Source organism: Notamacropus eugenii, chromosome 3, assembly GCF_028372415.1.
Source record: "Notamacropus eugenii isolate mMacEug1 chromosome 3, mMacEug1.pri_v2, whole genome shotgun sequence".
Classification (NCBI taxonomy): Eukaryota; Metazoa; Chordata; class Mammalia; order Diprotodontia; family Macropodidae; genus Notamacropus; species Notamacropus eugenii.
Genome location: NC_092874.1, coordinates 184,600,560 through 184,722,455, shown reverse-complemented (window position 1 = coordinate 184,722,455; position 121,896 = coordinate 184,600,560). Strand labels below are relative to the sequence as shown.

General features: G+C 35.5%; 3 protein-coding genes and 1 pseudogene across 3 annotated transcripts; 3 read left to right on the top strand and 1 right to left on the bottom strand.

The window, feature by feature from the left end:
• The first annotated feature begins 1,770 nt into the window (after window positions 1-1,770).
• On the top strand, window positions 1,771-60,490 carry SLCO1A2 (solute carrier organic anion transporter family member 1A2). Its single transcript, XM_072653552.1, has 14 exons — window positions 1,771-1,921; window positions 5,036-5,177; window positions 9,035-9,167; window positions 9,977-10,083; window positions 14,028-14,174; window positions 33,211-33,309; window positions 34,512-34,718; window positions 39,944-40,108; window positions 46,603-46,798; window positions 49,772-49,937; window positions 51,136-51,308; window positions 54,160-54,224; window positions 57,133-57,250; window positions 59,662-60,490. Exons 1-14 carry the CDS (start codon window positions 1,862-1,864, stop codon window positions 59,870-59,872), a joined length of 1,989 nt encoding a protein of 662 aa, XP_072509653.1. The 5' UTR covers window positions 1,771-1,861; the 3' UTR covers window positions 59,873-60,490.
• On the bottom strand, window positions 11,826-12,375 carry LOC140533606 (protein C1orf43 homolog pseudogene; annotated as a pseudogene).
• On the top strand, window positions 44,171-45,430 carry LOC140533605 (glyceraldehyde-3-phosphate dehydrogenase-like). The gene has a single exon (XM_072653551.1). It carries the CDS (start codon window positions 44,217-44,219, stop codon window positions 45,216-45,218), a length of 1,002 nt encoding a protein of 333 aa, XP_072509652.1. The 5' UTR covers window positions 44,171-44,216; the 3' UTR covers window positions 45,219-45,430.
• Window positions 60,491-108,510: 48,020 nt separating the features above from the next.
• Window positions 108,511-114,527, top strand: IAPP (islet amyloid polypeptide). The gene is made up of 2 exons (XM_072650319.1): window positions 108,511-108,590; window positions 114,310-114,527. The coding sequence occupies exons 1-2, from the start codon at window positions 108,511-108,513 to the stop codon at window positions 114,482-114,484; spliced, it is 255 nt and encodes an 84-aa protein (XP_072506420.1). The 3' UTR covers window positions 114,485-114,527.
• The last annotated feature ends 7,369 nt before the right edge of the window (window positions 114,528-121,896 follow it).

The window sequence follows — 121,896 nt, the reverse complement described above, 5'->3', positions numbered from 1 at the left end:
ATATGCTTCATTAAGTACATTAGAGGAGAGGGAATAATTCATCTGGTCCACGTGCAGATCCCATTAGCTTTCTAAGATGGAATCTACTGATGCCTCCCCAGAATCCCCAGAGGACTATTAGGAACTGATTGAGACCATAGATATTGTGTTCAAAATGTATCCCTGTCTATTTGCCTGGAAAAGTAAATTTTTTAAACAGGGAAGACTTGGAAACAAGGTGAAGTAGCCTAGTAAAAGTTCAGACACCATCAGTTTGCTAAGATGGCATCATCCACATGGAGACTCCCTCTTAGATAGCTGATGGGGCCTGCACATGTTCTGGATGCCTATTACAACAACACAATTTAAATGATTATTTTTCCCCTATGACTCCACTTAAAGTTATAATTACTGTCTGTCCTTCCAAAATTATAAACTCTTTGAGGAAAAGGAGCATAGCTCACTTATCTTTAGATCTCCCCCAGCACCCAAAAATGCCTTATAAATGTTTATTGAGCAAGGGAAGGAAGGAATGAGTAAGTACTCAGCAAGTATTTAGTGAATTAACTAATCTTCATTCATGTAAGTACCGGAATTGGGCACTTATCAAATTCAAAGGGCAAAAGCATTTAAGGCTGATTATACTAAAGCCCTTCAGAATCACACTTTTAATAGGCTGTACTCAGCACATTTAGATAAATTAAAACTGTGCTCTGTTAAGTTAGTAGCTTGGCTACTTTGAATGGAGCTACTCAAAGAAATATTGTCAAAGTGAAAAACTTTGGCTTTGGCCCATTTCACTGCCCTAGATTCATAGGCAAAGACTTTGAAGGGAGATCTGTTGAATTGAGCATTGCTAGGATTTTCTCTGAAGGATACACACATTACACATATATTTTCATGAGCTGCTTTTTTTCAAGGGAGGAGAAATTTCTCCTGTGCAGGACAAATATAGATGTAGATCCAAAACATACTTCAAAGCAAACTTGATGTGGATGACGTAAGTCTCTTAAAGGTAGGTTCCATATTATGTTCTCTTTGGACATTTATTTTTTCAGAAAGATCAGGCTCCTTCCTCTTCCCTCCTGCTCTTATTCTCCACCTTTATAATTTGACCTTCCCATAATCCCTTTCTCCTGACTTGGAATTTGAAAAGTTTTCTTGGATCTAAACCTTGCTGTACGGTTTTACTCAGCCTAGTGTGATTTCTAACTTTGCACTGCTTCATTGTTTCCTTGCATCAGAACTTTCCCAGAATTCATTTCCCCTTCTCAGATTCCAAAAAAGTCCTGGAACTCAAAGAACTTGAATTTGGATACTAACCAAATGCAGATTGTTGAGGCTTAATAAGACGAATGAAGCAGCTTTCAGCAAAAAACCCAGTTTAATACCTTTAGTTCCTAAGGACAGGGTGTTAAGTTTTTGTTTGGTTGGTTGTTTTCAAATCTTTGTCCATAAAGTTCACATTCAGTTCCATTTGTTTTGCCTGAGGATATCAAGAGCTTCCTTTAGATCAGGTTCTACTATTTTCAAATCTTTGGGTTATTTTAATTTGTTTTTTTGTTTTACAGTTGGGCTCTGGCAAGTTAATCATTCTTCTTAATATCATTAAAAAGTAACCAACACCTTTAATTTGATCATTTTTCAATAGAAAACTTTATATGAACAAGTCATTATCTAGAATTCATTAAAACTACTGTAAGTATTTTTGCAGTGCATTCAAGTGATTTAGATCAAATGATCCAACCTCTGAGAATTCCCAGAACGAATAACGTTTGTGAATGTCTTTGTTAGTTTAAATTATTTTTTGTTTGTGATTGTTTTTAAAAGGTCAGTATTAAGAACTGTCAAGAAATAAACATTCAGGTGCACTTGGAAGAACATGAGAGAAACTGACAAACAGATTGCAACCAACCAATTAAAGTGTATTTCCAAGATAAAGGTATGGAATCTATTAAATGTATATCTGAGCATGTGTGAACCAATTTAGAGAGTACCTGTGAAATTGCTTTTATTTAGTTGATTACCTAATAGAAGTTATAAATTATATGGCAAGTGGAGAATAGGTTGTTTCAAAGGAATATGACATAACTGTGTATTTGGGTGCCTCTGTGGGCACTACTACAGCAGGAATTTTTTTAAATAGTTGGAGTGGGGAACCATCTGAAAGGTATGGAAATTGCTGTCTTTTTTTTTAAGTTTAGAAACAAATGAATAATTTTGTGGAGGGATCTTTATTCTGTAGAAAATGTTAGATCCTGTGATCTAATTTTTAAGATGTTGCACTTCCAACTATTAGGTACACATTTTGTTCCAGGGTAGGTTTTTGGTTTGTTGGGGCTTTTTTGTTTGTTTGTTTGTTTTGTTTTGTTTTGGAAGGATGGCAACATGGGACAGTAGCATATTGTTAATATGGTTACAGTCCTCCACAATAATTCAGGACAAGTGCTTTGTCCACATTCGCCAGTATGTTACCATCAAACTATCTATTTACAGGGTGTTTTCGTTTCCATAGTAGCACTCAGTATTTGACTTAGCAGGTATTTTCCCCTCACCCCCATTCCGAGCCATATTTAAATTAAATTGCTTTTTTTACTGGCATTATCCAGATATTTGTCTGAATTTTTGACAACCATTGAGTAGAAATGGTTTCTACCTTGACACTGTTATCAAAATATTCTTTCTGAAATGATTGCTTGCTGTCATTCAGGTATAGGTAAGAAAGATCTACATATACAAAGAGAAGTGGAGAATTAAGACGAATACTTAGGGAAGAAAATACTTTGGACTTAAATGCAAAAACAACTACAAAAAGAGTGGAGTGTCCTTAATCACTCCATTTTGCATATGAAGATTTATATATCTACATATTATATGCTCATAATATGTAGATATATGATATACCTATATGTATATAAAATGTTTTATGAAATTTTAAAACACTGATTTGTATTTTGGTAAATCTCTAGGAAAATCTAATTATTCTTTGAAAGTGATCTTAAATTCAACATTACACTATTAATTTCATGCCAAAATACCTACTTTGATCACTAATGTAAATAAAAGTATTAGAGCTGGAGCAAAGTAAAGAATTAAATCATTATCTGTTAAAATGTCAGATTATCACTGGTCAGCTGACTAAGAACATGAAGCCAAATTACTAATGATACCTTTAAAGTTTAATGATTTTCCAGGGATTTCTCATCGTATAAAACATGTCAACAGGTATATTGAAAAAATATAGATTACCCCCTCACTAGGCATATGTCAATAATACCATTTGGAAAAACCTGTTTGGGTTAGTGGTATATGCAACCATATCATTCAAATAGGTTAGGCAAGGAGGATATTTGATACATGAGCAAGAGTCACAAATCATGAATAGGTTGTGATTTGAGTCACTGGAGAAAGTACCGACATCCCTAGGTTTACAGATTTGATGAAATATAAATAAAAATTGTTAACCAGTTTAGCCAGTTTGCTTGCTTACATGGCCCAAGCTTCCAAATAAGTGCAGGATCATGTAATTTCTTTCAATGAATTTCCATTTGAATAGAAAATTGAACTAGAGATCCATTTAATCTACTTATGCTGTATAAAAAAAGACACACTGAAACAGAGAAATCAAAAATGCTTCCAGAAGAAGTTATTAAATATGAGAGGTAGAAGCTATATAAAACAATGAGCTTTCTCCTCCTTAAGCAGTAGTTGTTACAAGGAGAGAAAAAGCATGTTAGCAAGGTAGCTAGAATTTTACAATGGCTAGTGCTATACCTAGAGTTAGAAAAGCCTGAGTTCAAACCTGAGTCGTCAGACATGCTAGACAAGTCTCTCAGCTTCTGTGCTTTGGTTTATTAAGCTGTAAAATGGGGGTGATAATAATAACACCTACTTCTCAGGGTTGTTGTGAGGATCATATGAGATAATATTTGTAAAGCACTTGGCACGGTGCCTGCCACATAATAAGTGCTTTATAAATGCTAGTTACTATCACTACTGCTACTACTGCTACGACTATGACTACTACTACTGCTACTACTACTACTACTACTACTACTACTACTACTACTACTACTACTACTACTACTACTACTACTGCTACTACTACTACTTCTTGCAGGCAACCAGGTGGCCCAGTGGATAGAGTGCCAGGCCTGAAATGAGGAATATTCATCTTCCTGAGTTTAGATCTAGCTTCAGATATTTGCTACCTGTGTGACCCTCGGTAAATCATTTAATCCTGTTTGCCTTGGTTCTTCACCCATAAAATGGGTTGGAGAAGGAAATGGCAAATGACTCCAGTATCTTGACACAACTGAAATGACTGATTCATCATCTTCCTTACTTTCATATTGGAGAATAGTCTGTCTTTGCTGTTGCTAACCACAGGGGCTGAGAATTGTTCCTCCTACCTCATGTTGACATCAGCCAGTAAAGAGAAAAGCAAGACAAAATTGCAGAGCATTTCACCCAGAGGCTCTGATGGAAACTTTACCATCTCTGTACTCAGTGTTTCTCTATGTTTGATTTCTTTAGGTCCTTTTATCAGCACTTAGTGTCTCTCTCCTGCTTTATGTTCCACCTTCCTCTTGCCTTCATACTTAATGTCTGTCTTCTCAGGAGTAATCAATTAATAAACAGGCATTTATTTAGCACCTAACATATGTTCAGATACAGATAAAATGAACGACAAAATCTTTATTCAAAATGAGCTTAGAATCTAATGGGGAATGCATTTGCTTTTCCTAGCTTTTATTTTAAAGCACCAACTAGACATACATGGAAATTACTGCTTTGAAAGATAATTAATTTGTGGCTCACAACAGATACCTATATGCAAAGCAACTTCATTTTGCCAATAAAGCATGGATATCAGAAGAAAGCAGAGCATATCCCTGAAATTATAATATCACTTAATGGGGAAATAGGGTCCATTCATTCAAAGGAAATTGATTTTGTTTATACCTAAAATATAAAATCTATTACATTAAAAAAAAACTGTTTTTACTATTATAATGGAAATGATGCTTATTTTCCTCTTATTCTTTTCCCTCAGATGTTTCTACTGGCATTGATGTGTGCATATGTCTCCAAAACATTGTCTGGATCTTTTCTAAATTCCATCCTTACACAAGTAGAGAGACAGTTTAATCTCTCAACAACTCTGGTTGGACTTATAAATGGAAGTTTTGAAATTGGTAATTATTTGTGTTTATGACATTAATTATTGTTTGTTTAGAGTGAACAAAAAGTATCTTTAGCTTTTTGTCATATGCCTGTCTTTAGACTGCTTAGGAAGGTAAGTTTAAGGTGAATGTTCTCTCTAACTATATCAGAGATTTGTTTCTAAATAATGCATTCCTAAAAAAGTGCTAAGTATGCTAGTTGACTTACCTTGCTGCCCAGTAATATCAAAATTTGCAAAGAATGGGTTAATATCTCTACTTTCTGTTTTGCTAATTTGAGTATTTTAGATTTTGAGACATACTTATCCATTTCATTTAAATCTCCAGCTTTGCTGGCATGTAATTGAGTACGAATGGCAGCTTTGGCAAAGTGGCTAGAGAGTTGAAAACAGAAGCAAGAAGACATGCAAATCTTGCATTCAGTACATGTTAGTTAGCTATGTGATCCTAGGCAAGTCATAAACACTCAGTGCCCAGGTAACTTTCTATGGCTATAAACTGCAATGCAGGTGCAGGCAGAAGAAATGTTCTCACTGAAGGTTCCCTATCCTAGTGAAATCACAACCCCTACCCCACAATGTGTCAACTGTCTAGAATGAGTGATAGATTACATTTAAAGTAATACACTAATTTACTTTTTATTTTAGGGGGAGAGGGTCTGATCTATTATTTCACTGGGGTAGAAAACTAATACAGAAAGGTAACCATTCATCAGTGTTAAAAGCTGCAGAGAAGTTAAAGATGGTAAAGACTAGTCTTGTATTTGGTCATTAGGAGGTAATTTGTGACCTTAGAAAAGATAGTTTCAGTAGAATGTTGGAGACAGAAGTCATACTGGAGGAGCTGGGGAGACAAGGGGTAATAAAGTAGTAGTACTGAGCATTGACAACTGTTTTTGAGAAGTTTAGCAGAGACGAGGAGAGAGATGGGATGGTAGTTGTATGGGCTAGAACATTTTAAGGGGGGTTAGGAGACTTGAGTAACTTAAATGTAGATAGGAAAGAAATAGTGGAAAATAAGAGATTAAAGATAAGGTGAAAGAATAACATAATTGCCCAGGAGTTACCTTGAGTACTAAGAATTTAAGTGAATTGACCAGGTGATCACCGGATCCAGATGGCTCAAGAGGAGAAAGGAAGGCTGGTGACTCTGCACAGCCCTTCCTCACTCAAAACAAAGTCAAGTGCAAGTCATGTGATCATTTCTCTAATGGTATTGTCCTCTTTGAAAATGAAGGACAAACACAACCTGTGAGTAGATGGAGCTGTCTCAACGGGAACCCAGCTAGCTGGGTAACTGCTCATTTTTTCTCTCAACCTCTCCCTCTCCCCTTCCTTCTCCTCTCCAAAATAAGGTAAATTTTGATGGTCAGAAGCTGCCCAGTTAACTTGGGGTTTGCTGGATAGATTTCTTCCTTCCTTCCTTCCTCCCTTCCTCCCTTCCTTCCTTCCTTCCTTCCCTACAACTCTGAAGCCTAGACATTGAATAACAATGACTCCCTGCCCAAGATCCACTCAATGGCTGTTTTTGGACCCTCCTGCCTTACAGTGAATGTCAATGGTAACTGTTTCTCTTCTAAACAACAACCCTGAGGCTCTTACCCCTCCCACCATTATTTATTTATTTACTTATTTCTTTATTTTCTATTTAAAGAGGCCATCCCCTGACTACTTTTTAAAGAGGCCTATTCGCTGAATGGGCATTACCTCACTTTAAGTAAGTATCTGAAAAGGCCATAGCCTAAAAGGCCAACATGTCCCATTGCAACCTGGGCCATCTCCAGTCATCCTCATGAATATCTGGTCACTGGATCCAGATGGCTCTGGAGGAGAAGTGAGGCTGGTGACCTGCACAGCCCTCCCTCACTCAAAACAAAGTCAAGTGCAAGTCATGTCATCATTTCTCCGATGTCATGGTCCTCTTTGGCAATGAAGGACAAACACAGCAACAACAACCAATATATATTAGGGACAGGACTTGAACTCAACTCTTATATTGCTTCTCATCATATGATATGAATATCACCATACAATCTTTCATAATTTGATTAGGTTATAACTTAAAAGACATTTAGAAAAACTGACTCCAAAGTCAATTCCCTTGCTAGTATGCCATACTTGCTCCCATTTATTCTTCGTGGCATAAGTAGGAGTAATAAATGGAAAGAACTAGCTTTAGACTTAATATAAGAGAAAAAAATCCTAACAATTTAAGATATGCAAAAGAAGAATGGGCTGCCTCAGGATATCGTAGCTTCTTTTTAGGGAATCATCATGCAGAGGCTCAGTGATCATGTGTTGAGTATGTTTTCCTGATGACTTTTGTTCAAATGTAGATGAGACTTGAAATTAGGTTTGAGAGGCCCTTTGCATCTCAGAGACTCTCTGATGCTAGATCCTTAGCTAGCCATAGGTTTACCTCTACTGGTATATCTTACACTTAGGGAGAACTAACTCATTATTTTTTTGAAGTGGCCCCATTCCACTTTAATGCCTTTAATTGTTCATCCATCTCTTTGTTCATTTATTCAACAAACATTCATTAATTAATGTTATGATAATTTCTATGCTAGAACCTGTGGAGGAAACAAATATGGAAAAGGCATAGTACCTGCTTTCAATAAACTTATGCTTATGTGCTCATGACCATGTCTTTTTTAAATTCATTTTTCAAATTTGACTGTTTCTCAGCTTGCTACTCTACCTTTAATTGGGAGCAAGGTTAGCCAGCTACTGCTAAAGTAGGGAAGAGAGGAAGAGAATAATCTTTTATTAAGTGCCAAGCACCATGCTAAGTGCTTTATAAATAACTGCCTCATTTGATCCTCATAACCACACTGGAAAAGAAGTGATATTATTATGCCCATTTTACAGTTGAGGAAACTGAGGCACAGGTTAAGTGACTTGCCCAAGATCACACAGATGGTAACATCTTAGGTCAGATTTGAATTCAAGTCTTCCTTGGTCTAACACTCTATCCACTGTGCTACCCTACTACCTCTAATGATGAATATTATAGATGTGTTATTTGATGGAAAAAAAGTTGTAGGTAAACAAGCACTACAATCTGAAGGATCCAGAATAAGATAGCCTATGGTCTGAGGGATGCACTGACAGAGAGACTGACCTGGTATTAAAAATCTTTTCATGTCAAAAAAATAAATCTACAAAGTATTTAGAAATCAAATGGCATAGTATTCAGCCCTTACAATGATACAGTGAGGTAGTTGGGAAGTTTCTTTGTTTTTACTTTTGCTTTTACTTTCATAACATACAAGAGAAAGAGGTTTGCTTAAGTGAGATTAAACTACTTGTCTGAGATCATTCATCCAATGACAGAACCAAACTAAAAGCCAGGTTCACTAATCCTACCACCACATCCCCCTTGGCTTACTTCAAACCTCTGCTCAAATTTCATCTTTAGGACACCTTTCCCAGTTGCCCCAGTTACCAAGCCCTTTCTCTCAAATTACTTGTCATCTACTTGGTATATTATATCTTCCATGAACCTAGATATTTACATCAACCAACAAACATAATCAATAAGCATAATAAGCCAATCAATCAATAAACATATTATGTGCCAGGCACTGTTCTATGTCATCTTCCCAATTCAAATATAAGCTTGTTGAGGGCAAGGGCTGTTTTTATCTTTTATTCCCCAGCCCTTAACACAGTACCTAGAATATAGTAACAACTTAATCAGTTCTTGTTGACTGATTATTTGCCATTATTTCAGAGTATGTAGGGTTTCCAAACATATTATTTTGTTTCAGATTACTGCATTTCCAAAAAGTTTTTGCAAACTGAGTCTCTAATTTTAAGTCATACTTTGCCTTTAGAGATAGAAACAAGTGTTCTCTTTCCTAGGGAATCTTTTGCTGATGGTATTTGTGAGTTACTTTGGAACAAAAATGCATAGACCTATATTGATCGCTATGGGGTGCATGACTATGGGCATCGGATGCTTTTTGCAGTCATTACCTCATTTCTTAATGGATCCGTAAGTATTTCAATACCTGATGACTGGATATACTTTGTACCTGTGAGAAACGTTTGTGATTTCTTTTCAAAGAAGCAGTGTCTTACAGAAGAAAAAAGAGCACTGGACAGAAACTCGGAAAAAAGATGACTCCTCTTTCACCACCTTGTAATATGACTTTGGTCCTCTCCAGCTTTCATGGTCACACAATTTCCTTACTTACAGAATGATGATTAGACTTCATTTTCCCTTATGGAATTAAAGTTTCTTGTTTGTCTTTTATCTAGTACATAAATTCGTTTGCTTTTCCAGATTTAAATGAAATCAAGTAGTTCTTTGGCATTTCCAGGACTCCTAGAATAAAGTATTATGTGCTCTACACAGAAGGCATCATTTTTTCCTTCCTGGTAGAGTTAACTTCCTAGTTAGCTCTAATTAAGCCATTTCATTCTTTGTTCAGTGAAAAAAGCATTAGATAATAATAGGTAAAGTGATATAGAAATGTATTAGATGATACCATAAAGTAAGTAAGGTATTAAAAATATGCTATGGATAATACACAAAGCAGATAATCCAGAAGCTTGTGTAGTGAGAGTTAACTGGAAAGGATGAATGTAAAGGTACTTTAAGCAGATTTCTTTAATCAATTATAATTTGTGATCGTGATGATAAGCAATGTGGAAAACTTTACTTATCATACTTTATTGAATTTGGGTAAGATTTGCCCTAAGTATATCTAGTAATAACAAAGTTAGTAATCTGACCAGGGTTCATGATACCCTTACCAATATCTTTAAATTAAAAAATTATTTTTTTTTGTTTTCAAATAGATATGAATATGAGACAACAGTTTCAAAGACATCCAACTCTTCTTCAAATGATTTCCTGTGCATGAGAAAGGAAACTCAGAGTTTCACATCAATAGAAGATTCATCAGGTAGTCTATTTCTCTTGTGCCCCATTTTCTGTGTTCTTGGATGATAGCCTTTGCAATTTACTGGTAATCTAGGCCCTTTGAACAGGATGAAATATCTTGAACTAAAATGTGTTATTTGGTGAGTGAGGTAAATTTGTAGATGCAACACAATGCAGCAGAGAGGCAACCCTGGCATTAGGAAGACCTGGTTTCAAATCTCATCTCTGATACATACTGCATTTGTGATCCTGGAAAAATCATTTAACCCCTCAATGCCTTCAGTCAACAATCTAGGACTATAAATGTTGCAAAGTGATTGCTGATATGCATTATCTAAGAGACAAGGATTCAAAGATTCAAAGGTTACACTCCTTATCTGCCACAACATAGAAAAATCAGGAAAGTACAGGATAGTTCTGTCTCACTAAATGACCTTTCTCTGTTTTCTCTTCCTGCTGCTTCCCTTGATAATCACTCTGCAGTTCAGCCATTAGCCCTACTTCCATCAGTACATTGCCTCCTCCAGCTATCAAGAATTCTGTCCTTGCCTCTTCGTGGTTTGTGCCCTAATGGAAAATTTTCAAAGTTGGAGTAACTGAATCCATCATAATCTTCACTTCCATAGCATGGAGGCAAGAACTTCTAATGACCGAGGACTTGCAAATAGCTTGGTCACCAATGGTAGATAAAACCATAGGAAAAGAAGGCCGCCCCAACATAACTATAAAAAGATCAATGGCAGCCCCTTGAGCTGATTCCTAGTTTGGCATTGGGGGCACAGGTCTGTATTAGAAAGATCAACAAAGTTTTCTTCATTATGGTAGTTCTTCATGAAACATTTCTTTGACTGTTCTTCAGTTCTTGGTTCTTTTTTTTATTTTTACAGTTCTTTTTATTAAATAATTGGTTTATAAAGTCAGACCAGTGAAGTGACCTATTGGGAGAATATAGAATTAGTGCCTATATCACTGACAGTTCCCCTCAGCCACATCTTGATGTATAATATGGGAAGGGAAGGGCAAGACAGTGCACTAAACACAGCACAAATCCCAGCAGGGCTTCATTTAAATGCAACACCCTAGTTCCCTTCTGCCCTTTTCACTCCACAACTTTAAATGATGTGTCTGTGGACTAGAGTCCCCATCCAAGTAGGTAACACAGGGGCTCTGTGGTTTCCATTTCTAACATCATAAATGCCCCCAACCTCACTCCCACTAACCTATTTAGGATAAAAGTGATTTTGGGAGAGGGGAAAAAATAACCATGATCAAAAACAAGTTGAGGCATGGAGGAAGTAACATGGACAGAGTAAAAATATGTGGATTCAACTCCACAAAAAAGCTATTAGAGAGGAAAAGAGGGCCTCATAGAACTTTAGTTCTACAACAGACCAGAGGGATGAGCTAAGGAAGGAGCTCCAGACCACATTTCAAGAATTCTGGGTATAATGATACCAATGCTCTCCAGTGCTTCTGTGTCTCCTGCCCCAGAAAAATCCCTGGGTACTAAGACTAGACTCTCCTACTGGAGCCATATTGGCTATGACTATCCCCAAATTCAGTCAGAGTGTGCTCTCTAGTGTATTATAGTTTATCCTTAAAACTCTTCAGCTCTAGGAAGTGCTTTGCACTTTTACTGTTCTGGCTGGAGGGCAAATAGGTGACCTGGATAGTTGTTAGGGAGGAAACTTCAGCTGACTGTGTTAGATTCTTAGGTCCCAACTGGTGCTGCCACTAGGAGCTTCCACCACAGGCTTTGACAACTCACATGTCAGCCAGTTTACTCAGTGCTCCCTAATATTGTAGATAATCAGTCTGGTCAAAGACACTAGTTTCATATCGAGCTCTCTCATACCTATCTAGAAGGGTATCAATGAGAGCTTTGTGGACACCCTTGAATGGGGTACTTTTGTTTCAAAGATCTGGCAGATAGGAATGGAAGTTATTGTTTATCAGAAAACAAGGATGCCAGCCTTCTGAATGGAATGGGATCTCAGAGGCATGAATGGCATCCAAAGCTTTCATCCTGTACAGTTAGTTGTAGCAATGTTGATTTCCTGGTGTCTCCAGCTGCAAAAGTCTGGCATCACCCTCTTTAAGAAGTTGAGGTTCATAATTTACATCCTGGACCTTAGACAGTCAGGTATCAATTTCTTCCTTCAGATCCTTGGGAGCATTGTGTGCCACAGGGACTAAGGGCCTTTTTGAGATTTCATAGCAAAATGCATGATCTGCTTCTTCACAAAAATGAACAGCAACACAAATCCAGGGTCCTGTATGCCATCAGCAGCGTGATGTTACTGCTGGATGCCATGGCCTCCTTCCTGCTTCATTAGCACAGGCTCCATAGTAGCAACATGACATAGGGCTCCTTGGTGGGGCTTGGCCATTTCCTTATGGGGGAAGCCAAAGCCAGACCCTATTGGAAAACATGGTGAGCAGCTGGGTTCATTTTAAAGTGAAGAATTTACCTGTGTCCTGAACCAGAAATCAATATACACACCTTAGAGTAGATTTGAATCCTCATAACAAACCTGAAACTGATATCATTATGTTTAGGCTGAACTTAATTCAGAGCCATGTAGAAATCTAAAGGAATTCTTTGGGCTAGTTGCACTCTGGAATTATGTACCTTCTGGCTTCTGAGCATGAGAGAATGATGTGTCATTCACCCTATTGCTTTCCTATTGCACTCATTTCAACATTACTTCCTTCACCATCTTTGGCTGGACTCATTGGGAGAAGTGAAAACAAACCAGCATAAATTATAAATGAAGGTGCTATTTATCCATTATTATTTACCAAGAATCAGTAAAGTCTAATAACAAGCTTTAGTTTTAATTTAGGTATGTAAGGTATTTTAAGCATTATAGAGGACAATTGAGCTCACTTAACACATTTTCAACTTACACAAAATTGTGGTCTTCATAAAAAGACTGAAAATTACAGTAATAATGTTTTAAATTAATTTGAAAATTAAAATTCGTGATAATTTTTTAACCAGACCTATGGTCTTCAGTATGGGGAGCTCCCAGTGAAAGATTTCTCTTATTATGAACTTCTCTGCAAATTATAACCTTAAAGAGTTATCTAGCACACAAGTATTAAGTAATTTGGCTGGGGTCACAGAACCAGTGTACATAGAGGACTGTGGAGTGGAGGGAGAGATGGAAAAGTTGAGCCAAACTCCAAGACCCACTTTCTCTCTACTGGGCCATACAGCTTCTCATTTTAATTGTTACAACTGTATAAATATATCAAGAAAGGAGACTGTCTCCTTGGCCTCACTTCCCCCCCACAAACACATTGTTTCCTAGAGGTGTTTGATCACTCAAGAGTGTAGGCTAGAGCAGTTCTTTCGTTCCTTGGCCTCCTTCTGAGGTATCTTTTGTTTGAGTAAATATACATGAGTAGGTATTATTATGGAAAAAGCACTATATTTGGAGTGCGAGGATATGGGCTTGATACCTAGCTCTTTTATTTACCATGTATATATGCATTATGTATGTAAGTATGTATAGCTTATACATATAAATAAAATGTATGTATCATCCATCTACCTATATCCATTTACATCTATCCATTTATTCTAAGTCTAGATATATGGACATAGATGTAAATACAGACATTGACGTATATAGGCATAGCCAGAGAGATAAAGATAGACATGATCTCTTTTTTCTCACTTGTAAAATGATTTGATTGGATTAAATGGTCTCTAAGCTCTTTTCCAGCTCTAAATATATGATCTTATACAATGATTTATGAGATTATGTCAAGTTCTAGATCCTTTGGCCTAATGACGCATTTCTTTCACTGGTCATTAGTAATATCAGTCTTGTGGTCATATAGAAAGAATCTTGAAATCTTTTACTTAAATAATTTAGAATCAATTCACTTAAATTATTAGAATCATTTCAAAATCTTAATATAAAAATAAAACAAGTTTTTTTCTTTTGATTTGAGAGTGTACAAATGAAGTAAAATCATCAATGTGGCTGTATGTACTAGTAGGAAATATAATACGTGGAATTGGTGAAACTCCTATCAAACCTTTGGGTATTTCCTATATAGAAGACTTTGCCAAAACTGAAAGTTCTCCTTTATATATTGGTAAGTTTGCAAAATCAATTGTATGTTGTTTTACTTAATTTAAAAAAAAAAAAGCTTCTAATCCCTTTTCTTGTTTTATTAACATTTTACTATTTATTACTTAGTGTATGATCTTTCCCTTCAAACCTGCCTAAGCCTAAACTGGGTAGAAATAAAGGACTATCCAAACTGACAAGAGTCCCCTCATGCCCTCAGACATCTCTCCAAACAAGTCATTTCGAAATCCTATCATGTTTGTTAGTCAAGATTAAGATTCCAAAGTTTAGAGAACAATTTGCTTCATCAAATTCAACAACCTCTGGAGAATCAGTTTCAATCCCTCTTTGACCCCTCCCTTTAAAGATACTCCTTTGTAGCTGGTTAAGGCAAACTCAAGGAATATTTCCATTAACTGAAGAAATTAAAGACACCTCTTACTTTTGATTATTACCCTAATCTGGTGAAAATGGATCAGTCAAGCGTTCTTTTCCCCTTTCCAATCCACCAACCTAATTATTTCAGGGAGGAGTCCCTCCTGGACTGATCTGGAGAAAGGGGAGTAGGACATTGATTTAGACTTTTTAGGCTCCTCTTTCAGATAAGTCTAAAGGTTTTAGAATAGGATAATTTTGAAGATACTTTCTTACTATTTCTAAGAAGGGGAATATGAAGAAAATCCGCTTTCACACAGATGACTCCTAAATCTATATTTTATGTTGTCTCAAATGTGCCTATAACTGCTTACAGAATATCTATACTTCTAATGTCAATTGGTAACAAACTCAGTTCAAAACAATTCTTTCCTGTCTTTCCATTACTGTCAATGGCAGCACCACCTGATCAATTCATAACTAGCAATCTAGCCAAGATTTTCTTGAAGTTATCTCCTACTTCTCCTTTCTTTCATTGACCCTTACACAGCCAATAGTTATCATATTTGCCAGTTCCATAGTGTCTTTCCATACCATGTTGACTGCCACTACTCTTATCCTGTGTTCAAAACCTTCGTAGTCCCCTTTCTATGGATTTCCATAACTACTTATTTGGTGAACTCTCTGTTTCTAGTTTTTTTCTCCTACACAGTACATACTATATAAACTACTAGGATATTTTCAAATATCACTTTTTATCATTATCTCTCCACCAAAGTCATACTACAATGACTCAATGTGGCTGTGGAAGTGACCTTAGGTTTTCTGTTGCTATACTTGTAGAACAGAGACCAATGAGTTGGTTGTTACACAAATCCAGAGAAGAGGTAAGTTTATTAGATTGAGAAGTAGCATAGCAAGTGTCTGAGAGCAGACTTGAAACTTCTATATTAGAAGAATTATACAATAATACTGTAGAAATATTAGAGATCATCTTCAATCTATCTTCTTACAGATTTAAGAAAACAGAAACTAAGAGATAAGAAAGACACTACATTTTTGTGAAAAAGATGAAGAGCACACAGTTAGAGCTTTAATAAACTTTATTGTTACTCACAAGAGGAGGAAAAGAGGCACTAGAAAAGACAGCCTTGGCATGTGGATTCCATGCCCACAGCATGTAGGCAGCACACAAAGGATAGGAGGTAATGGTATCAATGCTGCAGTTGAAAACCTAGAGCCTCTCATGGCTGAAATTTATGTGTTCTTTGAGATGAGAGACTGCTCTGATACCTCTAGGACCATTAAAGTGAGGCTATTTTCTAAATTACCTAATAAAGAGGGAAGAATGAAGAAAAACAGGAAGAGCAGAGAAGCAGGGAATTATCCCTGAAAGTGCCAACAAGAGGCTGGAAGGGATTAATGCCCAGTCTCTGGATTTAATTAGCCTCGCCATATTTATAACTTGGGGGAGGTGGGGAGGGTTGTAGCAGTCAAATTGGTTTTCACTGACTAAAACTTTCATTAAAACAGCTTTACCTAGACAAATTTAAAATAAGCGGTTAAACCCTGGGAAATAGAGAAGTTATTTTCTGTGCAAGCCTAGTCCCAAAGTCCATTGGTATGGGATGCTTTCTTTATTAATGAAAATGGATGCCTTGCCCTGTGAGAGAGATGAGGTGGAGTTGGAGAGAGCAAAAGAGACCTTCAGTCTCTTTAGCCTTCTCTGACTTAAAGTTGCTTCAGGTCCTGTAGTCACTTCACGACTTCCAACTTTGAGAGAGAAGATGAATGAAATCAATCCCACTTTAAGTTACTGAAGGCAAAGAGTTTAGAAAGAAATGATGAGAGAGCAGGCTCAATTCATTCATTATCCATCCACGCTCCTTTCCTAGAAATCATACTGGTGGAGAAAGTTAATAAGATCTCCATTCAAATGCATGTTGAAAAATAGACAACAGATACTCATCTTCTTATTCCTGAGTAGAAGGACAAGCAAAATTCCTTTTTCAAAAAAAATTACCGAGTCCCTGGGAAGGGGCAAGGTGAGGGAAAGAATTTTGTGCTAAATGTTTTATAAATATTATCTCATTTAATCCATCGGGGGACTTGAGGAAATTGGCAAAATGTCATCTACCAGTGGAAACATATGGAGACCATCACCATCCTCACAGCGTCTCTCCTCAACCTGAATTTTTAATTGGCAAATAGAATCTTTAATCACAGCGGCAAATACCTTTGGCAAAAATATTTCTGTCTCCCTGCCTTATGCCTCATTGGATGTTAATTGCTAAAGGATCATTAAGCAGAATTATTTCTATTATTACATCTTCTGGGAGCCCTAAGTGATCTTGATGTGTGAGTGCTGTAAAGTGACCTGTGATGCAACATTTTGTTCTACCAAACTAAATTCAACTTGAATTGAAAAGGAGGAGAAAAAAATGTTAGATTACTGCCAAGAAACCACAAAATGGATCCCAACTTCCCATATAAGCAAAGACCCATCTTTTCAATAACAACTTTTACTGGTGGCACTATATGGCAGTGAGAGGTAGAACACCACTGCCTTCAAAAAAAGACTTTTAAAAAAGACCAACATGAAAATCATTATAGTTCATGTACATCTATTGTACAGAGGTAGAAAGGCAGAAAATCTATGAAGACTCTCCAAATATTAAAATGACATGTATTTCAATATTAAATAACTTCAGTACAAAGGTTGGCATAGGAAAGTAAAATAACAACAATAAAGAATATGGTTCATAATAAAGAAACAAGAGAGGGCAAAAATTTATTGACTATATAGATTACTAGAACACATATCATGTGTTTTTTCATAAAAAGAGCTGGGAGGTGCTGGACCTGGCAAGAACCCAAAAAAAGTATCAAAAAACGAATGTTTCTGTGACTTAAGAGAAAGAACAGGACTAGTTAGCAATGTGGGAGTAGTTTATGAATTAATTGTGTATAGAATTCATTAGAGCAAAGGTAAATATCAATATAAAATAAAAACCATTATAATATGAAAGGTCTCTTTAATAAGATCCACAATTCTTCAAAAGGAATTAGCTTAGCCATCCACAAAGAAAAAGCAAAGTAGATGAAAAATACATATTGTCGATGCAGTTGAATGGGAAGCTGACTAAAGCAGCCACTAGGACAAGTTGAAAAATAGGTACCACAAATTGGCAGTGAACTGGACCAAGAGTTTAACTAAGAAGTGATTTGTTCAAATCATATCTGGATAATTGTCCATTATTTTCAATTATTCCAAGTACATGGTATTATTTTTTTAAAGTCCACCTTTTAAATATCAGTATGTTCCAAATGATAGTATATAGCTGTAAACCTATTCACATGCAATAATGGGATAGCAAATACATATATATAAGGTAAAAGATAGCCTTTACTTATCTCTCTCCAAGAAAATGAAGCAGGCACAAAGGACTCACAGGAGCTCCAAACATATACTGAAAATATATAAAGAAGTTTCCCTGCCACTGCCAACTCATCGCCATTTTTGTTGCAGTCATTTCAATCATGTTTGACTCTTCATGACTCCATTGGGGGTTTTCTTGGCAAAGATACTGGCATAGTTTTCCATTTCCTTCTCTAACTCATTTTACAGATGAGGAAACTGAGGCAAGCAGTGTTAAGTGACTTGCCCATAGTCACACAGCTAGTAAGTGTCTAAACTCCAGAAGATGAGTCTTCCTGACTCCAGACCTGGTATGCTATCAGTTGTACCATCTAGCTGCCCTTCCTCATCACTGCATACCTGTTGATCTCCCAGCTCCAAGTCTCTCTGCACCCTAGTCTGTCCTGCACTCAGCTGTCATATCAGCTATTTAGTGTTTTATTTTTCCCCAGCTACATGTCAAAAAAAATTTTAACATTCATTTTTAAAACTTTGAGTTCCAAATTCTCTTTCTCCCTTTCCACCCACCCTGCACTGAGAAGACAAGCAAGTCAGGTTATCATGTGTAGTCATGCAAAACATTCCCATAATAGTCATGTTGTAAAAGAAAATATAGGCAAAAAAACTCAAGAAAAATAAAGTAAAAACAAAGTATACTGCAATCTGCATTCAGATGCCATCAGTTCTTTCTCTGGGGTTAGATAACATTTTTCATCATAAGTCCTTCAGAGTTGTCTTGGATCATTGTGCTGTGGAGAATAGCTAAGTCTTTCACAGCTGATCACCTTACAATATTGCTGTTAGTTTATACACAGTACATTTCACTTTGCAACAGCTCATTTAAGTTTTTCTAGGTTTCTCTGAGAGCATCCTGCTCATCATTTCCTATAGTACAACAGTGTTCTAGCATAATCACATACCAGAATTTGTTCAGCCATTCACCAATTGATAGGCATACCCTCAATTTCTAATTCTTTGCCACCAGAAAATAGCTGGTTTAAATATTTTTGTATATATAGGTCTTTTTCCTTTTTGTTTTTTCTCTTTGGGGATATAGACCTAATAGTGGCATTGCTAGCAGTTTTCCTTGATAATTTCTTGAAAGATGATATTTAGGTTCTTTTTTATCATCACTTTCAGGTATTTCGACAATTTTTAAATTATATCTTCTGAATCTACTTTTCAGGTTAGTTGTTTTTTTAATGAGATATTTCACATTGCCTTCTAGTTTTTCATTCTCTTGCTTTTTTTTAATTTCTTGATGTTTCATAAAATCATTAGCTTCTACTTGCTCCATACTAATTTTTAAGGAATTATTTTCTTCAGTGAGTTTTGGACCTTCTTTTCCATTTGGCCAAAACTGTTTTTTAAAGCATTCTTCTCCTCATTGACTTTTTTTACTTGACATTTACAGACATTTGGCCTAGTCTGTTTTTAAGGTGTTATCTTCTTCAGTATTTTTTTTTACTCCTTTACCAAGCTGTAGATGCGTTTTTCATGATTTTCTTGCATCATTCTCATTTCTCTTCCCACTTTTCTCTATTTCATTTACTTGGTTTTCAAAATCCTTTTTAAGCTCTTCCATGGCCAAAGACCAATTCAATTTTTTCTTGAAGGCTTTGGATGTAGGAGTTTTGACTTTGTTGTCTTCTTCTGAGTGTGTGTTTTGATCTTCCTTGTCACCATAGTAACTTTCTATAGTCAGAGTTTTATTCTCCTCTATGGTCTGCTCATTTCCCCAGCCTACTATTTGACTTTTAACTGTCTGTTAAAGTGGGGCTCTGCTTTCAGGGTGGAGACCACACTGTCCCAAGCTTCAGGGGTTCTATGCAGTTGTTTTCAGAGACACTTCTAGGCACCTGTAAGTTTTCAGTTCTTCCATGGTGGTATGATCTAAGGAGAGGTATGTACTCCTCTACTGACCTATGCTGTGGTCTGGGAGTGATAACAAGCACTTTTTTCTACCCTAGAACTGTGAGAAGGATCCCTGCTCCACTGAGAAGTCTGGAAACCTCCACTTCTGCCAGTGATTTAGTCACTCTGAGACCTGCTCCTAGTTTGCTGGGGCCCAGTCTGTGCTGGCACAGCCTGTGCTGGGTTGTGCTTCTCCCTCACTCTGATGTAACTGACCTTTCTTGCTTATCTTCCAAGTTTTCTTGGGCTAGAAATTTGTTTTCTTCCATCTTTTGGTGGGTTCTGCTTCTCTAGAATCTGTTTAGTGTCATTTTTAACGGTATTTGGAGTGGTTTGGAGGAGAGCTCAGGTCAGTCCCTGCCTTTATTTTGTGTTCTTGGCTCTACCCCAGGTCATGCTAATGCAAAGTGATCTTCTTAAAGCACATATCTGACCATGTTATCTTCCCCATTCAACTCTATTCCCTAATCAACCTCCATTAACTCCTTATCATGTCCAGGATCAAATATAAAATATTCATTTTGGCCTTTAAAGTCTTTCATAACCTGCCCCCTTTTTATCTTCACAGTCTTCTTATACCTGTCTCCTTTCCAAGTAATTTTCAATCTGGGGACACTAGATTTCTTGTTCTTCCTTGCATAAGACACATCTCCCTCAGGCCTGGAATTCTCTCCCTCGTCATCTCTACCTTATGGATTACCTGCTTCTTTAAAGTCTCAACTAAAGTTCCACTTTCTACAAGAAATCTTTCCCAGTCCTCCATCATCTTAGTGGCCTTCCTTCTAACACTGCCCCCAATTTATACTGAATATATCTTGCTTGCACATAGGTCTTTACATGTTCACTCTCCCACTAGACTCTAAGCTCCTTTATAGCAGGGACTGTATTTTGTGTTTCTTTATATTCCCAGTGCTTACCATAGTGACTGGCACATAGTAAGTATTTAAAAAGTAAATGGAAAATCACAGACAAGAATTACATAAGCTAAGAAAACTTGGATAGATTTGAACTGCAATGGTTTTTGAATACCCATATCATTTGGAACCATTGTTGATACCATTTTTATCATATCACCCAGCTTGATAATTATCAAAGATCTTAGTTTATCAATCAAGGCTATATTTACTAAAATACTCTTTTCTTTTCCCTCTCTGAATTTACATGTTCAACTTCATACTTTACATTCCTAACCATGGTCCTTCCATTCTGGTCTGTTGATGTTTAGTCATGTCCAATTCTTTGTGATCCCATAGACCATAGCATATCAGACCTTTTATCCTTCATTATCTCTCAAAGTCTGTCCAAGTTCATATTTTTATATCCATGACACCATATCTCATCCTCTGCCATCCCTTTTCCTTTGATCTTCAATCTTTCCCAAAATCAGAGTTCTTTCTTATGAGTCCCATCTTCCCATTAATGGGGTCAAAGTATTTAAGTTTCAACTTTAGTATTTGACCTTTCACTAATAGCCTGAATTAATTTCTTTAAGAATTGACTGATTTGATCTCCTTGATTTCCAAGGAACTCTTAAAAGTCTTCTCCAGCACCACAATTCAAAAACAACAGTTTTGTGGAGTTCAGCTTTCCTTATAGTCCAACTCTTATACCCATACATTGCTACTGGAAAAACCATAACCTTGACTATATGGAACTTTGTTTGCAAGGTCATGTCTCTGCTTTCCAGTATGCTGTCCAGATTTGCCATAGCTTTCCTTCCAAGAGCAAGTATCTTTTAATGTCATGGCTGTAGTCACCATCTGCAGTGATCTTTGAATCCAAGAATATAAAATCTGACATTCTTTCTGGTTTTTTTTCTCCCTCTCTTTGCCAGGAAGTGATGGGGCTAGTTATTAAGATCTTAGGGGTTTTTTTTTTCTTTTGAATTTCAAGCCAGTTTTGACACTCTCCTCTTTCACCCTCATCAAAAGCATTCTTAATTCCTCTTCATTTTCTGTCATCAGAGAGGTATTGCAAGCATCTCTGAGACCACTGGTATTTCTCCCAGCAACCTTAATTCCAGCTTTTGATGCATCTGGTCTGACATTTTGCATGATGTACTTTGCATTTAAATTAAATAAATAAGGTAACAATATATAGCCTTATCATACTCCTTTCCCAATATTAAACCAATAAGTTTTTCCATGTTCAGTTCTAACTGTTGCTTCTTGGACCACATACAGACTCCTCAGGAGACAAGTAGGAAGATCTGGTACTCCCATCTCTTTGAGGACTTGTCACATTTTGTTATGATCCACACCATCAAAGGCTTTACTACAGTCAATTCATCAGAAGTAGATTTTTTTTTCTGGACCTCTCTTTCTTTCTCCATGATCCAGCAAATGTTGGCAATTTGTCTCTAGTTTCTCTGCCTCTTCAAAAACAAGCCTGCTCTTTTGGTAATTCTTCCTTCATATTGCTCAAGGTTAGTTTGCAGAATCTTCAGCATAAGCTTTCTGGCATGTGAAATTGGCACAATTGTTTGGTAATTTGAATATTTCTTGGCATTGTCCATCTTTAGGATTGGGACATAAATCAATCTTTTCCAATCTAGTGTCTACTGCAGAATTTTCCAAATTTGCTGGCTTTGAGTATAGTACTTTAATGTCATCATCCTTTAAGATTACAAATAGAACTCCATCACCTCTAATAGCCTTATTGTTAACAATGCTTTCTAAGACCCACTTGACTTCATTCTCTAGGATGCCTGGCTCTAGATCAATAACCACACCATTGTAGTTATTAGTGATATTAAGATCTTTCTTGTATAGTTTTCTTAATAAGTTAATTAATTTATTTTGTTTTAAACATTCTCTTCCATAAGTTTTAAGTTTTCTCCCCCTCCTGTCGCTCCCCACTCCCTACGATGGCATGCAATCTGATATAGGCTCTACATGTACATTTCTATGAAACATATTTTCATATTAGTCATGTTGTATAATATTATAACCAATGGAGGAATCATGAGAAAGAAAAAGCAAAAAGAAAATAGTCTGCTTCACTCTGTATTCAGACTCCACAGTTCTTTCTCTGCATGGCATTTTCCATTATGAGTCTTTTGGAATTGTTTTAGGTCCTTGCATTGCTGAGAAGGGCTAAGTCCATCAGTCAGTCATCACACAATGTACCTGTTGCTGTGTACAATGTTCTCTCAGTTCTGCTCACTTCACTCAGCCTCAGTTCATATAAGTCTTTCCAGGTTTATCTGAAGTCTGCCTGCTCATCATTTATTATATAGTACAATAGTATCCCATTACATTCATATACTACAACTTGTTCACCCATTCCCCAATTGATGAGCATCCCCTCAATTTCCAGTTCTTGGCCATCAAAAAAAAAAAAGCTGCTTTAAATATTTTTGTACATGTGGGTCCTCTTCCCATTTGTATGATTTCTTTGGGATACAGTTCTAGAAGTGGTATTGCTGGATCAAAGGGTATGCACAGCTTTATAGCCCTTTGGACATAGTTCCTAATTGCTCTCCAGAATGGTTGGATCAGTTACAACACCAACAATAAATTAGTGTTCTAATTTTCCCATATCTTGTCCAATGCTTATCATTTTCCTATTTTGTCAGGTTAGCCAATCATATAGATGTGATGTGGTATCTCAGAGTTGTTTTGATTTGCATGTCTCAAATCAATAGTGATTTAGAGCATTTTTTCATATGACTATAGATAGCTTCAATTTCTTCCTCTGAAAACTGCCTGTCCATATCCTTTAATCATTTATCAACTGGAGAATGACTTGTATTTTTGTAAATTTGACTCAGTCCTCTATATATCTTAGAAATAAGACCTTTATCAAAGATACTAATTGTAAAAAATTCTCTCTCAGTTTTCTTGATTGCCTTGTATAGTTCTGTTGTGTATTCTAGCCACCTCTTCTTACTTTCTTCTGCTTCAGTTAAATCCCTAGTGGTTTTTTTTTTCTTTTTTCATGCCCATTTTTGTATGAAACATTCCCTTGATATCTCTAATTGGCTTGAAGTGATCTCTCATCTTTCCCATTCCATTGTCTTCTTCTGTTTCTTTGCATTGCTCAGTTGAGAAACCTTTCTTATTTCTCCTTTCTATTCTCTGGAATTCTGTATATCTTTCCTTTGCTCATTCCCCTTTCACTTACCTCAGCTATTTGAAAAGTCTCATCAGCCAGTCATTTTGCTTTCTTGCCCTTCATTTGTCTTTGGAATGCTTTTGTTGTTGTTGTTGCTGCCTCCAGTATAATATTGTGAACCTCCGCTGATAGTTCTTCAGGCACTCATCTACCATATCTAATCCCTTAAATCTATTCTTTGCTTGCACTTCATATTGATAAAAGATGTTATTTAGGACATATCTATATGGTCTGATGGTTTTCCCTACTTTCTTCAATTTAAGTCCATATTTGCAAGAAATGCCTATGATCTGAGCCACAATCAGCTCCAGGTTTTGTTTTAACTTACTGTATAGAGCTTCTCCACCTTTGGCTGCTAGGTATATAATTAACTTGATTTCCATATGGTTGTCCATGCATAGAGTCACTTTTGGGTTGTTGAAAGAGTGTTTGCTAAGACCAGAGATATATCTTGACAAAACTCTATTACTCTCTTCCCTGCTTCATTTTGTACTCCAAGATCAAACATTTGTGTTATTTCAATAATCTTTTGATTTCTTGCTTTAACATACCAATGTCCTATGATGAATGTGGCATCTTTTTTTTTTTTTTGGTGTTATTTTTTGAAGATGTAGGTCTTCATAGAACTGATCAACTTTAGTATCAGTGGTTGGAGCATGAACTTGTACTACTGCGATGTTTGAACAATTTGCCTTGCATTCAAACATATATCATTCTGTCATTTTTGAGATTATACCCAAGCACTGCTTTTCTCACCCTTTTATTAATTATGAAACCTACTCCATTTTCTTCTAAGGGATTCTCATCCACAATAATATAGGGAGTGATCACCTAATTAAATTCACCCCTTCCAGTCCATTTAAATTCACCCAATATGATAATGTTTAATCTTTTCATCTCCTGTTTGACCTCATCTGGCTTACATTCAGGTTCCTATGCAACACTGATCTTTACAGCATTGGATTTTCTTTGATCATCCGACACAGACATAGCTGACCTTCATTTCAGCTTTGACCAAGCACTTCATTAGTGCTGGAGCTACTTGTATGTGTCCTCTGCTCTTCCTCAATAGCAAATTGGACACCTTCCAATTTGATATCTTCCAATGTCATCTCTTCTATAATTTTAGACCATGAGGTTTCTTGGCAAAGACATTGGAGGAGTTTGTCATTTCCTTCTCCGGTGGATCATCTTTTGTCAGAACTATCCACCATTTCCTTTTCAAACTCATTTTACAGCTGAGAAAACTGAGTGTAACGGTCATTTAAATGGGAAAATCTTTCCCACTCATTAATAGGCCCTGTTTAAATCACATGGAACCCTAAGTCACATGTGGTGGGAGGAGTTTGTTGAATAGGTGGAACAGGAAGGGTGGAGCAGAGATGGGAGGAAGTTGGCCAGGCTAGTCACAGCTGGGAAGGACACAGGCTGGCAGGCAGAGCTTAGACTTTTGAGTGTTTGTTTGTGGGAAGGCCCCAGCAGGTGGGGGAGACTTGGGAATGGCTGTGCCTGCAGCAGTAATAATGTGCATTAACTGTGATGGATTTAGCTTTCTGATTTTGGAATTTGGCTTTCTGGTATCTGAATAAATGTTTTTCTTCTACCTTTTATAGGGAGAGACTTTTAAATTGAGAATTATGCTGGCATATTCATAATCACCACCAGTGCTGTGAATATTGCCTTGGCAACACATTTGGTTTGGCCCCAAGATATTTTGTTGTATTCATTACATAGGTTGGTGGGGCAAATGATTTGAACAGAATTGTAACAGGGATAACAGAAAATCAGCATATAAAACAGTATCTTGGATAACTGGTATCAATAGAACTTTACAACAATATAACAGGGATCACACAAAATAAGCACATAAAACAATATCTTAGGGTGGGACTTGAGTACAAGTACTACATCATTCCTCCCTCGAATGAATGGTGCCCAAAATCTTGGAGTAAGGGGCAAAGGTCTCTTCATACATAACTACTTCCTGCTAAGATTGGATGCAGAGCTGTCCCTGCCCCAAGAGGTCCCATTGCAGAGGTCAGTTCTTTACTTCTTTCTTTACGTTGGAGAGGTCAAGAGCTTGGTCAATGCCAGGTCCAGGGTTGACACATCACAGTTGTGGACAGAAAGTGACATCCAGCTTAAAAAATCAGGGATCTGCAGGTGGAGGACACTAAGCCTACAGGAAACAAATCTAGCAAACAAGTTTAACAGACAAAAAACAAAAAGAAACAAAGAGATAATAACCAGAAGCAGGGTAGATATAGGGTTGGCCACACTTAACCTCATTCACAGTAGAATATATGAGTTAAGAGTACAATTTGCTAATCATCTTCTCCTAAATAAACCATAGTTACAGTATTTTCTTTCCCATGTGCTATAATTTCCGCAGACTTTGGAATGTCATCTGGCTTCGTTTTACCCATCATTTAGCTCCTAATTTTATTCTATCAGTAGAACCCAATCCTTCAGTTCCTCTCTTTGTTATTTCAGAAGGAAGGTCAGTTTCCACAAGGGGTATTGTTTCACAAGGAATAATAATCACTTGAACTATTCTATCATTTTTAGAAAATTGTATGGGTTCTTCACCTTCTCCTCAATAACTACAATCTATCACTCCAGCCAATACATGTATTCCTTGAGCTGCTAATCTAGATTTGGGTAATATCTGTTCAAAATGATTTTGGGGGATTCTCATACATATTCTAATACATATTTTTCTTATTTCTTTCCTATCTAACTTAAAGTCCTCTAAATAATGTAAATCATATCCTGTTGAACGAGATGTACAGGGACATCTGGCCTCACAGTCTAATACTCAATATTTGGAATATTATGTGTTTGTTGTCTTCTAATTTGCAGATTTGGAGTCATCATTCTGCCTAGAAGCGTACTTCCTCCTAATGGTCTATCATTCAAATTACGCAAAGCAGTAAACAAAGTATTTTCAATGTTGATAAGAATTGCTAGAACTTAACTTCCTTAATAATCCATTCATTCTTTCAATTAACCCATATGTTTGTGGATAGTATGGAATATGATATATCCATTCTATATTGTTCAATACGCAATATCTCTTCATTTCATTACCTTTGAAATGTGACCCATTGTCACTTTGGATCTACACTGGGGTTCCATAATATAGACTTATGATATTTAGAGTTTTACAGGTATTTTTCTGGGTTGCATTCTTATAGGGACAAGTCTCTAGTACACCTGAATAGGTGTCAGCACGGTAAATATAAATTTACATCCTTTTTTGGGGGGTAGGGGTCCAATATAATCTATTTGCCAAATTGGGATTGGTACTTTTCTGCTTGATATCTCTCCAGTTACTACTCAAAGAACAGCTCATTCCATTTCCAACTGACATATATAACATTCCTCTACTATTTGTTTTAACAATTAATGAGAGATACTAATATCTCAGTCTTATGCCCACTGGTGTGTGGCCTGGACCCCTAAATGTCCAGTCATTTGATGGACCCATTTGGTTACTACTGAATCGTCATTTGGTATTAGAGTAGGGACAATATATTGAGTAGCAATCTTTGCTAGTCAATCAGCATGTGTATTGTACTCGCCTTCTGGTGTGAAAGCATGAAAAGCATGAGCATCTACATGAAAAACTGATAAATTAGTAGCCAAAGACATGTCCCATATATCTTCCCATAATTCTTTGCCCCAGACTTGTTTGCCATGAGTTTCCCAATTTTGATTTTTCCACATGAGCATCCATTAGGTACTGCCCATGAATCAGTGAATATATAACACTTGTTCTTTTTTGCGAGCTTGATATACTGCCACAAATTTAGCATATTGACTACTTCCACCTATCCCACCACTTTCCAAAGTCTGCCTAGTCCATAGGTTATAGGCTATGATTTTCCAATGTCTTTTGTGACCCAAATATTTTGCTGTCCCATCAGTAAACCATGCATATCTCTGTTGTTCTTCAGTTAATCCATCATATCCCTTATTGCATTTTACCAAGGACTGTAACAACTGTTGCTTTGGTTCAGAGGATGCATCATTTCCCTCAGTATCTATGTTTGCTATAGATTCATATAAAGCAGAAACTACACTCTTGTCTGCTTTAGATCTATTTTGAATATTTAATTATGCTAGCCTCTTGAGCATGCCCAATTCTGTGAGAAGCTGGGAGTACTCATTACCCAGGTCATATTTGGGATTTCAGGCCTTGATATTACCTTATATCCCAAAATCAGTTGTCTAATCTCTACCAAAGTCCAATATGCCGCTAACAACTGTTTTTCAAAAGGGATGTATTGAATTCCGGATAAAAGGAGTCTCCAAGACCAAAATCTTAAGGATACATTTCAGCTTTGTTGTTTTTGCCATAAACTCCAGTTTGCATATTCATCTTGTAAAGTCACTTGTAATTCCACTGGGCCACTTTATATAGGCCATAAATCTAGGGCAAATTGTATAGGGGTCTTTGCTTCTTCAAAAGCTTTACTCTGCTCAAGTCCCCAATCAAATTCATATATTATCCTAGTAATTTTATATAAGGGTTTCAAAATTTGTCCTAGATACCATAAAGGCAAGCACCATAACATACACAGGAGGGCTTGCTATATATGTTCTTTGATCTGCTTTTCTAAAAGTAAAGCAACTTTTGCGGGGTCAACAACCACTTTAATCAAGCACATGTATCTTTCACCTAATTCAGGGGAAAAAGTCAGCATCCTAAACTTCAGAGAAAATACAGAGAAAACAAAGATCAACAGACATGGCTTCCAACTGTCTGACATAAGCAATGCATACATCATAGATCAACAGACAGATCCAACTGTCTGACCATTCCATACACACATAGTTACCAGAGAGAGAAGCACCAATATCTGGGTTTTCAAAGCCAAGGGGGTGCTTAAAGACTTCTCATCTGGCACACAACCTTCTTCCAAAACTAAGCCCGAAAGTAAAATTCCACCTCAGAGTCTTAATATACTTTTTGGAGCCAGAGGAAATCACAACCCTTGAGAACCAGTGCTTCATTAACAAAAGGTATGGACCTTCCTACAAATCTTCCCAGGCCCATTAATGGGTGGGGAAGATCTTCTTTAATCACATTATTCAATCAGAAGAACTTGATTATACTAAAACAAAAACAACAAAAAGATCCTACTTTGCTTGCACAGATAAGTTATGTGATGTTGCCAATATCCAAATAATCCTATAAACTTTTGAGTGTCTTCTTATTAGTGGGATAGGAAAATCCTGAATCTTTTGTCAGACTTGCAGGAGAATCTCTCGCAGTCCCTTATCCCATTGTATACCCCAATATTTTGTGGTTTGAGCGGACCCTTGAATCTTTGCAGGGTTAATTTCCCACTTTTTGCTTTTCATACTCTCAGTTAAACTCTTCACTTCTTTTATACTTTTTCCCTATATCATAATATATCTATGAAATGGGTAAGCTGTACACCAGGTAGCTCTAATTCATCCAAATGTTCAGCCACAATCCTATGACAAATAGTCAGGCTATGCAGATATCCTTGTGACAAGTGTGTAAAAGTATATTGTCATCCCTGCCAAGTGAAAACAAATTGGTCCCATTGTTTAGAATCTTTTGGAATAGTAAAGAAAGCATTGTCTAAATCAATAACTGTATAGTAATCCCATAATACTCCCATCCGTGGATCTTTTCTATTAAAGTAATGGTAAAGGGAGGAGTCAACTTATTCAATTGTCCATAATCCACTGTCATCCTCCATGTCCCATTTGACTTTTGTACTGGCCAGACAGGACTATTCCTTTGAGTCACTACAGGGACTAACACTCCTGTCTGAACATATTCCTTTATAGTATCGGTAATTTCATCTTGCCCACCTGGCACATGATACTACTTTAAAGTAATTACTTTAGAAGGTTCAGGTAAAGTAATTAGGTCCATTTTTATTTTACCCCTAAAACTGTATTAATTCCTGTCTTCTTTACTGCAAATTGGTATCTCCCCTCAGGTAAATTCAGAGTCATATCTCTCAATATATCTATTTCAATGCTGGGATTCAGGAATGGGTACAATTACCACATTATATTTTTTCTTAGATAATTTTCCAATTTTTATTATTAGTTTGACTTTTCTGGCTGATATTTCAGCCCATCCCAGTCCTGCGATGGTGATAAAAGTTTCACATTTAAACTTATCAGGATTTCCATATATAAGGAAGGCTTCCAAACCAGTGTCTATTAATACCCTAGTTACAGTATTTGATCCACATTTCTAATATATGGTCCAGTTGATATTGGGTGTATAGTCCTGTCTGTGTACTTCTTTAATCTGAGCTGGGACTCAGCCAATTTCCTATTCTCCCTAAAAATGTGATGAACTTGAATACAAGGGTTCAGGAGAATCTGTAGGGGCCATTCTTATTTCTCTATTTTATCTAGTATCAAGCCCCTTTTCTCAGTATATTCTGTGTGGTTCATTAGTTGAAATATCATTTATACTTCCAAAATCAACCCCTGTTCTTAATAGAGCAGTAAGCAATTCTTTTCTTGTCAATCTATTCTGATTTTCAATCCACTGGCTATTTACTCTTCTCTCTCAAGGAAATTTATCTTTTCTCCAGTCCCCTAAGTCACTTAACTGTGAAATCTTGTCTAGCACCTCTGAAAAAAGGTTCCTTATTTCCCCAATTATTTGAGTTAAAATTAGGTGCTTGTAAGCAGGACAAACCATCTTCACTATTATATTCCTGTGGGAAACTGCAGAGGGTATCCACAGTATGCATGTACATTTCCCATCATTATGATAGTCTTCATTACCTCTTCCTTTGACTTTCTTATACAGTCCCTAAGTGAATACCAGGGTCCATTTTCACTAGGTCACACAGAGTCAGTAGGATACTACCTATTGCAGTCTTCTGCAGTCAAAGCTAACAGATTACTGTTACCTCCTTGCCTATTGTAATCTCTAAAGGCTTGCTGTACAAAAGTATTCTGACTGATACTTAGAAATTTCAAGCAATCCATATCATTTATCAATACCTCTCTGGCCCCTTCATCACTGACTCTCACCATCTAAGATATTAACGATTCTCCTATCCTTTGGGTGAACCAATTCAAAATATCTGTGACTTCCTACTGAATAAAATTCTCAGTTATCTCTTTAAACACTGCATTCATTGCTTGACTGTCTTGTTTCTTCCTTGCTATGGGGAGAGCTTTGGTCTTAGAAGTCTCCTCCTGCAATATTGTTTCATTTTCCATCTCTGACTTAATTACATTTCTGCCCACACACTTGCCTGGCAGTTGTTATCATGGCAACTAGGCTGGGTCTGTACAAAAGTCATATGCACACTTCTTTTGCCAGCCTTCCAATTCTTCTTAGCTAAATGAACAGCCTTTCCTTCTACATGACACCCCCGCCCCCCCAGTCTGCTCTTTTAAAGGAGAGTCCAAACACTGAGCATTCCCATGCAAACTTACTCTTTTTCCATTTGAATTTTTTCCTTCAGCAGCATGTCTCTGCTTTTACAAATAATACAATAACCTGTTAATAAAATCCAACTTCTCCTACTTACCCCTGCCAGCTCCTTCCCTGGTCTTATTGATATTCCTTGTGAATACCTTTCACAATTTCCAGGTTCCCCCTCCTGTAACCTTACCTCCCAGTTTTCAAAGGGTCCAGTGCTTTTAGACCATTCCTTTGCTAGGGAAGAATATGGTAAATCCTCCCATCCTGGGATATTAATTTCTTCTTCTAAATCCTTTCTGCCTTCAAATAGAGATTTTATACCCCATGATCCTGTTCATGATATCAAATATATTGCCAAAGCAATAGTCACAGCTCTGGTGGTGACTATGAATATGCCAGTGTAGTTCTCAATTGCAAAGTATAATAGACTCTTCATATAGAAAGAAGGAAGAAGAAAAACATTTAGACACCAGAAAACCAAATTCCAAAACCAAAAAGCTAAATCCATCATGGTGACCAAGAAGTCAATACATACTATCATTGCAGGGGGCAAAGGTATTCCCTTTGACCTTTCCACCTGCTATGACCTTTCCACAAACAAACGCTCAAGAGCCTAAGCTCTGCCTGCCAGCCTGTGTCTTTCTCAGCTCTGACTAGCCTGACCAGCTCTGCTCCACCCTTTCTGTTCCACTTGTTCAGCAAGCTCCTCCCACCACGTGTAACTTAGGCTTCCATATGATTTAAGCAGGTCCCATGGACCTATTAATGAATGGGAAGGATTTTTCCATTTAAATTACCATTACACTGAGGAAAACAGGTTAATTGGCTTGCTCAGGGTCACACAGTTAGGAAATACTTTTGTAAATTCATACATAATCTCTTCAAAAGTGTAATAGCTGAAGATGGTATAATAAATAACATGAATATCTTCCATTTATTTTTCCATCCTCTTATTCCAATAAATCAGAGAATCAAGATAAATGTTATCTTACTTTTTTTATTTAATGTTGTTTTTATGATTCTTTACACTAATTTTTTTCTGTACCCCATTAACATTGCTTTGGTCTTGCCTACTTTACCTTTTCTCTTTCTCATTTCAAATCTGTTGACATAATAATATTTAAAGAATTAATTTAGAGGAAACAGATTAGATCTATATTTTGTTATACTTTTCAAGGAATTTAGTATATTATGGGATTGGGCAATATCTCTAGTACTTAGCACATTGTCTAGCACATGAATAAATAATAATTGACTCATTGACTTGTGGACCTGATTAAAAGGGTTTGGTTATGTAAAGTATTAGAAAGAACTTCATTATACCAATGTTACATTTATACCTTTGTCCCACAAACAAGCAATATGCTCTAACAACTAAAGTTTCAGTGCACAAGGTATAACATAAGATCATGAGATAGTTTTTTGTGAGAATATTGTAAAGAAATTTTCCTTATTTTACAAGCATATATTATAAAAATAAGTTCCCTAGCTAGAAAAATACTCAGGAAAATTGAACTTTAAAACATTAATTACATACCTTCTGTGTGCTAGGCAATGGTGGAAGTAGAAAATTTGGACAAAAAAACTTCTAACCTCATGGGCGTTACCATTTAATAGTGAGACATGTCACACACAAAGATAGTACAAATCAGCAATTCCAAAAAAAAGTGAAGAAACATAGAATGTATTTATTTCTTTTAAATACTTGGCACATGACCTAAATTTATTACAATAGCTACATGTTTTGCATGTGTTTAAGTCCACAGAAAGCTCATGTTTTCCTTTTGTTTTTAGGGTGCTTAGAAACAGGAGCTATCATTGGTCCTTTGATCGGCTATTTGTTAGGATCATTCTGTGTGAAAATGTATGTAGACATTGGATCTGTGAATACAGGTAATGTGTGTGTGTATGCGCACATGTGCACAACTGAAGAACAAGGTGTCCCAAAAGTCTGTATTAATTCTTCCTTTCCCTTATTCCTGTAATTATGGCCTTGGACCACTGAACATCTTAGACATTTTATGATCTAAACATTTGACATGATTTTATTTATCATTCAATGGGTGGCCCACTTGAGGGAAAAGATCAGCATGTCCCCCCTAAACCCAAATCGATTCTATAGTTGCTAACAAAAACCTCATATATTGCTAGATGTCTCCCATAATACTCTTCATTCTCTATCTCATTTTCTCTGTTATGAGTTACCTATTCACTTTAATATCTCTCTGAGACAAGCTCAGGAAAATTTAGTTGTTATTCTGAGTGCTCATTTTTACTTTTAAACTGTTATATGTGATAAAACTGTAGGCCAATAAAAACCCAAATAGTCTATCCTATTTGTGTTAATACTTAAATGGATAGATAAAATGGGAAGCAGGGGGAGGGGAGGAAGGAAGAGCTCTTTTTTTTACCAAAATGAAAGATTTTATTATGCTGCAGCTGAATCTTGGAATCAGAGCTAAATGAAGGGTAACATGGAGGGACTGGCATTAGACTTTAATAAGTCCTGCAAATGTAAATTTTTTTTGCTTAGTTTGATGAATAGAATTAATGTCTCTAGTGACTGAATGCTTAATAGATATTGTCCTTTAAAAAAATAAAAATCTCTGAGTAGTATATATGCATAAAACTAAGTTATTTATTACTTAAATTTTATTTAGACTCTTATCTTTACATTTAACCAGAGAGGCATTTGTTGCTGATGAAATAAGATTTTTACTTCAATTAAACTTATAGTTATTCAGAAATAAATACTTCAAAATTCTTACTCAAATGGTCCTCTGATCTTGATGTGGCTGTTCCCTCCAATGATGCAGATTTCAAGCTGTCCATGGCTGCTCATCCTGTGTACTTCCTGTTTATTCCACATTCTGAAATGTCTTTAAATACAGTGCTTTATTTGATGTGGGATATAAAGAAATTAGCTCATTGCTAAATTTTATTGTTAAATATAAGGCTAAAAATTGCAAGGTAAAACTGAATGTCACAAGTACTTCCTGAACTATCCTTTTGTATTTAATTGGATCTCAGTATCTGCCAAACTATATAAACCATAAAATTTAGATTTAATTTAAACTATATTTATTGATTTCCAGATGAGCTGGTCATAACTCCTGCTGATACAAGGTGGGTTGGTGCATGGTGGCTCGGTTTATTAGTATGTGCTGGAGTTAATGTGCTTTCTGGAGTTCCATTTCTCTTCTTGCCCAAATCTCTTCCAAAGGTAGAAAAAGAGACTAATATGAGTATGATAGAAGAAGAGAGAAATGAAACCAAAGCAGAAAAGAGAGACATCACTATAGGTAAGTAAACAAAAAATAATTTAGAGGTTTAAAATGTATTCCTCACGTTATGTATATATTTCATACCTAATGACAACTTATACCTAATATGATTTGTCTATCAATATTGCTTTGAGAAGGCTAATTCTAATTAATTTTAATTAATCAATAATGATTCTTTTAGTGAACAAAGTTTTTTTTTTTAAAAAAAAAGAATCTTTGGTTTTAATGATAGTCACAAATCCAGATGATAAAATTTCTTTTACCAATACAGATCAACACCTGTTCTTCAATTTATAGTATCACCTAGGGCACTGACACTTTAGGTCTCAGTGCCCATGATGCCAGCCAATATGTGCTAGAAGTAAAATTTGAACCTCTCTATTCCTGACTTCAAGAACAGCCCTCTGGTGACTATACTCTGCTGCCTCTTATATAAACTACTAAAGTAGAATAAATTAGACTCTTTTAGAAGCTTTGGGATTTGGGGTTACTTGGATATAACTCTCCCTTTGGTTAATCATCATAATTGGAAAATGCAGTGTTCATGCTGGAGAAATACCCTGGTTAATATCCCATGCACAAATTACCAATTTTCAAGGAATTATAATTCTTGTCATTATTTAATCTTTGTTTGGTGCCACAGGAGCAAATTACATTCCTACGATATCTAAGTTCTTCACTCTGCTGTATGTGTGCAAAAATATTGAACAGAGATTCCCAGTACATAGGCTATTGAATTTTCATTTTTTTAATTGACATTATTTCATCACTGTGGGAAAATAATGGTATGAAAAAAATATCACCCCAGATAAAGATGCTTGTAATTTAATTTATAGCATTAAGAGAGTTATCTAGATCACAGAGACACTCTGACTTGCAGTCCATGTTAGATGCAAGATTTGAATACAAGTCTTCTTGACTCCAAAGCTGGCCTTTATTCCCTCTACCATGACACCTTTCAGATGATTATCTAAAACTAGAAAATTATGCTTTCATAATAAATCAGAGCATTAAAGGAAATGCTTATGGCTGGAATTAGTCATTCAGCTTTCAAAAGACCTCAGTTTACTCATACATGACCTCAAATGCACTATTCAGTGTGATGTATGAGCAACAGATTTTCCCCCACAATACACAGCAAAGTTCTAGGCCTACAGTAGGTGCACATTAAGTACTTATGGACTTGACTGAAGAAATCTGACCCTCATGTTAATAGTCCTAATATCCTCTACTTACTGGAGATGCATTTTAACAGCAAGCAAGGATAAATTTCTGATGGTAGAATATCAGGCATTCATGACAGTTAAGAGACAATGGAAGGGAGAAGGAGAAGAGGGAGGAGTCACAAAAGAATATGATAGCTTTCTTGCTTTTTCCATTTTTGCTGTTTGGCACCATTCATTCTAACAGAAGGTATTAATAATAAATCTATTAAGCACATTCTAGTGAAGGAACAGCAGTACATGTTTAGTCTGGAGAAAAGAAGATCGTAGAGATGGGTCCACATCATAGTTGGCTGTCTTCAAGCATTTAAGGGGTTCTCATATGGAAGAGGAATCATACATTTTTGCTTAGCCCCAAAAAGCAGAATTAAGAACACTTGACAGAGATTGCAGAATGGCATATTTGTTCTTAGTAAAACAAAAATCATCTAACACTTAAGGGGAATGAGGTGCTTTGGAAGGTAGAACATTAATTTCCTATAAACAAAAGCTATATGACTATTAATTAGGGAAAGACGAGATTTCTGTTCAGTTCTATCCTGGACTTAAATGGCCTAAGAAACCCCACCAATTCTGATATTCTTATGAGTTCAAGGCTTGTACTGTGTGTGTGTGTGTGTGTGTGTGTGTGTGTGTGTGTGTGTGTCTGTGTGTCTGTGTATCTGTGTGTCTGTGGGTGTCTGTGTGTGTGTGTTATGTCTGTGTCTGTGTCTGAGAGAAAGAAAAAGAGAGAAAGAGAGAGAACTCATAGGCAAATTACTTAAACTCTGCCTCAGTTTCCTGAACACCAAAATGGGAATAATAATAATAGCAGATACTTTCACAGGGTTGTTGTGAGGATAAAATGAGATAATATATGTGAAGCAATTATCATAGTGTATGTGTGGCACGTAGTATGCACTGGATGCCTATTACTTTCCCTATCATCCAAAGAGGATCTCCAAATATTTCATAATTCTACTTAAGTTTACCCTGTTTTCATTTTTAATTAAGGCAATTAAACTAAATAAAGTCTTATTTATTGTCCTTTGATCTATGCTGGGTCATTGACTTACAAAAGTCCTATATTTGTGTCTAGGCATGCAATAAGCATGCCGTTCAAAAAAGTTGTCTCAAAGTCATAAGATGCAGAAGTGGAACAGACTTCCAACAGTCATTTAGCCCAATTGTCTCATTTTACAAGTGAAGAAATGGAGACATGAGAGGTAAAGCGGCATAACCACAGGCGTATAGCTACTTATTTACAGATGACAAAACTGGGATCCAGAGAGGTTCAGTGATTTGTATAAGATGACGTAATTAGTAAGTGGTAGAGGCTATACTTGGTATTCAGTGTACTTCTGTTCCTTCTTCTTACAAAATCATACCATTAATACATTATAGCCAAACTCACTCTTAATACTATGAAGTCCTGCTCCAAGTTACTTTAGCCAATTGCCCAAACATAATTTAAACAAATTCTTTGGACCCGAAGATATGAATTCCTCTGGTCATCAGTCTAATTGTTGTGCGTACATCAACATTGCTCTCCTTAAATCCCTTGGTCCCACAGGAGAAAGAGTGCTAATGATTGCTGGTTATCTAGAATAATCAACAGCACTTGAGCAAAGAATTCTCCTGAGGAAAAAAAAGAACATGGTTTCTATCACCTTCCAAAAAGGAAAAAAATTAATCTGTGCTTGAGTAACAAAACTCAGAGAAGAGAGAGAGCCCATCTTGAAGTCAGAAAAACCTGGGTTCAAGTCTTTCCTCTGAGATATGGTGGCTGTGTGACTTCATGCAAGTCCCTTGACCCCTCAGTACTCCCAGGCAACTATCTTTTATATATCACTATGTTGTAATATTATAATGATATTTTAGTACAGATGTCAATCTGCATTGGTAGGGTAAATTTTCTATGCCAAAGAAATCTCAGGTGCCACACACACACACACACACACACACACACACACACACACACACACACACAAAGATGGAGAAAAGTAGAAAATGGAAGTCATGCAGTGGGAAAGTCAGCCTGGAGTATGTCAGGGTAAAAGCAATTTTCAAGGGAGTGGTACAGTAGCAAGAAGGTAATTTGTTCCCAACCAGTTCCCCTGCCCAAGACAGAAGATTTTTATGCTTTTATGAAGCAAGTATGTTAACCATGCTTCAGTCTCTCTGACAAATCAGAGTTTCCATGAAATGAACATTATCCCTTAATTCTGGGGCATTCACATATCATGTGGTTCCCATGTCGTCTCTTCAGACTACAATCCAACTATTTTACCAGGTCCGGAAGCAAAATCCCTGTCAAAAGAGTCTAGAATTTCCTAAATTATTGTGTATCTATAATTAAATTGCAGTTAATAAAATTTAGTGACTCTAGATTAGGGATAAAGTAAGTTCTTTGCAAATTAGAGAAGGATAATAGTCAATAGTACTTTGGATCAACCACCTGAGTGATGGAAAGAGGGTTTTTATTCAATCCACTTGTTTCAAGAAAGTTCTATCAATCTATAAGTAATGGGAAAATAGTCAAGTTGATCTTTGATACATGAAGACTCCTATGAATGCTGATAGCTAGTCTATCATTTAAGTGCTATTTTGACCATCCACAAGTTATAAATTAGCCTGGGTTAGGGGCCTGATCAGAACAAGGTACAACAGAATTATCTCTCTCCCCTAGTCCTGTTCAATACGTTTTCTTTTGTTTTGGTTTGTTTTTCTAAATTCAGGCTAAGATAGCAATAGCCTTCTTGACTGATACAGCATACAGAACCTGAATTTGTCTTTTTACAATTTTCACCCATTGTTTTCTCTGGGGCTGAAAAGAACTAGAGCATCATTCCTTTTCCACACAATGGCCCTTCAAATATTAAAGACAACTTTTTCCGCGATAAACATTTCATCAACTGGCTCTTCATAAAGCATAATGCCTCATAAGGAGGAGAGTATGGTGTAACGGAAAGAATACTTGCTTTGGAGACAGGGAACCTAAGTTCAAGTCTTGTAATGATACTCGCTATCTACCTCTGTGATGTGGGGCAAATCATGTCACTTCTCAGGGTCTCAGTTTCCCAAACTGTAAAATGAGAGAATAGAATGGGATTACCTTCAAAGGTCCCTTCCATCTCTTAATCTATGGTTCTCATTTCCAAGGTGCTTTTTATCTAGGCACTTTCTAGCTTTTCAACTTCCTTCCTCAAATTGGGGTTATTTCTGAGAGAGGTCATGAGGAATGAATCCCAGAGAAAAGAGTGTGGTGGAAGTGATATTCTAAGACAGAAAACCTAAATCTGGGCTGTTAAGTCAAAAATCCACTAGCATGCCAAAATCCAACAAACAACATGGTGAGAATGAGATGAAGTTTGCAGCAGTGGCTCAAAAGTTGTGTGAGTCAATATTAAATATGGCAGAATGAAAGCAATATATGGAGAAGTGATCGATATCTCTAAAACACCCATGTTTTCCCCTTTGTGCAGCCTTCCTGCAAAAGACCATATACCTTTTACATGCTAATCACAGTTCTCCCTTCTTTGGGAGGCTAAGAAATGAGAGTGGACTAAACTGTATAAGACTATAACCAATCTTTGTTTTACTTAACACTATGATAAGAGCAAATTAATAGCATTAAAAGGCATGCCCAGATATTAATATTAGTGTTTTAATCTCTCAAATTCCTCTGAGGATTGACTTCTTGAGGATTTGGCTTAAAAAGTAATAAAACTAATATTTCTAAAACATGGGAGGTTTTATAATAACATGTTATAATAATGCTAACACTTGAAAGCTTACCAATTTTTTACCTTTTTACTAATACCTGACAAAATACCTGTTCCATAAGTGATGCATTTCAAGAGAAGGATCAGAAGGCATATGAATCTTCTCTCTCTGTCTCTCTCTGTCTTTCTCTCTCTCTCACACAGACACACACACACGCTATCATAATCAAGTCTCCTGCTCTAATATTTACTATTTAATCATACAATGAAGGAAGCAGATAGTCCATAAGCTGTTGTGATTTTTTTTTCATTTCAGATTTCTTACCATTAATGAAAAGTCTTTTTTGCAATCGAATTTATGTATTATTCTTGGTCACAAGTATATTGCAGTTCAATGCTTTTGTCATTATGTTCTCTTTCCTGCCTAAATATATGGAACAGCAATATGGCATATCTGCCTCAGAGGCAATCTTCCTAATGGGTATGTCAACTTCTATCTACAATATAAGATGATTTTTACTATAAAGTATTATGTAATATAGCAAAATGAGCCCAGGAAAAATCCACAGATAGAAGACTTATGGGCTATTTTTACTTCTGGTACACCACATTTCACATCCACCAGGTAAGTGAATGGGAAATTGAGAGGGAGCAAAGCCTCCAAGAATTACATCCTAGAAAACATAGGCTTTCTACTCCATCTCTCCTATAGGTCTCCTTAGTAAGATTGTATCAGTGCAACATGGAATCAGTCAACCTGTTGGAATGAAAATATATTTTATTCCTTCCTTTGTAATCTAATTTAGTCTTCTGAAAATGAATGAGGTGGCTGTAGGAATGAGTGTGGTGAGAGGCAGTGAGGAGTGATGCTAAGAACACTGAACTTGAGTCTAAGGACTGGGTTTGAATCCTAACTCTGTTACATACTACACTATCTTTGCAACCTTGGACAAGTTAAATCTCCCTAGGCTTTAGTTTCCTAAACTGTAAAGGTAAGGGGTTGGGACTGAATCATCTCTAAAGTCCCTTCTAAAACTATGATCCTATGACATCCTACCCATTCTTGAAGGTCCTGATAAAAATAACATCTCCTCCAGGAAGACCCCTGATATACCTGATCAGAACTGAGCTCTTTCCCCTATGAAGTGGCATGCTACTTTTTATTTGACATTACCCTTTCATATCTTGTTTTACTTATCACAGTGCTTTGCACCTATCAGGTCTCTAAAGAATAAAGGGTGTCCCAAAAGTCTTAATGTGGTTTTAAGTTTTGACTTAAAGTAAAATATCCACATAAGAGGTTCACTGGCTTTAGCTAAAAACCACACTAAGACTTTTGGGACACTTGTACTTGTGTAATTAATAGGTCTTCCCTCCTTTTCATCCTTTATACCACTGCCTGACTGATTTCACAGAACCACAAATTTTAAAATGCGAAAGAACTTAGGGATCATCTAGTATATCCTCTTTGTTTTATGGTTGAGGAGGCCAAAGCTCAAAGAGGTTAATTTACTTGTTCAAGATCATACATCTAGTAAGTGTCTCAGGAGAAATTTCTCCAGGTCCAGTTATCTTTACATTACAAACTTCTGGCACATCACACCTTTGCTTAAACTAGATAGACAAAATGGGTTACTTATTTTAAAAAGCACTTTCAAATGTGCATTCCCAGATAGAGACTTAGACCTTTAATCCTATTTTGCAAATCCCTCAATCTTTCCTTGCTGGTTTGCAGGTTCTTCCTTTGTTTCTAATTTGCAACCTTTATGCCTAAAGCCACAAAAACCTCTAATGATTTTAATTAGCCCCTTATTACTTCATTTCTCTTTTACTGGCTCGTTCTTCATTTGTTCACAAAAACAAGTTAAAAATTTTTAAACGTTACTACCTACAGAGCATTTGGCTAGGTGGTGAAAGAACTACAAAGCAGAAACAGGAGAATTCTTGCCTTCATGAAGCTTACCCTCTAGAAGTGGGATAAATCAAAAACCTAGATATCCTACAGAATATAATATGTAACCAGTATACTAGAGAAGTTCAAACAAAGTCTTATGAAAGATCTTAGGGGGAAAGTCATTATTAACGGATAAAATCAAGGAATGTTTAATGCAGAATGTGGCATTTGGTTAAGTTTTAAACTTTTGAAGGTTAGGAAATCAAAGAGGAGGAGAGGAATAGAAGATATTTCAGGCAAAGCACATGAACAAAAGAGAGGATGAATTTGTAATAAAAAATGCCACCTGGCTCTTTAATGGAGCAGAAAGTACATGGAAAAGAGAATTACGAAGGAAGAATGTAAAAAATGAAGGTACCAATTTGTGAATTAGTAAACAAGATGGAGCTTCTAAAGGTTCTAAAGGCAGAAGAGCCCAGATTTTTATACCGCATAAGGATTACTCAGATAATAAAATAAAGGACAGAGAGAGGGACGGATAAAAGTAAGATTAGAGGGAAAGACCTACTTGCAAAATTTTTGAGGTACCTCAGATAAGAGGCAATGAGGACCAGCATTAAGGTGATGGAAGTAAAAATAGAGAGGAGGGGATGACTGATTATGAGAGATGCTATAAAGGTAAAGTTGATAGGACTTGGTAACTGGTTAGAAATGAGTGGTGAGAGACAGGGGGATGATTTCAAATTCCAAGGTTTCAGACATAGGAGACTGAATACGTGATGACACCAAGACACAAAGAAGTCAGAAAGAAGAATTTTAAGGGGAAAGATAATGAGTTCAATTTTGGACTTGCTGACTTTGAGGTACCATTGAATCATTGAGGTAAAGATGTTCTATAGTAGCTTGGAGAAGTAAGTCTGGAACACTTTAAAGACATCAGTTTAAAATGTGTATCTTAAAATTATCTTTAGAGAAGTGGACATCAAAAACATAGGAGTGAATGAGTTTGCCAAGGGAAATGGTATAGCATAAGAAAAGAAGAGGAATACGGACAGAACCTTAGAGAACACCCAACATAACGGTTTAGGAAGGAAACAAGAATTCTGAGAAGAGATTGAGATAGGAAAAAAAACCCAGAAGAATACAGAGTTTCTTTAATCCAAGAAGGAAAGGGAATCTAGTAGTAGGGGGATTGTCATTACTGTCAAATGAAGAAGAAAAGGATGAGGATGGAAAAAAATCATTGAATTACAAGATTAGGAGATCATTGATGACTTTTGGAATCATTTTCAGTAGTACGGCAAGAGCAGAAGTCAGCCTTCAAGAAAAGAGTGAATAGAAAGGGTACGGAGATGAGATGCAGATAACTTTTTTGGTGTTTACCAGTGAAAAGAAGGAGAAAAATGTGGTAGCTGGATCACAAAAGATGGATCAAGGGATGACTTTTAACAATTATGAGGGCTAGGTTGGTTGTTCACAAATGAAATGTAATAACTGAAGACAGAAAGGTTGAAGATGTGTAGGAGTGTCACAGTTACTGAATCAAGGATCTAGGACAGGCACAACCTGTTGAACAGGTGCTTATGGCACATAGGCCACTTGCGGCATGCCAAAGTTTTTCCTCTATGTACAAAGGATGTTTTCTTCTACATTTTTTACATGTCACCCGAAATCCTTTGGTGTGCCTCAAGGAGCCCTAGGGCTGTAAACTACCTGTGAGCTGTAGATTATGCAGGCCTAATCTAGAGTATTCAAGAGAAAATAGAATCCATGGCAAAAAGGATATTAGCTTTAGTGAGAATAGGTAAGAGAATAGGTAAGACATACTTTGTGTCCTAGAGGAGGGAGAAGAGATAAAGCAATGGTGCTGAGATGTTTTGAAGAATGGAGAAGGAAGACTGAAGGACCTCATGTCAGATAGCTTCCATCTTTAGCATGAAATTAGCTATCTACTAAAAGTTTTGGGAAGGGAAATATGGAATGGGTAAGTAGAGAAGACAAGATTTGGAATAGATGCTCTGGGGAATAAGAGTAAATAAATATCAAGTTAAATGACTGTCAAGTAGTAATGACAATCGAGCTGAGTTCATATAATATAAATGTATAACAAGTGATGTGAGCTTACTTTAATTATTTTCTCGTTCAGTGCTCAGGAGCACTAGATCAGGACTAAAGAAATTGGATAAAGGAGGTCAACTAGGGCTGAAAATCTACAAGTCTTGGATAGTTGAAGCTCAGAGGAACAAGGAGTGCTAAGGAAGAATATGGTGAAATAAGTAGAAAACCATGAAATTAAGGCTGGGCTTGGGAACAAATGATGCCAGAGTAGAAAAGAGAGACTAAGAAAACAGGGGTGGGTCAAGGCATTATGTGTCATGATAAGGGCAAAAAGTAAGTTTAACATAAATGAAAGGGGAGCAGGATAAGAGGCTGCTTTTGTAAAGTAGAATTTTGAAGTTCCAGATTGTAAACATGGTAGAATTCTAAGAGAAAGTGAGGTATAACAATGCTGGTGTGTGACTGACAGAAATTGGACAAGGTTATTGGACTTGGGAGAGGCTGATTAATTTTGTGGTTTGAGGAACGATCAACAAAAATGTTGAACTTCCTTAAAGAAAGTGTGGGGTTGGACTTTTGGCTTTTCTCCCAAGCTCGGTGCCAGGATCTGCTACTTCAGTTGCATCCCAGAAACAACATGGTGAAGGTCAGAGTCAACGGATTTGGCCGTATTGGGCGCCTGGTGACTAGGGCTGCATTCACCTCAGGTGGAGTAGACATCGTGGCCATCAATGACCCCTTCATTGACCTCAACTACATGGTTTATATGTTTCAATATGACTCCACCCATGGCAAGTTCAAGGGCACTGTCAAGGCTGAGAATGGGAAGCTGATGATCAATGGAAAAGCCATTACCATCTTCCAGGAGAGGGATCCCACCAAGATCAAATGGGGAGATGCTGGAGCTGAGTATGTTGTAGAGTCCACTGGAGTCTTTACCACCATGGAAAAGGCTGGGGCTCACTGGAAGGGTGGAGCCAAGAGGGTCATCATCTCTGCCCCTTCTGCTGATGCCCCAATGTTCGTGATGGGAGTGAACCATGAGAAATATGATAATTCCCTTAAGATTGTCAGTAATGCTTCCTGCACTACCAACTGCTTGGCTCCCTTGGCCAAGGTCATTCATGACAACTTTGGCATTGTGGAAGGACTCAGGACTACAGTCCATGCCATTACTGCTACCCAGAAGACAGTAGATGGCCCCTCTGGTAAGGTGTGGCGTGATGGGCGTGGTGCTGCCCAAAACATCATCCCTGCTTCCCCTGGTGCTGCTAAGGCTGTAGGCAAGGTCATACCTGAGCTGAATGGGAAGCTCACAGGCATGGCCTTCCGTGTTCCTACTCCCAATGTATCTATTGTGGATCTGACCTGCCGCCTGGAGAAACCTGCCAAATATGATGATATCAAGAAAGTGGTGAAGCAGGCATCAGAGGGACCCTTGAAGGGCATCTTAGGCTACACAGAGGACCAGGTTGTATCCTGTGACTTTAACAGCAACACCCACTCTTCCACCTTTGATGCTGGTGCTGGTATTGCCCTCAATGACCACTTTGTCAAGCTCATTTCTTGGTATGACAATGAGTATGGTTACAGCAACCGTGTAGTGGACCTCATGGTCTACATGGCCTCCAAGGAGTAAAGTGGAAAGCCATGGATCTTCATCCCCAGTCAAAAAAGGAGTTCCACCACTGGGGAGCCTACATTCCTAACTTATGTTCCTCTACTGGGGATACCCTGTCCCATTCACATCCTTGTCCCAATACACCCCTGTAGTAGAGGGGAGAAGCCTAGAGTCCTGTATTGTGTACCATCAATAAAGTCACCACATTCAGTGCAAAAAAAAAAAAAAAGTGTGGGGTTGGAACAAAAGGAAGACTGTTAACCAAATATTAAAGTAATAGAAAGAGGGAAGAGTAACCCGAAGGTCCTTAGACTATGCTATTGACAGTAGACAATAGCATAGGGTAATATGAATGGTTGGTCTCTATAATAGCTGCTTCCTAGACCATTCTCATTTCTTATTCTCGTGCCTAATCTAGTGTTCCTTAAAACAAGTCATATTTCCATTTTCTTCACATCCTTATAAAAGTTCCTAAATTTATTTTCTTCCCTAATCTACACCTCTCCCTCTACATATACACCACAGGTAGTATGCATGCACACTAGTATATACAAACACATAGAAAGACACATACATATACTTTCCAACTAGACCACACAGGGATCTACAACCCCTAGTTGGGGTTAGCATTGTACAACCAATTAATTCACTAGAATTACATGAGCACCTGTTCAATTAAAGAAAAATTTGTGACCAATTCTTAGGTTTGTATTTCTTTTCCTACAAACTCATTATAGCTGAGATCAAAGTTCTCTAACTTTTGGTCCCCACAGGCAAACTTTAGCGTAACTAAGATCAGTTACTTAGCTCTGAAAATCATATCCAAATCTACATCAAATCCAAATTCACTTAAATAGATGAAAATCTCATACATTAAATATTACATTAAATTACATTAAAATATCATACATTAAATAACTTTAGTCTTATTTTAATGTTTCCTCTTCTATTTTCCAACTACAGTTGGTTGAAATTAATGACTACACTTTGAAATTTTGAACTACTTTAAGAAAACCAATCAGCAAAAATTTATTAGGCAATTACTCTATTCAACATTTTGTTAGAAACTTTCAGGGATGCGAATGGAGGTACAAAAGTAGTTTAAGACAATATTCCTGATCCACAAGATACTTACAACCTAATGTTATTATATAATTCTCCCAAGTTTACAAAAAATTATATCCTTGAAAATCATCTCAACTACATTTTTTAAGCCATATCTCTCTGAAGTAGGTAAATAGGTAGTGAAATCAATGAGATCAATTTTTGCTAAACCTAAAACATTAATTACCTGGGGCAAGCAGAACAGCAAAGAGTTCTAGGTTTTGATGATTACAAGATTATAAATGTGCACCTTCCCTGAGACACTGTTTGTAAATTTAAATATTGCTTGTTTTTGTAGGTATTTATAACTTGCCTCCAGTATGCTTTGGATATTTAGCTGGTGGTTTCATTATGAAGAAGTTCAAGATAAATGTGAAACAAGCTGCTTATGTAGCATTTTGCATATCTTTATTGGACTACTTGCTGAACATGTTACATTTTTTAACGGTGTGTGATAATTCTCCAATTGCTGGCCTAACTGTCTCCTATGAAGGGTATGTTCACTTCAATTTGACATTTTCTTGCTAAAAAATATCAAAGCAGGTTTGGAGCATAATTTCCTCCCATAAACAAAAATTGAATAATTCTTTTGTATCTATGAAAAGATTATTTTCTTTTGGGATTACTTACTTCTACTCCAGGCCTTCTTTTTTACATCATTTTCAATTCATCTATTCACCATTACCAAAGTTTGACCAGATAGGTCTATGTAATCAGCAATAAGTGAAATATGGTTGAAGTTAGGATCTAGGACATCAAGAAAATGTATTTGTTCCTCCATGTGTATCTGACTGCATTATAAAATCTAGAGCACTGAGTTATGAGTCAGAAGATATGGGTTCTAATAATAACTCCACAACTTACTAATGATATAACCTGGGACATATCACTTCCATAATCTATAAAATGAGAGGGTTGAACTAAATAACATCAATTATTTTACAGTTCATAATTCTATGATCTCATAATCATCTGTTTTTTTTAAGTCAACCATTCTTTGGCATCTTCTCTTAGTACTGGTAATTAAAAGTTTACAAGATGGGCTGTAAAGTATGCACACATATACACACATACATATGCAAGCAGAATTCAGGACAGCTATGGCTGGGCAATCAACCCTTTGCTCTCTTATTTCCAAGAGAAGTATTAAACTAGATCCATATCTTCTACTGCACACCAGACATTTGTAGTCTAGGAGTACAATTATCTTTGGGTGTGGGAGGTAAGAATAAAAATCACATGCTCTTGTCACTTTAAAGAGTAGGTAGTGGCTCATTCTCTGCCAGTTTATCTCTCTCCCAACAATGGTTATACAAAAGACTATTTTAAATATTAAGAAAACTCATTTATCCAAGCTAAAAATAAACAAAAATTTAAATTTACAGATTAGTGTAGATGGTAGAATACAAAAGAATGAATCGGATCTTTAATTTGGGATCAAGATAAAAAAAAAAATCTCAGCTCTACTAAGAAGAAAATGACCTGTACAGGTCAGAGGTATATCAGCCAATCAAGAATCACATCTCCCTCCATACATGCACAGATGAAGTATCACAGTATTGTCCTTTATGGATGCCAGAGTTGTATAGTCACATATTTAATGCCTCTAATATATTTGTTACCAAATATTTGGAATACAATTATTTTTATTATCTGGGCATGACTCAGTCATAAACACTTGATATTTCTCCAAATATTTTATTTCTTTAAAGAGTATGTATAATTATATCTATACAAGCATTTATGTGCCTTTATAGAATGACTGCCAGACATTTTATGCATTTTGTAGATATTTTGAAGGGGAAATAAAGGGAAAGGAAAGTTATATGTGAAAGCAAAATTATAGAAAGAATGTTATCAAAGAAACATATGATCTAAAAAAAGATATGGATTGATAACATGATAGGATCTAGTGAAACCTGAGGAACAACCTACATATACCATTAGTATTATCATTATATCAAGAGAATTTGAGGAAGATCCCCATAAAACTGGCTGGACCCTGTGTGAATTTATAATCAGCATCACTAAAAGTAACAGCTACTTTCATTAGATCATAGATCTATTGAATCATCAGAGCACTATATTATAAAATATTCACATGAATGCGTTTAGGATGGATATAAATTAAATATATATAAAATAAATTTATGTGTTGTATAAATTTATTTATATAATATATATAAATTAAATAAATATAATATATAAATTAATAAAATAATAATTCCATTTAGTACCACCACTTACAACACAACACTTAGCACAGTGATTGATACATAGCAGATGCACAGTTAATAAATGTTTATTTGAAAGAGGTAACACATTATATTTGAAAGATCACTGGACTTAACCAGATTCAGAAAATCTGGTTTCCAGTTTAAGCTCTGCCACTTATTAGTTATTAAAATAACTTAATTTACCTAAGTCTCTGTTTTACTTTCTCTAAAATAAGAAATTTAGTTGTACAGGATATGTAAGTTCTCATATTGCTCTGAATCCTATTATACTTTTTTTCAATATATTTATCAAGTTCTTTTCCAGATTTAATACTCTGTAAGTTGATGAATCAATGACATAAAGATATGTATTAATATTTAAGTAGTTACATAGCTTCCATATGACAGTTGTATATTTTCTCAGAGCTCTAACTTTTCCTATGATCTTATTTCCATTTTCAAGATGATAGGGTCTCCCACCTTCTGACTCCCATCTTAGGTCTATACTATATCTTGGAGTGAATAAAAATGTTTGAAATTGTCAAGAATAATTTTACTTCAACACAATATTTTAGGTGACACAGTATTATATAGTCAACAGAATGCTTATGAATTAGAAGAGAGTTTCAAGTCTGAAAATATCTGTGTTACATTGCTGGTCACTTAGCCAATTTGAATCTACTTTTCTCATTTGTAAACTAGTAACTAAGATACTCTCATCAGGTTACTGATAGAAAATTATTTTATGAACTATTAAGTTATTAATGTAATCAGGATTCAAAGTCTATTTATATAAGATTCTCTTCATTGGTGGTGATTAAATTATTCAATGCTATGTTATCATGACTGGTAGAAAAGAGATTCTAAGTTTTCTAGTCTCTAGCTTCAAGAGAGAAGAAATGCAGTTCCATGTTGTCTTCAAGGAGAAGTTTCTAACATGAGAGAAGGATGCTGAGAAGAGGAGCTAGCCGCTCCATTAGGTCCTTATAAACAACTTGGGACAACAGATATTATGGAGAAATTCCCCTTGGGTGAGAATTGAGTCTTTCAAGCTCCCACCAGCTCTGCCCCTCATACAGCCACAGAGCGTCAAGTAATATATATTGTGAGATGCTGTTATGATCTGTGAGCTAAATGTCCTAACATCCATACCTGCTTAAAACATATTAAAGGAAAAGGGAAAGAAGTATGACCTTTAGTAAATCCTTTTATAATTCTAACATATTTTGTGTCATTTTAAATCATTTACAGACTACAACAGAATGTATATATGGAAAGAAATGTACTGTCTGACTGTAACATTGACTGCCATTGCCGAGATAAAATATGGGATCCTGTGTGTGGAGATAATAATTTGTCTTATATGTCAGCTTGTCTTGCTGGTTGTGAAGCATACTTTGGAACAGGAGTGAATATGGTAATACACTGAAATCCTTTATGGAAGTTGTAAACTTGATTTCATCTTTACGGCTGAAAACAGTCTAGAGATCATTCTGGTCTCACAATTACAACTTCCAAATCTTCCTTAAAATTTGAATTAATACTTTATATACATTTGCAGGGAGAAACAGTTGATTTCTATATACTTGGTTTGCTTTTTTGCTTCCTAAACTTTACTGGACCAGTATTGAAACAATTCCACAGCCGCTAAAACCAGACATGCCCTAGCAAAGCAGAGTATAGCGTTTAGATAATTATCCTGATAATTAGGTTCATCACCAACCCTCATATACTGAACCCTGAAGTATTTAAATGACTGAAGCAAAAGCAAGGATATAAAAAGGTAATTCCATGGATGTTATTTTTATTTACTCCCCTTTTGACAAATGAATTACACTCACTGTGAAGACAATGAAATTGCCTGACATTTTGTGGTTATTTTTACTATCAAAGTTGTGATTGTGCAAGCAATACTAAATGTAGAATCTGAATCTATGTTCAGAAAAAAATTTGCAATCTACCCTAGTAGAAGTGGTAGTCACACTGGCAAACATTCTTAAAAATTAATTATGCTTTTAAAATGGAGACATATTGTATATAATAAGACTGACTATTCTGAGTGAAGACCTCACAAATGCTTGATTTTCAACATATATGCATGTATAAATATATATATATATGTTTGAGCATTTTAAGGGAAAGAAGTATGACCTTAATTAAATTATTTCTTAGCATTCTTAAATACTTTACATCATTTTAAATCATTTTTGGAATCTCTCCTGAATTATATCCTGTTATGGACATATATATCATATAACATACATATATGTACACATACTATTTGTGTATGTATGTATGTATCTCAAATTTTGTATGTATGTATGTATCTCAAATTTAAAATAGTTGAGACAGGACAAGTATATTCCACAGGATGTCCTATAAAGATAATAATTTCTGTTTTACTTTATTCCTAAAGCCTGAGAAATCCAGGTCTTCGGAAAATGACCCTTTAGCTAATGGGAATTAACAGCCCTCAACTTGATCTTGACTTTTCAGTTAAAGATTTTGGTTTTTTCTTCTAATGGGATAATGAGGTTTTTTTCTTCTACAATAAAGTGTAAATAAACTACTCCTGATTAAATTATTTCCTTGATCTTTTTTTTTTTTTTTGATAGGGCTTCCAAAACTGCAGTTGCATTAAATCTTCAAGAAATGCTTCAGCTTCTCTTGGACTATGTGGTAGTAGACCAGCCTGCTCTCTGATGTTACAGTACTTTCTAATATTGTCAGCACTTAGCAGTTTCATTTATTCTTTATCTGCAATACCTGGATACATGGTCTTTCTAAGGTATGAAGATTCTCCTCTTTAATACTGAAGATCACCACTTTGGGCTACTCATTATTTTAAAAAGTTCCCTATTATTTTGTGTAACCATGTGAGTGATCCTTGAGGGCAAGCCTGTCTCTTCTATTTCTTTTGTATATCCTATAGTAATTTAGATTATACAGAGTTCTAATATAGCCCATGCCCTAAGTATTGCTGATCGACTTGTTGATTACCATTGTCAAGAAAAACATCCATATATTATTTAGTCTTGGAAATAATTTTAAGAGCTAATTGCTAACTTTCTTTAGCACATATTTTTAACAGTCTTTCCCTTGTTCTTAAGAGCAAATAGAAAAATCATATTTTTTGCCAACCCAATATGAGTAGTCCCAAATTACATAGAATATTTTTATAGATGTCTTGCCAAATATTGGAAAAGGGACAAAAATTCACAAGGTAAACAAAATACAAAGCATAATGCCATTACTCCTGCTTAAACAAACCTGATCACATTTGGAATGTAAAAAAGTACATCCTGCCATCTTCTTTGCTGCTTTCCCAGACTTAAGTCTTAAATAGTTACTGGCTGTCCAAAATTCCACAGTACCAGTTTCCTAGTGGCAGAATGATGATAAAGTTAATGGAGGTAAAGAACAGCTTGAAAACTATAGCAAACCACTTAAAAGGGAACTAGGATATTTTCTTCTCCATGTTATTGAATTAAAGTGAGTGAGAGGGTTAAAAACTCTATTAGTTAAAAGTGAAGTCAAATGACCAACCCACTCAAGAACCACAACAAAATCTGAGGGCCATCTGAGACTCAAGAAAGTAATTTGGTGCTACTGGCATCTACTGCTCCTCTGCTGAATTATAGATGCCCTTTGGTCCCACCTCCAAGGAAGTTAGTGAAAGTTCTTTTGGAACTAAGCCTCTGAGTGTGACCCAGTTTTCATTTTTTTTATGTCCATCCCACCATTTACTTGAAATTTAGCTTAGTTGCAAGCCCACTAGATCTCTACCAACTAGTCTATGTTCTCACAGATTACTACAGTATATTACTTAATAAACAGCAACAACACAGGATGGAAATGGTAACCTTTCACCTGTATCATTAAAGCAGTATTCAACTCACTTCTCACAATAAAATGAAGAAAATAGTAACTCTTTCATAGGGTTGCAGTAACTCTTTCATAGGGTTGTTTTGAGGGAAATACTTTATCCAATTTGCTGAGTAAGATATTCTGCTTATTATAACCCTTGAGATCAGAAAATATTGATTAGTCCTGTCAGGTAGTTTCTTGGATATTCTTTCAATGGTCTTTTATTTGTTCTTCTTTTCCTTTCCCAATTTGACTTCATAAACACTATGTTCTGCAACTCTCCTAGAGTTTAAACTGAAAAAATTCTATTAATCTGAACACACACAATTTAGATCTTTGAAACAATCCCATTTCAATCCGGGTGCTAGGTGACAAAATTGACCTCTCTCTTCCTTTGCTAACTTTCAAATCATTTCAATTGAACAAATATTTATTAACCTCTTAGAGACATAGAGCATCATCTTAGGCACTAGGTTAGTAAAGAGGTAAATAAGAGAAGGTCCTATCTTCATAGAGCTCAGTCTAGTTGAAGAATGAGAAATGAACACAGATAATTATTGCACAATTAGATATGATCATTGCATTTGAGAAATATAAAACCAAGTACTATGCATAAATACAAAGGAATTGTGAAAATCAATCAAGCAATCAAAAAGCATTTATTAAGCACTTCTTATACATTAAGAATTATATCATCACTATAACATTTTTTCAGTGTATTGATCAGTTTTACTGAATTATTTTTTTTCCTCTTCTTCCTCTTTTATAAAAAAAGGCTTTGTTGTAAAGAATGATTGGGAGAATGGGATAAAGAGGGGAGGATATCTGGCAGTATACAAGCAAAAAATACAGATAAAAAATAGCTTTAAGGAAAAGAATTCAACAGGTAAAGGAGGGGGGGGGGGCAGTTAGGACATTCCAGACATAGAGACTAGTTTGAGGAAAGACAATAAGCTAGATAAGTGAAAAACAGGACGCTTCCCTCCTCTCATTAGAGAATGTTCCGAATGTCACCATCATTCAGTGGTTGTCAGCTGGTTCTGCTAGACTCTTTATCTTTGATACTGAGAAGGTTTTAAGTGGTTTTGTATCTGGAAACTACTATGGTATAGAAGAGGAATTTGGGGGGGAAGGCACAAATAGAACTTTAAGAAAAAAATGAAAAGACAGTACTGAGAAGTGAAGTCTTGTTTGGCAGATAAAAAAAATAGTCCTGCCTTCAGGAGCACAGAGTGTAGAGAGGTCATTTGAGAGGAGGTTGGAAAAATAAGGACATTCCAAATTGTGGAGAACATTAAATGACAACGGAATTTTAATTTTACTTGGGGGATAATAGCGACCTTTTTTTTTTTTTACCAGACAGGTGACATGACCACTTCTATGCAAAAAAAGATTGGTGTGATGGTGGTAACAATAAAAGATTTAAAGGAAGGAGTCAATTCAATACAAGAAGACATGTTTAGAGGTCATTGAAATATCCCAGGAATGGTAATAGGAAACCATACTAGGGTGGCAGGAAAGGGAGTAGAGAGATGGATATAGGTAAAAGAAATGCTACAAAGGAGAAAGGATGAAAGTAATAAGAAATGGCTATCTAGTCACAAACAGTATAACCACACCCTGAATAAACAGAACTTGGTTGATGCTAATCATACATGCAGGTTTCTCAAATGTGTAAAGTTGTGTGAATAGAGATGAATGATTTGTAGGAAGTCTTTTCTAACTTTTTTTCTATTGACAGTATGACTTTATATCTTTCTTTTCCCCCCTAGGAGCCTCAAGCCCAAAGAGAAAGCTCTTGGTGTAGGTCTACACATGTTATGCACAAGGATACTTGGTAAAAATGAGCTATTTGTTCCTTCTCCAATATAACATAAATACAAATGAAACAAAAATGGAAGGTTATATAAATTATGTAATTTTATCAGGGTAAAATTCTAGCAAATATTTCCTTTCTGTATATCAATGTTATTTTTTTTAATAGATAATTTCATTTTAACTTCTATCAACATATGCACATATTCAAACATGAACATATATAAAAATAACAAAGGTAAAATAAACAAGGAAAAGAACAAAGAAAAATTCAAACAATATACTTATAAGTGAAACAAAAAAAAATTCCTAACCTTCTAAGCAATTTATATAAACAACATAAAAAGTGGTTTCAATTGATTATACATGTAAAGATACCCCATATTTGTTTCTTGATAACAGAAATGGTGCGCATTAACTTTAACAAGCTTACATCAACATCGTTTGTCTTTATCATGAGCTTTTCTATTGCCTGACAACACCCTTTATTTAACATTCTTTTGCTCCTCCTTCTTTCATTTCATATATTCACATTATTATTTATCCATACTCATCATTTTCCAAGAAATACACTTGTACTGAATTTGCATTTAGCCCTTCCCCAAATGTTGGTCATATAATTTAGTTCCAGGTTTTTGCTATAACAAATACCCTTATGACTTATTTCTTCATACAACTATAATTTTCTACTTTTCTATCTCTTTCTACAATAGTCTCCTAAAACTATTCATTATTACCTTTGCTAATCAGATGAGGGTGAGATAAAACCTTAGAATTATTTTAATTTGCATTTCTCTACTCATAACTATTTATATCTTAGATTTTTTCCTAAGAAGGAAGAAATTTTCATATCTTTTGATCATTTATATATTAGTGAAGGTTTTTGTTCTTATAAATTTGAGTCAGTTCTTTATATGGAAAATATGCTACAAAGATATTTTTCCTTGTTGCCTGTCTACCTTTTAATTTTAACTTCATTTGGCTTATTTGTGCAAAAAAAATTTAATTTTATAAAATTAAAATTGTCCATTTTAATTTCTATGATACTCTCTATCTTGTTTTTTGTCAAGAAATCTTCCCCTCTCCAAAAGCAATATAAAAAGTATTTTCTTCCGTGCCCTTCTAATTTTTTATGATGTCATCTTTTATGTCTAAGTCATATACTCATTTGGAACTTACTGTGGTATATGTTATAAGGTGCTAGATTGGATTTCTCTTCATTTTTCTAGTAGTTTTTGTCAAATACAAAGTCCTTATTCTAGTAGCCAGAGTCTACTTTTAATGAACACTATATATTGTGTTCATTTTCTTCTGTATGCCATGTTATTCCTTTTTCTCTTAAAGACAAAATTCCCCTCTCCATCCCATGCCCTTCTCTTGACTATTAAAGGGTTTGAAATGAACAGCAAAAGATAATGTCCTAAAAAATATTTATAAAATTAACTGAACACATCATAGAAGAGTAAAAGGGAAAAAGGAAACAAATATCTTCTGTGTGCCAGGCACTATGTTAAGTGCTTTACAAATATTATCTCATTTGACCTTCAACAATCCTGTGAGGTAGGTTATTTATTATATTTTTATGTTTATTTATTTTTTATTTATTATGATGACTCAGGAGGAGAGAGTGAGGCTGACTATTTCATGCAACTCTGCCTCACTTAAATCCAATTTACACACGAATTCAAAAAAAAGGTTACTTATTTTTTATTTGTTATTTATTATATAGGTTATTTATTATTATATTTATTATAGTTATATATAATTAGTTATATTTATTATTAAATATTAATATAATTAAATTATTTTAATTATTATATTTATTATATAGGTTAATGGTTATTAACCCTATTTTACAGTTAAGAAAACTAAGATAGACAGAGAATAAATGACTTGCCTAGGGTCAAATAACTATACTTGTCTGAGGATGGAATTGAATTTAGGTCTTCTTGACTCCAGTTCCAGCGCTCTATCCCATATATCACTTAGCTGCCAAAAAATTCTAATGTAATGTTTCTGCGTGGATCACTCGTCATTTCTGAGTTGAATTTTTCTCCTTTTGAAAGAACTGCCCTATGGGTTTAGCAGGCTAAGACCCCAAGGCAATGTGATCTTTCTAATTCTCTAGTAAAAAATAAAATCATTTGATACCATATTAACTTTATAAGATAGGAGTAAGAAATAAACTTGTGATTTCAGTAGTATAGGGAACTCCCCATAAGTCCGCTAGGTGGCTCATTGCATAGAACACTAGGTCTGGAGTCAGGGAGAGTGAGTTCAAATTTGGCCTCAGACACTCACTAGCTGTGTAACCCTGGGCAATTTTCTTTAGCTCCGTCTGCCTTAGTGCACTGGAGAAAAAAATAGCAAACCATTCCAGTATCTTTGCCAAGAAAACCCCATATAGGGTTATAAAGAGTCCTACATGACTGAAAAATGACTGCACAATATCAGGGAACTCCACAATGAGGAAACTCCCTCCAGCAGTTCAGGTTGGCACCCTCTAAGTGCTTAAGTCACACTAAGAGGTTAAAACGAGTTTAAATTGCACAGCACTATGTAACAAAGACAAAACTTGAACCCCGGTCTTCCTGGTTCCAAGGCTGATTTTCTATCCACTTCAGCAGTGGTGTCAAACTCAAATAGAAACAGGAAGAGTTAAACCACACATAATGATCAATATGAACTGCATATTGAACTAGAAAACTACATGTTAATTTTATGTATATTTATTTTCTTAAGTATTTTCTTATTGCATTTTAATCTGACTCTGCGTAGTCAAGAGTGTCATGAGCCACATCAAGATTGGTCATATGTTTGACTGGCTGAGATTGAGAAACTAATGTATAAGTGAGAAAAAAAAAAGGAAAAAAATATGGATAGTCTTGATCTTATCAACCAATGTTTTTGTTGTTGTTGTTTTGTCTTAGCTGGAATTCCAGCTCCCATTTACTTTGGAGTTTTAATAGATTACACATGTTTGCATTGGGGGACTTTGCCGTGTGGGAAGTCAGGAGCCTGCAGAATATATGATTCCATCAACTTCAGGTAATAATAACTGCTATTCACTGGACCACTAAGCAACAGGTCCTCTACTGAGGTACACTTTCAGTAAAGACCTACGCGAAGGCCTCATGGTGTCTTGAAAGTGATTGTGTGTGTGTGTGTGTGTGTGTGTGTGTGTGTGTGTGTGTGTGTGTGTGTGTGTATGTGTTCTCAAAGCTTTTCCAGAGGAGCACAAATGGTAAAAGGTCTTCCCAGCCAGAAAGACTTCAATTCTGGACCAGATGACAAACTGTGTACCTGAAATCTGAGGACCTTCTGTGAAGCTCACCACAATACGATGTTAGTCTTCAGCCAATGAATTATTCTGATAACAGCTCAAGAAGACCTCCAAGGACACAGGAGCACAGGATTATGGATTTGGTGTTGAAAGGAACTTCCAAGCTCATCTAGTCCAGCTTTCTCATTTTTACTTATTTCTCAAAAAAACAGTAATTTTCTCATTTCTCAGGCCCACAGAGGTGAAATTCCTTACTCAAAATCATTCAGGTAGGTAAGAGGAAGAGTTAGGGTTTAAACCCAGGTCCTTACACTCCAAATCAAGCCTGCATTCTACTACACAAAGCTGGCGTGGTCTGTATGGATGAAGCAAGTACCTGCTGTGATGAAATTCTTGAACTATTTAAATAAAAATACAGTAATATTGGTTTTATCTAGGATTTCCTTTAAGTTACGGTAATTTTTCTTTGGCATTATTTTTTGATGACTTTTAGTGATGTATTTCCCATGAGTCTTTACATAGCAACATTTTCTTTCTCTGGATTTGAAAAGTTTTACTTACATTATCTGGTAAAATATATAAACTCAGATTATAAATCATGATCTATGAAGGTACGTAAAATATTATGTAAACAGTCATAACATTCATAGAGTCATATAACTAGGGTTTAAATAATAGCTAGCATTTATATTTTACTCACTTTAAGTTGTCCAAAGATAGATAGATAGATAGATAGATAGATAGATAGATAGATAGATAGATAGATAGATAATCTCATTTGTCAGTCATTCAATAAACATTTACTATGGGGATATAAATACACAAAAAAAAGAAAGTCCCTGCCATCAAGGAACTTATAGTCTAATAGGGAAAGAGTGCACAAAGAAAAGTTGAAAAGGGTTCAGGGAAGGAGGGTCAGGGGAGTGGAAGTGGGGTAGAGAGTACCTGATGTTCAAGCATGGTAGAGGAATTAGAGACATCGCAGAGTAGTGCCTCCAGGTGAGGAATAAGATTTGAGCCTTACAAAGACCCTGGGAGGCACTGTGCCACCTATCTGCCTCTTAACAATCTGAAGGAGGTCATCTAGTCCAGCCCACACTTCAGCAGGGATCTTTGTGAGTAGGCCAATCTCGACTTTAACATGACACATCACTTTTATATAGCTCTAGTTGTCAATAATTATTGAGCCCAATGATACTTTCTAGTTGGGACATATAGTGATTTCCCCTTGGTTTGGGTATCTCAATGCCACCAGCTGAGGCCCATCTATTTTCAGTTCTGTATCTTATTTGGGAGAGCTATATAAACCAGCCACTCAAACAAAATATAGAATAATAGATCTTTAGCACTGGAAGGGACCTGAGAAGTTATTGAGTCTAACCTCCCTGTATTACAGAGAGACAGATTAAATGACTTGTCCAAAGTCCTATAAATCATGATACCAGGACTTCGATCCAGGTCTTCTTACTCAAAATCCAGTGGCCTTTCCACTATAACCCTCCTATATTCTCTCCAAAGACATTTAATCTTTCCTGGAGGGGACAGAGAAGTATCTTTAATTAACCACAAAAAAATGTATGTGCATAGATATGTGTGTATAAGATATATACACATATAAGTATATATGTAGGTATGTATATATTTACAAATATTTACCTACATACATCAATATAAACATATACATACATGCTATATATAAAATATATCAACATGTATGTATGTGCATATATAATAGATACTATATGCAATTATTAGGTTGTAATTTCATTTAGGGCAGGGATGATGTCTTCCTTATCTTCATCATTCCCTTAGTACCATACTTATACACAAAAGAAATTACCAGAAGCATTGTAGTATAGAGGATAGAGGACAGGATGAAGAGTCAAAAAACCTGGGTTCAAATCTTGGGTCTGCCACTTACTAATAGTACGACCTTAGTCAGGACATTTCACTTACCTGGACTTCGGTTTCTTCATTTGTAAAATGAAGATGTTGGATGAGTTGATCTCTGAGATCCCTCCCAGCTCTTACTGCCATGAAACAGAGACAAAACAGAGAAAAATTAGAGCAAGGATATCCTATACGTGTGCATAGGTAATTCAATGTTTGAGAGGGGGTGGGTGTTCAGTGTACTGCACAATTGCATAAGATCTTATGGGTTTATGTTTCTTCACAGAACTATCTATCTTGGATTGTCAACCATCTTAAGAGGAGTGAGCTATGTCCCAGCCTTGCTTATCGTATTTATTTTGAGAAAGCAGTTTCAGCCAGATGAAAGCATTACTACAATGATGGAGGTGGTCATTAAAAGGAAAGAAAATGAAGACAAAGAAATACACATACAAACTATATGTTTAAAAGAAAATGAAATACAAACAAAATTTTAATATTTATCTGGATGTTATTTCTCAGAGTGGGGTAAACACTGCACAATTTCTTTACTATCAAAATTGATCATAATTTTGTTCTCAGTGATAATACATCGTGATATTTTTCTTTTCAATATGTTTTATTAATGGGATTTTTTGTTGTTTTTAAATCACAGTCCTTTGTGGAATCTAGTTGGAAGTGGAACTCTCACTTATGTTAACAAAATACTCAAAAAATTAAGCAAAGACCAAATCTGAGAGACATACACAATTTACCTTCATAGTCTCTCTCTTCTCTGTTGAGAGGATAATGTTTCATTATCTGTTCTCAAGGATCATTACTGATTTTTCTGTTACTCAGAGCTCATCATTCTTCTAGTGATTTTTTCATTTACATTGTAAATTGTCACTGTGCAAATTGTTCTTTTGCTTTCACTTATTTCATTCTGCATGACTTTATGTTTCTCTGAATTTCTCATTTCTAACTGCAAAATAATATTTAATTACATTCAAATTATTCAGTTCTTTCAACCATTTCCAATTGATGGTACACACTTTGTTCTATTTCTTTGCTACCACAAAAAGTGCCGCTATGAATATTTTGGTATATTTTAGAGCTTTGTTTCTGACAGAAGAAAAAACAAGGAATAGTTCCTGATACTTTTCTTTTTCCCAGTCAAAAAATGTGATTTCATTCTAATTATACCTGAAATATGTAAACCCATGTCTACTCTACCTTCTGTCATGCTGTTGTGGTTTAAACCCAGAGGTGCCAAAAACTGTTAGGGTTGAAACCCAGGGACACCAAAAACTGTTGAGATTTCCTGATGTATTGTGGTGGAACTGTCTCAAAGAATTCAGTCAGACTACCTCTAATCCAAGTATAGGACTTCATTGAGATTGGCACTTGTTATGAAGTGGGCTAAGTTCCAAGAGGAACCAGCAACTTCAGAGAAAGCAAAGGAATTTTTGTAAGGTAAAGATGCAATTACATAACAGAAATTTACATAGAATATAGGAATATGATTAATATTAAAAAGGCAAGAGGAGATCAGAGGAGGTGTCCCATCTATGATTTGGTGGTTAAACATTCTGGTCATACTACCCTCCAATTGACTAGCTATTATAGTCCTGTCTGGTCAAGATAGATAATTAGGTATTGTGGTCCTGTCTTGGGCTAGATGGATGATGTAATTGTGATTGACTACAAGAACACACCCGTTTCTGTGGGAATGGGTCCAGTGGTCGTGGCTGGGTAGAGGCAGTGGCTAGGTTCCCACGCCTGCTGTTTCTTTGGGAACTATGAATTTCAGGGACATATCTCTTGCTATAGTAAGCAGTAAGGCATATATAAAGAAGTTAGGACAGTGGTGGGGGGCTAGGTAGGTACAGTGGGCTTGTAATGAAGTTAGACTATTGGGGCTGGAGGCAGCTCTATTAGGATCCCATCAATATCATGGGTGGCATGCCTTTTCCATCTTCAAGTTTAGTACCTACTTAGACTTCATCCATCACCACCAAGGATCCAGGTAGTCAGAAATGAGACCACTAAGGAGAATGGATATGCTGCTGATGATGATATTACTGCCACTCTCCTGGAGTCTACTCTACCCTCTTTGATCACATATTCCAGAAAGTCCTAAGAGCCTAAGTCCCAGCTCCTTTCAAGGACTGACCTCTCACTAGAATTATGATCTTCTTAATACACGGCACAACTGGCTGTGTTTACCACCTGTAGAGGGTATATCTATTTTACATTCCTATGTGTCATCACCAAACACAAATGGCTTTGAGGCCTCTATCACTTCCATGGGTTGAGGCCTATAGAAGATGCTGCTGCTAAGGAGAGCGAATGTCATCCTATTACCACCACTGACACCACTAGAAGCTGTAGCCTTGGCCTCTCTTTGGATAGAAATAGAGATTCAATTCATTCAACAAACATTGATTCAGTGTAAGTCATTGTAATAGGGAATAGAAATTCAAAGACAAAAATGAAATAGTTCTTCCCTCAAGGAGCTTACCTTCTGTTGGGTTTATATAACATATTCACAACTTAATCAATATAATATAGCAAATGTACCAGGTAATACCAATAATTTCAAGAGGAAGAAAGTGCTAATAAGTGGGGGAAACATGAAAAGGCTGTATTTTGGAGATAGAATCTAAGCTGTGGTTTTATTAAAGAATGAAAACATCTAGGAATTCTATGAGGCAGAGATGGAAAAGAATATGTTGCAGACATGAAATTCATGAAGACACAGAATTGGGAGAAGAAATGTTCTCTATAGGAAACACTGAACAGAACAGTTCAACCAGAAAGAGCATCCCTAAAGGAAAGCAATATAAAATAGGAATTGAGATGGGGTAGGAGCCAGATTATAGAATATTTTCAATTTCTGGATGAGGTGTTTGCCTTGAGGCTGTGAGGTAGCCACTGAAGATTTTGAGTTGAGAGGTGATGTGATCGGATCTATGTTTTAGGAATATCAATTTGCAACTCTGTAGAAGATAGATTGCCAAGGGGAGAGGACTGAGTTGCTATTGCAACAGTCCAGGAAAGAGGTCATAAGTCCAAAACATTTTTTACCTATCTGGGTATCCATTTTTATAAAAGACTACATACATTAAATCTAGCCCAAAAAGCCGGCTAAGGAATAGACATGGCAGATTCCTTTCTATCTTGTTGATGCTTTACAAATAAGTTTTGAATTGGCTGTGGGAAAAGTACAAGATATTAAATAACTGGAACAATTCAGTAAATGATTCTAAGAAGAAGAAGAAGGGGTCCTGGCTTCCCTGGCTTTCTCCAAGTCCCAATAAAATCTCAGCTTCCATAATAGGTGTTTAACAAATGTTTATTGACTTAACTTGTTATTGGTTCTTGAGAGGGTTCAGATGTAGCCTGCACTGAAATTATACATAACCACTGTGATGGTTCCTGTGTTTATCACTGACAATAAAGAGTTAGATCACAATAACTATGTGGAATATTAGACCAATTCTAAAGGATATAATATAACAGAAAAAAGAAGAAAAAGGACAGCAAAATGCTGAAATTTGTTTAATGTATCTGAAAGCTTGGAAGCTATATTACAGATACAAGTAATCAAGAGACCTCAGGAAATGCTATGCACGTGGTACCACAGCAAGTCCAAAGATATCCATAGTGAAGGATGAATACAGTATCTTGACTTGATCATAGGAAATACATACCACAATTTGAAAAACCTATGGAAACATCACTCTGGAAAAGGTAACTTTTGATGAGCTTGAATGCCCTTCACATGAGGAAATCTTTATATTGTAAGATGAAATGCAGTCATTCATGGTAAATAACAAGTCTTTCTATGGCAACATAGAACAAAACATCTGAAGAAGAAATTAACAAATGTTGCCACTTGAATGACAGAGCAATCTAAAATGTAAAATAAATATTTCTGTCTGAACAGAACTGAAATGTTCAATGTGACTATTATGTCTTCTCTTCCAAAAACTCTATTTCATGAGGAATTCTTTGAATATGACAGAATAAGGTAGGAAATTATCTGTCTCTCCTAAATTCCCCCTAAAAAATATAAAAGAACATCTCAAAGTGAATGAACTTTGAGTGGTAGAAATAATTAAAAGTTAGGAAAAAGTAGTTGTCCACTTCATTCAGCTTCGAAGGATGTTGTATTTGTCGTTCAGTGCCAAAGAAAACCATGACATCAGAGAAATGAGGACAACTTGCATTTGACTTTGTTTTGAGTGAGAGAGGGCTGTGCGGTCACCAGCCTCACTTCTCCTCCAGAGTCATCTGAATCCAGTAACCAGATATTCATCAGGATGACTGGAGATGATCCAGGATACACAGGGAAATCTTAGCCCCTTTAGGCCAAGGTCTATTCAAGTACCCAGTTAGGGAGAGGCCTGTTTAAGTGTAGCCTGGGGATGGCCCCTTTAATGAGGCAAAAAGAAAAAAAAAAAGACATCAGACTGGAAGGGAAACAGCAACAGTTACCACTGATAATCATGTGAAGGCAGGAGGGTCCAGAAGAGAGCCCTTAGGCAGAGCCTAGTGTTATCCAATGTATGAGCTTCAGAGCGCAGTAGGTTTAAGGTTTTGGGAGAGGGAAGGGAAGGGAAGGGAAGGGAAGGGAAGGGAAGGGAAGGGAAGGGAAGGGAAGGGAAGGGAAGGGAAGGGAAGGGAAGGGAAGGGAAGGGAAGGGAAGGGAAGGGAAGGGAATGTGAAGGGAAGGGGAGGGGAGGGGAGGGGAGGGGAGGGGAGGGAAGGGGAGGGAAGGGAAGGGGAGGGAAGGGGAGGGAAGGGGAGGGGAGGGAAGGGGAGGGAAGGGGAGGGAAGGGGAGGGAAGGGAAGGGAAGGGAAGGGAAGGGAAGGGAAGGGAAGGGAAGGGAAGGGAAGGGAAGGGAAGGGAAGGGGAGGGAAGGGGAGGGAAGGGAAGGGAAGGGGAGGGAAGGGAAGGGAAGGGAAGGGGAGGGAAGGGAAGGGAAGGGAAGGGAAGGGAAGGGAAGGGAAGGGAAGGGAAGGGAAGGGAAGGGAAGGGAAGGGATGGCATCTAGTCAGTAAAACGCAAGCTAACTGGGCATCTTCTGTCCATCCAAATTTACCTTCCTTTGTAGAGGAGAAGAAAGGGGAGGGGGAGACAGACAGGAGAAGAGGAGCTGAGATACCCAACTAGCTGGGTCTCCATTCAGGCAGCTGCATCTACTCACACATCGTTGTGTTTGTCTTATGTGGTCAAAGAAGACCATGCCATAAGAGAAGTGATGACATGACTTGCATTTGACTTTGTTTTGAGTGAGGGAGGGCTGTGCAAGGTCACCGCTCTCACTTTTCCTCAGAGTCATCTGAATCCAGCGACAAGATATTTATCAGGATGACTGGAGATGACCCAGGATGCAATGGAAGACCTTGACCCCTTTAGGGGTCACTTAGAGTGAGGTAATGCCCATTCAGAGAACAGGCCTGTTTAAGAAGTAATCACAGGATGGCCCCTTTGAAGAGACAAAGAAAAATAACCTCCCAACGTAGTGGTTTTACCTGAATGAAGTGAAAATACCTCCAGGTAAATACTTCTGAATCAAAAAACAACAAGCTATGTGAGGTGGCAGCCTCAGCTTCCCCAGGAGGGACTGTAGGGAACAAGAGTGTTTGTGGTGACAGCATTGCTGGATCCCTGGTCATGGCTCAGGAGCAGAGAGGAATACCTAAAGTCAGGTGCCCAGACAGAGCCCCCACAAAAAATGGCACAAAAACCTGAAGCCCAAGATATTATCCTCTATACCTAGAGTCTAGAGTCCAACTGTAACACAAAATTAACAAATGAAAAATAAGCTGCTAAAAAAAGAATAAGAAAAAGAAAAAGAATCCAACCATAGATAGCTATTGTGGTGAAAGAGAAGATCTGGATTCAAACTCAGAAGTTAGTGAAATTAAAATAACTACTTATACCTCAAAGAAAAAAGCAAAGTGGTCTCAAGTCCAAAAAGAGTTCTTGTAAGAAGTTACAAAGGACCTAGAAGTCAAATAAGGAAGGCTGAGGAAATATGAGGTAAAAATTAATAGTAATACAAGAAAATCAAGAAAATTATGAAAAGGAAGTCAATCAATCAGAAAAAGAGATCCAAAAACTTATGGAAGAAAATAACTCTTTAAAAATTAGAATTGGGCAAAGGAAAGCTAGTGATTTCAAAAGACAAAAAGACAAAAAAATAACAAAACAAAATCTAAATAATGAAAAAAATAGAAGAGAATGTGAAACATATCACTAGAAAAACAACTGACCAAGAAAGCAGATCAAGGACAGATAATATAAGAATTGTTGGACTACCTGAAAGTTATAATCAAAAAAGAGTCTCAACACTATAATTCAAGAAATTATTAAGAAAAATTTCCTTGAAGTTTTATAATAAGAACATAAAATAGAAATAGAAAAAACTGACCAATCACAACCTGAAAGAGATCCCAAGATAAAAACTCACAGGAACATAATAGCTCCTAGGTTAAGGAGAATATACTACAAACAACTAGAAAAAAAAATATTTAAATACTGTGGAGCTATAGTCAGGATAACTCAAGATTTAACAACTTCAAACTAAAAGACCAAAAAGCATTGAAAAATATATTCCAAAGATCAAAGGAGTTGGGCATGCAACCAAGAATAACTTACCTAGCAGAGCTCTGTATTATCCTGAAAGGGACTGAGGAGGGGGGAATGGAAATTTAACAAACTTCAAGTTTAAATTTTTTAGGACTTTCAGGTATTTGTGAGAAAAAAAGACCAGAACTGAATGAAAAATATAACCTACTAAACTCAAGGGAAATATAAGAAGATAAACATTAAATATCAATTATAAAGGACTTAATAAAGTCAAAATCTTTACTTCTTTACTTCTTGGGAAAATATTATCTGTAACTCTTGAGAATGTTGTCATTATTTGAGTAGTTTGAAAGAGTACACAAAGATAGAAGACTTGGGGTTGAGTTGAATATGATGAGATTATCCTAAAAAATAAAATTGGGAAGGAGCAGTAAAATGAAGTAATTATCTCATTACAAATGAGACATGAAAAGAACTGTTACTGTAGAAGTAGGAGGGGGTGGAGGGCTAGTAATTCTAGAACCTTATTCTTGTCAGAACCAAGTTAAAGAGGGAATAACATACATCTCTAGAAGGAGTGTGAGGGAATAGGACAAGCGAGGGACTTGTAGAAGGGTGTGCAGATCAAGAAATAGGAGGGTCACAGGAAAGGATAAGAGAGGGACTTTTACATGGGTGAACAAATTAAGGAATGGGGTATAGAGAGAGAGAGAAGGATAAACAGTGAAGAAAAACAAGATGGAGTGAAATGCACAACTAGTAATTATAACTTGGAATGGGAGTGGGATGAACTCATCCCTAAAATGGATACAGATAGCAGGATGGATTAAGAAATGGAATCTGACAATACGTTGTATAGAAGAAAAACATTTAAAATGAGAAATACATATAGAGTAAGAATAAAGAGCTGAAGCCAAATTTATTATACATCAGATAATGAAAAAAAGCAGGGGATAGCAAATGAAGTTAAAACTAAAATAGACTTAATTAAAAGGGATAAATGGGGAAACAACGTTATGAGAAAAGGCACCATAGATAATGGAGTAATATCAATACTAAACCCCAAACCACCAAATGTATCCAAATTTTTGAAAGAAAAACTAAATTTTAAAAGAAAAGTTACAAGAAAAGTTACAGATGGAAATAGATTGCAAAACTATAATAATGGGGGATGACAATATTCTCCTCTCAGAGCTAGATAAATCTAACCAAAAAATAAATAAGAAAAAAGTCAAGGAGACCAATAGAATCTTAGACAAGCTACATATGATAGCTATCTGGAGAGAAGTGAATGGGAATAGAAAAGAATACATATATTTCTCAGTAGTAAGTGATACCTCTACAAAAACTGACCATATATTAGAGCATACAAATTTTAGTTAAATAAGGAAAAGCAAAAATATTAAACACATTATTTTCAGATCATAATGCAATAAAAATTATATTTAATAAGAGACCATGGAAATAGACCAAAAATTAATTGGAGTCTCAAAGAATGAGTGAGTTAAAGAAAAGGTAATAGAATAATAAATATTTTTATTAAAGAGAATGATAATAATAAAACATTTCAAAATCTATGAGACAGAGCAAAATCAGCAATCAGAAAAAATTTATATCTGTAAATGTTTAAATAAATAAAATATGGAAACAGCAGATCAATGAATTGAATATAAAATTTAAAAAACTAGAACTAATTAAAAATCTCTAATTAAACACCAAATTGGAAATCCTAAAAACTAAAAGTGGGATTAATAAAACTCAATGTAAGAAAATCATTGAGTTAATAAATAAAACTACAGTTAGTTTTATGAAAAAGCTATTAAAATAGATAAATCATTTGTAAACATGATCAAAAGAGAGAGGGAAGAAAATGAAATTACAAGTATCAAAAATAGAAAGGAGGAATATATAATGAAAGAAGATGAAATCAAAGCAATTATTAGGAACTATTTTGTCCAATTACATGCTTATAAATTTAACGGTTTAAGTGAAATAGGAGAATATTACAAAAATATAAGCTGATCTGAGTAACAGAAGATAAAATAGATTATCTAAATAAACCTATTTTAGAAATAGAAATTGAATAGGCTATAAATGAGCTTCCTAAGAATAAAGCATCAAGACCAGATGGATTTGCAAGTGAATTCTACCAACCATTTAAAGATCAACTAATTCCGATATTAAATACATATCTGAAATAATAAGCAAAAAAGGCATCCGGCCAAACTCCTTTTATGAAACAAATATGGTGGTGAGACCTAAACCAGGAAGTAGAAAAGCAGAAAGAAAATTATGGACCAATTTCATTAATAAATATGGATACAAAAATTCTAAATAAAAACTAGCTATGAGACTACATTAATATATCACAAAGATTATACATGGTGACCAAGTGAGATTTATACCAGAAATGCAGGGATGCTTCACCTTAAGGAAAAGTGTTGCCATAATTGATTGCATCCATAACAAAAGTAACAAAAAAATCATAATTATATCAATAGATGCAGAAAAGGTTTGACAAAATACAAACTTTATTTCCATTAAAAAATACTCAAAAGCATAGGTATAAATGGATTTTTTTTCTTTAAAATATAAGAAGCATCTACCTAAAACCATCAGCAAAAATTATTTGCAATGGGGATAAACTAGAAGCCTTCCCAATATGATTAGGAGTGAAACTAGGATGCCCACTATCACCAATATTATTCAGTATTGTATTCGAAATGCTAGCAATAGCAGGAGAAGAAAAAGAAATTGATGGAATCGGAATAGACAATGAGGTAGAAAACTATCTCTCTTGATGACATGATGACATAGTTGAAAAATCCTAGAGATTCAACTAAAATGTTAGTTGAAACAATTAATAATTTTAGCAAAGTAGCATGATGCAAAATATATCCACATACATCAAATCAGCCTAGTAAATAATGAGAACTCATTGGAATCTTGAACTTCTTACTTTAGATTGATTTGCCTTTGTGTCTCACATATGTATACTTACAGTTTATATTTAAGCTTTTTTTGTCTACTTTTGTCTGGTAGTCTTTTATGTTTTAATCAGTATTTTAAGTGCAGTATTGATAAACTGATTTTTTTGTTACTGTAGGTTTTTTAAAGGTTTTTTGGGGGGGTTAATTACATTGAACAGAACAAATGAGTTTATTATTCACTTAAATTGTGCCCATTTCATAAGCAAATAAAAATCATTTTAAATCAATTTTGATTTAAATTTTGATAAAAATTTTGGTGGTCAAAGGAAGAACATTTTAAATGAAGGAATTAATATTGTTGTAGCCTAATATTTCAATGTCAACTTTTCAAACATCTTTCAATTATAAAACAAAATATGCCAATTACAAAAAGAAAAACATTATCATGTATCACCACAAAATCCTACAAGAAGAGATAGTAAGAGATACCCCATTTAAAATAACTGGAGATTCTATAAAATACCTTGGAATATACCTACCAAAACAAACCCAGGTACTATATGAACATAAGTATAAAACATTTCTGTGCAAATAAGGTCAGATTTAAATAATTAGAAATATATATACATATGTATACATATGTGTGTGTGTGTGTGTGTGTATGCAGCAATTATCAAAACTATCTGGCACTGGCTAGGAAATAAAAAGGTGGACCAGAGGAACAAAGTAGATATAAAATAAACAGTAGTAAATTATTATAGTAACCCTATGTTTGACAAATGTAAAGATTTAAGTTTTGGGGATAAGAATATACTATTTGGTAAAAATTAATGAGAAAATTTAAAAGCAGTCTGGCATAAATTGTGCATAGATCAATATCTTATACCATTTTCCAAGATAAGATCAAAATGGATATATGACCCAGATATAAAGGGAAATATAATGAAAACACCTAAAAGAACATGGAACACTTTAACTATCAGACTTACGAATAGGAGAAGAAAGTATGAATAAACAAGAACTAAAGAGAATTAAGAGATGCAAAATGGATAGTTTTGATTACATTAAATAAAAAGGGTTCATATAAATAAAGCCAATGTTGTCATTGAAGGGAAGCAGAAAATTGAGTGAAAAATTTTATAGACAGTTTCTCAGATAAAGGTCTTATATCTCAAATGTATAGAGAACTTTGTCAAATTTTTATGAATATAAGTCATTCTCCAATTGACAAATGGTCAAAGAATATAAACTGGCAGTTTTTCAAGGAAGAAGTCAAATCTATATATAGTCATATGAAAAAATGCTCTAAATCATTACTGATTAGGAAAATGCAAATTAAAACAATCTTGAGATATCCTTTTACACCTTTCAGATTGGCTAAAATGATAGAAAGAGTAAGCAACAAATGTTGGAGGGGATGTGGAAAAAATGGGGACACTAATCACTATTTGTGGAACTATGAGCTATCCAACCATTTTGGACAGCAATCTGGAGTTATGCCTAAAATACTATGAAACTATCTATACCCTTTGACCTAGCAACACCACTATTAGATCTGTTTCCCAAGAAGATGAGGGGAAAAAGAAAAAGAACATATATTCCATTTTTAGTCATTTATTTATTATTAGTTTTCATCATTCATTTCCAGAACATTTTGAGTTTTAAATTTCCTCTCCTTTCCCCTCCCCAAGATGGGATGCAATCTGATACAGACTCTACAAATACATTCACATTAAATATTTTCACTTTAGTCATGTTACAAAGAAGAACTATGACCAATGAAATGAACCATGAGAAAGAGGAAACAAAATCAAAGACAGAGTAAATAGTATGCTTTGATCTACATTCAGGCTCCATAATTCTTTCTCTGGATGTGGCTAGCATTTTCTATCATGAGTCATTTGAAGTTGTCTTAGAACCTTGCATTACTGAGAACAGCCAAGTCTATCAAAGTTAGTCATCGTACAATGTGACTGTTACTGTGTAAGTTCTCCTGGTTCTGCTCCCCTCACTCTGCATCAGTTCATATAAGTCTTTCCAGGTTGTTCTGAAGTCTGCCTGCTCATCATTTGATAAGCATCCCCTCAATTTCTAACTCTGCCACCACAAAAAAGTTGCCATAAATATTTTTGCACATGTGGGTCCTTTTCCCATTTGTATGATCTCTTTGGGATACAGCCCTAGAAGTGGTATTGCTGGGTCAAAGGGTATGTACATTTTATAACCCTTTGGGCATAGCTCCAAATTGCACTCCAAAATGGTTGGATTAGTTCACAATTTCACCAACAATGAATTAGTGTTCCAACTTTACCACATCTTCTCCAACATTCATAATTTTCCTGCTTTTTTATGTTAGTGAATCTGACAGGTGTGATATGGTACCTGAGAGTTGTTTCAATCTGCATTTCTCTAATCAATAGTGATTTAGAACATTTTTTATATGACTATAAATAATTTCAGTTTCTTCCTCTGAAAATAGCCTGTTCTTATCTTTTGACCATTTAAGAAAAGCTAGCACCGCTATTCAACTAAAAGTACAATTCTGTAGAAGAAACAAAATAATGAAGTATTCTACCTCATTATTTCTTTCCCTGGAACAAAAGACAGAGGGATCACATTGATTTATCACAAAATTCTGCCATGTAACTAAAATAAGAGTGTTTCCAGTTTGTGAATTGCTTTATTTTTTAAAAATCAAATTAAACTTTTTTTTTACACTTTAAATTCTCAACTGTCTTCCTCCCTATGCCTCCCTACACCTTGCTAGAGAAGGCCACCATTTGATGTAGATTTATAAATATATGTAAAACCATATTGGATGTACTTCTATTAATTAGTTCCTTTATACTTAAGTATTTATAGTACTCAGAATAATCTGGTTAGTCATAATTATGAGAATGAGTTTTATTCTTATATATTTGACTCAGTTCTCTATATATTTTAGAAATGAGGCCTTTATAAGAAACACCAGCTGCAAAAACTGTTTCCCAGTTTTCTACTTTCCTTCTAATCTTGGTTGCATTGGCTTTGTTTGTGCTAAAACTTTTCAATTTAATTTAATCAAAATCATCCATTTTGGTTTTCATAATGTTCTCTGTGCCTTGTTTGGTTGTAAATTCTTCCCTTCTCCATAAATCTGAGAGGTAAACTATTCCTTGTTCTTCTAGTTTTCTTATAATATCAGTCTTTACATCTAACTCATGCACCTATTTTGACTTTATCTTGGTATATGGTGTAAGATGCTGGTCTATTCCTGGTTTCTGCCAAACTGTTTTCTAGTTTTGCCAAGCAGTTTTTGTTAAATAGTGAGTTCTTATTCCAGAAGCTGGAGTCTTTGGATTTATCAAATGCTAGATTACTATAAGCATTGACTATTGTATCTTACATACTTAATCTATTCCACTGATTCATCTCTCGATTTCTTATCCAGTAGCATTTAGTTTTGATGATTGCTGCTTTATAATACAATTTAAGATCCGGTACAGCTAGGCCACCTTACCTTGCATTTCTTTTTCATTAATTTCCTTGATATTGTGGATCTTTTGTTCTTCCCCATAAATTTTGTTGTTTTTTCCAGCTCCACCAAAAAATTTTGGGTAGTTTTATTGGTATGTCACTGAATAAGTAATTTAATTTAGGTAGAATTGTCATTTTTATTATATTAGCTCAGTCTACCAATGAGTTTTCCCAGTTATTTAGATCTGGCTTTATTTGGATAAAAAGTGTTTTGTAATTGTGTTCATATAGTTCCTGGGGGGGGGGGGGGGGGCAGGTTTGGCAGATAGACTACCAAATATTTTATAATGTCTACAATAACTTTAAATGTAATTTATTTTTCTATCCCTTGCTGTTGGACTTTGTTGGTAATATAGAGAAATGCCAAGAACATACATTCTAAAGTATTTATAGCAGCTCCCTTTGCACTGGCAGAATTTTTTGATAAATCAGTATGATCCCTCTGTCTTTTGTTCCGGGGAAAGAGATAATGAGGTAGAACACTCCTTTATTTTGTTTCTTCTTCACACTTCTACTTTTAGTTGAGTAGTTTTGCTAACCTTTCTTAAAATTTAAACCATTTCTTTTCATCAATTTTTATAAGGGCTAGATATCCATGTCTATTTAGAAAAAATAAGTTTAAAATAATACATTAGTCCATAAGTTTCCTTTTCATCTTAAGAAAGAAATTAATGGGGGTAGGGATGTAAAGGGAGCACCAGCTCAGGATTAGGAGCCCATTTCACCAAATGACCCCTCTTGACCACCATTACTATCGCCCTCCTCACTATGAAGTCCAGAGCCCAAGCATCCTCTTATCAAGAATCATGATAGAGAAACAAAAGAGTGAAATATCTACCATGGCTCCTAATTACCTAGGATTACTAAATGGTGATCATCATTGATCACATCACCTTCCCAGCTGTCATTTCCTGCTAATAAACTTGTACCTAACATTTTTATCTTTTTTATCCTTAGTACCTATCATAATTCCTTGCACACAGTAAGAGCTTATTAAACGATTGCTGAATGAATATCCTATGTCCACGATATTCTCACCTCCTACTTTTCTAATCCCTGTGGCTCAGAGTTGCAGGTTACTGGGATAAAAATGCTTTTCTCATGCTACTTTTTATTGGATTCTTATTCTTCTCCAGATTAATCATTGTGCTAAACTATATCTTTCACTTGGGAGTGTCATTTACATTTGAATTATTTTCTTTGAACCTCCCAACAGGATCAGACTAAGATGATTACACCCATTTTACAACTGAGAAAGCTGAAGTCCAAAACTGTAAATGATCCATCCGAAGTTACACAGGCAGCAAGTTACAATGGAAACCAGGGCTTGGGGGTTTGGAGTTGGATATTTTTTTACTCTTAACTCACAGCATTGGTTCTCTACAACAAGGAATTTCTAAAAATAAGGACATGACATCTAAGGGCATTAAATGACTCTTATAGACTATACATATTTAACAAAATTATAGTTTAGAGCTCTTAGATCAATTCCAGTTTCTGGGCTTCATGTTTTAAATTATCCGATGTTAGGTAGACAATAGGGTCACCATACTCCCAAAAGAAATCTTATCATTTTAAAATTATCTCTCTCTGACAGGGCAAGTAAGCTGAACTAGGTTTCCTAATAATTCCTAAATGAATAGCATACTGCCTTGAGAATTCAGTATGCAGGACAAAAATCAGAAGAACTCACTCAGATATTAGCAGTTTTTCACAAGCTCAGTGTTATTATATTTTATGTACATGGGATCAAAAGAAAAACACATATACACATATGTAATACATATATATGACATACATATGATAAGATTTGAGACATATGATGTACATTTCAGGTGATATGACATACATATTGTGTATCACATACAATACTATATGATGATATCACATATGAGTGAAGTATGGCTTCATGGATAAAGAGCTGACTTCAGAGTTATGAAGACCTGGGTTCAGTCCCTACCTCAGAAACATACTGACTATGTGACCCTAAGAAGATCACTTAACTTTTGTGTCTTAGGTAATTCTTTAAGATTATAGTTTGCAGAAAAGTCTCTGGTATGCATAGATAATAGAAATTTCCTCATCTGGAAGTTTGTTATATAAATGAAATCACTGGTCCAGTTCCTTTTCTATTTTATATAAAAAGGATCCTAAGAGGGACAAAATTTCTGGAGGAAAAAAGCAACCTTGGTTGACATATGTAGAAGCCAATATTTGGGAGATGTTCTTTCTTGTTATTAAGACCCTGCCACTATGAATAAGTGCTGGTCTATGCTAGCTATGTGTGAAGTCAGATAGTATTAAATTCAGTTGTGACCCAGAGCAACTGCTTAGTCAATCTATTCAGGTCAGGAAAATAATCATACTCCCTTTGGCTGAAGAAAACATGCCAAGCTGAGCATTGAAATGAAGGATAAATAATTTCTGGATGTTTATATTATTAAAGGTGGCTCAGTGGATAGAGTGCTGGGCTTGGAACCAGGAGTATCTGAGTTCAAATTTGGCCTCAGATATTTACTGCTATGTGACCCTGGGCAAGACACTGTTTGCCTAATCTACTGGAGAAGGAAATGGCAGACCACTCCAGTATCCTTGCCAAGAAAGCCCTATGGACAGCATGGTCCATGAGGTCACAAAGAATGATGTGAATGAATGACTGAACAACAACAATAAAAGTGTTTTTTTTATTTCCACATCTAAGTCTTAGACCATCTTCTTCATATGCAATAAGAATCCAAACAGCATATTTTTGTGATTTATACAGTGATTTCCTTGAGGGCCACACCAACAGAGGAGAAGGTCTAGAGTAGGTCCCACTTCCTTAGAAAAGATCCAGCCACAGACTGTAAGTCTGGGCTTCAAGGACCAACATAGCAGCCATTGTTCAAATCTACAACAGTGGAGATAGTCTCCACATTAAGCAAATCAAAAGTAGAACCTTGAAGTACAAAAGAGATGAGACATGAGGAATAGACCATCATGTGCACTAAAAAACCTTTATTGGTTTCTCCTGATGTAGACAGGTTGAAGAACCTACTTCTGGCAAAGCCTGATTCTGCTTATGATGCCTGAATGGAAATGCTTGGAGAGACATGTAGCATGTACAGATATTCTGTAGCTGGGCACAATCTGTTAACCATATGGTTAGGAGAAGCCCTTTTTTGATATACTACATAGCTAGAATTTGAAGTATATTAAAAAAAAATGTCCTGACTCAACTTTGGTCTAGTCCTGGCCATTATCTCTTTATACTCTTAATGGATCTTTTAGATTCCACTGATGGAATCTGGTGAGAAATGATACTCGAAGGGTAGAGGCCATGAACCTTTCCCACTGAGGTAGCCATGTGGCATTATGAATATAGGCCTGGGCTCTTTGCCTTCCTTGCTATGTGTTATTTTCCATTTGAGGTGAAAGTAGGATGGCATCTCAGCATCTAGGTTTTGCAGCCAGCTCATCATTGTTACCTAGAGGAGCAAGGAGTGACCTTTCAGAATGATATCTGAGACCTATCCTCAGACAAAGATTCATGAAGCTGTGATGCTGCCTTTGGGTGCATACTTGGTGGGATTAATGGTAGGAATTGAGCCAAATTTGAGCCTCAGCTCCCCAGAGACAGAAGTCAGGCAAGAGAGAATGTGTATCCAAGGTGTTTGGCAAATTTATTTGTATTTTTGTTAATATCATATCTTCAAAGTGAGTAACTCTTCCTAAAGCTAATTGATAATCAGTGGTTACATGGACCTGTGATACTACTTATCAGCATTTAACAGTAGGGGGCACATATACTTAGACCTGTAAGCAGGTCCCAAATCATTGTCCTCTTGCTGTTCTCCAATTTCCCAAAAGTCAGAGTTTAATGCCTTGATCCAAAAAAATATACCTCAGTTCTTTCTTCCAGACACTAATGAAAAAATATTAGTTTAAAAAAATCTTCATAATGGTCCTCTTATAAACACTTTAATTCACTACATAATGCATAGTACAATAAAAAAATGTACCAAAAAAAAGGAGGCAGCTAAGCAGCTCAGTGGATAGAGCACTGGGCCTGAAATCAGGAAGACCTGAGTTCAAATACAACCTCAAACACTTACTAGTTGTGTGACACTAGATAAGTCACTTAACCTCTGTTTCTCTTAATCCACCGGAGAAGGAAATGGCAAACCATTCCAGTATCATGCACAGTATGGTCCATAGGGTCAAGAAGAGTCAGATATGACCAAATGACTACACAACTAGTAGAGAATATCATTCATATAACTACAAATTAGAGTTGGGAGCATGAGGCAGCATGTGGTAGCTAGGTGGTAGAGTCTATGGAGTGCCAGGCCTGGAATCAGGAAGACTCCTCTTTCTGAGCTCAAATCTGGCCTCAGAAACTTAATATCTATGTGACCTTGGGCAAGTCACTCAACTGTCTTTGCTCAGTTTCTTCATATGTAAAATGGGCTGGAGAAAGAAATAGCAAACCACTCTATTATCTTTGCCAAGGAAACTCCAAATAGAGTCATGAAGAGTCAGTCATGACTAAAAAATGACTGGAAAAGAGAGCACAGACATAACAGAGATGGAAGAATGCTGGAGGGCAGGAGTTTGAAGTCTCATTTGTATAGAATTTTGAGGGGAAATAGACCAAGTCCTCTCGCTACCTTGGGGTTAGTTCATTGACACGTCCAAGTTGTCTCAGCACTATCAGGAAAACTTCAATTATCAGCACCTTTTGAGGTTCTGCTGTGTCTAGAACTGTGGAGGCCTGAAATTTGTCTGTAATTTACATATCAGGACCAACAACCAAGACAGCTATGCCTAAAAGACTTCATATTGGCAGGGTGTGATTTATGATTAATATATGATATGATTTATAAATTATGCTCCTTTTGGTCTTTGGGAAGATTTGTACATGACTTTCAGGTTCCCCTTTGCAATCTTATTTCCTGTTATTTCCCCTTTATATTGGCTACTTACTATATTGACTAGAGTTGAGGGGAAAGTCAGGGAAACCAGAACAAGATACGCAATCTACTCCTTAACCCTCTGACCACCATCACACTCCACTATATCTACAGATTAAATAACAAGACATAATTTAGAAACAATGACTTTCTAGGTTTTATACTCAGGGTGATAGAAATAAAAAAGTGTGAGTTGATTAGTGTGCCCCATAATGAAGCATCTAGATATGGGAGATCCATGATTCTGAAAGAAGGCCAGATATTTCCATTCCATGAGTGGGAAACTGATGCAGAAATAGGGCAAAGACTTTTCTCTTACTCTCTCTTCCTTGTTTTTGCTCATCTTGTCTACCATGACTTGCAAAATTTTAAAAAAGGATAATAAGGTCCTCTGAAACATTATTGATTAAAGTGAAATACTAGAAAATTTCCCAGAATATGCAGGATAAAGCAAGATTCTACTAATTCTCATTATTTTTGGCTTACTCCTAGACGCACTAGGTATAGCAATAAGAGGGTGAAAAAAATTAGGGCATAAACACTAGGAAAATAGAAAGAAAATTATCCCTATTTGCAGAAGGTATGGTATCTAAGAAAACCACAGATAATTTTAAAAAACTAAATGAGATGATTATCAGCTTCAGTAAAGTTGTTCTGACGTTTCAGTTGTGTCCAACTCTTCATGACCCTATTTGGGGTTTTCTTGGCAAAAACACTGGAATGCCATTTCCTTCTCCAACTCATTTGACAGATGAGAGATGGAGGCAAACAGGGTTAAATGACTTGCCCAAAGTCACACAGCTAGTAAGTGTCTGAGACCAATTTTGTACTCAAGAAGATGAGTCTTCCTGACCCCAGATCTAGGTCTCTATGCACTCCATCCCCTAGCTGCCCCATCAGTAAAGTAGCAGGATACAAAATAAATTCACATTCATATGACTATAAGGTGCTAGCAGAAAAAAACAAGAAGTTTTATAGAAATCATCACCATGGTTCACTCTGACACCTATCCAGGATCATTGTCAAAACTTCTGAAAGGGACTTTTGTTTCATTTGGAATTATGCATAATGCAATGAAGAAAAAACATTTTATTTTTTAAAATAGTTTAGCTGCTATTTGAGTATTGCTAAATGTGTCCTAAAAAGTACTTTACAAACATCGATTCATTATTCCTGTTTCTTGTGTCCTTTTAGGTATTAGAATTCAAAAGGCTCTTTACTGTAATTAGCTCTGATCTAATCACCCCCCAGCAGATTTTATAGGACAAGAATTGGTATTGAACCAAACTATCAGGTAGTCTTTTTAGACTGCCTATTTTAATTTCTTGGTGTCAATGTTTTATTTGGAAATATATGCTTAGAAAGGAAAGAAAGAAATAAGCATTCATTAAATCCACACTATGTGGCAGGCACTGTGCTAAGTGATTTATAAACATTATTACCTCTTTAGAGCCTTTCAACAACCCTAAGTGATAAGTGCTATTATGTTCTTAATTTTTATAGATGAGAAATGGAGGCAAATAGAAGTTAAGTGATTTGCCCAAAGTCACACAGCTAATAAATATCTGAGACTGGATTTGAACACAAATCTTTCTGACTTCAGGCCCAGTGTTCTATCCCCTGCATTACCTCACTACATAAATTATAAAGACATAATTTTAACTATTTTTCAGAAAGCCACTGTGCTGCAGCCAGCACAGTCGGGCAGGTCCGGGCCAGTTATGGGGCTCTCAGAGCAAGGATGAAAAGACAGGCGGGACACAGCAGTCTGAACAAGCTGAGTTTATTCTAGACATACTGAGCCAACAAATCAGAGGGGCTGGGGTGCTTATATAGTAAAAAACCATAAAGGTAGAGATCAAGGCATGAGAACAGAACAGATCGTGATTAGTAGCCAGGGAGGCCTCATAGCCTCTTTTCCTGGAATATTAGCCTGTAAAGCAGGAGCCTCAATTCCTGGAATTTCAGCACCCAAATTCAAGGACTTGCACCTGAGAACAATATCCCACTTAACTTCTCGTCAGCTATTACTCTCCCTTGGAAGAGTGGAACTCTTGATAAGGGGCTCTTTCAAACCCCTCAACGTTCTCCACACCACTGAGGAACCCAATTGTTATCCTACTGCTGGATAGCAACTCATTGAATGTGCACAATCCAAACAATAGCACCTGCTCTGTTTCCTCTGCTAATAATACTTTCATGTGACAATCAAGGAGATTCAGCCTCCCTTAAGGCTCCACTCACCTCACCATCCCTATAACTTGTCAAACCAAAATATCCTTCCCTGACCACCACTCCCTTAGATATGTTGTCTCTGCCTAGCAGAATGTAAGCTCCTTGAGGACAGGAACTATCTTTGCTTTTGTATTTGTATCTTTGGTGGTTAGCATGGTGTCTTACACATACTAAGCACTTAATAAATGTTTTTTCACTTATTCATTCATAATACATATTGAGGTTACATACAAAATACAAGTTACATGAACTCAGACACTGTTAAATGGGTAAACATTTTTTTTTCTTTGAAGTCTCATACTCAAGCTTGAACTCATGTTGAAAAGACCTGACACTTCTGAGTTTATGAATGGCTCAGGCTAATCCTCAGTATCCAGAGACCTTGCAGGCCTAAATTTATAAATGACCCAGGATGCTTATCACAGACTCCAGTATCTAGAGATGCCCCCTCTTCCTTTTTGATTTGTTGGAGTTTTATTGAGACAATTGTGGTTAAGTGACTTGCTCACGCAGCTAATAAATGTCGTGTCTGAGGTCACATTTGAACTCAGGTCCTCCTGACTCCACGGTCAGTGCTCTATATACCATGCCATCTAGCTCCCCCTTTTGTTTTTTGTAATATTGGTTGTTGGGGTTTTTCAGGTGATTAGGATTGTTACTTACCCAGGGTCATACAGCTAGTTAAGTGTCTGAGGATGGATTTGAACTCAGTTCCTACTGATTTCAAGGTTGGGTACTCTATCCAACTGGATTTGAAATCAGATCTTCCTTCTTCCAAAGGTGGGTACTCTATCCATTCTACACAACTGGATTTGAACTCAGGCCCTCCTGATTCCGAGAGTGGGTACTCTATCCATAGACGTTAAGCTGGAAGGGAGCTGTATCTAGCTTTAGCCCTTACCTTCTATTTGACAATAAGTTTCTTTTTTTAACCATTTGTTTAGGTGAGTTCTCCAGCTCTCTAGTGGTGCCAACTCTCAAGTTCTCCCTCATCAGATTCCATCATCTCCTGAACTAATATCTAGGTCTCTCTCCAGCTAGTATTTAGGCTCTCCCCAGAATCAGTCACTTCTTTCCTCCTAATCAACTAACTCTATAATAGGCAATCAATATGGATTTTTTTTGTAACTCCCCCTCCCATCCACTGGGATTATTTTGTAGACTGGCAAATTTTCCAGTGTTTGATGTCAGGTGACTTTTTAATTATCTAATTACTTGTGTGCCCCCTGTACATTAAGATATGTTTATAGAATTCTATCCCTTTATTGAAGACCATAGCAATGAATTCAAGTATCATACCATCATTTGTTTACATAAAAGCTTTTCTGAGCTAAGGCTAGGTGGTAACTCTCTTTCATCTAAATGGTAACTCTCTTTCATCTAAACCATTTTTTGAATAAAATTGAATTGAATTAATGTTGTCTGACCAAGATAAGAGTACAGCAGGTTTATCAACTTTCTAGTTCAGGAAACAATGCCTATTTCAACGTCTAATATTGCATTAAGTTTCTTAGCTTTGATATCACACCTCTGACTCATAAAGAACTTGTAAAATATAATTTGCATTCAGATTGCACATTAAAGTTTCTAAGTACAATTTTTATGAACACAAGGTTATTCTCAAAGCAACTCTTTGTGGTAGGTAGCAGAAGTGTTTTTATCTTCATTTTACTAATGAAAACACTGAAACCTAGAGAGGCCAAATGATTTGTCTGTGAGGTTGCACAGCTAACAAGCAGTAGAGGGAAGGATTCAGACCCAGACTCTTACTCCAAATCTTGGGTTATATTAAGGAGGAAGGGAATACTAGGAAATAATTCCAAGCTATTTGAAAATAAAAACTATGTTTCAACCCTATTCTATAGTTGAGGTGTTCAGCAACAGCAACAATGACAGCAATCACAATAATGACAGGTGGCATTCATATAGCACTTTAATGTTTGCAAAGAACTCAGAAATATTTGTTCATTTTATCATCCCAACTGTGAGAGGGAGATGCTGTTATTATCCCCATTAGACAGATGAGGTAACTGTGGTAGATGTCAATGAAGTGACGCTAGTCTGAGACACGATTTGAACTCAGGTCTTCCTAACTCTAGGCCCAGCCCCCCCTCTGCTGTATCACTTAACTGCCCAAAATATACCCTTGTAGCTTTTGGGTTCTATTCAGTGGTGCAACGCTAATGAGTTAAAGATATTCCTCACCCATTCATGGGCCTGCCCATTAAGGGAAGTTTGATTAGGGGAGGCCCACATCTTTTCTTAATTTCTAATGAGGCACTGGATCTGAAGGGTTGTGAGGCCCTCTGGCTCTGAAAAGTGTATAAATACTCTGAGGTGAAGTTTTACTTTGGGGCTTACTCATTGGAGGTGTTTGTTTGGCCAGATGCAACTCTGGGCAGCTGCTAAGGAGCCTCTGGGGTTTGAAAACCCAGATGTTGGTGCTTCTGTCTCTGGTAACTACAGCTGGGTGTGTCTGCTGATCTGTGATGTATGTATTGCTTATGGTCAGACAGTTGGAAGCCCTGCCTGTTGATCTTTATTTCTCTGTTTGTATTTTCTCTAAGTTCAGGGTACTTACTTTTTCCCCTGAACTAAGTGAAGAATACATGTGCTTGATTAAAGTGATTATTGACCCCTCAAAAGTTGCTTTCCTTTTAGAAGAGCAGATTTAAGAACTTGTACAGCAGGCCTTCCTGCATATAGCAGGGTCCTTGTTGATACAAGTGAAAATAGAGTTTGAATTGGAGTACTGAGTTTGGAGTCAGAGGACCCAGGTTCCAATATTCAGCTCTGTTACTCACTAACCAAGTAACCCTGGACAAGTCACTGAACTTCTCTAACTCTCAGTTTTATCACTTGTACAACGAGGTGATTCAAAAAAGATGACCTTTAAGACTACTTTTAGTTCTTGATTTTGATCTTCTCAATAAATATTTCTTGATAAAATAATATAAGATAAACCAGTCCATCAATACTTAAGTTTCAAGCAAGTATTCCTTAAAGTTGTTTTATCTTCAGCAATTTTCTTTCAATTCAAGTTGACAAAAGAATGACAATTTTGCTATTTCTTGAAACCTTTATCTCACAGAATGATGCTGTCTTGAAAGATATTCTATTAATAGTAGCATTTTTCCCACACTTTGAAAAAAAATTTCCAGTCAGTCATGTTGCTAAAAGTTTTCCACAAGAAACAAATGAAGGAAAAAAAGGACCTGTCATATGTATGTGAAATTAAGTAGAAAATTATCATAAAATGGAAATGATCCCATTTATGGCATGCTGGTGCATGAATGGTACGTTCCGTCACCAAGTTTCAATGAAATTCATGAAAAATGTGGGTGCTTTCTTGCACAGCAGAGCAGACAGAAGCCTGAGTAACTGAAGTGAAGCATTTGGTGGTGAAAGTTACTCAGGGTTGGGCACTGGCAAATTGTAAGGACAGGGCTACAAAGTATTCAGAGGGTAGTGGACAGTGTAGAGTAGAGCTTGTCAACAATAGGATGAAGACAAGGAAAGAAGAAAATTCAGATCAGAGCATGAGTAATGGACTGGGAAAGGAGAGTAGGATGAAAGACTAAAGATCAAGGTAAGGAAGATGATTAGATTTAGGAGATTAGAAGTGAGGTAGTTGAAATAATGGAAGGTTCAGACATATTACTAGAGAAGTTCAAAGCCATAACAAGTAGTACCATAATGAGTCCTGGTGAGATTGAATTTATGACTGTGGGTGGGTGAGATGGAACTGGAGCTATAGGTCATAGTGTCAAGGAAGTTGACAAACTGAGAGGCCAGTATGCTTGTAGACACACTGACATTGATTTTGAAATACGTGATTAAAAAGACAAATGTTGAGGCAGAGAAGAATATTGTGAGTGAGACCCTGAAATCCATCAGAAAGGCAGGAAAATGTCTTGGCTGTTCAATAAATAAAATAGGGTTTCTGTTTTGTTTTGTTTTTTTCTGAACTGGACAGGGTCATATTGAATCTCAAAAAAGGAGAGGATGTTAGGTGATGGTGGCAAAGGGAAAGACTGGAAGAGAGGGTTTGGGGAGCAAGAACCGTGCCAACTCTTATTCCTAGTCAAAGGTGAAAGAAAGGAGAGGAAGTACATGGGACTTGAGATGGTAGCCAGGAAGGCTTCTTCTGTTGTCTTCTAAAAGAAATTGGGCTTCTAAGACTACACGATGACAAGGAAGAGTATGAGAGGAAGTGATCTAGAATGGAATCTTGTAAATGATGGAAGAGGGATTCTTGAAGGCACAATGGGAGGGGATGGCAAAGCAGGTTAGGGACTAGGAAAGGAAAAGGTTTAGTTGGACTGAGATAATAATAAATTATCTAACAATTAGAACTTCTAAAATATCTCTGGAAATTAACAATAATGGTGATTAGTTAGCATTTATATAATGCCTACTATGTGCCAGGCACTATGCTAAGCATTTTACAATTATTATCTCATTTGATCCTTGCAACAACTCTAGGAGGTAGGAGTTATTATTATCCCATTTACAGGTGAGGAAACTCAGGCAAATAGAGGTTAAGTAACTTGCTCAGGGTCCCACAGCTCAGTGTGAGAGGCTGGAATTAAATTCAGGTCTTCCTGATTCCAGGCCCAGTGCTCCATTTGCTGTGCCACCTAGCTGAGAATAAGACACAGAGGGCAGTGAATTTACCTCTGTTGAGGGGTTTTACTTCTATTGATATCTTGCAAGATCTCTGGAAGATATGTCAGTCTCACCCATTATAAGGCAAGAAACCCAAGAGAACAAAACTTATATCAGCAAATTGGAAAGAGAGAAGTGTAACAATAAGGATTGAATTTAGTCATTTGTATCACAACAAGATATCTCTAGCCAGTCTTCAGATGTGCTGCCAAGGTGACTGTTCTGTCTCTTTCCTTTGGACACAAAAATTAACTCTTGATAGATTTTAGGACATGTGCATAGACAATCCTCATCATTTGGTACTATTTGAAGAGTAGGTTCATGTTACAATTTTCCAATTTCTAATTACCAGGATGAGTCAATTGGCATGTTGTCTATAAAACAAAGACAACACTGAGGATTGTAGAACTGAAAAATACCTTTCCATGACAAATTTCAAAACTAAAAGCATAAAATATGCTATTTTGAGTGCATAGAAAATGGAGATAGGAAGACAGCATTACTCTAAAGGTAAATGGTGACTACCAAACCAACATTTTCTTATGCTACTAAATGCAAATAAAAGAGTCATACAATCATGCTGGCTTTTTCACTACAAAGCTTAATCTAATCTCAACTAGAGAAGGAGTATATAGTATAAAGCATAGGAAACCACTTTCTAACACATTGTCTATATGACCTTGAGCATGTCACAACCTCTCAATACCCCAGGTAACACTCAAATAATGAGTGAATGAATGACTGGATATTCGTTTATTCAGTGCTTTCTGTGTGCAAGCACTCTGCTAAATAAACACCAGAAACAAAACAGAAAAGTGAGACAACTCTTCATCCCAAGGAACTTACCTCTAACTGGGGGAGATAATAAATAACAGCCCAGGATATATGAAAAGACCCAGAAGTCCTGATTGAGATAGATGGCAAAGTCCAGGGGTCTTTAAGGTATAAGACTATGATAACAGTAACAATAATTATTATTATTAGTAGTAGTACTATTAATAATTATTCACATTTATGTTGCATTTTAAGGTTTCAAAAACACTTTACAAATATTGCCTCCTTTGATTCTCATGACTGAGGAGAAATGCTATTATTATCCTCATTTTTATAAGTGAGGAAACTGAGGCAAATTAGAAATTAAGTAACTTGCCTAAGGTCACACAGCTGGTAAGGACCTGAGGCAGAATTTTAACTCAGGTTTTCCTCATGTCAAGTCTAATGTTCTATACACTGTACCATTTAGGTGCCAACTGGCATTGGTACTGGGAATTCCTGCACAGTAAATTTCTTACACTGATGAAATTACAAGATCCATTAACACAGTTTTTAAAAAAAAAACTCACCTGGACTAGTACTTCATTGCTGTAAGTCAGTCCTTTTATTCTTCCACGATTAACTATCATACTCTCTTAAATGGTTATTCTAAACTATTTTCCTCTCAAATCCTATATCCCAAACATTCTCTTTCTCTCTTAGAAGTCATAACCTTCTACTTTAATAAGAAAATACATACAATTCACCCACATATCCTACTTTCTTCAATTCCATACTTCATAACCCTTTAATAGCGTCCTACTTTCTCTCTTCTTTTTCTTTAGCTTCAGAGGAGGTGGTAGCCCTTCTCATTTCCAAGACTAACATCACCCCATCACTTCCCCTCTCTTTTGAGAGCTTCACTCCTTGATAATTTCCCCCCTCTCTCCCATCTTCACTCTCTTTTTTCTACTGGCTTCTCCTCTTTTGCCTAAAAATATGTCCAGGTCTTCTCAGCCTTAATTTTTTTGGAAAATCACTTTAGCTGACATTTTTTAATCTATTATCTCACGTCCCTTAACCTTTTCATAGTCAGACTCCTAGAAAAAGTCTTCTATATGCATTGCTTCCACTTTCTTATCACCTCCTAACTTCTCAGTCCCTTCAATGTGACTGTCAACCTCACCTCCTTACTGAAATTATTCTACAGGTACCAACTGTGAAGATCTTTTCCAGTCTTCAACCTTCTTGAGCTCTCCACAACTTTTGATACTTGTACTCTACCTGGATTAGGGTTATTGTGAGGATCAAATGACAGCAGTGTGTAAATGCTTGCTATCATTATTATTATTATATCCTCTCTCTTCCTTTGATTTCCATGGAACTATTCTCTCCTGGTTTTCCTCCTACCTATTCTTCCTCAGGAGCTTGATCATCATCCAGTTCCTATTTGTGCATTCCCCAAGGTTCTGGCCTGAGATCTCTCTTCTCTCTTCTGTCTTGTGATGGTATCCCCTTAGTTCCCATGGATTCAATTATTAACTCTATGAAGATGACTACCAAATCTATATACTCAGCCTACATCTCTCACCTACACTGCAATCCAACATTGTCAAATGACTGCTGGACATGTCTCACTGGCATCTCAACAGGTCTAAACTGGAACTCATTATCTTTTATCTAAACCCACCCCACCTCCATACCCCTTTATCTATTGAGAACACCACTAATCCTCCTGGTCATGCACATTCACAAACCTATAAACATCCTTGACTCTTTGCCCCATCCCCATCTCTAGCACCAGCTCCTCCCCCTTTTATCCAAACATTTGCCAAGTCTCATTGGCTCTACCCAATATCTCTCCCATGGTTATGCTTTAGTTCATACCCTTCTCATCTTGTAATATTACAACAGTTTCCTAAAATGTGCCCTGTTTTCATTTTTTCTCCTTCCACAGAGATATCAACATAATCTTTCTCAGCCATGGGACTGAACATATCAATCTGCTGCTAAAAAAAAAAAAAAAAAAAAAAAAAAGTCTTCAATTGTTACCTCTTGCCCCTAGAATAAAATACAAATAACTTTCAAGTTTAAACCTCTCAATAATCTTGTGCTCCTCTATTTCTCCAGCCTTATTTTATCTTAATTCTCTACATTCTAGCTACACTAGCCTGTTAGCTGCTACCTGAACTCTCTAGCAATTAGGTGAAATCAATTTAGGAAAAACTGCAAAATTTAACGAGGTACCCAATATTCTTTTGCCAATTCCATTTATCCAAGATTATCTTCAGTTTCTATATGGATTAAGAAAAATTGCTTGCTATAGGACATGAGTTAGGGTTCCTTGGGCAAAGGATTTATATTCTCATTACTGTTTATACCAAGAGAAAGCATAATCAGTACTGTCAGTCCTTTATTAAAGAAGCATGAACACCGACAACAGCAAAATCCAACATACAAAATGGATTGTTCTGGGTTCTATAACATAGACAGCTATATAACTAACTTAACCACCAGGTAATAACATTAAGAGGCGATGTGTATTGTAAAAGAAAAAAGCCCTGGAATTGAAGCCAGGAGAGACCTTAGTTCAAACCCTGCCTCTGATGTAAACTATATGGACATGGTCAAGCCATTTGAACTCTCTGGATCTTAGTTTCCTCATCTGTAAAATGGGAATAATAGTACCAAATCACAAAGTTATCACAACAATCAAATGAGATAATGTATTAAGTTCTTTGTAAACCTTAATGGTCTATGTCAGCTATTATGAATGTGTGCAAACAAAATATCCAATTCCCTGATGGGAGGCCAGTTGTGTGGTCATATGAGGGGCCTCCATTGCCCAAACATATTCTTCAAATACTCAAGGACAATTACATGAAAGAGGGATTTAAAATTTAATCTGTTTGTCCTTAGAAGGCAAAGTCAGAACCAATGAGTAGAAGTTATGGGCAGATTTAAGCTTAAATAATAACTTCCTAACAATTAGAATTACCAGAATTGGAGGGAATAGGTTGCCTTAGAGTAGTGAAATACTCAAGAAGAAACTATTGAAGGATTTGCAAAGAAGAACAAGACAAAGTGACCAACAAGGATTTTACAATCTACTAGACTAGTTGAAGAAAGGGTTACTTTACTCTTTTACTGGTAATCTTACAACTTTGAACTTGGACTATATCTAGATTCTCTTATTTTCCCTCCTAATAGAGCATAATCCTAGATAAAAAGATCAAAGAAATACAGCTACAAGAAACCACAGAAACCATCTAATCCAAATGCTTTATTATATAGAGAACAAAACAAGAAAACAAGTGGGTCACAGTGACTTGCCCAAGGTCACATGCATTTTAAGAATCAGGAGAAGGACTTGAATCCCAGTATTCTAACTTTAAAGCAAACACTTTGTTCATCATACCACGCTGCCTCCCTGGGGTGACATAGAGAAGCATCAAGATATGGGGAAGTGAAGAGTAGTTAAATGTATATTTAGCCTCTGCTACATTTTTACAGACAGGGTAACTTAGTAACATTTATGGGCAAAACACACTATGAATTCCCCCAATTAGAAAGCTATTGCCACTTGGATATGAATACCATGACCTCTTATTTAACCCCCTCCCCAACAAATTCATTTATTTTTCCTTACACATCATCAAAATGATTGACTTGTCAATATGTATAAAGCTTTAACATACAACCAATGCTTTTAACAATATTAGAGCTTCTGAAAGGCAATGTTCATATAACCTTTAGTATTTAGTTACATGCAAATAAGCTTCATTAAATGATTTTGAAAAATGGTGATCTAACAAGTAACAAGAAGAGACATTGTTCTTTCTATGTGAATTAACTCAAACGCAAAAATTTCTAATTGCCCCATACTTTATTGCCAGAGAGTGATCTGACAACCTATATGTTAATACTCTCTGCTGGAATAAATTACAATTTATCCAGCCAAAGAAGTAAAGTAATTTACCCAGCACCACACAGGGAATAAGTGGAAAAAACCAAGGATTCGAAACCAAGTCTTCGCACTCCAAATCTATCATTCTCTCCACTAGCAACTGATGCTATGACTACACTGAGAGAGCTGATTCTGAAATGATTCCCCCACAGACAGGCAGCCATTTCCTGTCTATTAAGATATAATCAATTTCACTTTTGTGTATGTGATATTCCGTGACTGTCAGTCACATTAAGCATTTTCTGAGTCTATTCTTGAAGACAGAATTCATGAGAAATAGGGCTAAGGTTTTTGAGTAATTTATAAGCTTTTGACTTCTTTTATTTCTTGACTCTGAATCACAATTTCCTATTGAAAAATAGTTTTCCTACCTCACCCTTAAGACCACCTTTGTATTGAAACAGAGCTATAATTAGGGCAGGGCCATCAAGGCTTTAAAACCAGAGTGGACAACTTGATGAGAACCAATGGCACTTTCCCTGGAAGACCTCCCTTGCCTGTACAACTGGTGGTAGACTTGTACCTGAACTGTTTCTTCCTCTACAAGGTAGTCTTTGTCCCAGACTGTTTGGTTCCCTCTCATCATAGTAGAAACTGCATGATACTTTGCAGGCTTTCTTCCTCTTTGCCTCCTCCAGTCATACCCCCAGATAACTCCTCTTTGACATTCTCCATCTTTGCCATAGTAGAAACATCAAAACCTGGTGGTATCTCTCTGACTTCCTTCCCACTGCTCCCAATTTTGCTACCCTAAGACCTCCAATAAAACAATGAAAATTATAATGTCAAGACAGAATTTAACCTGACTTTTGCCCCACACTCAAAATTACTTTGATTCTAGGTGACTTCAAAGTAGAACTATAACAATTTTTGAGTATGATTTATAATAAAACCAATTCTATCTGACTTTCCATCTGACTAAAGAGATAATTTGAGATAGTGTCCTCACATATAGCTACAACTTCTTTCTCTTCTGTTTTCACTGAGAGAAAACCATTAGACAAAATTACATATTTTCAGCACCAACAATTAATGTTTGAAAATGGTCTAGAAGTTTCTGTGATTTTTCTGATACGATGCCAACATCATTGCAGTTGACACAGCCATTTTTGTTGTTGTTAGCATTCTTTGTCAACAGAAACTCATTTAGAACTTTATCTAGCATGATTCACATTCTTTCTATTGGTTAGTAATACATTTATATTCATCCTTTTGCTTCCCCCCCATCTTCTATAGCTGTATTTTTGTCTTATTTCAAATATCACTAACAATAGCTTACCAATGCCATTCCAAGGATATAGTTCATCTAGTCCAAAAAAGAAAACACCATAGAATCTTTCTATGAGGACAAGGACCAAAACACAAATACCAAAGAGGTCATTGAGACAGCATTGAGACTGTACTCCCATCTAAAACTTCAGAAAGGAATGTGAACTAATCTGAATCCCAAAGAGCATTCTTGGAAGAGCTCAGGAAGGATTTTAAAAGCCAAATTAGAGAAATAGAAGAAAAACTGGCCAATGATTTTAAAAATATGAGAAAAGAAATCACAGAAGAATTTAGAAGGAAAATTGGATAAATGGAAAAGGAAATACAAAACCTAACTGGAGAAAATAACTCCTTAAAAGGAACAATTGGACAGATGGGAAAGGAGATGCAAAGTTAACTGAAGAAAACAATTTGATAAGAATCAGACAAGTAGAAGCTAATGACTCTATGAGACATCAAGAATCAGTCAAATAGAATCTAAAGAATGAAAAGATAGAAGAAAATGTAAAATATCTAATTAGAAAAACAACTGACCTGGAAAACAGATCCAGGAGAGAAAACCTAAGGATTATTAGTCTACCAAAAAGCTATGATGAAAAAAAGAGCCTGGACAATATCTTCTAAGAAATCATCAAGGAAAATTGCCCAGAGGTCCTAGATCCAGAAGGCAAAATATCAAAAGAATCTACCTCCTGAGAGGGATCCCAAACTAAAAACACCAAGAATATCTTGCCAAATTCTGGAACTATCAAGTGAAGGAGAAAGTACTGTATAGGCAGCCAGAAAGAAACAATACAAATATCGAGGAGCTACAGTCAGAATCACATAGGACCTTGCAGCTTCTCCATTAAAAGAACAGAGGAATTGGAATACGATATTCTTTAAGGCAAAGGAGCTGGGACTACAACCAAGGATTAATTAGCCAGCAAAGTTGAGCATAATATTTCAGGGAAGGAGGCGGAAATTCAATGAAATAAGGGATTTCCAGACCTTCCTGATGAAAAGGCCAGAGCTCAATAGAAATTCATCTTCAAAAACAGGTCTCGACAGAGACATAAAAAGGTAAACAGGGGAAAAAAACTTATTATTAAGTTATTCAATATGAGCAAACTGTTTATATTCCTATAAGGGAAGATGATACTTGTTAATCTTGAGAACTGTATATTTATTATGATATATAAAAGAGATAAACATAGATAGAGGGAGCAGTATAAAGTCAATGATATCATGATAAAATGTGATTTAAGGATGCGAGGGATTGTAAGGGGAGATGTGAAAAGGAGGAGGCGGAAAAAGGTAAATTACATCACAGGAAGAGGCACAAAAATATATTACAGTAGAGAGAAAGAGGGGACGAAGATAAGCATTATTTGAAAGTTACTTGCATCTGATTGGGTTCAAGGAGGGAACAACAAACTCCGTTAAGTATAAAAATATAACTAGCTCTATAGGAGGGAAGGGGGAAGGAAAGGGAGGAGAGGCTAAAAGGGAAGGAAGAAGTAGTAAGGAAAACGGGATTAAAAGGGAAGGGGGCTGAAAGGAGGGAGGGAATGTAGTGAGGCAGTGATCAAAAATTAAAACTCTATTGTGAAGGGGAAGGGAGAAGGGAGAACTAAAAGCATAAATGGGGGAAAGAGGATGCAGGGAAATACACAGATATTACTATCATACTATCATAACTGTGAATGTGAATGGGATGAACTCTCCCATAAAATAGGGATGGATAGCAAAATGGATTAAAAACCATAATCCAACAATATGTTGTTTACAAGAAACACATCTGAAACAGGGGCACACACAGGGTAAAGGTAAAAAGTTGGAACAGAATATATTGTGCTTCAACTGATGTAAAAAAAGCAGCGATAGCAATCCTAATCTCAGAAAAAAGCAAAAGCAGAAATAAATCTAATCAAAAGAGATCAAAAGGAAACTACATCCTGCTAAAAGGCACCATAGGCAATGAAGCAATATCATTACTAAACACATATGCTCCAAATGGTATAGCATCCAAATTCTTAGAGGAGAAGTTAAGGAGTGACAGGAAGAAATAGACCACAAAATTATACTAGTGGGGAACCTTAACCTACTGCTCTCTGAACTTGATAAATCTTCCCTCCAAATAAACAAGAAAGAAGTTAAGGGGGTAAATAAAACTCTGGATAAGATAGATATCACAGATCTCTTGAGAAAATTGAATGGAGATAGAAAAGAATATGCCTTTTTCTCAGTGGTACATGGCACATACACAAAAATTGACCATATACTAGGGCATAAAAACTTCACAATTCAGTGCAGAAAGGCAGAGATGGTCAATGCATCCTTCCCAAATCACAATGCAATAAAAATTATACATAAACAATATAAATATAAAATATATTATAAATATAAACCAAAAATTAACTGGAAACTAAACAATCTATACCTAAAGAATGAGTGGGTTAAACAACAAATTATGGAAACAACAAACAACTTCATTCAAGAGAATGACAATAATGAGACAATCTACCAAATCTTATGACAGACTGCAAAAGCAGTTCATAGGGGAAGTTTTATATCTTTGAACTTCTACATAAATAAATAAAGAGGAGATCAATGAATTGGGCATGCAGCTGAAAAAGTTAGAAAAATAACAAATTGAAAATCCCCAAGTAAATACAAAATTAGAAATGCTGAAAACCAAAGAAGAGATTAATAAAATTGAAATTAAGACCTAAAATAAAACTGAGTTGGTTTTATGAAAAAAAACAATAAAATTGATAAACCTTTGGTCAATTTGATCAGAAAAAAAGAAAGAAGAAAACTAAATTACCAATATCAAAAATGAAAAGGGCGAACTCACCTCCAATGAGGAGGAAATTAAAACAATAATTAGAAATTACTTTGCCCAACTGTATGCCCATAAATTTGACAATCTAAATGGATAGATGATTATTTTAAAAAAATATAAACTGCCCAGATTAACAGAAGAGGAAGTTGAATACTTAAATAACCCCATCTCAGAAAAAGAAATTGAACAAGTCATCAATGAACTCCCTAGGAAAAAATCTCCAGGGCCAGATGGATTTACAAGTGAATTCCATCAAACATTTAAAGAATATTTAATTCCAATACTCTATAGATTATTTGGGACAATTGCCAAAGAAGGAGTACTACCAAATTCTTTTTATGATAAAATATGGTTCTGATACCTAAACCAGAAAGAACCAAAACAGAGAAAAATAATTATAGATCAATTTCTGTAATGAATATAGATGCAAAAATTTTAATAAGATATTAGCAAAAAGAACACAGCAACTTATCAGGAGAATAATACATTATAATCATGTAGGATTTATACCAAGAATACAGGGCTGGTTCAATACTAGGAAAACTATTAGCATTATTGATCATATCAACAACAAAACTAACAGAAACCATATGATTATCTCAATAGATTCAGAAAAAACTTGTCAAAATATAACATTCATTCCTATTGAAAACGCTGGAGAGCATAGGAATAAATGAAACTTTCCATAAAATATTAAGCAGTATCTACCTAAAATCATCAGCAAACATTATATACAATGGGGATAAGCTAGATGCAATTCCAATAAGATCAGGGGTGAAACAAGGACATCCATTATCACCACTGTTATTCAATATGGTATTAGAAATGCTAGCTGTAGCAATAAGAGAAGAAAAAGAAATTTAAGGAATTAGAACAGTCAAATATATGATGATATACTTAGAGAATCCCAGAGAATCAAGTGAAAAACTATGTGAAATAATGAACAACTTTGGCAAAGTTGCAGGTTACAAAATAAACCTACATAAATCATCTGCATTTCTATATATTGCCAACAAAGCCCAACAGCAAAAGACAGAAAGAGAAATCTCATTTAAAGCTATGGTAGACACTATAAAATATCTGGGAGTCTACCTGCCAAAACAAACCCAGAGACTATATGAACACAATTACAAAACACTTTGCACAAATAAAGTCAGATCTAAGTAAGTGGAAAAACATCAGTTATGGGTAGTCCAAGCTAATATAATAACAATGACAATTCTACCTAAATTAATTTACTTATTTAGTGCCATACCAATCAAACTACCAGATAATTATTTTGTAGAGTTAGAAAAAAATAATAGCAAAATTCCTCTGGAAGAACAAAAGGTCCAGAATATCAAGGGAACTAATGAAAAAAAATGCTAGGGAAGGTGGTCTAGCACTACCTAATCTCAAATTATATTATAAAGCAATAATCATCAAAACTACAAGGTACTGGCTAAGAAACAGAGAGGTAGACTAGTGGAATAGATTTGGTACTCAAGACACAGTAGTCAATGCATATAGCAATCTACTGTTTGATAAATCCAAGGACCCCAGCTTCTGGGATAAGAACTCACTGTTGACAAAAATTACTGGGAAAACTGAATAACAGTGTGGTGGAAATGGGCGTAGACCAATGCCTGACACCATACACAAGAATAAAGTCCAAATGGATACATGATCTAGGTATAAAGTTTGATGCTATAAAACAAGTTAGGGGAGCAAAGATAGTATATTTGTCAGATTTATGGAGAATGGAGAAATTTTTCACCAAACAAGAGATAGAGAACATTATGAAGTGCAAAATGGATAATTTTGATTACATTACATTGAAAAGTTTTTGCACAAACCTAATGCATCCAAGATTAGGAGGGAAGAAGAAAACTGGGAAAGAATTTTTGCAACTAGTGTTTGTGATAAAGGTCTCATTTCTAAAATATATAGAGAACTGAGTCAAGTCTGATGTACAAGAATACAAGTCATTTCCCAATTGATAAATAGTCAAAGGATATGAACAGGCAGTTTTCAGAGGAAGAAATTAAAGCTATCTGTAGTCATATGAAAAAATGCTCTAAATCACCATTGATTAGAGATGTGAATCAAAACGACTCTGAGGTGCCACATCACACCTATCAGATTGGCTAACATGACAAAACAGGAAGATGATAAATGTTGGAGAAGATGTGGGAGAGTTGGAACACATTGTTGGTGGAGCTGTGAGCTGACCCAACCATTCTGGAGAGCAATTTGAAACTATGCCCAAAGGGCTAAAAAAAATGTGCATACCCTTTGACCCAGCTATATCATGGAAATGGAAAAGGGTCCTACATGTACAAAAATATTTATAGCAATTTTCTTTGTGGTGGTCAAAAACTGAAAATCAAGGGAATGCCCATCAATTGGAGAATGACTGAACAAGTTGTGGTATATGAATGTAATGGAATACTATTGTGTCATAAGAAATGATGAACAGGAAGACTTCAGAGAGTCCTGGAAAGAGTTATATGAACTGATGCTGAGTGAAAGGAGTAGAACCAGGAGAATTTTGTACACAGCAACAACCACAGTGTGTGAGGAATTTTTCTGGTAGCCTTAGTACTTCATTGCAATGCAAGGACTTAAAAAATTCCCAAAGGACTCTTGAGGCAAAATGCCTTCCACATCCAGAGAAAGAACTACGGAATTGAATCATAGATATAAGCAGACCATTTTCTCTTGTATTATGTTTTGTTTTATGGTCTTTCCTATTCATTTCAATTCTTGCAACATGACTAAGGTGAAAATGTATTTAATAAGAAGGCACGTGTAGAACCAATATAAGACTGTATGCCAGCTCAGGGAGGGAGTGAGAAGGGAGGAGGGAATGATGGGAAGAGAGGGAAAAAAAATCTAAGACATACGGAAGTGATTGTAGAACACTGAAGACAAAATAATTTAATAAAAAATTTCAAATATTAAATTAAAATGCAAAAAAGCAGAATTAGTCAAATGGGAAAGGAAGTTCAAGAACTCGCTGAAGAAGATAGTTCTTTATAAATTAGAATGGAGCAGATGGAAACTAATGACTTTATGAGAAACCAAGAAATTATAAAACAAACCAAAATAATGAAAAAATATAAGATAATATGAAATAACTCACTGAAAAAACAATTGAGATCATTTAAAAATTATTGGTCTACTTGAAAACTATGATAAAAAAAGAGCCTAGACATCATCTTCCAAGAAATTATCAAGGAAAACTGTCCTGATATTCTAGAACCAGAGGGTAAAAATAGATGGAAAGAATTCATCAATCACTTCCTGAAAGAGATTCCAAAAGGAAAACTCCTAGGAATATTGTAGCCAAATTCCAGACTTCCCAGGTCAAGGAGAAAGTACTATAAGCAACCAGAAAGAAACAATTCAAGTATTGTGAAAATACAATCAGGATATCACAGAATTTAGTAGCTTCTGCACTAAGGGATGGGAGGGCTTGAAATATGATATTTCAGAGGTCAAAAGAGATAGGATTAAAACCAAGAATCACCCACCCAGCAAAACTGAGTATAATACTTCGGGGCAATAAATGGAATTTCAATGAAATAGAGGACTTCCAAGCATTCTTGTTGAAAAGAACAGAGTTGAATAGAAAATTTGACTTTCAAATACCAGAATCAAGAGAAACATGAGACATGAAAAGGTAAACAGGAAAGAGAAGCCTTAAAGAACTGCTTAAAGTTAAACTGTTTACATTCCTACATGGCAAGATGTTATTTGTAACTTATGAGACCTTTTTCAGTTTTAGGGTAGTTAGAGGGAATATATATATATATACATATATATGTATATATATATATATATGTATGTGTGTATTATATATGTGTAAGTATGTATAAGTATATGAGTGTATGTGAGTATATGTATATATGAGTTTGTATGTATATGTGTGCACATATATGTATGTGCATATATGTCTGTGTCTATGTGTACGTGTGTGTGTGTGTGTATACATAGAGGGCACAGGATGAGCTGACTATGAAGGGAGAATATCTACAAAAATAAAATTTACTGTTGAATGGAATGTACTAGGAGTAAGAGAAAGAGAGAGGTAGAATGCAGCAAATCATCTCACATAAAAGAGGGAAGAAAGAGTTTTTACAATGGAGGGGAAGAGGGGGGAGATGAAAGGAAATAAGTGAATCTTACTCTCATGAGATTTGACATAAGGAGAGAAAAACACACAGTCCATTGGATATGGAAATCTATTTTACCCTGCAGGAAGGCAAGGGGGAAAGGGATAGGAAAGGGAAGGTAAATAGAAGGGACAGCAAATTGGGGAAAAGGGACAATCAGAAGCAAACACTATTGTGGGAGGACAGGTTAAGGGAGAGAATGGAATAAATGAAGTTCAGGAAAGGACAGAGGGAAATGTGATTAGTCTTTTACAACATAACTATTACAGAAGTGCTTGGCATTGTTACACATGTATGACCTATATTGAATTGCTTGTTTTATCTGTAAGGGTGGGTGAGGAGAAAGGGAGAGAATATAGAACTCAAAGCTTTGAGAATGAATGTTTAAAATTGTTTTAGAATGCAATTGGAAATTAAGATATATAGGCAATGGAGTATAGAAATCTATTTTGCCCTACAGGAACATAGAGGGGAAGGGGAATGGAAGAAGGGTGGGTAACAGAAGGAAAGACAGAGTAGAAGAAGGGGTGGATGGGGTGCATGCTGTCCCGGGGTGAGAGTGGGGAGAGATGGGGAGAAAATTTTGAATTCAAATTCTTGTGGAAGTGAATGTTGAGAACTGAAAAAATAAATGTGTTATATATATATATATATATGTATTTTAAAAAATCCAACTCTCATTCTCAGACAAAATCATCTTAACCAGCTGTTTCATTTCCAATTTCATATTTCTCTTCTAAATTCATTACATTCAATCAACATGTGTCCTTACCATCTTAGATTTCTTGCTTGAGAATTCAAAATACGTAATATCATTTTCCATCTTTATTCTGGTGATACCACTTTTCCCTACAGGAATTATCAGAAGTGAATAGTGGTTCCAAGATTTGTCAGATTTTAGGAGGATTTCCATTATTTCCCAGACACCTACCCTGGAAAGATAACATACTACTCTATTGTTTATGTCATGTTGATGAATGCTTCTATATCTCTTGGTGAGAAATCACCAGCTACCCCTGATTACTTCTTCCTCCAAACATTATCAGATGATATTTTTTTCTGGTGGCACCTATGGACCTATCTTATTATTCCTCAGTGAACCAAAAGTTTTGTAGAAGGCCTATCCTTATCCTATACAGAAAAAAATCTTCATTCCTATCACATAACTTAAATTTTCAGTGTTCTGTTTCCTTTCCATCTATTTGTCACACTCTTCCATTCTCTAACCTCCTGATACATGTCAGATATCTTCTCTGACTCTTCAAATTACTTTTATTCTTTGCTTTCCTTTTGAAGTGCTTCCTCCACATGTATCCTCTGGAGCATCCCTGCTTACCCACGCCCCAGTTTGGAAGTGGTGTATGAGTCAACACTTACTCTAAATCATTGTTTATGAGCCCCCATTGATGTATTTACTTTTAACAGCCAGTCATAAAACACATCACTTCAATTTTTTAAAAAATTAAATCAAACAATTTAGCAAATAAGATCATAGATTTAGAGCTAGAAGAAACCTTAGAATTCATATACACCAACTCCTTCTTTTACCAGTGAGAAAAATGAGGTACAGAGAGCTTAAGTGCCTTTCTTTATGTCACAAAAATAGTAAGTAATAGAGTTCTTTCCGCTACTATACCATGCTGCTTGTAAAGTGATGAGAGTGATTCTCCTCATGCACACAAAGGGCTACACTTCCCACAAGCTACAGATAGAGTTACATATGCAGATAAATCATGTGATGTGTAGTGTTTAATAAAGCATGGGTTTTTTTTTATTCATGTGATCAGGAAATATTTATGACCAGGACACACATAATGCCAGGGAAATGCATGTCTCTATTGTTGTAGGGCTGTCAACGGCTATTAATAATATCATCATGCAGCTTTCTGCTAGGCATCATGTCTCTGCTTTATACTGAATGCCACTGTTTCTTTTGGTCTTATGGTCTCTGAATTTCTGTTACCAACAATTAGTTTTCATCTTTTTAAGGACACTGGGACCATCTTAGCTCACATCTGCTAAAGAGTAATGACTAGAAGGTCTTTTTAAAAATTTTTATTAATTTTATTTTTAATTTATGAAACAAAACAAGCATTTTCATAACATAGTAGAATTTTTTTTAAAAAGATGATTGCACATGAGGTGGCAAATCTATTATGCACACTCTATTCTTTTAAAATATATTATAAAGTTATCATGTAACTTTTTTCTTTTTTTCTTCCATCCTCTCCCACTCACCCTAGAAATGGCTACCATTAGACACAAATGTGTATGTTTGTGTATTATACATATATATATATATATACATATATATATATATACATTATATATCTACACAGAATGTAAAATCTTTCTGTACATACTTTGATTTATCAGTTCTTTCTTAGATGAAGACAGTATCTTCCTTCACATGGCCTTTATAGTAATTATACATATCTATCAGCTCCAAAATAAAACAAACCAACAAAAATTCCTGACTTTTGTATTCTATTTTGGAGACTATAAAACCTTCTCATTCTTTCAAGAAACTCTTCATGTTCTTTGATAACCTTGTTGTTGTGTTTATCCTTCATTCTCGACTAGGACCATGACATCAAGATGATGACATGACTTGCAGTTGACTTCGATTTGAGTGAGGGAGGATTGTACAAGGTCACCAGCCTCACTTTCTTCTCCTGAGCCATCTGGGTCCAGGGGCCTGATATTCATCAGGATGGCTGGAGATGGCCCAGGTTGCAATGGGAGACCCTAGAGAATACAGAGGTATCCTTCCAGTCTTTTCACTTCTTTTATTAGGAAGAGCAACCTATAGTATTATGTACCATAGCTATTTCAAACGGCATCATCACTAAAAATTATTTTAAAATTCTTATTTGTCCTCTATTTTTATTGGTATTGAGATTCTTTGTTCTTTGTCATTCCTGTGGATAACTCAGTTGTCTAATGACTGTTCACCTAGAGGGTTACTAGGCTATAATTGAATTGGGCTTCCTTTCCATTTCTCCAAAGAGGAAGCTAGATTGTTCAACTACTTTTGACCTGTAGTTAACAGATTACTGCCAAAATCCTAACGCAAACAGTTATAATCAAGCTCTTAAGTAGACATTAAGCATGTCCCAGGGAGTGTGCAAAAATCTGTTCCTATCTGTTTACATATTTGTTTCAGTGACTTCTATAATGAAGATACAGGAAAGGAAACAGGACTACTGTTTCCTTTCTTCTGTAACTGTCATTGGAGGTCACATTTCTTCAGCCATGTCTCCACTATTGGTGCAGTTGACTTTCTTGAAACCAAGTTTAGTATGTTTTATGCTTATCCCAACTAAACTTCATGATATTAGCTTGACCCCCCCATTCAAGACTTCTGAGAATGTTTTAGATCCTGATTATTTCATCTATTCTGTCATATCTCTGTTTCATATCATACACAAATGTGTTAAGCATGCTATTTATATCTTCACTCAAGTTACAGTTGAAAAAATTAAGAGAACAGAGACAAATCCCTAGGACTCTGCAAGATACTTTCCTTCTCATCCTTTAATTAAAGGAAGAAATTTTAAATAATTAGAGATTTAAAAAAATAATTAGAGCTGTCCAATAATGAAATAGGCTATTTTGGGAGGGAATCTGCTCTTTGTTACTACAAATGATTAAATAGGTATTGGATGACCATATGTCAGTGATATCTCAGAGAGAAGTTGTCAATGGATGGGAGCTTTGTTCAGATGCTCACTATGTGTCCTTTCAAACCTAAAATTTCATGATTATATGAGTAAGTCAGTAGGCTTTAAAAAATGGTCCTGACTTGAAAGACAAAAGTTATAACATCTTGGACTTCTTTAGGAATTTCTCTCCTTTTTTTAACTAACTAAAATGAAATTTTGGATTGTAGAAGGTTTGTATATTTGGTTAGAACTTTCTTTAAAAACCCTTTAAAAATCCAAAGATGCAAACTGTAAAGGACATAATTATCTCTCCCTCAAAACCATAAAAATAAAATTAAGCTGTAAGTGAGAAGGCATTGCTCACTCTCACCTAAGATTCTGTCACATAGGCCCTTCTCTCTTTGCAAACACCTTATTCACAAGTTTTGAATCTGGCAAAAGATATGAAAGGAGTGTCAGAAAATACTTTTTTTTTTTACTTTGGGGAATTACAATTACTGTTCTGCGTTTTTAAAGAAATGGCAGAAAAGAATTAATATTTCATGCAAAAAAGTCCAAAGATTATCATAGTCATTTGAGAATATACCAATCTAAAGTGATAGCTGAGAGGAAACCAGTATCTAACGATTCACAGAGCTTTATGAGTATCTGTATCTTTATGGTTAGAGAATGGTCTCAAGGTTAGATTAGGTTAGGAAATGGAAGGAATAGTCTTAGACATTAAGTACAAGGCTGTATCACTAAAGCAATTGTTGCAGACTTCAAGCTATATTTTCTGACATTTGTTTCTTAATATTTTCTTAACTTACACCACCATTTTCAACAGCAGAAGGTGGTGGTATGCAATGTAAAGAACTTTAGATTTAGAGACAGAGGAATTGGGTTCAAATTTCCAACTCTGATATTTATTAGCTACATGTTCTGATCTGGGTCTGATTCATGCCAGACCAAGGTATTTTATGTTTAACACAAGGAAAAATGAGATGCTACTATATCATTCAGTGATTAACAAAAGGACTTTTACTTAATCATAGGTGGAGAAGGATCTTCCCCAAGGGTATGCATATACCAAGATAAGGTCAAATTGGGTGATATCATTTAGACATAAGGGATGATGTTATGAACAAATGATACATTACATAGGGAGTGTGGAATATTTTATCTGTTTTATCTATGTATAAGAGTTTGTGATCAAATAAAAGACAAAGAGGGTCATGAAAGATAAAACAAATAATTTTTATTATATGAAATTTAAAATGGTTTGCACTAACTAAACCAATGCAGCCAAAATAAGAAAGAAAGCAGGAAACTGGAAGGAAATTTTTACAGGTTTCTTTGCTAAGGTTCCCATTTCTCAAATATATAAGGAAACTGAGCCTAATTTATATTTCTTTAAAAAGAACCATTTCCTATTTGATAAATGGTCAAAACAAACAGGCAGTTCTCAGAAGGAGAAATCAAAACTAACAATAGTCATATGAAAAAATGCTCTAAATCACCAATAATTAATGAGAATTTAATTTAATGAGAATTAAAACTACTCTGGAGTACCAGTTCACACTTATCAGACTGACTAACATTACAGAAAAGGAAAATGATAAATGCTGGAGGTGATATGAAAAAATAAGTACACTAATGCATTGTTGGAGAAATTATGAAATGGTCCAAACATTCTGGAGAATCATTTAAAACGATTTGCAAAGGGTTATAAAGCTGTAAATACTCTTTGACCCAGCAACACCACTACTAAGTTTATATCCATATTTATAGTAGCTCTTTTTGTAATGGCAAAGAATTGGAAATTGAAGGGATGTCGATCAATTAAGGAATGGTTGAACAAGTTGTGGTATACGATTGTGATGAAATACTTTTGTACTAGAAGAAATGATGAACAGTATGATTTCAGAAAAGCCCAAGAACACTTACATGAACTGAGACAAAATGAAGTGAGCAGAACCAGGAAAACATTGTGCACAGTAGCAGTAATGTTGTAATGATGATCAACTAGAAAAACTTAAGTACTCTGAACAGTAGAATGATCCAACACAATTCCAAAAGACTCATGATAAAAAATGCTATCTGCCTCCAAAGAAAGAATTCTGAGAGTAGATTGAAACATTTTCTTTCACTTTATTTTTCTTGCTTTTTTTTAATATAACTAATATGGAAATATATTTTGCATGTTTCTACATGTATAATTACTATCATACTACTTGTCTTCTCAATGGGTACAGGAGGGTTAAAGAAAGGAAGGGAATGTGGAACTCAAAAAAATAAATAAATGTTATGTTTTTAAAAATCAAGGCACACCAAGTACTTCATTTACATAGGTAAATGATGGGCACCTCACAGTTATTAAAACTGTTCTTCTGAAATTTTGCTCAAGTCCTCCCAAATGTATGCCTCCTAATGTTTGCCACAAAAGAATCCTTCCACATGCAAGGGGTCATTCTGTTTTAAAGTTGCAAGCTATCTATCCATTATCCCTTGCTGTTGAGATGTAATTTTCAAACTCATCTTTTTTTTAAATAAATTTCCCTGATAAAATCCTTTATTCTAGCTCTTCTTCAAAGTTCCTTATTTGCTATATGTTGCAGCCTACTCCTACATACCACAAACCCTTCTTTTGCCTTTTATAGGATCAATAAGTTTTTAATTCCTCAAAAACTATATTGTCCACATGATATGAAAACATTGGTGGAATACTGGTGTTAATTGGATGAAGTTTTTTTTTTTTTTCTGTGAGAAAAAGGATTTCATTAAAAGACTGTAAAATTTCCCAAAGACAATCCAACCTGTTCTCTGTCATTTGTTTCATGCCAGGTGCAACTCATTAAACAAGATCATTTCTGTTATTCTGTTTTTGGTGAAATCTAAAATAATTTTGACATATGGATAGAAAATATTTTGTTAGAAGAGAGACTCTAAAGCTGTATTTTTTTCTACCAAATCAAGTTATTTTTTAAATGGTCAACAAACACTAAGCATAATGTGATGTTTTATCCTCTACATCTTTCAGTCAATTATATGTTAAGAAAGACACAGTCTATTTTGGAATATTACTTATAGAAGACCACCTGTTCCTTACTAAAAATATCTTTATCAAGACTCTTTTTAATGCACATATAGATAGTGCTCAAAAAAGTTTACATAGAAGTGAAAGCAAACATATAATTAATTGTATTCTCCAAAGTAGTTGATATTCTCTTGATTCTCCACTCCCCCTTTTTGGTAAAAATAAAGTCTTACTTTTTCTCCTCACATTTTTGTTATCTTCTCTTCTTTGAAATAAACTGTAAATCAATCCTTCAAAATCTTCACAGTTGCATTGCCTACAACATAGATCTTTTTGACGTACACTTGATGTCATCTGACTACTTGGGGTAGGGGGAGATCTTTTACTCTTATCAATGAATTGGGCATGCAACTAAAAAATTAGAACAAGAAAAAATTAAATCCCCAATTAAATACAAAAAAGTAAAAGAAAAAAAGTCATTGGAGGCTTTAATAATTCATATAAAGAAAACTTAAGAGAGCTAAACCAGTGATACAGAAGCCTAACTGTCATACTTTTACTTCAGCAATGATCTAAAAAGAATACCAGACTGAATTATGACAAAAAGAGCTCAAGAGAAACTATGAAGTTATTTCATCTGAACAAGGACTGCACAGGTAAATATTAAAAATTCTCACAATGCCACAAAAAGAGATGCCTCTCAGGGAGTACAAGAATCTAACAGTGCCCTGTTAGAAAAGAGACAAACAGAGAGACAAAAAAAACACAGATACAGAGAAACAGACATATACAGAGAGACAGAGAAACATACAGAGAGACAGACAGACAGAGAATAGTGTCATGTCAGAAAACCCCATAGTGAGGATCATGAAAGCTCAAGAAGGGTAAGAAGAAGTAACACTCCAACTAAGGAGATCTTGGAGGAATGAAAGATTATCTGTGACTCTGATTAAGGGAGCCCCAAGGAAGGGGCAGAAGACCACCTAGATCCATGATGATAATTACAATCACACAAAATCTGGCAGCTACCACTATAGAAATATAAGAAAGGAAAGTTGGGAATATGTCATTTGAAAAGGCAAAAGATAAAGGTTTATCACCAAAGAATAACATCCAGCAAATATGATTATAGCCTTAAAGTGAAAAAAATAAATCATCATAAAATAGATTTCAAATCATTCCTAATAAAGAGATCAGACAAAGTATATACACCTAAATAGATACTTTGAAATGCAAACACAGCAGTCAAGAGAAACACAGTAAGGAAAATATATTTGAATAACTGAGATATGATGATGAAATATTATATTGTAAGGATGAAAAGAAACATTTATCCCTTCAGGACACAAATGCCATCATAGGTCATAAAGGGATTAAGTAAGGCAGAGGACCCAGTAGTTTTATTTTGCTCTTATGCTCCTGAGAGGAAAAAAAGAAAAGGAAAGTATAATCTTGACTACCATTTATAAGATAGATTTATACAATAGGGTCCAAATTCATAATAATTCTGCCTGAGAAGATTAATTATGAAATCAGTAGCTTGTGCTTATGCCCCCAGTTAGAAAGCAAAATTCTCTGACAATGGGCTGAAGACGGAGATCTCAGCCCAGTGCTAGGACGATTCCTTCCTATGTGGCTCCCACTGTTCCTTCCTGCCACAAACAAAGGGACGCATGGCAACATAAGGACATGGTTGATCATAGGTGTTTATGAGAAATAATATTAAATCTGACAAAGGTATAATGAAATAAATTTTTTAAAAACACAACAGAAGTAAGGCTGGGGCAGGATAGGACCTACCCATCATTCCTCTCATGGGTTTGTTCCTCTCAGAGCTCCTGGGCTAGTTAGCTTCCATGACAAAATCACACACACACGCAATCGCACACACAAACACACATTGATACACATACATATACCTTCTTATTTGTCCATTCAGATGGAGATCTTCTCTCATAGTCTTACAGAAGGAAAATGCAGATGTGGTCAACATCAGTCACTGCTCTGGCACCTTAAAGTTGTTTTGGGATGACTATCACCTCTTCCTTCTTCTCTTCAAGAGTTCACTCTCCCCAGATCCCTGCCTTTGTCTTGAATGGAAAAAAAAACTCCTTCACCCACTACCATCCTTTAAGAGATAGGTGATAGCTCTTTTAAATTTTTTTCTTCTCTAAAACCAGGAAGAACTATGCATTCCAGGAGGAATGTTAATAGTTTAAGATTCTTCTTTTAAGAGCTATTTAGTCATATCCTTTGACCACTTTGACCATCGTTATCATAGCTTTGAGTTCACCCATCCATTAGGCATCCATTTTTTATTAGAGATACTTTACAGATGTTTTTACCTTAATCAACAGTTGCTGCATATCCTAGCTACCCTGAATTTTTGCAAAAAAGCTTTTTCAACTTTTGTGTAATCACAGCCTTTTATTTATCTCTTAGGAGAAAAGTTATAGGTTAAGTCCAAACTTTCCAAGCTTCACATTAATAAAATTCCTAATATTTAGGCAGAGATGGAAAACAGAAGCCTAATAATCATAATTTTGACGGTAAATGGGTTAAAACAACAAAATGGAGAGGGAGAGATGAGAGCAGCATAATGGATAAAAAAGCAAATATATACACATACGTGTGTATATATATATGTACAAATGTCTATGTATAATAGTATGTATATGAATGTGTGCATGTGTATATAGAGTTTTTACTCAGAATCCATACCATAATTATTCTACACATACATCTATGTACATTTTTACATATACATATATACATACAACATGAATACTTTCTTTATATATATATGTACATATATATTATAGACACAGAATTATATGCACACAATCAAATGTGTGTGCATTTAAATATTGCCTGACAAACAATAGGTAGGGACTGGGTCCTTGATTTGATTGATAAAAAAGAGTGTGTGTGTGTGTGTGTGTGTGTGTGTGTGTGTGTGTGAGTTTAGGGAAAGACATTCAGATCAAGTCACTGCCATGTGGAATTCCTACAACTGGAAGTCTGAGAGTTTGTCTGTATTTGCTATAGCCATTATAGGGAGTGGGCTAAATATGTGGATGCTGAGTGAAAGCTCTAAGTATTTAAGTTGACTGATGTTATTTTTTTAACTTAAGAATTCAGCTGTAACTATCTTATATTTGGATTAAATTCCTGTTTTCTGAAGTTTTAGAGTTTCTGTTTAGGGGGAGCAATTATGTTGCCAACTTAACAGTCTTGAGGACCATAAATTGCCTACATTTTTAAAAATTAAAACATTTTTAAACTATTCTTAATTTTTAACACAAAAATAAAAATTTCTTTTAAAATATACAAGGTGTATGAAACAGCAATTACAAATTGAAAGAGAAATATTACTTTTAGAAAAGAGATTTAAGAATGGTTTCTACTGTCCGTATTATGTACACATCATGTATCTATGTTACATACATACATGTCCATGTATTTAAACATGGACAGAGGGGACAACCTGGAAATACTTATTTTTTAAACTGTTACTTTTCTTTCAAACATTGCTACAGATTGTCACTGGAAAAAGTCACCATAAATTATTTTTATAGTTATCTACAGGGAAAATATTTCTTTTTTATTTTATTTACATTTTAACAGTTGTCCATTTTTGCCTTAGTCTCTTCCCTAGGAGACTTGGTATTTTTACTTTACTTATGTTTCCATGATTTCCCACTACTCTGTTATGCCTTCATTTGTGTATTGAGGCATAATACTTCTGGGTAGTAAGGCTGGGCTTAAGTTACTTGTATTAATATTTCACTCATTAATCATTTCCATGCCCATTACATGATACCTCATTGAATCCTTGAAAATTCCTACAAGAAGCAGTTAGTCTACTGCGTTACCAAGATGTAAAATGAAAAGTTGTTTTATGTGTATGACACAACGTTATCTGTTCAAAACACCCTGTATCTGCTATGTTAATATTTACTGATGTGTTAATGTAATAACGACCCATCTTCCTCTGCTCTCTATGAGGCACAGTCTATCTATAGGGATGGAAATTAATGACAGTCTCTCTGTGCTGCCTGATGTCAGAGCTGAGAGAGGTGTGAAGGGTGTATAAAAGCAGTATTACTAGCTAGCAAAGGGGTGGGGGGATTACTCCAGAAGTGGATGCAAGCTTGGAATTATTTCATGTACCTTTCTTGCCAGCAAAACAAAAACAAAAACACAAACCTAAGAGCTTTTCTGATTTCTTCAGTCCCTTAAGCAGTAAAAGGTAAAGAGTTTCCTATTTCTGATATTTAAAGTATGTACTTTTGGGGGGCAGTTGGATAGATGGGGTGGTACTTTTGTCATTTATTTATAGAAAGACTAAAAGGAAGATGAACCACAATTTCAAATGCTCAAAGATAGTTTGGAAAAGCAAAGAGGGGAGATAAAAAATTAATTTCATGAATTGAAGGAATATAGCAGTTGGGACTGTGATTCTTCTTAACTATAAAGTTTGATTGGATTTTTTTTTAAGACAGCTCGTGATTTGAGATGTCACTGGGTTCACAGCTTTAAGAAATACTTAATTTCTGTTCTAAATCATTCTTTCCAGAAAACATAGGAAGAAGCAATGTGCAATCTAAAGCTGCCAGTTGTCCTTATTGTACTGTTTGCTGCTTTATACTGTCTGGAGGCTACACCAGTTGAGAGGTTAGTACCTTTCTAGAATTTCTTTTTTAAAGCTTGAGATATTCATTATATAACACTGCCATTGGGTTATGAATGATAAATCTTGCCTAAGAACAGTACCAAAAGCTGTTCAACTGTGCTTTGCATTCTGTGTTCTTTAAAGACTAATGTCAGTGGCTGGTGATCTCTCCGATAGAACTTCTGACAGACAGGAATGGACATTGCCAATTCTGTCAAGAAATACACTGTTGGAACTCAGTAGAACAGTGCCTGAACAAGAAGCAGAAAAAACCAAAAGGTATTCCTTTAGTTCTCTTATGTTACTGATTCAAAAAGCAAAGACTTGAGGTAGATAAATTTTGAACTGGGGAATAGCTAAATATTACACATATTTTGTGCCAGATCTTTTACTTGTTAAGGTCTGTTGAAGTGATTTGGGTAACTGTCAAAATATTTAAATCTAGTCCTGGAAAGCAAAATGTATGGACATGTCCAAGAGATAAGTTACATTTTTAAGAAGTTAAATCTGAAAAACAAATCTAGAAAGCTAGTTGTTGGCACCAGATGAGTTATGTTTGGGAGGGGGGTGATTTCTTTTGTATTAAAAATTAATCCATATTATTATTTTTTAAATACTCAAAATTCACATCAATATTCTTTGAAAATAGGAATTAGATCTGTGATTTCCATGATATAGGAACTACCCAGTGAGAAAATTCCCTCTGCCAAAAGTAAATTGGCACCATCTCTGCAACTTAAGAGTCATAGAGAGTTGGCTAGAACACTACATAGTTAAATCTTATTTTCAACACTAAGCCTCAAGTCCAAATGACAGCTGCTAATTCTGTTTTTTTTTCCCCCAGAGGTTTTTTTTTAATTTGAAAAATATAATTCTCTTCACTAGAGACATGGTGTCATAAAATAATATTAAGAATATTTGTTTGGGTTTAAAATTACTTTACAGAGTTCTAAAGAGCTGGACTTAACATACCTTACAAAATAGGGAACAATCAAATTTTTTTGCAGTGAATTCAGCGATTTGATAATATAATACTTGCTATATAGAACTACAGAACTAGCGCTTCCTTTTTTGCCAATACATATAAACATTTCTACATCACTTAAGTGCTATATCAGGCAAAAGGAACAGACATATTCACTTGTCATGCTGTAACTTACCTGGTTTACAGGGTGCTCTCAGAACTATGACTAGTTCTCAATTTTTTTTTTTTTACAGATAAAAATAACTCTAAAACTGACATGAAGTTCCTCTTAAACTGGAAACACAATGGCATGATGACAGGAAAATTAGCAGTATTATCTACTATTTTTGTCTATATCTTGAATCATTTATTTCATTAGACAATAGACATTTACTGAGCTCATTTATGAAACATGTCTCTACATAGTTTTGTCTGTTATTATACAGCTCTCACTTTTTGATTTTAAATTACCACCTTGTATTTAGGTTTGTTTTTTTTTTTTTTAATTCTAGAATTTTGCTTTTAACTAAGATAGTTGAAACCACACTGCTTTGTTTGGTTAAAGGAGAAGGGTTGAATCATGCTAAGTTTTTTAATTGCGCAATAAGATTTTATTTAAAGCTTAGACAAACAATATAAATACCAAGTGACTTTTTGAAAGTCAAACCCAATAGCAAGTCATCAGTCTTCTTTTGGAAAGTCAATCATTTTCATTTTTTTAATTTTTCCATGCATTAAAATTTATAATTTAGGCCATTTGTGTTGTATAGGAATAAGGACATGAAAATCAGCTACATTTGAGACAAATAAGAGGCAAGGGCTTGCAGTGTGTATTTGACCAATCTATAACTTGCACCAGTTTGGGAAACAGGAGACTTGATTTCAAGTCCCAACTCTGCTATTTAATATCACCTTGAATGATTTACTTACCCTCTTTTGAGTTTCATAGTCTTTATCTATAAAATGAGGGTTTGAATTAGAGGATTTCTAAAGCCTTCCAGCTCTGATATTTTATTATGCATTGTGTGTTGTTGTTGGTTTTTTATGGCTTTATTTCAATCTTTGAACAACATGCAGGTGGTTCAAATAAAACTATGAGCGTGACAAAGTAGTCATGAACCCTCTATGCATATCTTTATCTATCTTCTAGCTTACTTACCTCAGAATATGAAATAATATGTCTTAAAATGTTTTAATTAAATAAAATGTCAACCCTTGGATGGGACAAGTTGAAGATAAAAAGAGTACTACAGCTAAGAAAATGGTCTCAGCCTTTGGGATGGAGAGATTTTAGAGATCTTTATAGTTAGATGCTCATAAATACTTCAGATTAAAATATCCAAGAGTATTTTTTTCTTTCAAGTCACTTACATCTTATAACTCAAATTCATATGCCCCAATGATAGTTCACCATTAGTGGGTAGGCAGGTGGACAAATAGACAGGTCTAGCTGATCTATAACCTCGGACATTAAAAAATGATGGTGAAATGAACTCTAGTAGGATCTCTTGACAATCTTCATGTCATGGCAGAGAGTTATTTGTTCACCTTACTTATGTTCAGCTGAAATGACTTCACAGGCAATACAGTCTTACTAACAAGGAACCAGTGCTTAACAAACCATATTGTTTCTTCTTATGTTATCTTTTGTTAAATATAGCTTTGATTTTGATAAATTGAAAATTAACAGCTTACATCTCTTCTTCCTCAATGAAAATGAGCTCCTTGGGGGCAGGGAATGTTTTGTTTTTATCTTTATAGTCACAGTATCTAGCATTATGCCTGGAAGACAGTAGACACTTAATAAAATCTTGTAATTGCTTTATTCTCAAGTTGATATTCCTAAACAAAGTTAGATATTTTTAAAGCAATAACTTTTTTATCCATTTGCCCACTTGGCCAATATATCTTAGACATTTTGCCTATAAAGTTGATTTCTTTTCCTCCTCCAGACCTTTGTCAAGCTTATCTCAGAGCATATCTCATTTTGAAATTTTCTAATAGTCATTTAATCTACAGCTATTTCATGTGCTTTTCAAATTGCCTGTTCAAAGTATTTAGAACAAATTGCTCTAACACCCAAGCCTCAGGATAAAATATGAGCTTGTTTCTGCTAAAAGGGAAGGTCTTAGTGGCCTCAGAATTTAAAGCTATTTTCTAAGGATTTGGTCCTCAGAAACAGACTTCTAAGCTTATAAATTATATAAGTTATATCAACACCAGAAAAGTGAAGTAGGGAATTATATTCATAATTTGGCCAGTATTGGGAAGTAAATTAAGCAATAAGGTAGATTCTTGACCAACGTGTACAAAATATTGGTCAAGGAAAATGGATGGATGGATGAATGAATGAATGAATGAATGATGCAGCATTTATTAAACACTTACTATATATCAGACGTTGTGCTAACTGTTGGAGATACAATTTCAGTGAATCAGATTGTTCCTAGCCTAAATGAGTTTATATTCTTATGGGGAAAGACAGCATATAGAGAAGAGCACTAAAGAGACTGAGGAACACATATGGCAGCATGGTCTGCAGATGTCTTGGAAGTAAGGTACAGGTCTGGTTCTGGCAAGATTAGATGAAAGATCTTATATCAGAGTTAAACATTCCAGGTTTGATGATGGTAACCTGTGGATGGAACTGCCTCCTTTCACCAGAACTTTAGACTCTGTCCCTTGGAAACTGGGACCCGTTAGGTGAACTTTTTCTTTATATTGACCAGAACCACATCTATATATTACTTTTTGGTCATTTCCAAACTATGTCACCTGAACGTTAGCCATTATCTTTACCAAAAGCCCTACCAAATTATCTTGTTTTGATGAGACAGATAGATATACACAGATAGATAAAGAGATCTAAGATAAGGTACTTCATTATTAATAGTTTTACTGGTGCCTTTCATTTTTACATCATTCATTTTCCCTTAAGACTACACCTGTGTGTGGTCGAGGTTTTTTCCTCTTTTTCAAAGAGAGCATGACATCAGGGAGGTGATGATTGACTTTGATTTGAGTGAAGGAAGGCTGTACAAAATCATCAGCCTCACTTATTTTGGGGTTTTCTGGCTAAATTTCTTTCTCAAAGACCAAGTCTTATAGCCTACACCTAAACTTATAACCCTAACCCCGAACTGAATGTATAGTTGTAATCAAAACAAATGCAGATAAAGCCTACTAATAGAATAGCTGAACGTGGCATTCTGAATCTGCAGTTCCTTATATGTTTCCTGAGAAAAGGAAGACATATTACTTTATCAGTTCCCTAGGACTAAGATGGGCTTAAACCTTTAGAAGACTTTAAACCATGGAAATACTCCAGCTATCGCTACAAAAAGCGTATGATGTACAGAAATAAGCAAATATGCAAAACACTTGTGCTTTCTTTGGCCAGTGGAGCTTCCAGTGTTAACTGGTAGGGCTCCATCTATAAATACAGATTGCCATGCATCTGTGACTCAGTAGATAAATCTTTATGAGAGTTGCCTCAGTTAAAAGGGGTTAAGTGATTTGCACAGGGTCATATAGTTAGTAAATATCTGAGTCAGAATTTGGATGCAGTTCTTCCTGAATCCAATTCTAGCACTCCATACAAAAAAAAGGAATAAAAAAGATAACTGATACAAAAATACCACTTCTGATATAAAAGCAGTTTATGTGTCTAAATGTCCCTTGATGGCTCATATACATGAAACAAGTATATAGTTCAACTCTCCATTTTATTTCAAGAGCAGGGTGAAGTCAAAACATTTCCATATTTGCCTTGTTAGTGACTCTAGTGATTGACTTACAACAATCAAGTTTATGTTTTGGGGGCAATACTTTTTTTACCTCTGTATCTATTCCAGTAGCATTTAAAAACATGTTATAATTCTTAAAAAGCTAATTTTTGGATGTAAGTCAAATGGAAACAAAAGTTCTGCTGCAAGCTAAGAAACCTATAACATCTGGCATTGTATCTAAGTTATAATATTATTTTATAGTCTTTCCAGGTTCCTTGAGACATGCTGAATATAATATGACTAATATAAAAAACTTTTGAGATATAACATTTAACCTAGTCGTTTCATTAAAACCATTAAAAGCATACTTTATAACTTCTTTTTCAAGAGTCAAGTAGGTGATGGGATGATAGTAATGTTCATGTATTTATGCTAACAGTAATATAACTCCTACATTACAAGTCAGAGTGCCTGAACAGGTGGAAATCTGATTCCTCATGAGATTTTACAAGAGTTAGCACTTCTATCTACTGTCATATCCAGGGATCTTGGAGAAATTTACAAAAGTCAAGTAATTCACTTGATATTCCATGCTATACTTTAATCTGACATTTAATACTTATTTTATATACTATTTTAAGCTATAAGTAAGACTGAAATGAAAAAGTGCTTGAAGAATGTAAATCAGTCATTTTTTTAAAATTTAGAACCAATTCTTAATGGATATACAGAGAAAATGTTGGGAAATGTGATCTTGATTATTAAATTACATGGGTAATACCAATACTATATTTTTACAATACCTTCTCCAAAAGTCTATTCCTATAAGATACCATACTACATAATTTTAAGTGAAAACTAAAATCATTTACAAATGGAAATATTGTCAATTATTTTGAATAGCTTTCTTTCGTTTTCCATCTACTGATATGGTGCCTTCACAGCTAGCCAGTTAGTGGCTGATCTGAAAGCTGAACACAGAAGCCCTGATTCCCTTTTTCTAACTTTTAACTTTTGTTTTATTGTTAGTCATCATCTGGAAAAAAGAAAATGTAACACGGCCACATGTGTGACACAACGTCTGGCTGACTTTCTAGTTCGATCCAACAACAATATGGGGGCAATTTTCTCTCCTACCAATGTGGGATCCAACACATATGGCAAGAGGGATACTGTTGAGATGTTAAGCAGAAAGAACTTCTGAATTATCTCCCACATTAGGGTGTAATATCATTGTTGTAATTCAAGTGAACTTTTCCTATTTCATGTATCAATGTTCTTAGTAATTTCATGTATCTCTATTTTGTTTTATTTTGTGTGTTTATTTATGATTCCTATTTTTATAGTTTGCTTATAATATGTAGCCTAACATGTAGCTGTTTATTTGCATTCAATATGAAATTTCTTTGTAGAAAGAAATACACATGTACACAAATATGTATGTAATTGCTGACAGTTTTTAATTACATGTGAAAATGACTTGTATACTTTTATAGATGAAACTTGAGAACAAAGGAGTATATTAAGATCCTACTATCTTATCATACTGTTTGAAAAGCAGAAATTATAAAAAGCTAAGAGTTGTTCTGATTCTGATTCTTAGTGCTGGAAGAACTAAGCCCTGGCACACTTTTGGAAACAGATTCTTTGATTGCTCAAGCATCTGAAAGGAAGTTAGATGCTGGTTAAAAAGAAAATCAATAAAATTATCAAGCTCCCTTTATTCATTTTAGTTTTTAAAAAATCACATCCCTGCCTCAAAGTTTTTTTAAACCAAGTTCTTTGTTAGTCCTTGCTGGTTCTAAGCAGTTACTTAAAAAATCTAAGAGCAGTATGAGCCCATAAAGGCTTTATTGTAAATTAACATCACACTGTTCATTTGTTAAATTTTATGTCCCTGACTGCATGCAAGCTGGCTTTCAGCAAACCTGTATGACTGCCTCATGCAGGATAGGCACAATAATAGCTTGTGTTCCTATTTATCACATCCTCAACTAAAAAGGTCATTGTTTTCTGGAAAAGATGTAACTTACACAGTGGCTTATTTTCTATTAGGTTTTTTAAACTGACTAGACATTTCTTGCGGAAGTTAAACGTGAAAAACTCACTTAATTTCAGTGAAGGAAGTGATGAGTAGTTTGTGATATAAAACTCAAATGTTTTACTTTAAATCAGACTCTTCCAGGACCTATGCCATGTCTTGGCTGCTCGTTAGGTGTCCAAGAAGCTGCACTAATTTTTTCTAGGTGAAAAGTGCTCTTTAAAAATTATACCATTTCTAAAGATACGTAACTTCCTCATATCTTAAATTTCCATTGTGAAGTGTGCCTTAGATGACCAAGTTTTCAGAGTTTGCGATGGTGATTTCTCTTTCTTTGTGGTTGTGTAGAAGTTGTGTAGGAGGTCTGTTTCTTGATCCTCTATCACATAAGAACTGAATTAAAGCAACTGAAATAAATACATTCATGCATAATTTAATATTTGTCATGTTAAATTATTGAACATTGCTTCTCTATCGTTAAAAATAACTTATGCTTGACCCTTCCACTCTCTCAAACTATACTCCTATATTTCTTTTTCGTTCCTTTCAGTCAAAAGTCGGGGGCTGGGGGGAATATTATGAGTAATAATCCACATTCCACTCCCTAACTATGGGCCAGCTCAACTGTGTATTACGCCTTCATCTTTTTCATACATATATATATATATATATATGCTTATTTTTTGTTGATCTTATTGGCTCCTATAGGTTCGCTTTTTTTCTATATGGATGACTCCTAGATCTATATATGCAGCTCTAGTCAAAACAGATGCCAAAAAATATATTCCTAAAATTTTCCTAAAGTCTGAGTATATAGGTGTCCTACTCAATAACTTTCAAGGATTTCCTATTGCCTCTAAGACAAAATTAAAATCCCTCAAATTGGCATTTAATGTTCGACACAATCTGATTATAGCCTATATTCCAGAACTGTTGTATGTCATGCCTTTTTGTAAACATTGCATTAAAGCCAAAATGGCCCATTCACTCTTTTTCAAACTCAGTATTTCATCTCCCAGTTCCACACCTTTTAGAGCAGACTTTCCCCATGCTTAGACTATACTGTCATTATCTCCACCACTTAGAATCCACAGCTTCCTTCAAGCCTCTGCTAATATGCCATATCCTGTAGTAAATCTTTAACTGTTCTCTTTAGATATTAATACTTTTCCCCTCCCCCTCAAGTTATTACATATGTATAAGCAGGATGGAATGCACATGGGAATACAAAGAGTTGTCTGATTATTTTGATATGCTCACAGGGTCATGAAGCTTTCGCTGGAACCATCAACTTTTCATCCTTTGTTCTCCTTAGAGTGTTCTCCTTAGAGTACTCTTTAGATGTTCATTTGATACCTATTAAAGAAGACGAAAGACAGCCCCTGCCTAAATTTTAGTCCCTAGGAACGCCCTTGCTATCCTTTGGTTGACTTCAACCTTTGGGAGTATCTGTTCTGTGGGGAGAAGCCATCATCTCCATTAGGCTGCGAAGTGAGGCAACAACACTTTCCATATATGCTTTTTTTCAATGGGAGGGAAGGGAGAGGCTTCTTTTCACTTTTGACTTTGTCCTTCCCCTTTTTTTCCAGCATATAGGGTGGGGAGGGAAGGGGAAAAACAAGAGATTTCTCCCTTGTAAGAGTGTCTTGAAGTAGAAGCATATGGGAGTTGTGTATGCTTGGTGAGAGCTTTTTCACCCACTCAGCCCCAAGGTGAATTCCTGAAAGTAAGTTTCCTCAAACCAGATGTCAGCAGCCATGACAATGCTGCAGTATCATAGAGAGGCAACAGAAAGTAACGTCTTCACATTGCCAAAGAGGAGAGTTCATAGACAATGTCCCTTAGCCTCCTGTATAGATAAAGAAAGATTTTATTATTTCCTAAATAGTGTGATCCCAGAATCTAGCCTTCTAGCCAGAGAAAGAATATTTCTTGAACAATACTAGTTTTAGAAGCTGCCTCGAGACTAAACTCAAGTTTAAAAGTTTAAGTAGATGTATAACTTCTGAGGGTGAAATAGAGTTTCTGAGCACTGTGCCTCTTGGAGAAAGAAGAGAATTACCTACATGCTTCCCCTGACCTGAAAGTTGGTGAAATGGCAAGAACCTAAAACCACAATAAGGAAGAACAGAAAATATGTACTTTCTTCCCCATTACCACTATAAACTATTTGGAGAATAGAAGGTCAATAGGAAGAAGATTGCATATCCAGAGCCCTAAAACATGTTTTCCTTCTAGGAAGAGGCCAAACCAAAGGGTGACTATATAAATCTATAAGAGACTGTTAGAGACCTTGTGAAGGAATAAGGAATTCACTAGAAGGTCAAGGTGTTTCCTTTCTACCAACCCTAAGTTTGGTTTCCCTCTTTAAAGAGTTCAAATCATGGGGTGATGCTGAGTTAGAAGAGCTCTAGGAACCTGAGAGAAAAGTGAGATCCACAAGAGAAAGAAGAAAATTGTGCTGATTGTATATTGTATATCAAGTCCAATCAACAAGCATTTACTAAGCTCCTATATCCTAGGCACTATGCTAAGAAATATGGAAATAATCAAAGCCCAGAGTATTTCCTATCTTCAAAGAATTCATAATAAGATGGACCAAGAAAAGTTTCTTGCAGAAGATGGGATTTTTGCTGAGACTTCAAGGAAGATAGGGAATTTTGTATAGGAAAGTATATAAAAAGGCATGGGGGACAGTCAATGAAAATGTCTAGAGTTTATAGATGGAACAAGTAGCTTGTGGAAGTAACAGCAAGGAGAGCATTGTCACTGGTTCATAAGAATGCATGAAGGAGAATAAGGTATAAGAAGACTGGAAAAGATAGGAAAAGTCCTCTATGCTTGTACAGAAACTGGGTACCTGGTTACCCACATTTGTGGAAACTTAGATATGAGAATATTTGGAGAATTTTCAGAATAAACTCTGAGTGAAGACATATGAACTAGAAAGATACAATTTTTTTTGGTGAGACCTAGAGGACTAATATAGTCCATTTGAGCCCAGAATTTGGGGGGAGAGGGAGAAATGAAAGTAGAGAGATGGGGAACCAGGTCATGCTTATGAGATGTATCTGCTGCACAACCATCACTTAGTACCAACAAAATAAAAGTAATATACATACAGCAAGTCTTGCATTCGTTTGACCCCAATAGGTCTTACGGACTTGTTTTGTGTTGTCACAATTGTCTTCAGACAGGATGTTTTTTCTTGGTCAGTACTTTGTGTGACTGACACAGCCCACCTCACAATTCTAGATTTCACCACTGTATGATTTTCTCCATGTAGAAATAAGGCTAAGTGAAAGTCCAAGTTCCTAAGGGGGATTGGATCCATTTATTATTTATTTTATGCTGAAATGGCCAGTGTAACCCTTTTTGAGGAGATTACTTCTTAAGCAGAAGAAATACTTCTATTAGGTGAAGTATATTGTAACTCCTTCAACTTGAATGTTTTGAGTTGTGTTATTTTAAGCATGCCACCTTCTCTGTAATTTTTGCAAGAAGTCTTACTGTGATTTCCTCTTAATCCCTCTCTATAAGGGTAGCTATTTCTGAAGTAACTCAAAGGATTATTACTAGAATGTATGCAGAGCAAGTCACCCACCCTGAACTAACAGCTTCCTCTTAAGATTCTTGAATGGGACATCTTCAGGCAAATTATGAAAAACAACATGGCATAGGCTTCTAACCCCAATAACAGCTACCTGTGTCTAAGATTGCTACAGATGTAGCAATATATGTATGTAGAATGTAGCAAATGCATGCATTTGAATGTGTGAAGAAACCACACTGCTCCAAAAAACAATTGTGAATTCAAAAAGACTGTCCATAAGTTTAAGTATACATACTATGGACAAACAGCATTTTTCAAACCTTCAAGTCCAAATCACCAATGGGACTTTACTGATAACCTATGTCAAAAGCTTTTTCTTTGCATAAACAAGAGCAACCCAGCCTCAAATCATGCTGCTACCAAAAAACACTTGCCCTAAAACACATCCTTAATGAAGCATATTCTTAGCAAAGGACACTGCTGCTAAAAAGTCATTGCTATCCAACTTCCACTGAGCTGATGAAACATGAAGATTTATCAAAGGCCTAGGAGGAACGCCAGAGAAAGTCATGACTGAATGCCTCTCTATCCTCTTGGAATCCCTCTAGTTGGATATATTCTTTGATAAGCTTCATTTAAATTACATGTTGCACTCCATTCGTTTTTAATGGCAAAGCACTAACACCATATAACCATCTATTTAGAAAATAATTACTGCTAAAGGTTCAAGACACAGCAGAAAAGACTGATCTCTCTAGCCTCTAAAGTTAACCGCTCAAATCCAGAATGCAGTGATGATGAAATTAACAATTATTTACCTCACGAACTATTGTCAGAAATTTTAAGTAATTACAGTCACTGACGTTTTGATTATATCTATTTTTCACTTTTGTTAAGTTACTTCAGTAGTTTCAAAAAAATTCATGTAGCTCTCAAAGTTTCTTAATTTCCAATCATGAAGTAGTTTCAAGACTAAAAGAATCTAATGGAATATGTACCAGGGAATATTTCTCTAAACTCCAGTGTTATCAGATCTTAAAAAAAAAGTGATCTAAGAAATACTTTTCCAAGCTTCATCAATAACCCATTACTCATGATTAGTAATGCACTGATTTTATGCTGTGATTCAAAATCAACCTAAAAGGATATTATAAAGAATTTTACATTGGTCAGTCTTGAGTAAAGTTGTCTGTGTACCCAATATCTTCCCAAAGGAATTCATATGACAAAGAAGAAAAAAAAAGAATCCATATGCTTCTTTGAAAAGATGATTTGGAATATACATACACATAGGGTGTGTGGGTGTGTGGGTGTGTGGGTGTGTGGGTGTGTGGGTGGGTGTGTGTGTATGATCCACATTGATATATCAATGAGTTGACAAATATAGTCAATATATACTAAATGTATATATTAAAAGTTCCATTATCATTTTACATTTAAAAATTACAATGGTGCTTTGTTACTCTAAGATGTAATTCAGAACCTTTAATAATCTTACTTTTTAAATTTCCAGAAATTATCTCTTTAATATCTATGAGGACATTGTAAAGAGAGTTTACCTCTCTTCTCCTATTCTAATTTTTTTCTTTCATCTGATTCTTAAATGAAGATTACTTTTGCCTGTCAACACATTATACTAGCAATTAAAAAAATGGGGGGGGGGGGCGGCATTTTTCCGAGCTCAGAATTTACTGGAGGGTTTTATGATTATGGGAATGTCTATAGATAGGGATGCTGCTCCTATGACCTGGGGACAAAAATATTCTTTCCCCACTATCACACAAAGGCATTGAGGGGAGTTTGTAAAATAGATTATTATCCCTACTCTAGGGAGATACAGGCTTCTTGAGTAGTTTCCATTTTTTATCCATGGCATTATACTGACACTGAGCACCTCACAGCATTTATCTTCTGAAAATGACTTGGCATTTAATGTAGAAATCTCCAAGTAGATTGTAATCATGCTGTCTAAATTCATCATCTCATCAAAAAAGTCATTTTACTTTGAATGTCTGTTGTATGGAAGCATCAAAAAGCTAAAATCTGACACGAAGTTCTATTTTGCCATGTACCTAAAATGTACTGAATGATTTGCTGTGAAGCAAAATCTTCCATACCATACTATTCCAGTCATTCCACTATTCTCTCTTAATTTTAACATCTTATCATAAAACCAAATTGTGGTGCCACTTTTCATGGCTTCCAATAATATATTTTGTCATTTTCCACCCTACCCTGATGAAGAAATAAAACTTACTAAAAATTAAATCTCCCAAATTAAACAAAAATACTTCAAGCTTTAAACATTCAAATTTAAAGTACTTTTAATTTGTTTGGTTTTGTATTCAAAATCATTAATAAAAAGAAAGAAAAACAATATTGCTTTTCATCGATATAAACACAATTTGAACTGCATTACATGCTTGTTGACATTATTCATATCATTTATACTCATCACTTTAATTTCTTGAGGCCATTTTTGTCCATTAAAATGGACAAAGTTGTAAAGACAACTTCGAAAGACTGATCTTTGATTATTGCAATGATCAATAACAATTCCAGAGACTAATGATAAATAATGCTACCTACCTCCTGAGAGAGAAATGATGAATTCAAGATAAGAATGAGGCAAATTTTTTTACATAGCTAACATGGGATTTTGTTTTACTCGATTATGCACAGAAGGCTTTTGTTTTGTTTTTTCCAAGGGGGAGTGAAAGGGAGAGATATCTTTCTTTATTTTTATTTAATACTTGTAAATTGGGGAATAAAGAATTAAAGAAAGTCAAATAAAGCAGAAAAACCTTAGGGAAAATAGTATTTTTACTATTACAAGGCTAATAGATCATAGACAGATATAGACATAGGGTATTATCAGTTCAGTATGGAAATTGATTGTCTCAAAGTAGTTTCCTGAATAAGATGAATAAATTGGTGTTGGGTGATTATCTAGTTAGGTGACTTTGAAGGTGATAAAAGATTGAAATTAACTTAGAGGGAAGGTTCTAGAGATACGACACAG

Coding starts and splice junctions, on each gene's coding strand:
- SLCO1A2 (XM_072653552.1), top strand. CDS start 1,862: ATGAGAGAAACTGACAAACAGATTGCAACCAACCAATTAAAGTGTATT. Junction 46,799..49,771: donor CTAACTGTCTCCTATGAAGG/GTATGTTCACTT, acceptor AATCATTTACAG/ACTACAACAGAATGTATATA. Junction 57,251..59,661: donor TATGATTCCATCAACTTCAG/GTAATAATAACT, acceptor GTTTCTTCACAG/AACTATCTATCTTGGATTGT.
- LOC140533605 (XM_072653551.1), top strand. CDS start 44,217: ATGGTGAAGGTCAGAGTCAACGGATTTGGCCGTATTGGGCGCCTGGTG.
- IAPP (XM_072650319.1), top strand. CDS start 108,511: ATGTGCAATCTAAAGCTGCCAGTTGTCCTTATTGTACTGTTTGCTGCT. Junction 108,591..114,309: donor GAGGCTACACCAGTTGAGAG/GTTAGTACCTTT, acceptor TTTTATTGTTAG/TCATCATCTGGAAAAAAGAA.